Source organism: Pempheris klunzingeri, chromosome 11 (genome assembly GCF_042242105.1).
Source record: "Pempheris klunzingeri isolate RE-2024b chromosome 11, fPemKlu1.hap1, whole genome shotgun sequence".
Taxonomy (NCBI): Eukaryota; Metazoa; Chordata; class Actinopteri; order Acropomatiformes; family Pempheridae; genus Pempheris; species Pempheris klunzingeri.
In genome coordinates this window covers 3,965,990-4,110,168 of record NC_092022.1, presented here as the reverse complement: position 1 = coordinate 4,110,168, position 144,179 = coordinate 3,965,990, and the positions used below count along the sequence as shown (strand labels likewise).

At 41.0% G+C, this 144,179-nt stretch overlaps 3 protein-coding genes and 1 non-coding gene across 4 annotated transcripts; 2 read left to right on the top strand and 2 right to left on the bottom strand.

Moving 5' to 3' along the window:
* Positions 1-434: 434 nt before the first annotated feature.
* itchb (itchy E3 ubiquitin protein ligase b) lies at positions 435-24,358 on the bottom strand. The gene is made up of 24 exons (XM_070838816.1): positions 24,227-24,358; positions 19,902-19,993; positions 18,579-18,720; positions 16,447-16,571; positions 14,075-14,209; positions 13,721-13,766; positions 13,453-13,634; positions 12,891-13,125; positions 11,862-11,957; positions 11,087-11,261; positions 10,668-10,737; positions 10,119-10,203; positions 9,802-9,930; positions 8,695-8,767; positions 8,222-8,293; positions 7,692-7,780; positions 7,331-7,490; positions 7,054-7,187; positions 6,320-6,460; positions 6,030-6,150; positions 5,831-5,935; positions 4,649-4,745; positions 3,819-3,891; positions 435-3,091 (listed from the first exon to the last, which is right to left on the bottom strand). Exons 2-24 carry the CDS (start codon positions 19,969-19,971, stop codon positions 2,992-2,994), a joined length of 2,655 nt encoding a protein of 884 aa, XP_070694917.1. The 5' UTR covers positions 19,972-19,993; positions 24,227-24,358; the 3' UTR covers positions 435-2,991.
* Positions 24,359-26,640: 2,282 nt separating this feature from the next.
* Positions 26,641-48,225, top strand: LOC139209774 (calcitonin gene-related peptide type 1 receptor-like). Its single transcript, XM_070839629.1, has 13 exons — positions 26,641-26,728; positions 39,489-39,546; positions 40,154-40,328; positions 42,092-42,199; positions 42,529-42,641; positions 44,102-44,193; positions 44,636-44,765; positions 45,439-45,592; positions 46,586-46,646; positions 46,746-46,812; positions 47,209-47,427; positions 47,677-47,718; positions 47,929-48,225. The coding sequence occupies exons 2-13, from the start codon at positions 39,493-39,495 to the stop codon at positions 48,223-48,225; spliced, it is 1,512 nt and encodes a 503-aa protein (XP_070695730.1). The 5' UTR covers positions 26,641-26,728; positions 39,489-39,492.
* A 4,443-nt stretch (positions 48,226-52,668) lies between these two features.
* trnaq-uug (transfer RNA glutamine (anticodon UUG)) lies at positions 52,669-52,740 on the bottom strand. Its single transcript has one exon. It is a non-coding gene; the product is annotated as a tRNA-Gln (tRNA).
* A 19,357-nt stretch (positions 52,741-72,097) lies between these two features.
* On the top strand, positions 72,098-136,986 carry LOC139209692 (vitamin D3 receptor A). The gene is made up of 9 exons (XM_070839497.1): positions 72,098-72,161; positions 118,037-118,184; positions 119,107-119,237; positions 128,650-128,834; positions 131,098-131,197; positions 132,014-132,191; positions 134,555-134,706; positions 135,333-135,449; positions 136,573-136,986. Exons 2-9 carry the CDS (start codon positions 118,039-118,041, stop codon positions 136,824-136,826), a joined length of 1,263 nt encoding a protein of 420 aa, XP_070695598.1. The 5' UTR covers positions 72,098-72,161; positions 118,037-118,038; the 3' UTR covers positions 136,827-136,986.
* Positions 136,987-144,179: the final 7,193 nt, after the last annotated feature.

The window sequence follows — 144,179 nt, the reverse complement described above, 5'->3', positions numbered from 1 at the left end:
TGTTATTTTACTGTTATGTTTGATCCATCTGACATTTCAGTTTGATAAATTTGTTGGCGTACAGTCTCTCTTAACTATCCTCACTAACTTCCACTTCATCTGCCGATTTCCTAGTTTTCTCAGACTACCTCAGTGAGAGCACAGAGAAACGTTTACATCCACCAGTGTATTCGAGTCCAAAGTGGTGAAGGCTCTCAAATCCTACAAACCATTATCATAATGTGTTCCTGTGCACCGACAGAGTAACAACTATATAAAATCTGGATGCAGCGAAGTCCCTTAAGGTGACCGAGCTGTCGATACTGGTAGCAACGACCGCACATCATACTCATTAATAAAATAGAAATTTACAGTGTGACGCATAGTAACAAACAATGTTTGATTCTTTAGTTCATTCAAGGCACAAACACACATTTTTGATTTAATTTATTAAGGTGACAATTCCTATATTACACATCTGTCATGTACATCAGAAATTAACCAGGGAAAAGAAAATATAGTGTTACCATAAACCTCTTATTAAAACCTTTCCTTTACAAAAGAAAATTTGTTATCGACACCATTTACAGCTTGTTTTCATATACAGGAGAGTGACCGTGGTTTAGTTGTACATGGAAAAGTCTGGAGAGCAAAGAAAAAAAAAAAAGAAAAAAAGCTATGAATTATGATATTTACATATTTGCTTAACTACCGTGTCCCTGGGATTTTAATATGTGATCGACCCAGAACAAGATTAAAACACTCAGGGGCAACAATCTGAGGCAAAAATGTAAATAGGCAACTTCAACTTTTCCTCATGATACATTCATTATATTACACTGGCTTTGTCTCAGTAGTTGTTATCCCAGCTGAAGTCACAGTTACAAAAGTTACGAAAACAGGCCACGTGTCATCAGCTAAAGTCTTACAATTTTCCTCACTGGTTGCATTTTCTTCCAAATTAATACAGAACCAAGAGGAGTTCTTGGTTCTGCTTACGTCTGTCCAGAGTATTAATTTGACCGTAAATCCAATGTGGTCGACCACCTTTGCTGGGACTGAGTTGCTAAAAAGGATACCTGATGCCTGAGGGTGGAAATAAGGCTACCTGAAGGCTAATGACAAACACCTCACCCAACACGTGGACACAAAGAGCCCAGAGTTACCAACAACCAGGACTGGATGCTCCACATGCTGCAAGAAAAGAACGTGGAGTTTTTTTTGTTTGTTTTTTTTGTTTTTAAAAGTGCTGTGCTTTGTCAGATTAACACCACCTGAATCCAATGTTCCTCAGTAACCACACCTTTCATTTCAGTGTGGAATTAATTCAAAAGGACAGTCCAAGGTGAGCAACCGCACGATCTGGCAGCTCGAGCCCCAATCCCTTCAATTTCTGAGCAGTAACTTTGTCTGTAAAACTGCAAATGACATCAGAGAAAGTAGGATTCACGAAGCGGAAAATACTCAAAGAGGTAAAATGTTACTGGAAGTGTCAAAGAGAAGTCAAACATTTTAAGTAGCGCACTGCACTTGTTTGACAGAGATTCTTAAATTCACAAAGACGTTATTTATTTTTCCCGTTAATTTTTTTTGGTTTGCTGTGAGGCAAGAGAAGAGTTAAAATAAGGTTTATCGCACAACTTCAAATGCTACTCGAGTATGAGTAGCTACATGCAGCTTGTTTGTGAGTTTGCAAGTATGCATTCAAAATGTCATTTCAGATTTTTTTACCAAAACTAAAAACTCGAATTGCATTTGGTGTTTTTCAATTTTTTTAAGTACATTTATCTTGAGTACTGAATACACTTAACAATACTGTAAAATACTTACTTCAGGATCTTGTTTTTAAAAAGACCACCCCATGAATTAAAAGAAAGAAGATGTAAAATGTTTAAAAAAAAAAAAAAAATGAGTGAAGCTGATATTTAGATGAATAACGAACAGGATTCTCCCAGAATGCTCTACTCCCAAGACGTCCCATTCTGCATCACAGCACACAAACCACGACCCTATAAAACTAGGGTCAGTTTAAGCTCTGTTGAAGTCTTCCACATTTCCCGCCGCTATAAGTCGTGCAGCTTACAACACTTTTCACAATCATTAAGTGATTCACAGATCAAATACTATAGAACCAGGAATACAAAGCTGTATTGCTCTTGTTCCTTAAATTAGGCATGTCTCCCAAATCTCTTTGAAGCACCGAGATTGTTTGTTATTTAAGCGTTAATTTGGAGCACTCCTTCTTATAAATTCACCAAGTCTGAATTTATCTCACCTTATATTGTAATTTATTACTGTTCACTTCAAAAAAAAAACAAAAAACAAGGATCCACTTTAGTCGTGAGTAGAGATGTAGATCAAAGTGTGAGAGAGTCCAGGACGTGATGAGGAACGATAATCAAGTGGATGCAACTCATTCCAACGCAACAAACAATCTTAGAACAACAAAGTTAGTAATTTGATGAAACATAACCCTGTTTTTGGGGAAAAAAAAAAAAAAAAAGAAAGCACACCTGATCATCTTGCCTTAAAATGTAACACCTCTGGTTATGAGATTTTGAAAGTGGGCCTGAGGCCACTCTGTTCTCTGCCACTGTGTGATTTCATGTGGGGAGGAAAAACTACCGCAGTCCCATTAAACAGATGTCGCAGAGGGCGAGTTTTCAGGATCCCATGCATAATTTGCCGCACATTCCGAGAGACAGGAGCAGCTGTCTGTGTTTTGGTTTAAAAGAATACAAAATTTTCACGTACCAATCAAGCATCGAGAGGCCTGCTGCGAGCATGGTGTCCGCGGCAGATGCGAATCCCGGCTCCTTTGCAACAGCATGCAGGCAACGGTCTCACATACGCACCCACAGAAGTACCATAAAGGTGTGTGCGTGCGTGCATGCATGAGCACAAACACACGAAACACCAGCCTTTTCTGAAGAGGCTCCCTGATTTGAACACTTGCAGTCTTTATTCATTCAGACTACCGCACCCACTATTTAAACTCCTCCTGGTTTTTCCTCACTCCTGTCCGAAGCCTTCCGTCTCCTCGATGGCAAACATCAGCTTCTCCTTCAGTTGCTCGTAGCTCTTGTAGGGAGGCAAGTCCAGTCTGTTGAAGCTGGGAAAGTAAAAAGAAAGAAATACTGTGTTTTACTTTCCTCTGATGTTTACTCAAGGTGAGACTTCAAAAGCGTGAAAAAAAGCAAACTAAAGCAAACTAAAAGCGTGAAACACTACAGCCAGCTTCCTGAAGAGCTACAAAACAGACTTGGTCCAACCGTAGCTTAGTCAATCAATCAATCAATCAATCTTTATTTATAGAGCGCCAATTCACAATAGCATTATCTCAAGACGCTTTCCATAAAGAGCAGGTCTAGACCAAACTCTTTAATTAGAGAGAGACCCAACGATTCAGGAACTCAAAATTAAGGATTCAAGAATCCCCACATGAGCAGAATCAGATGTTATATTAAGCAACAGTGGAGGAAGAACTCCCCTTTAACGGGAAGAAACCTGGAACAGACTCAGGCTCAATGTGGGCGGCTTCTGTAGGGGTCTGTGTTGGGTGGAGTTTGGACAGAGAGAGAGAGAGAGAGAGAGAGAGAGAGAGAGAGAGAGAGAGAGAGAGAGAGAGAGAGAGAGAGAGAGAGAGAGAGAGAGAGAGAGAGAGAGAGAGAGAGAGAGAGAGAGAGAGAGAGAGAGAGAGAGAGAGAGAGAGAGAGAGAGAGACACAAAGAGCAACCAACGTACTAACAGTGACTATAGCACTGACAATAGGAATGTGACTAAAAAGCTTAGTCAGTTAAGTAACTACGTCAGCTTTTGGGGTTTGATCCACAACTCACCACGTGTGACTTCTGGGAAGCCAGTTTTCTTTTCCAACCTTCTCAATACAGAACTTCTGGGGGCCATTGCTTCCTGTAAAGTGAAGCACAGGTCAGCAAGAGCTATAACGATTATGGTTAAATAAAGCTTATAGGATATCTTTGACATATTTTGGGTTCGAAATGACCGGTATGCACGGAAAGTTTTGTTCCTACCACAAACCAACTAAGACCAGAAACTCCTGTGTTCTGCGAGGTTCTGCTTTTGTCAATAGAGTCTTGTGTCTTTGTAGAGTGGTTTCTGGTTAAATAATAAAGGTCCATCTCTGTAGGGATCCTTTCTGTGGTGTTTCAGACACTTTGAATAACAATCCGAGTCTGTCAGTGGCAAAATCAAGCAGTTTTAGGGGACGTACTGAGGATATTAGTTGCCCCAAAGCATTACGTTGTAGCCACTGTGGCTAATTCGCAGTCCATTGGTGGCTGTCGGCGAGGGTGATCAACGGGACCAAACCAAACAAACTTTTGGTACCTCCAAGTCATTTTGAACCCAAAATATGTAAAAATTGGGCCACGGTTTAAAACCAATGGACTTATGTTAGCTGCAAGCACACAATGTGTTCTGGTTTTAAAGCTGACAAACACTATTGTTCTAAATGTCAAAACAAATTGTATTATTTTTATAGACAACATGCTGAGGACTGGAAATGACAGAACCCAGACAAAAAAAAGACAGACGAAGATGAACAAGTTCACAGAAAATGTAAAACACTACAACTCTACACTGTTTGAATGAGGCTTGGAGCTTATGTCATCTCAGTTTGGAAAGGTAACGTCGCTGTAATTATTACCCATGAGGTCGGCAAATCCTCCTACAGGCAGGCGACAGGTACCGGAGACAAACTGCAGCAGTCTCATCCTCTTCTCATTGTCCATCTCCTTTATAAACTGCAGGACAAAGTGGCAGACCGTTTAAAGACACTTAAATGTCATTAGAAAGATTATAAATTGAATAAACTATGAGTAAGATAAAATGACAGAGTGGGGAAAGATGTGTTTAACAATGTTTTTAGTATTTTTGATTTTTAATGTACCAATAATAATATAAGTTCTACACAAAAGGAGGAAAAACTGTGGCCATTGTTTATGGAATTCAATGTAGAGTGTGATGTTTTTAGCATGATTGAAAAAAAAACATCACCAAATGTTTTCAAATTTATCAGGAGCCACAAAGTATAAAGCCTTTCTCTTTCTCTATTCCAACGATGAATGATTTACTTCCTGGGCTTATTGGGTTCAGGTTCAGGTTCACAAATAAGTACCACCACTTACCCGCTGATTGACTTTTTAAATTGCAATGATTTCAAAACATACCATTACTTAAAAATAGGCATGAAACCGTCAATATATTACTACATAAATGTGTAATAATGATAGTAACAGAACATGAGTAACATAGATCAAGGCTCACATCACAGTACAGTGGTCCCTCGTTTATTGGGGTTACGTTCTAAAAATAACCCGCAAGAGGAGAAATCAGCTTTATTTTTTACAATTATTCTATATATTTTAAGGCTGTAAAACCCCTCACCATACAGTTTATACACTTTTCTCAGACAGGCATTAACATTTTCTCACATTTATCTCTTGTTTGACTTGTTTGTTTGTCTCGCAGACAGGCAGCACTTAAAAGTCACACTGCTAGCGATTGAACATTTATGTAAATTTGGCAAGCCAAACACTTTCTGTCCTGTACAGAGACACGGCACGGAGGAGATTGATTGACATTGGTCTACAGTCCCTTAGCCAATCAGGACGCAGAACACAATGCGCGTTCATACACTGTAAAAAAAAAAGCATGCAAAATTGCACTAAAAAAATCAGCGAAACAGCGAGACCACGAAAGGTGAACCGTGTTATAGCGAAGGACTACTGTATATTAGTTTGGACTTGTTACACCATTAAAACTATAATCCTCATATCCTTAATGTCTCTGGACATCACAGTAAAGTCAGCTGCTGGTGCACACTGACCTGCCAGAACCAGATGATCTGTTTGCTGCTTCGAGCGTAGTGCCTGTAGATGGTGTTTCTCTGCCAGTCTGCCAGGTCGATCTCCTGCATACCGCACAGCATCACCTGTAACACGGAACAAGTTATTAAAGTTCAAAGGATCGTTTTATTCATCTGGAAAAAAAAAACTGCGAAAAATGAGTTCCTGGTTCATCCGTACCTCGAGTTCTTTAGCGTCAAAGTACTGCAGGTACTGCTGAGGGAGGACCTCATTGAAGCCTTCAAAGAAAGCCTGCGTCTGCTCTTCCACTCCTCTGGACAGCCTCCACTCTGCTACCAGCCTGCAGGGGACACAGTACACATTATTACACCGTTACACTATATTACACTCTACCACGTCAGTACAGTACCTGAGCCTGAGACACGTGGTATAATCAACCGGACATATAATCCTCTATAATAAAAGTATTACTGACTGAAAATGACTGCATCACTCCTAAACAAACCCACCTGATGTACTCCTCCTTGTTCTCCTCAGTGACTTGGATGTCGCCTCCTCCTGGTTTCAGCTCATGGGTGGAGATCTCCCCTAGGATCTCTTTGTCAACAGAGAAAAACATCTCCAGCCCGCACTCCTCGATGTCGTTATCCCTGCAGAGCGGCAACAACAATTACGCTGTGCGTCATCCATTTATAGACCAATGCTCTGTAATGTCCTGCACTCATAATAATAGGTGTTTGACAAACATGGCGGACTTACAGCATCAGTCAAAACTATCAAGTTGTAACCGAGGGGCGGCCAAACTCAGAGGACCTCTAAAGTGTATTTTGAGTTGCTCTACAAGCTTCTATGACAGGATGTACTGTAGCAGAGATGGGAACTCAAATCTAGAATAATACTTGACACTGACAGAGATACAATATTAAAGGACCAGTCAGTAATATTGAATGGTCCCTAAATTGATAAGGACCTATTAACATTAAAATCCAGTCCAATTGGTCAAAATCAAACTTACTCACTTCCGACCTTATTTGGTAAAAAATGTGTCCAGGTGGTGTCCTAACTTTTAAAAAAAAACTTGAGTGCTTGAGAGTTATCATTTAAGATTAAATGTTATAGTTCAACAAAGTGAGATTTCATTCCTGTAGTTTGCTCACTGACTTAAACGCATGTACAAACGAAAGCTCTAAATTGTTTAACTTGCTGTAGAAGTAGACTACCACCTCTTTTAAAGTGTACTCACTTAATCCATATAAGGGAGTTGTAGAACTCCGGGTCTATTGACTCCAGGTCTTTGAGGGCCAGCGGCTTGTTTAAGATGCGTTTATAAAACGGCAGAGAGAAACCAGTGTCGATGAACTTGCCATGGAAGAGGGCCTGAAGGACAGAAACACACAGTGCGTCATTTCTTTCACAAGTTGCCGAGTAGGAAATGTTTCTCTATACAGTCCAAAACCCTAAAACCACTCTTACAATGACCTGCTAATTAATATAGACCAACACATTCAAAAATCACCAACCATGGCGATGAAGCGTCCTATGAACTTGAAATACTTGAGGTGGTCCGGGTTGATGTAGGAAGCAGGGTTGATCTGCAGACAGTAGTTATCTTTACCGGCGTATTCAAACAGGCAGTACATGGGGTTCAAAACCTCGTGGGACAACAGGAAGAACCACTCCCTGTAAGAGAAGACACCACTGAAATGAGAGGGCGGTACAACGAAGCTAGCTAGCTAACAGCTAGCTCACATGCTGAACAGCAGGGAGCATTCCATTTAGTGCAGATGTGCATAAACAATCATGAAACACCAGGAGACAGTTTCCTCACTACCCGTGAGCGCACATGTAACACCATTTGTGTTCAGCTATTTTCTAAGTGACCTTGCAACTCCTCCGTAGTCGAGGCCTTCCTCTCCAGGGAAGATGATCCATAGTCTTCTTCGTAGATCTTGAGCATTGAAGCTCATTATCTAAAATAGAGACAAAGTATTGATGGATTCACCGCATTGCACATCAGAAACCGAGCGCGCTGGGGATGTTACAGTTTTTATTAACTGCTTGAGCACATTATCTTAAACACTGCTGCGGTTCTGAGCACATCAAGAGCAAATCACCACAACATTTTACAGTACACTGAGCAGCAAAACACTTCATTTATCCTGCAAAAGCTGCCAGCAAGAGGCCAAAATCAAAGTCTAATCAATAGAAGGGTAATAAAAGAAGGGATGAGGTAATAAGGGATAAAAGATCCTCCCTAAATCAGAAAAGATGTTCTAAGAGAAGTTATGTTACCCAAATCCCTTTGGCACTAAAAAATGTACCATTTGAACAGGATTTTAAAGACGAGCAGGTATTGATTACATTTAGGTTAGAGTTCAGTGAGCTCCAAGTGACAACGCAGGTCACTTTACCTGCTGGAAGGAGTCCTCAAACAGGGTTTTCCTGGAGACGGTGATCTTGATGTGTTGAGGCATTGACAGTTGCTGGAGATAGGGGGGGGGGGGGGGGGGGGGGTTGTAATGAACATGGTCAGATCATGAGGCATTCAAAATTCAATAACACTGAAGGGTCATAGTTTCTAAATATATGGGATACACACAATATTGCTGGTATAATCATAGACTGTATGAAACTATATTTCTCTCATCAGTTCTTGCTTTGTGGTTGAAGGGTGCCAATCAGTGAAATTACAGGTTCAAGTCTTCCAGCAGGACATGACTGCAGAATCCTTCCATGTTATATCCAATAACTCAAAGTAGCTCCCTCTAAATAAGGAATAAGTTAAAGCAGTCTACTGATGCTTCTGGTGCTTTTCCTGATTGATCTGGGGCAGAAACATGCGCTCAGGGAGATCTTGTATATGTATATATCTTGGGACTCTTACCTGGCACCAGAATCGGAAGTACTGTACTTTGGCTTTAAAGTCTCGAACGTAGGTGATCTGAGGTCCGTTTTCACTGGGAGGGGAAAGAAGCACAGAAAGACATTTTAAAATGTTACAAAATGTTATTTTAACATGTTAAATGTTAACTGCACCGGTGTACATTTATCAAGGTTATTTGGCCAGTATGTTACTCCTGTATTGTTGCTCCTGTATGTTTATGCTGTCACATTCTTATCCTCAATTATTTACCAAACCGGTTTTACCACTGCAGGAGCTGGAAAAAAAGGCGATTGAGCTCCTGTCATGTTATGCTCACAAGTCAAGAATACAGGTGTTACGTCTGTGAGAATGACAGAATGAAAGCCAGACAGACGAGGTTTCCCTTTGTCATCACAAGTTCTGAATATAGAGAGGGGTGTTTTTAGAGGCAGTGACTCATTTAAGTACAGATTACTAGTAACTATCTGAAAGAAAAGAGCTACCTGGTAAAGTGCTGTATGGTCACTAATACGAATCAAATACAAGCGAAGCTAAGAAACACTTTGGTTTGATGACAAATCAAATCCTATCCTAATAGAGTTAATATTTTATATTAACTAATAGCTAATTAATTCATGACATTATGGCACAAGCGCTGAGTGCTTTTTCTCCGGCTGGAGACACACATCACTTATTTATTTCAGGCATGCGGACGTACTGGAAAAACTAAAGCCAGTGACGCCACAGCACGCAACATGTATCATATAATAGATATGTATCATATTAGATCTATTAGATATAATAGTTACAAAAGGAGGCCAATTGCCTCAGAATATGTTTTGAAAAGAGGAAATATGTTTATGTTGATAAAAACATCATGGTGCTATGCCTGCAGACATTATAATAGAGCCAAAAAGCTAAAACGTACCTAGCAGTATTATTATTACAGTATTTAGTGTGGGGATGAACTGGCTCTTCATTAGTAGTGGAGTATCTCCTCTAATCAGCTTGTGTGATGTTTTAATGATGTTTAACGATGTCTGATGTTGAAAGTTGACAATGACAGTTATCTGCAGGTTACTGACCAGATGTTTGAGGAAGTAGTAAACAAAATGGTGGAGGACATACAGTGATGACTTTCCAGTGCGAGGGTCGATGTAGGTGGTCGTTTTCTTGTTGTGGTCTACGAAGTAGGGGATACCATCTACAGTGAACCTCATCTCCCAGCCCTCTGGAAGTGGCTTCTCGTTCAGCAACCTAAAAATGACATGACATCAACATTTGGCGATGAAATCTTTCTGGAGAATCTAAAAAGATACAATAAACATATCTATGGTGTCATATGCATAACCATGTGTCATATGTACAAGGCATTGGACTGTTCATCTGATATGCAGGTTATCTGAGGTGTCAGTAGCAGAATATGCAAACACACACAAACTAACCCCTGTGTTCGTGGGTCCTCCCACTGTGTTGTCCGTGTAGGGTGATGTACAAAATAAACTCTGCCATTCGTGTCCGTTCTCTTCTCTGAAAAGACAATCAATCAATGAGTCGATTCATTAACTTGTACGCACTCATTAAAAAGCGGAAATTCAGGGCGCCCACTTAAACTTAAAACTTCTTTTAACTTAAAGTTTTTTAGGTTAATGATTTTTTTTCCCCCTCTCAGGCAACATGCAGTCTACAGAAAATCTTTCTGTATGAAAATTAAACTGTTCCTGTCTTAGGTTTGTTGTATTTTACCAGAAGTGAAACTGCCTACATCATTCATTTAAAAAAAAGGTACACTCTGGTGTGTTGTATGTTGTTATGGATATTGTACATAGTAAATTAATCTGCCATAACCAAAGATAACGACTCATTCATATACTTAATATAAATGAGCCCCTGAAAAGTTATGTGAAGTACCTCAGGCAAACATTAGTACATCTGAATAACATCAAACCCTCCGTAGTCTGTGTATTTTATTTGAAAAGTCTTAACGTTCTTACCCCATCCATGTGGCAGAGGGCCAAGAGGATCAAACTCCTTATTCTGAGGGGCTGTGACCTGATCTTGGACCTACACGGCAGAGAACAAGAATAATTCACATGAATCAAAAAGCAGTGAGTTGCAAGTGTTGATGCACAAACAAACGGAGGTGCCTCAGTTTAGCAGGACACATTACGAGGGAGGAGTCACATGTAAAGACGATTATCATCTTCAACAGTTACACTGTGCGATGATACTGGTAAATGTACTGACGTTTCAGCATTAGGCAGAAATTTCTAACCTGCAAAACTCTCTTAAACTCATGAAGGATGTCTGTTTCATCAAACACAGGATCATGAGATGGCAGTTAAAGGCTATATGATAATAATAATCATATTGTGGTTTATCAGTGGCCACATCACTAAAGAGGAAGTCTCACCCCGAATATGAACCTCTGGTTGAACTGCTGCATGGCGCCCTGTAGCTGGCTGCGCTGGTGCTGCCACTGCTCATAGTTTCGCACCGTCTCCATTGTGGGGCGCTGCCACGTGGTGGTTCGTGTGATGTGATCAACAAAGTAGACTCGCCCCATCTGGTCAACACGACGCTCCCAGCTGGAGACAAATGAAAGGAGGAAAGACAATGGGAGAGAGGAAAAGAGTGATCACAGGTAGACTGGCTCTGATCTGAAAGAATTTATGCACTATGTAAACCAATTATTAATAATGAGATACTGGATTTTAAAAGTTGGTAAAACGGCATTTAATAACCAAACATGTCAGGAAAGTTTAAAAAAAAAAAACGTTATGTGTTAAATGTTAAAGAAGACAAGAAAGGGTTAAACATGGTGCTATTGGTGACAGTTTAACCAGAAATCACTGAGAGAAAAAGACAGGTAGTTATTCCTCAAATGCAATGCTGTCTTTCAGCTGGCATCTTGCCCAATTCATTCTGATAATGATTCTATACACGTGTGGCTGACATATCTGCTAGTTAGATGATCTGTGGGAGACAATGTCCAAAGTGGAGGCCAGATGCTACTTTAAATAACAAGATCAGTGAATAACATAGCCAGGCTCTTAAAACAGGACGTGAGCCCATGTGTATCGTTTTAAGATGAACGGTTTTATTGGATCTACAAGCAGATTTGAATTCTACAAACTTTAAAAGGAAAAGAAGAGAAAGAGAAAGTTCAAAAGGGAAGTAGGTTTTACCCAGCAGGCAGTGGTTCAGGGCGTTCCCAAGTTGTTCTCTTTTCCACATGATCGACAAAATAGAGCCGGCCGTTCTGATCCACCCTCTGCTCCCACCTACATAAAACAGCAGCAATAAAATTGAGGGCATTAGGTTAAACTGGCTGTGGCTGGTGCACAGCTAGAGCCATTAAGGTTATCTGTGGATTTAAAACAGCTATCGCACCATGAAGTCATCTGACCGCAAAAGCGGCTCATAGCCAGTGAAGGTCATGATGTCGTCACAATGACAGCAACAAAACAGCTGTGATGATGACAGCAGTAACAGAGGGGATTAGTTACCTCCGTTAACCTCAGTAAAAATATAAAATGCCATAAGTGACAAACTCTCAGGCGTAATCATGTTAAAACACCTGTGTTGTTTTCCACAGATGAAAAAGTAACAGTCTGTCTTTTTAATGATGACGCTGTTAGAATAATGCTGTGTATGTGTCCGCCATTTCTTTTTCATTCGTCACTTGTGCCCGCACACACAACAGCTTTGTGTGTTTATTTATCCATTTCCTGATCTCAGTGAGGGTTTGATGTGAAATCTAAACCAAACCAACGAGTAATCCCACTCTGCTGTCATCCTCACACCAACACACCCGTGTGCTCATAACATGCTCACACTTCCATTTATCCACATATGGCTTCAGGAATTATTATCAAACTGCTGACTAAACTTTGCCTCATTGCTGTCTTTTCGATGGACTGGAGCAAATGTTATCTCAGAGTTTGATAGACTCAAAGATGACCTAGTTTCTTTGCAACATGCTCCTCTGAATGATTAATCATTTTCTTCCTGAACTTTGTGTTGCACTCTCTCTTTGTTCCGTTTCTTTGTTCATTATACAAAGCAGTTTGGCTACGGCACTGTAATAATGTTATCGCTCAGCATGACATCGCAAGATCACACAATAAATATTGTGCCAAATATTACAGGTATTGGTGGCATTTCTATCAGAAGCATATACTGTTGTGCAAAAAAGCAACAGAATGAGAGCTAACCCAGGGGGCAGCGGTCCAGAGTTGACAGTGGGGACCCTGGGAGTGACAGCAGGGGTGACAGGCTGTCTGGTTGGTGCGGCTCCAGAACTGGCACCCGATGTGGAGTTCCTGTCTGAGCCAGCCGATGGACTCGAGTCTGGGGCTGATGAGGGTCCTGTGGCTGGTGTTCGCACTGGTGTATCAGAACCCGACTGGCCATCACTGCCATCAGCTGGTGCAGAGCCGTTGCTGGACGCTGAGGAAAGAGTCAGACATCACACAGAGTTAAATCAGAGATATCCAGACCAATAACAAAGTGTCAAAGTGAGCTGGCTTTGCAGGTTGAGTTGGCAAAGAAACAACATTAATGAAAGAACAATTTGTCTCTTCAAAGCCAGAACACGGACACATCTGAGTCTAATTATTTGTGCTGTTCCTCATTGTTGCCTCATGTGAACATGGCGCCAAAAGGAATTGTGACACAGTCAGCGTAGGAAGAGGAGCCCTTGACCTTAGTTTCCCTCTTGTTCTTAGTTGAAAAGTGTCTAGAACAGATCACACCTTCCTTCAGTAAATGTCTGACCTGGTGAAGAGGTGGGCCTGCGGGGGGTCGGAGGAGGAGGTCTGGAGGGCCTGGGTGGTCGGAGGGGCCTCGAGCTCCCCGATGACACGGAGGGAGACCCTGTGCTGTTCGCTGACCTCCGACCGCCGGGAGAAGACCTGTGCTCTACACCATCCACAGCTGGAGAACTGTCTCGACTCCGCCTGTGAGGAAAGAGGGTGGACGGAAATAAATAAATAAAAGAGAAATAAAGCAGAAAAAAATAGAAGGATGGGTATAGATACTGTACCTAATGGCATGATCCCCGTTAGGTTGGGATTCCCCGTTTGTGGTATCTGAAGAAGAAAAACAGCACAACACAAGTAAATTAGAAGCTTAGAGCACAAGTAGAAAGTTTGTGTTCACACATAACAAACCAGTAAAAACCTGTTGATATAAATACATTTGTGTTTACCCCACATGCTTGAACCATTAACAAATGTCCTCATTTCCTGTTTTCTTGGCACATCTTAACTAGACCAGTGCGGTAGAATGACTGTATCAACAGTGTAAATGACAGATAGGATAAACTAGAAAATGTTCAAACCGGCCTGCATGTTTTAGATGTAATCTGTGTCCAGCTTGTGGCTCTCCCATGACTCACTGTGGTGGTTGGCCTCAGCGGAGGCAAACATCTCGGGGTCGACAGTCATGCCGTCCAGGCAGACAGACAGGTCTCCCACCACATCTGACTGGTCCCTGTCTGTACACAGGTGCAAGGTCTGCACCACCTCAGAGACTGCAATGAGACGACAACAATACAAGAGGGCTGGAGTCAGACAGAGTCAGTGTAACACAGCGACAAATGAAATATAAGGCCTGCTGTTAATTATGCAGGATTACCATGAGCCAATCAGTGACAAGGTCTATTGTCCCCTTTAGTTTTACTATAGTAGCAGTAGCAGTTCAACACATACTTAAAGAATTAACTTATCATTCACCTATTGACTTTATAGAATATTTTCAGTGTCACCGCTGCACAACAATACTATTGGTCTTTTAGTTAGCTCAGTGTAGAGAAACATTACAGTTAAATATCGGTAAATCATCTAATTAAATGAGAGGAACGAGACAACATAGTTAGAGCTGCTGTTGTACAGTAGCTCATTTGTTACAAACACAAGTTAAAGTTTAAATTGGAAAGTTATGACGTTTCCCGCTCTGACATGGAACATCATCCTGACATGTGATTTGTACCCAGAGGTCTCCATCATTAGCACTGCTGGACAGGGTCAATGCATAAAAAATAACCAGGCAGAGAAACAAGCCAAAGATAAACAGCTTAAAAGTTAAGCAGAGAAAAAGGGGGGGTGACGATAAACAGCAGCCTCTGACAAGAACCTTATATGGAGTGCCTCAATGATTTATTTCTTGTTCTACAGAAATCTCACAAACCACATCTGTAAATGCTTTGATTGCTGCAATTTAGACTTTCCTGATCTTTGATAACCCAGACAGAGTTGGTTTGATTAAAATGAATCCTGTAATTTCTACAGCTGTAACACAGTTGCATCAACCTGTACCACATCAGACTGCTACGAGACAGCTCTTTGCTAAAACCTCTGGGACGCAGTAGCTGATGCATTTTACATTTCTGGCAGCTGCAAAAGCAGTTTGAAATAAATGAAAGAAGAACTGGTAAGTTGGTGTTAAGAGCCGCAACAACTGAACAGACAAAAGCTCCACCTTCAGAAACTCAAACTTCATCAACAGGAAAACCAAAGAAACACTGCCACACCGCCTGACAAGCATGTCCTCATTACGTCCAACGTTTTGTGAAACAAAAAGGCGTTTTTCAGACCAAGATCATACTGAACAACATGAACTTCGGATGCAAATCGTGAAAAACAATGCTTAGATTAGTACTGAATAGTTTCACATGACATGATGACACTTTTACCAACAGACAAGAGCCTCTGCAGGGCTCTTACATCAAACAGAGGACGGTTTGAGGTCTAGCTTGCAGCATTAATATTTGTTTGGTTTTAAGTGGAGAAGAGTCAATATGGATTTGATTAGTCGTAACAACTGTACAACTGCCCACAAATATCATTTGTTGAAACTGGCATTCAATCATCCAGGAGGATTTAAAATCAAAATAAATCAAATTTGTAGGAATCTATAAATCAAATTAAAAATGTATTTAAAAATTTTTTTTTATATATATAAATATTTTGGACACTGGAAATTAATCATCTACCCACACCGAAGACTGAAGGTGACCCAATACTATTGTAGAAATTTCTGTAATGAAGTTGATTTAAAAAAAAAAAGCTACCTTTCAGAATGTATTAGTTTTTTTTGTGTCTTCATAAGACAAAAGGCCAAAGAGTTAAGTTACACTCAAATCTTAGACAAAAAAAAGTGTTGAGTCTTGACAAAGATCCTTTTCGTTTCTACAGTACAAGCACTCATAACAAAGTACACCTAAGCTGTCACATCATTCCTCTTTCCTCCAGAGACGAGCTCTCTTATTTATCTCTGTGAGAGAGAAAAGATATGAGCTTCTCGCAGGAAGAAAAGAGGATGCTTTGATTCAAGGCTTCTGCACACTGAAGGTCAGACCAGCTCCGTTCAGACCAGGCATTAACGCGCATGTTTTGTGATCCAAGTGGACAGCTCTAAGTTCAATTGTGAATGCATGCGAGACGCACTGAGGCTGCGCTGAGATCTGATCGCTCCACCACCAGACCACCTTCAGAGGTGGTGTGAGCCACATAAGACCACGTTCTTTTAACAGTGTGTATGTGAATGTGTCCTGAGCCTCATGAAGGTGGTGGTCAACTGGTGTCCTCTGCATAAGGTTAGGATAAGGGGCGAAGGAATTAATTATGTCCTCACAACTATTGAAAGATAAGAATGTGTTTGCGTGTTTGCGTGTTTGTGTGTGTGTGTGTGTGTGTGTGTGTGTGTGTGTGTGTGTGTGTGTGTGTGTGTGTGTGTGTGTGTGTGTGTGTGTGTGTGTGATCCACTCACTTTTCATGTCATTAGACTTGAGCATGTCACTGACGTCCAGCATGGCCATGCCCAGCAGCACATCTGACTTCAGGGTCTGGTGGCTCCACACGCGAAACACCAGTTTGCTGAATGGAGTCACGATCCTGTTGAAACAAATGATTCAGTACATACGTGCAAAGCAATGATATTTTTGGACGACAGAAAGAGCAGTGCCTTGCTCTTCTCTAATTTCAGAATGCCCTCCGGGGTCTAGCTATCAGGACTTCAACCACAGTTCAGCAACAGTGAGCCCTTCAGTGAGCACCATTTCCTCTTTTTCAGCAGGAAACCGGTGATCTGGTGATTCCCGCAATAACAGACTGCAAAACGTGAAGAAAGACAGCTTGATGTCACAGCTCCGACCACCTGACATCTGCAGTTAGTTCAAATGACATTGTGAAACAAAGTGGTATTACTGACAGCAACAAGGATGAAAGATTTACTTCAGCTTCAGCCACTTTCTCTAATGAATCGGTCCTTTCGGCGGGTGCCACACTGCTGTTATTAGGTTCTTTTCAAACACCTATTTAGGTGTACCTATCTAGGTAAAACGGTGACCCATCAGCCACTGTGGCTGTGGGAGCAGCAAGTCTTTGTCTTGTCGTGAAAGGAATCAACAGACAATAAAGTATAGGAGCTATTCGGGGACAGCGAGTGTCTATAACCATCACTATGACAGTTGTTTAGCTCGCACCCTCAGCGCCCCCAGGAAAAAAACATTTGTGGACACATGGGCTCAGGTCAGATTACATCCCATAGTAAACACTTGTTATGTAATAACCCTGCAGCCATGGGTCCAAGAGAAACCGTAGGAGAGCTCTATATTAAGAAGGTCGCTGCGCACAGCAAAAGATCCTGGATCTAAAATTAAGAGGACATCTGATGTGTGAATATGTGGGACTGCAGGATGTCGAGTGGTGTGACTGCAGTGTACAGTATATGTTTAGAAACAGGATTCCTGTAAACGAACTCTCTCACCGCTGTGTGGCATTTTCCTTGTAAGTGCCAGCCACTTAGAGATAGCGAATACTTTCTTTAACTGTACTACCACCATTATCCTGAACTCAGAGTCACACCAACAGAAAATACTTCCCGTCCTGGTGACTCATCTGGAAAGGAAACTGCTGCAGGCAGGCATGACATTTTGATCAAGATCACATGTTATACCAGCAATTTTACACAATTATAAGAAAGCCTATTTTTGCATTTTTGCTTTAGTGAAACGCCTCAAGGTCTGAACAGTTTTCTGAGGAAATGATGACATGCAATGCCAAACACTACAATCAGCAGTCATTTTTCAAGATACACATCTTCCTCAAAGGCAAAATCAAATTAACTACACTGACTTCGTTAATCACCTAATTGAAGCTCTAGGGGAATATTAGCAATCTAATGAGCAGCCGCCATGGTTTGTTACACTAAGGCCATCAACAGACTTGTGCAAATGTTTGTACAGTTGAGTTGAACTGTATTTCCCAGCAGCTCAGGTAGTGATTACGACGTCATACCTGTGATTGACTACTACGATCACTATGTGCTGTATGCTTTGGTATGTTTGTTCTGTATGCTAAGTACTACAACATTTGTGATAAGCAACTTACAGCAGCTGATACTGATAAAACTGCCTCTACTTTTTCCTTAAGAGCCTTCAACATTTCTTATACTGTATCAATAATGGCCAGTCACCAACGGACAACAGATTTAGTTACCTGAACGGTTTGTAACTCAACAGGTGTTATACCAGGACTTTAACAAAAAGCCCTTTCAAAGATATAGAGGCAAAACTTCAATGTGTGCAGATAAAATCTGTGCTGGAGTCAAACCTGAGAGAAGAAGCTTCTGTAAAGAATAGGGTTTCTTTGTTCCTGGAGAACCAGACTGGTGGCATTTAACACAACAGGGTGACTCATAATTAGGCTGAGATGTCTGTCAAAGCTAAGTAAACTGTCTTTTTCCTCTGATCATTCAAACATTAGAATTCCCTCTATATCCTATGTGGCAAATCCCAGCATGCAGGCGGCACAACAGCCCGAAAATCTGCATCTTAAATACGTCATAAATGTGACGACATGTCACATGGGTCTGGTAACCTTGGCAGGACTTTGACTCACACAGTGAGCGGCTGCTTCCATTTGGGGCTGTGGGTGTTGTTGCATTTCTCTGTTTTCTTGGACTGGCCGTCGACTGTCACTTCCACGTAGGGACTGGGGCCGAACCAGTTTTTCTTGTTCTCTTTTAGTTTTGCTGATAGCACTGAAACAGGGAGACAGGGAGAAGGAGACATGCAAGCAGACAGTCAGCCATGATGGTGCAGAAAAACAGAAGAAAAGGATAACAATAATTCAGGAACAGAGAAATACTATGTATAGCACACATTTTTAATGAAAAGCAACAGCTACGAAATCTGTTTAAGGCTAGATGATAAAACGATCCTGATATGGGTTCGTGATAAAGTTTATGTCCATAACAATGATAAAGGCTGGACTTTTACTCGATATTGATAGATCAAACGGCGTGGCCTTAATAAATGCAACAAAAGTAGGTTAGTCTGCAGCTTGTGGCTTGCAAGTCAAAGCATGATCCCATTTCCTACCACAAACCATTGTTTGAGCTACCGGTGAAGAAAGTGAAAAACACGAGTGAAACTAAGAGGCACTAAGTGAACTTGCGATATCCACCAAAACGGAGGGAATTGATGACATAAAAGGTGACATAAAGTCAGTTATACAAAACTGGTTTGGATATCTCAAAAGCAGTGAAGCAAATGTTAAGACCGTCTGCAAAATACACCCATGGTTGGTGCCTTCCAAGACGGGACACCCAACAAATCTGAATATGTTTCATCACAGCGGGACGTAACACTGAGAATATGAATAATCAAACTAGCTAACTTATATAGTTTTCTTAAGGCAGATAAAGAATGTTAGCAAATAGAAATGCTTAGATTTAGAAGTTATTCAACATATTCTTTTTTTTTTTAAATCACAAAATACATTCTTTACCAAGCCATGTTTGTACAGTTAAACAGTTACATTGTGCTATTCTCATTTTTTATGTTGTTAAATCATAGTCTTAATTCTAACTAATGGACACTTTCACTTTCTACAAGCTTCAGTCATTATCAGGAAACTACCTCCAAACTGGCAGCATTATGAAATTATAGAATAAAGATTTGTATGTTTTGCTCTATTGCCCAGCCGTGACAGTGTGACAGTGAGGCAGCACGCACAATACCTGGACCCTGAAACTGAAGCCGCTACACAGAATTCAGCTGTCATTACTGTTAATATCCGCCACAACTCCCCTGTGTTATATAAAAAAAGGTCTGTCATTATTATTTTCTAAGTGACCTAACACTGCATATAAAATCAGAACAACATTACACAGAAATTAAACGTTTGAGAAAATCTTTTTGAAAGAGAGTGAAGACGTACCAATGATTTGCAGCTGTGCCTTCATAGGGTAACCATTGGAAGTGCCCGACTTGGTGACTCCACTGGCCATGACATAGGGCTGGGATGAAGGCCTGCAGCACAGACAAAATCATTAGGGTGGTGACAAATTTGTTCACCACTGCTGCAGATCTGCAGCATGATGAGATCATTTGGATCAGTATTTAGCCCACATTATGAAAGACTTGCAAAAATGACAGTAACTATGACAACTATTAACAAGTACAAAAAAAAAAATCATACAATTCTACGGCAAGAGGCATAAAGCAAATTATGGTCAGCACAACCATAAACGACATATAATTGCAGTCTTCTTGTCGCCTCTAAATGCCTGTTTCTCCTGCATTCGTGTCACTTGACTGTGCACAAACATTTCATCTGTTTCCACTTGCAGAATAAAAATAAAGCTGTCTCTTATTTTTCTGTTTTTATTTATTTATTTTCATGGTTTTATTGACAATACAAGAAAAACAGTGAATGATCCAGTCTCGACCAGGTGAAATGTAGCTCACCGACACCACAATACCTCATGAAGCCCTCAGCAACGTGACATATAACTAATATTGTATTTAAATGACATCTAACTCTTTTTGCTTTGGAGCTCTACTGCAAGTCATTCTGGACAAAAACACCTGCCAAATGAATGTGATTTAATGCAACAGTCCTCATCCATTTAAATAGATGGAGAGGCTTCATGTATACCGCGTCTCCTCTTCCTGGAATCTATCCTCGGCACTAAAACAACATTATCAGCCGTTAACATTTGCATTTAAAACAGCAATAAAAGATCAAACTGACTGCAAACTCCTAACATCAAGTTAAACAAGGCTGCCACTCTTGTAACAGTTACTGCTGATGATTAAGTGATTCACACAGACGTTGCACCATCATTTTAGGTAGTAGAAGGAGACAACGTTCAGGCCTGCAGTCTGCGTCTTCAACTTAAACTCCAAAATACAGCCTGTGCCTGAGGGCCAAATACACGTGACTGCAAACAGAACCACAAAGTGTCTGCAAATGTCAACAAGTGAATGCAGAAAGGTTGCAACTAGATGCTGTTCTTAACAAATACTTACTTTTTATTGTTTATTTCTACCAATCCATCCATCATTATCTAGGTATTCCACTTTACCGCAAGAGGCTGGAGTCGACACTATTTTCCCGAGGCATTAACTTCTGCTTCCGCTAGTGACTCCCTGCATTTTCCAGCATGTCTCTTAGTGAAGTCATTATAAAAAGTACCATGAACTTACCCAATCATTTGTAAAAAAAAAAAAAAACAGCATCTGCTGTTTATGCTTTCAGTTTTAGATCTCTTGAACATTTTTACAGTGTGTAGATGTAGTAGAAATGTTATTTTAAGACAACAGTGTTAAGTTTCCCTTAAGATAAGTAAACATCAGTCTAAATCAAAAAGCAGGCATGTCAACAGATATGAACTCAGATAGGAAAGGGAAACGCTGGCATAGGAATCACATGCTAAGATCTTTCCTACAATCTGGTCAGTTGCGGTGAATAATGCATGTTCCTCAGTCTATCTCGTCCACTATGCACATGACAGAGCAGGAGAAAGTGAGGAGCTCCTGGGTAAACTTTCACTTTGGCTACTGCTTTGGTCTCTGTCAATAATTAATTGGAGCTGCTGACTTTGCAGCCTCACAAACAGGCTGACTGTGTTTGGTAGATGAGGGTTTTTTGCTGAATATTAAACTCTTCGTTGACCTGCCTTGGATTTTTTAAAACCAGCCACATAACATCATCCACAGGCCAGTGAATTGTGTTTGGTCATTCTGTGAGGCATTTTAAATTGAATTTGAGCTCATATCTCACATTCTCTTGGCTATACAGCTCCGAGTGTGTTCTCTCAGCGTTTTGTGCACCTGGGGCCTGTTTCAGAAAGCAGTCGGTGTCATCAGCTGATGACAGTTTGTTCAATCAACTCTGAGTAGGCTGAACCTGATAAAAGCACGTTCACGGTCCATCATCAATCGAGCTTCGACACTATGATTCAACGTGGCAACAGGTAAATAAAAGGCAGAGCCTCCATTTTAATTCCATGGACATACAGATATTAATGCATGTGTATGCAGACTGTGCACATCATTCTTAATAAATAGCCTGAATCAGAGGAAGGAAAAGTGTAAATAAGTTTTCTGCAGTGTTGTGCAATAAATCATCATTTACCAGACTTACGTTTTCCTACATGATTATAAAGCAGCGGAATCTGATTGTGTATTAGGCCCTAGCTTTTTAAATATATTTATTCAGCTTTAATCTGATGGGCATAATCACTCGAGTCCACAACCTAAGATGAAAATTACAGCTAAAGGTTTAAAAAATGGACAGATCTAAGATGGAGATGCACGATCGTAAGCTCACAATCTGATCCACTAATAATGTATTTGGCGATTTGCATTTGAAAAGGCGTCAAGGTTAAAAAGACAGAGGATATTACATTTCAGAAATCGACTTGGACTTGGATCAGTGGTTTTCTTTCAGCTACTTAAACAAATGTAGTCAATTTGAACAGTTTCTGAAATGCTGTTAAAACACATTCAGACTCTAAAACTCACTTTCAAACTACATTCGGCAGCTGCATGACAATCCTGCTCACTCAGAGTTGTTGTTCAAGCCTAATGACCAACCATATCATGAGTGGGGGGTTTTTCCCAACCAATTTTCAGAGTCAATGTGAATAAAATGTATTTAAAAAAAGAGAGAGAGAATAGAAATGACAGCACATGCTGTAATTATAGATGAGTAATAAATATCCAACCAGGATTGTGATTCTGACTTCTACTGCAAACCTCCCCTGATTAATACGCCTCAATTTGAACTGAATAAATAAGGAAATAAAGCAGCATGTCTGGCTCTGTAAGAGGGACGAGACAGAGAGGAAGGTTTGTTGATGAAAACCTGCCAGGTGAGGTTCACCAGAGTCAGTTACCATGGTAACTCTGGGTCAGTTACCACGGCAACTGACCCAGAGTTTAAGTTACCCCTGAAGAGCCCAGTCTGAACAATATCATCCCAAAGATCAGCAAAAGACTATGCGTGTTTTCTCTAAACTGTTAACTCCTTGGACTGGCTACCTCATAAAGGGATAAACTATTTTCCAGACATGACTAAGTGCGCAAATAAATGGTGCATATTGCCAAAACATACCATCGCAATTACCAACTTCCTATGATCACAAGATAAATGGACAAACTGGTTTTTCTATTTTGGTGCTTCGAGGAAACAAAACTCAAGAGTCTGTCTTCTGATGACAGACTAAATCTCCAATGAAAGATACACATGATTTCTTAAATTAAGGTAAAGAGATCGTGTTGGAGATGTCACGATTACACTACACACATTTCTCACAGGTCACCAGATTACTGAATATTTGGGGTAACTTAAACCAACACAGCCAATCTTGCCAAGTTGCAGATGACTAACAACTGTGACATAATAAAAAAAACACTGTCTTTAGTCCTCTCTGTTTCTCCCACATAACTACAATTATCCAAACAGACAACTATGCAGTCAGAACAGCTGCTTGTAGGAGACACTCACAGCCGTTGTGCTTATATCAGCAAAACATGTTTTACAACTTGTTCACTTTGCTCGGTTGAAGACGCAGCGATCATTTTTAAATCTAGTTCCTCTTATTGCCGCTTGCCAGCTTGTTTCATACTACTTTTCAATCTGTCGTATTTAAAAAGTCTTGTATTCTGTGTTCGTGACTTAAAGTGCGTGGCAACATAAAACGACCAAATATTAAATGGAGTTTGGCGTACTGCTCTCTCCATATAAAAACACATGGCTAGGGAAAAACAACTCTTTAAGTTACCTCTAACTGCGCTAGCCAGCGTGTGTGTTAACCACAGACAACGATCACCTACGTGTGATCATTAGCTATCCCACTGACGCTAAGCTGGCTTTAATATAAGCTAAAAATGTTGGTAAAGATTACATAATTTAATCCAACTAGGAGCAGATACCGAGCTAACGCTAACTTAGCTAGCCCTACATTGAGGAACAACGTGTCCTGTTTAGCCAATAAACCGCAGTGACACTAAACAAAGTGTGTGTTTACACTCTCGGTGTGTTGGCAGGAGTTGCTGAGTACGTGTTGAATGTCAGCTGGACACCAGCAGTGACAACCTGCTGCCATCACAAGCCCGGCTACAAGCTAGCCCGCTAGCCCGTGTCATCATCATCATCATCATCATCATGGCTGGCAGGAAATCCCAAAGTCCAACGGCTGCGAAACAACAAATAACCACCGGTGGGAGAGAGGTTATCAGGCTCCGACCACTTACCCGGATCCGAAAGGACGCTGTGACACCAAACTGGCCGCGCTGCAGTGAGCTCCCAGCCCTCCGTCGGCGGGATGTTTGGGTTTCAGTCGGGGCTTCACCTCAAGGAAGAAGAAACTTCCACCATCTTCGTAAGCTCCCGTCACGTGACCGAAACAAGGTGGGGCGCGCGCTTCTGACCCTCCCCTCTCTGCGCTGTGATTGGACCAAAGTGGGAGCAGGACGGACCAATAGGCGACGAGTAAACACGCTGGTGCGTTCAGGGACCTTATTGGAAGCATGGAAAATAAAAAAACAGAAGGTATAAATCTTGCAACTTTGCTTTTTTCATACAGTCATATTGTTTTTCTGGCCAAGCGCCACATGGTGTTGTCGAGATGGGATTTACAGTCTTGCAGGCATTGTGAAAGTGGCTTTTTTGGCTAAGTTCCAAATAATTGCATGCATAAATTAAAGAAAATCACAAGGCATCGAAAAAATATTGCAATTCACAACGACCGTGATGCAACAGCCTCTCACAAAATTAAATTAGCTTTAAAGTTAATTGAATCTCTCCCTGAATTATACATGCTATACTATGTACAATGTAGTATACGACACACACACACACACACACACTCACCACATGATTTATGATGAATATAAATGTCAACAAGATTGCATCATTTCCCATTTTTGTTTTTAGTGATTAATGACTTCTTTGAAAAAAAAAAGGTGACATGCTCAAGTGAAGGAAAAGAATTATAAAATGCAGCATTATCATAAACATTTGTGGTAGATTAAACCATAAATGGGATTTTGCACCAATCAGTGAAACAAGATTTTGTCATTTATGGATGAATCAGATATTGTGGGTCACAGTTCTTCATTGCACGCAGCTGAAAGTTGCACAACACAATGCATTTTTTTTTTTGCATCAGATGTTCACATGGCTTCTATGACTCTCCACTCCAAGTCATGTAAAACCTATTAAAGTTTCAAAAAAACACTTAACAATATAATAATATAATCAGAATTTATTGCCGCTGTGATTTGTTCTGATTGTATGTCTGTGTGGTAGAGCATAAGCAGCACAGTGGCCTTTTAAAGTGCAACAAAATGCATTCTTTCGGACTCAAAAAATATTAAAAAAAGAGACAGATAATAGCCTAAATGCCAGCTCTCCTTGTATAAAACTTTTTCTGGCAGCACATAAAGGGAAAATCAAGTAAAACAAACCTGCCACAAGTGTTGCAGCATATCAGACATCTCTTATCACATGATTACTGTTACAATTGTTGTTACATCATGATAATGGCAGTGAACAATCCTGTTAGTTTTTCCTGATTTTAGATTTTTTTTAAGACTGACTGGCCTATGATGGCCTAACTACAAACAGCAGGTGGCATTGTTGTATTTCACAGCAAAATGACTACAGGTTTCTGCTGCAGACCTTAATCTGCCATTATTTTATCTTCAGTCGGCACACAAGGAATTACAAAATATTACATTATATTACATTTCACATAAAACAGCTAAGATCTTTCAAATCAAATCTTTCACTGCTTTGATTTGAATATTTTTCCTGTCGTGGAGTTGAGTAAAAAACAACATATCTGACTAATCTCTAAAGCATCTTGTTGACATCTTGCCTGTAGCAGCAAAAACATTTGTGAAACAGTAACTGAGCTCTGATGTAAAGATATTTAAGGGACATTTTATTATTGTTTTTATTTGGAGCTTTTGTAGGTCAGACCCACAGTGTGTGTAAAGTATATGTACAGTTTATAGTCAGACCAACAGCTAGGGGCAGGCTGATAGCTCTACTGTCAAAATAAAAGCTTCAATTTTGTCACTTCTTAAAAAAAACAAAGAAAATGCCAAAATACATTATGTAAAGCAACATTCATTATTTAGTTATTTCTTGTCACATTATCTTTTTTTTTTTATTACTAAACAAATCATGTTCTATTGCTTTCAGCAGATGATGATTAATCCAGTCGATCCTAACGTCCACATTCTTGTGAGCTACTGGAAACAGTGTGCATGAAAATGGTGGGAAAGCATTAGTAGGTTTACTGTAATGTCTGTTTTTAATTGAAAATAAATTGGAAAATCAGTGTGGATACATTGTTCTGTTGGTTACTCTAACTGTGCTCCCAAATACAGAGAGTATATTTTTCTATGATGTATTACATGAAATTGACACAGGATAAAAATGTAAAATATAAAAAGTTGTAATAGACTGACCAGTGATTGAATAGTGAAGCAGTACCTAAACTTAAATTGGTTCTTTATTATTCCAAACCAAAACTGTCAGAGTGGCGTTTCCCAATGAGGGTTTTATTTTGAAGGTGATAACAGGAAAATGTGTTTTGGCTCCTGCACCCTCCTTGACTGCCGCAGCTGAGTGGTCGCGGTCAGTGTTGACAGAACAGAGCGGCATGAGACCCTTCTCTGCTCGGATCATGCAAGCACGGGGATATTTGGAGGAAAAGACAATCTGACAGCTGACTCCAAGAAAAGGTGAGTAAATGTTTCTGCTTTTCTCCCAGAAGTCAGACAACTTGGAGCAGCCCAGGCTTCACTTAGTGCACTAGTTTTAAGAGGCTTTACCAGAATGTGGTTGTGTGAAATGTGTCCATGCAGCTCAGGATGTAATTCAGTTTTACCCTCGTGGAAAAACATTGAAAAAGTGAATTTAGGATGATTATGAGGATTGTAAAGTGTACGTATAGGATAAAGGGCGATGCAGCATGAAGTTCTTTAAGATGTCTATAAATTCACAGTCTTAACCCCACAGATAAAATGAAAGTTCCCATAAGAAGACTATAGGAACACCACAGGACTGTTTATTATCACAATCACTATAAAGTAACCACTGACAGCCACAGACACACTAAAAGTTATATTATAGTAATATTAAAGGAATATATGTGTGTTTTTCTTTCTGCACAGGGTTGTAAAATATATCATTGAGGATGAATGCAGGTTGAGGGAAGGTCACACCCTGAGCTGGCTTGCTGCCTGCTTCTACAGTTGCAATTCTAAGTACTATATGAATAGAAATAGAATAGAGTTGAATAGAGCGTCGCTGTGATTATGTCCTCTTGTATGAAACACAACAGATGCCCAAGGAGTCCTTGGTCAACCCGAGGGAGCCTCCAGCACGTCAACCCAGGGTTAAAAGTGAATGACATCGGTTAGTAGAGATGGGCGATTTGGCCATTTACTGGAAGCTGGTCATGCTTCCTGTCATTAACGGGGCTCTGAGGCTCAATCAAGCTATAACAAGCTTTTAATAGAGCAGCTTTTTAACAGAAGCCAACAAAACAGTGCAAGGAGGTGGATTCCAGTGAGTAAAACACTTCAGGATACACTAGGCTACAGAAAACCTTTTCCCAGCAGGCCGGGGGTGCTGGCATGTCTATGAATTTGCATTTCACTCGGGTGATTTTCATTCACTTTTACATGCACATTAGCAATCAGCAGTAAACCCTACAGACTTTGCTGTCTCTGTAGAAATAGTTTCATGATGCTTGCTGTTCCTGATCCATGCAGAAAAGGAGACTCGTAAAATGTTTGTATACTTTTCTTAATTCTTAGATGTCATTGAACGCCACCCTCAGCCTCACACTGCCTCTGCAATATGTGTAAGGCAGCTTTTATTTCACCAGCAGAAGCTATTTCCACGTTTGCTTTGTGTCTTTCTATCTATAATTGGCTCCATTTCAGTGGGGGAATATCCTTTACCCCCATCCGCCTCGTGCTGCCAAGTTGTAATCCTCACACCCAAGACATCGATCTCAGACCAGCGCCTCACTTGACTTTTTTTATATCTCAGAATGATTCCCGGACTCTACGGTGCGACCGCTCGTCTGCCCGTGGGAAACTTTCACGCCCAGCCCACCAGTGTCCCAGCATGTCTTTTGACTGGAACAGCCTGCTCTTGTCGGGCAGCTATTGGTGTATTAATAGATGGCTTGGCTGCTAAATTGGTCCCAACCCCCACCTCACTCTCCAACCAAACCCCCCATTTCATAACACAAACAAGCCAACTACCCCCCCACCCCTCTCTCTCTTGCAACTTCAAGTACCTGAAAAACATGTGCTTATTTTAGGCTCAGTAGGACATATCTGACATGTCAGGGTTGCTCACTAATAGGTGCAGGCTTTGGATCATTGAGTTTGATCATGTTGCATGATGGGAAATGATAGGGCTCCACTTGAATTATTTTTGAGGATTGAAACCCAAAACTCTCATCACATGCTTGAGTTATTAGTAATTATGAGTAACACCATTTAATTCATGCTGTAAGTGTTTAGAAAGTCTTGCTGCTTTAACAATGGGAACCTAAGCTAAATAAAAACACAAAACACAGTTTGCTTCTTCTCAGAGGGAAACTATAGAAAGACTAAAGTGGGATGAAATGAGAAAGGAATCAGAGTAGATGCTTTGGTGGTGAACGCTGTGTCAGGATGACCATATCTGAGAACAGTGTCATAGTGTGCTGGCTCCCACACTGATTGATAGGTCGGGGGGGGACTGCTTAGGCTGGCATGCTTACTGTTGTGTTGGTGCTGGTCCTCTTTTATCTGAGCATAGCTCACAGGCATCGGCAGTCAGCAGTCTGGTGGGAGAGCTCGCGTTTGGTTGGATAGAGCAGTTAAGGAGATGTGGGGGTGACCACCGTGTCCAGAGCAATGCTCGTCTCCTCTGTTCTGCACCGCCTGTGCTGCTCTCATAGCCCCAGGGACAAAGAAATACAAATAAAAAAATCAAAAGACACAACGTGGCATAGATCCAAGCTGGAGGAGCTATTTCTGGGTCCAGCTATGGGAAAATAACCAAGTACATAATTACTCATACATGGACAGCTCGTTTGCTGTAAATCCCGGTGCTGCTTGTGCGCTGGCTGTAGTAAGTGATTTACAAGATCAGACAGTGTTAAGAGCCCACTTTCCACAGGACTTATGGCCAGAAGTGCTGGACTTTAGCACTTTAAGAAGATGTGTGGTGTTTCACGGTGGAGCCACGGAGCCAAATGAGGGGAATGCAAAATCAACTCATGTTCAAGAAATGTTTAATCTTTAATGTTTGACTGGGAGACTGCATCCAAAATCATTAGCTCCTTGAAAGCGAAGTGCATCCCTTCTTATTCAGTCACCCCCTGTCAGCTAGTTCAAGAGCCCTGTTGGACCTGCAACTGAAATCCTGATCAGACGTGCAGACGATGAGAAGGCAGGGGACCAAACTGATGAAAGGGGATTTTTGCAAATAATTAAATAAATACATGCCTGGAATGACAACTTTTGATGAAAGTTGATGTCAAAGTTTCTTTTGAATTCAAAATTTCCAAGAAACCCATGACTCAGGTTGATTCAAACGCTGCTACATGACAGGTAATTAATGATACGTCAGAAAGTGAAATGTATTTCTAGAAATTCTCCTCGCGTGTTAACAAGCCCAACTCTCACCGAGCCCTGACTGAAATCCTCACTTGCACTTCCTCTGGCTGCATCACACTGACTGACTCAGGCCGATTGTCCAGTGCTTATGTGTGCAATTTGGCCTGTGTGCATCCATTCACCATAGAAAGGATGTATGAGGATCCATTTGTTTCTTTATTATCCAGTCAAACAGAACAGGTTTGAGAAAAACTTTAATGTTTGACTGCAAGTAAAATAGTTAGAAAGAAAATAATTAGAAAGTTTTGTTTGCAAGATGAATCGTTTTTTTCAGCAAATCCCAGAGTTTTGAATCTAAATGTTTTTTCTCGAGCCGAGTTGAGTTGAATTCTGTGGGTAGAACCTTCGCTCAAAGATGTAAGACTCGTCTCTATTAGCCAGTCGATGAGTGAGTGACAGCTTGGCAACATCCGCTGTTGGAGACAATAAGACAAAAAAATCGACAAATTATCGCTGTAATTTTTGTTTCTGTCATCTGTTTCGATGGACAGGTGATGTGGCGGTCCACTTTTACACTGTGGTCTGTGTTAGGATTTAGCTTTAGTTTTTATCTTTTATCTTTATATCATCCTGAATATATCCTTCAAATGCATACTTTAGACCATTCTGTCTGCTTAGATTACATTAGTTTTTATTTCTTCAGGGAGTGCAGTTAGTGTGGGCTCCATGCTAGCGTGCTCTCACTCTTATCAGTAACTCTTATCTGCTTTGTAAATGAAAAATATGATACAAATCCATATTAAAAGCCTGTGAGGATGTTAGCTGTGTCCCGTACGTGTCCCTTTGTGTGTGTAACAATGACTTATTTTTAACCTGTTGGCCTGTTTAGAAGTGGAGAGGGGAGAGAAGGGAGGAAGTGGTCGCAGGATGACCGAGGAAGATGATAGCATTCTCCTCACCCCTCATCCTTCCTCCACCTCCCACCCCCCCCACACACACAGCCATACCTACGTACACACACTCACACACACAACTGGGGGCTCGCGTTGCTTCTGTGAGGTTCTCTGAATCCCTCTGAAGTAGGAATAGTGTGTGAGCAGATGCACCAAGAGACGCACACACTCCCCTGGTGCGTGGATAGCTGCAGGAGGGAGCAGTCTGACAGTTTGACCTATAAGTCAGTGGACCAGAGCAGCTTGTTAGAGGGAACAGCCTGAATACAGTGTCAGTGATGAATTTTAAAGTAACTTTCTCATGTGAAATGCGATATGAAGTTAATACTGAGAGATGGAAGTAGACTGAACTATCTTTTATATATGCTGGAAAGTTATGCCACCTTTTAGAATGAGCTGAATTTACAGTATAAAGTGGTAGAAACTAACGAAGCTCATGTATTCCAGTATTATATTTAGGGGCAATTTTTAGGTGCTTGTACTTAACTTGAGTATTTCCATGTCATGCTACTATATACTGCGACTACTCCTTCTTCCCAACCTCATTAATCATCTCACATCCCTCCGCATTTATCTGGTGACTCTTAAACCCCAGGTTTAGAAACACGAGACTAAGGCTAAGACACGTGTGTTTTAAAAATCTGTCCATATGAAAATGCTGAAATAAATGTTGAATGTTATATGTAAATATTACATCCAAGACTAAATGTTAATATTTAGATTTGACATTTACTTTTAGATTTGGTGTTTAGATTCTTGTCTTGGGGAAATTCAGCTAAATATTCTAAATGTATTAGATAGAAAATTGTTTGTTTTATTGTTACTTTCACTTAAGGAAAAGATCTGAATACTTTTTCCGCCATTGATAGTATTCATGTAGTTTGTGGGTCTTAGTAGAGAAAGTAGTTGCTGCATAGAAAACTAATTAATTCTAAAAGTAATTAATTAATCATCAATTGGATCTCAACGGTTTTCATGTAAAAATGCCCAACAATTCTGGTTTCTTTATTTGCTGGTTTTATGTCTTTGATAGTAAAGTGAACCTCTTTGGGTTTTAAACTGTTGTGTTGAAGCAGTTTGAAGAAGAAAAACAGCCCTTTGGAATTAATATCAGCAGATTATGATGAAAATAATTGTTAATTCCAGCCCCGGTTTGTGGTGCTGGGTCTGCAGAAAGTCAAAATTGCTTTTCTAACCACAGCAATAGTTATTTAGCATATGAAAATAACTGCAGAAGGTTAGATTTTACCAGTCTGTTCATCATGAGCAGTTTTCGATAGACTAAGCATGGAAAAGAAGGTTAAGCACGCTATCAGCGAAGGTGTGTGATTGGCTGTATTAGTGCTCACACCCCGATGTTGTGCTTCTGATATTTCATCTTATCTCTGTCAAACACTCCCATCTGCAGCACAACACTCTATGATTGTTTCTTTGTGTCAGGTTTGTATTAGTTATCTTAAGAAGGACATTTAATTATAGGGACAATGTAATCATAAAAAATGCTTCCTTTTTGTTGTTGATGGCAGCAGAAGAATTCCAGTCTGCTGTTTGTTCTTATTTAATGCTGCACTCTTTTTTCATTATAAAGCTTTTAGTCCAGGCTTTTGTTCAGTTCGCCCGTAAGCTTATGTTGTGTTCGTGTGTCTCAACTGAAATACAATGCTCACCAAAATTCAATTACTTTGTTAAGGCCATTTTCTATTACCCTGCAGTTTACATCAACGTTCCTCCACATTGCAAAATTAGTTTTTGGAATAAATGACTTGAACTGAATCTGAAATTTGAAATGACTGCTGCTCATACAGTACCTCAGGCAATAATGACCTCTAGGGTCGGGACAAAATCCTGTTTTACGTCACAGCAGCATCTGCAGTCCATTTTGCAGGATGCAAGAGCCAATAAACCTAAATCTGGTGTAGCAAGACAACAATATTTGGATTTCCCATCATCCCATCTGATAACCCATGACCCCATGGGAGCAGCAGGGCTCTCACGGTGAGGCTTAAGGATGTGGAGGATGATGGATTCAGTACAGCCAGGATTCAAAGATGGCATGAATGTAAACGAAGGGTCTTTAAACAGAAAACAGTGACGAGTGTTAAAAGATGCTTCAGAGATCTAAAACAGGTTTTTGTGTCACTACCTCTGATTCTAACAGCTGTCATCTACTATATGCATACATTTAACAATTAAACTGGAAAACATCCACTCACACACACACACACACACACACACACACACACACACACACACTCACACACACACACATCTGACTTGTAAAGGGAAAATTACAGCTCCTTGGATGTTGTCCAAAGGGGAATTCTGGGGAATGTAGTATGTCACTAATTACTTTAGCAGTAGACGCACATTCAGAGGAAGTGGGAAATTGAAGCAGTTTATCGGTAAATAACTTGAACAATGAACCACACAGGCAGCAAAGCTTTTACTAACAGTAGCTAGTGGAAAAGCACCATAAGTTATTGATATTGTTGTCCACCTTAGCCGTCTGTTGACAGGAGCAGCTAGTCTATGTCAGACTACCTCCAAGTGGGCCTCAGGATGAGTCAGTAAGAAGTGCTGTTCATATTTAATCAGATATCTCAAAATACATGTTAATATGCATCTTAAGGCCACACATAGATATAATGGATGTTTATGTTCTACCTCCCAGTAAGAACTCATCAGACTGTATGAAGCTGGAGTGAATGATATCTTTATTTTGAACCTCTGGCTTATCAAAAAATCTCAGAAATGTTTTTGTTTTATCAGAAAGTAAACGTTTAATGACAAAGCCTTGCCATAATACTGCTGACATTGATTTGCCTTATGATTAGAAGGCATCATATGAACCTTTGGCTCAGGAGATGATTTTTTAATTTCCTCAGCTGAGGTTCGTCTCCATTGGAATGTTTCTGAATATTAAGTAACAGACCCCGAGGCACAAACACAAGCTTTTATATTCTTTGATTCGGGTGTCCTTCCTCTTTCTAGTTAATAGACAGACTTTGTCTTAAACCCTTTTGAAGTACCAGTTTAGCCCAATCAGATGACGCCGTTTTAATATTTCTGCAGAGCTTGGCAGCATTTTTAGTGAATATGTGTGTTGTTATTGTTGTGTGCATGTTGCTAGGTGTGTGATTTCTGCATCGGAAACATCACTTGGTTGCCTAGAGGCTCTGCTGCAACTCTTTCAGTCCCCCTGAAACTCCCATGTTTCCCATGTTCCCAGATCCTATGTTCCCAAGGTGCTATGTTCCCAGATCCTATGTTCCCAAGGTGCTATGTTCCCAGATCCTATGTTCCCAAGGTGCTATGTTCCCAGGGTCCCATTTTTCCCAGATTCTCATCGCATGTAAAAAGGTTGTATCCCTTAATAATACATGTTAATCCCACTTGACATATGTCTTTTCAGTGATTTAACAATTAACAAATCATTCACAAACAAAATCTACTATTGATGAACTCAGTTGATGAACAATTTATGATTTTTTGATGACTCCTTGACCAGCCCAAGGTATATCCTACTTTTTGCCCAGTGGCAGCTGGGATTGGCTCCAGCCTCCAGTCTTTTGATAATCCGGCCCTTTTTAACTGCTGGGCGAGGCACGGGGGCGCTTGCAACTTCTCTGCAAGGCTCTTTATATTTTTATTTGGATGAAAATACAAGCAACATGAAAATGAACAAAAACTTACATTGTCACTGTTTTTAATTGTTTCAGCACCTGGCAGTAGCTTCGGCAGCCGATTGTTTTACACAGACGGTTGGCATCACAGCGTCTGATGTTGGCTTTTGAAGGCCAACACTCATGTTTATATTTTCAGAATTAAAGCTGCCAGTAGCTTATGACTTCCATCTGTATTTGAATGTATTATTGTGAGTCCAAGTCCCCCCCACACATGGTGTTCTTGTGGCACTGTTTTGTTTCTACAGCTGTTTCCAGACAAGCGTTCCAGTTTGACAATGACTGCTCTCAGACCATCTAAACATCACACTGGAGAAAGAAATCAGGACTCCTTTAAAGGAATACATGAAGCTACCTCAAGATTTATTAACTGAACACCACAGATTACCTTCTTGGTGTTACTTAGAGTTTTATATAAGCTTTATGCAACTAAATATAGCTGCTTGAAAAATAGACAGAAAATACAACATGTATTTCACCTTTTAAATCTAAGGAGAATGAAAGAAACAACTTTCATAAAATAGTACTCCGCCAATTTAGCATCCCCATAACATTATTGGACACAGTTTTAAAGTTTTCTCTGAATCAATGAGGCAGAACCAAACTCTGATTTCATGCTGAAACCAAATACACATGCAGTAGTGCCCTCAAAGACTGTCAACAAAAACTGTTGTACTGGGTCCAGTAGACGGCAGCAGGGCAGCAGACAAGCTACAATGGCTGTAATGTGCTTGTTTTTGCCACTTACAGGCTGTGACTGACAACATTATTGAAAGAATCATTACAGAGATAGACCTGTAAGATCCTTTTTGCTTAACCAGATACAGATTTTTCGCACTATTCAAACCCACCAGACTGAAAACAGTCATTTTACCTCTCAGAATACAGGAGTAGCTGGTGTGCTGCTGCCTTGATCGGTAAGTCTGCTTGTGTTTTTGTGTGTTACAAAAATATTGGGTTGAATCTGAACTAACCCGTGTGAACAGCAAAGACGCACAATAGCACAAACGAACTGACCGATTATTGTTGAGCACGAACATGCTAAAAGAGTGTTCAGAGTGTTCAGAGGCAGCTACTGAAAGGAAAACATCTCACGCTGACCTGCTAATTGCTAAAAAGCAAGTCAGAAAAAAACAAGTCTGCATGTCAGCCACATGAAGCATCTGATTAGTCACTGGGAATATCTGTGGGTGAATAATGATCTCAAGAAATCATTAATAAAGGGTAAGGCCATGAGCCAACACCTGCAAAGTTCCTCCACCCAAGTAAAGCTCATCGCATTTTGTAAAGGACCAGTTACTTTAGTTCCCAAACAACATGTAGTCAAATTTGATGTACTAGACTACATTGTAGAAGATCGGCAGCCTTTGAGCAAGAAAAAAAAACGGAGGAAATGAACCTGAAGCAGCTCATTCTTCGGGGGACTATGAACTCTTCCAACGTGAACTCATCTTAATCTGTGTGAACTGAGCTTCGAGCTGCTCTTGTTAAGTGTGAACTTGCACAACACTGTGGTGAGGGTAAGTCTCTGGGAATTGAATGCAAGTCTTCATAAATACTCCGAAAGTGACTTAAGTACACATTTGCTTGCATGTTTGTGTGTGTGTGTGTGTGTGTGTGTGTGTGTGTGTGTGTTTGACCTGAGTTTAAACTTCTTTTTCCCTCATGTCCCCCTAAGGGAGAGGATGTCTACACACAAAGAGGTAGTTTATCCAGAGAAGGAGGAAAAGACAGACACAGACAGTTTGGACTCTCATCAAACACACAGTTTATCATGTACACTCTGACGGTGTACACTGTGTAAAATGGGTTTTATTTTATTGATATTTAAAGCTCAAATGTTGCCCTGTCTGCTATTTTTGTGTCTCTGCTTCTTCCTGATTTGCGTTCACAGTGCACATCTTTTTAAATCGCACAGTATTTAATTTATGTCTGATGCTCTTGATACTCTAATAATTAATGATAACCGTAATGATTGATGGTGATGACTCGTGGAGAAAATAAAGGGCAAAAGAAGGGGGCAATGGTTGTGACAAATGGAGCAGCCCTTCAGTTGTTACCAGCAAACAAAAATAAACCAAACTACTTGGCCACGGTTCACAGATGGATTGTGCACAGTGTTCGTCGGTGACAATGGCATACAGCAAGCGCTGCCAAGGCATTATTATGTGCGAGTGTGTGTGTCCTTGGTTTTACAATGTCCTGATTGGGAACAATACATTGCTAGAGCCAACTGTGTACATAACAGATAGAAAGGTATTCATTGTCTGGTTCTTATTGAATGGAATTGTACTTATAAACGAATGTCTGTCCGCTGGTGCTTGTGGGTGTGTCTGTGAATGGCCGCCGTCGCCTTCAGAAACAGGAAAAGATATAGAGTCATAACACTGTGTGAAATGTAGAAATTAGCAATGAGTGCTCAGCTCCAAAGGGAGAGAAGAGAGTGATTTATGATCCCATGTGGCTTGTTGTCGTATTAAGTTCAGATGTCAGACAATACAAACTGCCTGGTGGTCAAAGTGACTTGTGGTCACAAGCTATAAATATACATGATACACATGAAGATGTTAGCAGAGTCAACAGAACCTTTTGTGGGGTGGTGGAGAAAGCTGCAGCACCAAGCAGTGTTAGTTTGAAACATTAGGAAATACACTTATTTGTGTTTTAGGTTTCAGGTTAGATGAGATGAAACCATACCACCCTCATGTCTGTTGAATATGAAGCTGCAGCCAGCAGCTGGTTAGCTCAGCTCTGCGCAAAGACTAGAATTAGTGGGAAACAGCTGGTCTAGCTCAATACAATGATAACAAAGCCCACTTCACAGCATCTCTGAAACTCACTGATGAGCACGCTACAAAAATGAAACAGAATAGCTAGCGTTGTGTTCAAAGTAAAGAACAATGTTTCTTCTCTTGAGTTTTATTGTACCATTAAAACAAATTATTATCATTATTGGTCAGTAAAATGAAAAAAAGTGGGTTATAGTTGCTGACTGTAGCAGTTTCCTCCTGCCCCACAGTCAGAGTTTACACAAGCCTTTCTGGCTTCGTTGTGATAGTTGGTGTTTGTGATTACTGTTGAAAATACAACCAGAGCTCACAGAAGACAATTACCAAAAGGTTAGAGGCACATAGATATTAGATTCTTGAGCTCTGAGAAGTTATTTACTGCAAATGTTTTAATAATTAGCTTTGTGTTTTGGGGTGAGAAACAAAAGGTCACTTCTGTACAGTGCAGCCTTGGCACATGGCTCCCTTTGGGTGTGAGGCCTTATGCATTAAATGATGCTTTAAATGCTCAGTTAAACATCATTTATTCAAATGCTCTGTTTCAGTTAAGTCCGGGTTGTGTCTCTACATGTTAACCAACCATCAGGACACTCACATGCATCTCTTGCTCTATATGAGCAAGGAGAAGTAGAAATTACAAAAGAAGAGTATTAGATAAAGACTGGAGAGCACTGGAAAGCTTTGCTTCTGTTCGACGTATTGATTCATGAAATGCTCTCATCAGCAACACACCACCGACGTTTCCCATGTTTCTTTCTGCTTTATTTATCCACCTCTCTTTTTTTGTGCAGCCAGACTGTCAAACTGTTTTTGTTACTCTCAACGCCTCAAATAACAGCTTCTTGGCGTGAATTTAAAGTTTTCTGCTTTTAACATTCAAACTGGCTGCCTGTCAGGACTAAACTAAACTAGACTAAACTGGACTCTAAACTAGGGTCGGGCAATATGTTAAAATGTTCCAACCAGCCACCGTCAGCACACCAACCAGCGATTGCCAATATGTTCGTGCAAGTGTGTACGACATGTGCAGGGGGCAGAGGAGTCGCCACTCCGCATGCTTAATTCAGTGAATGCAATAATGGAAAAGCTTGTTGCAAGAAAGAATACAAATTCCCCTTTTGGGATCATTTTGTGTTGCTTTTGAAATTTGCACAATATGCACTAAATACCCAATATGTGTTTCCTTCCACATACTTTTACTTTTGTGTGTATAAACAGCAGTATGTAGTGCATATTCATCACCTCACTTCCTGAGGGCCTCGTTTCTGGTTAGAGACATGTAACCATAGAAACGTTAGAATGCTGCATTGATAAAAGGATTCATGACACTGAGCAAAATGAAACCCTATAATTACACTTGTAAATGAAGCGTAACCCCGACCTGCCCGTAGTAATTTAGGGTTCAGTGTCTCACACGAGGCCACTTCAACATGCAGACTGGAGAAGCTACAGATCAAACAGCCGATCTTCTGTCTGGTGGACAACCTGCTCTACCCCCGACCCCTGAGCCGTGTTTGATATCTTTCTTACAGTTCTCTTAAAAAATGTAACTTCTCTGCTAAATCTCTGCTCATAAATAATTCTAAAGATTATTCGTTGGTTTAAATATTGAACATGTTGTCTGCACAACATGGATTTGAAATGATGTGATGAAAAGAGGCTCAAGTAAACAGTGACGTGCAGACGTGGTCGTCTTTTCCACTGGAACCACTGACGGATTACTACAGTTGAAGCTTCTTTTCCTCCATCTCCAAAGACAACTTGTCAGCTGTCATCTCTTGCTCTGACACCTAAAATGAACATCACATTGTGTTTCAACAACAAAATTAAAGAAGACAGCTGAAGATGATATGTAATTGTAGCCTGTTTTCTCTCCCATCGGTAAATACAGTCTATCATGTTTTCTCACCAGTGACACTTTTTGCACCTCTCTCTATCTCACACCTCCTCAAACCCTCAAAGTATTTATTTCACCCTTGTGGGGCTCATTTGGCTCAAGAGGAAACACTAAAGGGAACTTGCTGCCCCTAACCCGCCCAAAAATAATAATAAACACACATCCGTTTCTGTGTCCCTGAGTGGACAGCAGAGAGCAATGACTCGTGGAGCATGAACTTCCCGTCCTGGTTGATGAGAAAATGCACATATTGTAAAATAAACACAAATGAGCGCACTTTTAAGAGCGCGCATTCGCAAAAATCGAAATTTCAAAAGGCGTTTATATGCAAATTCATTTCGGGGACTGTAAAGAAATACAGTACGTTGGGTCACGGACTTCCACTGTCAGTCTTGTTTGTGTCATACTGTATATATACACAACACTTAATCTATTGTTAGAACCATAGTTTTGCAATAGATGACAGCTTCTCACATGTAGTGACATTTATTACTTGGCAATTTGGCGTAACAGTGTCTAATAGTTGCATTTTGCTTGCTCTTGTTCCCCTTCTAGAAACATGTGGAGGACCCTAACACTCTCACTGATAGCTGCACTGGCATTAGGCACAGGGGTGAGTGCGATCATGTGTGTGTGTCTGTTTGTCCTTTCCCACTTCATACTATATAGGATTCAACTAATTAGTTAATGACTTTTAATGTGTACATAAAGTAGTAGTTTTTTTTTTCTCCAGTACTTTCCCACCTTTACATGACATTTTCACCCAGCATTTTAAAGTGATATTTTCATTTATCCGTTACAACATGCAGTGCTAACGGCTCATTTTTTCATTGGGGGCTGCAGGTAGTAGTTTCTACTGTAATATAAAGTGAAGATTATGTCGAGAGGAGGCATTGACTAAGTTTATGCACACCAGTATTTCACTATTATTCTGAATATGACAATATTCCAAATTTGATTCATGCCCAAAAGAGAGGCCCATATTTCTATTCTATTTGGATATGAGCAGGTCTTTGGATATGCGCAAATACCTTTTAAAGGTTTCCACCAGGAAATACGGGAATATTAGGAGAATATTCATTTTCATTAGCCACGTAAATTGCTTAGTAGGAATATTGTCTTTCTCAGAATAAGGGCAACAACCATAATATTTTGCTCATGCTAACGTAGACATTGATTATTCTAACGTGTCTAATATACAGTTTTTATTTTCTACCCAGGTGTCCCAGGCTGAGGATGTGGGGTCCATGGTGTCTGTGGAGAATCCGGTGGAGGAGCAGCAGGAGAATTTCAGCGACATATCCAACGTACTAGGAAAGTCACAACACCAGATCCTGGCTGCTCAGTACGAGTGCTATCTGAAGATAATCCATGACCCACCACGTACAGAAGAAGGTGATAACACTGACCCTGTTGTTCTGTTTATTCTCATGGCCGCCCACGCAGCCATCCAGCTGGAGCTTACACCTCTTTAATGCTATTAACATGTTGTCTCTAATGGTGGATGGTAGATAAATATTTATCTCGTCTGAATCGCAGTTTTAATGAAATCGCTCACTCTGCAAATGCCATCAAAACTGATCACAGTATATCCTTTTAAAACGAACCCATTTTCACTGTGCTCAGCCTTGCCATTAATTCAATGGGCTCCTGTTTTTAATTCAATGTCACGCCGGAAACAACAATGACAATGATGAATACAAAGTAGGGAAATGGTGGCTTTCTGTGACTGATCCATAGATGAGGCAAACAACAAAAAACACTCTGTAGTAAAAGAAGGATTTATGTCAAACTAAAACCACTATGTGTTGGTTTTTTGGACTAGATTTTAGTGAGATGTCTTTAAACCTATTGGATGGATTGCCTTTAAATGTGCCATTCATGTTCCCCCTCAGGATGAATTGTAATTACTTTGGTTTGATCCGCCATTATCAGATCATTTGTATTTGTCTAATACTTTGGTTTGTACTCTCCTCACAGAATGACATTCACATCAGCCTCAGCTGTGCTCTGCATTAAGTGCTGATGAGCAAATGCAAACATTATACCTGCTAAATATCAGAATTTAGCCCAAAGCGCTGCTGTGATTAAGTGCAGCCTCACAGAGACGCCAAAAAATTAGCTTAATGGCTTATCATGGTGAAAATGAAGACTCTAAAAGTAGATACAGCTCTCCAGCAACGGGAGGAAAGAAGTTCAAATAAGAGGCTCCTCTCAGTTCACTTTTATCTCTCACTGTGACGTTCATAGATCAGTGCAGATGTGTAAGCTGCTGTGTTAGCTTAATTAGACTTAAGATTTCATACGCATTTACTTAAAATTGCTTCTTTGATACTTCTATACTGAGCATGCAGGTTGATGAATGAAATGTTCAGCCTATATTGACATGATATGTGAACATAACATGCTGTGTGGATAGGAGCACATTAACAGGTCGGGACATGAATATCCACATTTTTGATGATAACTTTTTTATAATATGCAGATTTAGATGAATGCACTGTTGCACTAGTCACAGTTTCCAGTGTGTGCAGAGAGAGAGAGAGAGAAAGACAGAGAGAGTGGGAGAGAAAGACAGAGCGAGAGGGAGGAAGTGAGTCTGAAAGAAAGGAAACTTGCCCTTTGTCTCTTTCCCAGTGCCTGTTACCCCCGCTCAGTGCTTCACTGCCTTTGAAATATTATTTTGTGCTCCGTTTCCCAGCATGCCACTGTGCAACCTGGTACAGGCAGGTTTCCGTCTATTGTTGAAAAGCTGTGTGCAGGCCGGCTGCAGCTAGTCACACAGTTTATTTAAGTGAAACACACCTTCTAAGTTGATCAGATATATAGTGATAGTACATTACAGTAGACTTCAGGTTTGGCAGCGTTGTTTGTTGAAAATGTAACCCAAACCTAATCTTGTTTCGCCTGATTAAAGTACAATACATGCATGGAACGCTGTGGCATAATCTTGTACTTAAATGGTTTTAAAGGTTTACTAACACGTTGAACATTAGTCTGGATATGTTGCTCAAAATAGAATGACCTCATATCTAAAGGCTACATATAGCGAGCAGTACTACATTAAAGACACACACACACACACACACATACGTCAATGATGTCTGGTGTCTGCAAGCTCTGCGAGTTTACTGCCATGTCCGTACTGCCCTCTGTAGGTTCTTACTGTAACCGTACGTGGGACGGCTGGCTGTGCTGGGGGGATTCAGCTCCAGGGACTGTCATGCAGATGTGTCCTGGGTACTTTCTCGACTTTGATCCTGCTGGTGAGGCCTTAATACACACATGCACGCACACACACACACACACGCAGGCACAACTGTGTTTTAGTTTTTCATTTGTATTGATAGGTGCTTATACTTAAAATGAGTTTTTTTAATCTTAATTTGAGGGGCAGGTGTCCTCTGCGTACAGAGCCTACAGCCTCTTGACTTGACAAAGAGAGAGATAAACTACCCATCTCCTGTCTTTCACAGATACACCAATGCACTAACATAGATTCATATGGAGTTCATTCATTGTCTATTTGGCACCTGAAGTCACCGGAATCAAACCGTGAAAATGTTTGTGTAAATTATAACGTTGTCTTCAACAGAGAAGGTTACCAAAGTGTGTAATTCAGATGGCCAGTGGTTCCACCACCCAGAGAGCAACAGAGTCTGGACTAACTACACCCAGTGTCAGGCCTACACCAAGGACAAACTCAAGGTAGGTCCAAAGTCGAACTATATTTGGAACAGTTAAGAACATATTCAGTTTGGCTCCTTTGACCAAATTAGAGTTATGTCATTTATTAGAATCACATAACCAAACCACAAGGCCCTCAGTCCTCACGCCTCTTTAGATAATGCCTTTAGGTGCAGCATCATTTGCTTAACGTTCTTGGACTAATGACTTTGATTGATTTGTACTAAACCTTATATATTGTGAATTGGGAAACGCCAAAATGCATTTTTAATGTCTCCATGCTGGTGACGGGGGAATGGGGGCATTTTTGGGTCGTCCATCTGTCAGTCCGTCCCATTCTCCTGAATGTGAAATCTCAGGAACGCCGTGAGGGAACTTCTTCAAATTTGGCACAAACGTCCACCAGCACTTAAGGATGAAATGATTAGATTTTAGTGGTCAAAGGTTGCTGTGACCTTACAAAAAAATGCTTTTGGCCGTAACTATACACTCGATACACTAATTCTGACATTTCACACAAATGTCTAATACGATGGCATTTTATATCTAAAAGGTCAAAGGTCCACTTCACTGTCACATCATAATGTTCAGCAAATCAAAATAGAATAGAAGACTGTGATCATATTTCCCATTTGGTCAGATACTGATTGATTGGTGTGACTTGAGGCATTCAACCGCGAGCCGAGTAATTCTTTGGTTCTAGACGCTAATAATTTGGCTTGATGTGGAAACGTAATCCGATCAGTCAGAAGTTCCACCTGGTTGGACAGCTGAGCGTAGCAGCTTGAACTGAGGGCACGCTGCAGTCCGGACTCTCCGGCTCATGTGATCTGAGCTGCCAAGAGCACTGTAAACTACAGCGAACAAACTGGGCCCACCATGCTTAGCTTTGGGAACAGTTAAAGTGGAATCAGATTCCTATTTCTATCTACATTCTACCACTCTTATCAGGAATACCACTATACGTTGGGCTAATCAAAGTGCAATGTTTAAACTACTGCTGTTACTTAACTTACGTTATATGTTCTGATGTGCTTATTGTTCGTGTGCCGTTGCTTGTTTTTTTCTTATGTAAGGTAGTTGTAATACAGGATTTGATCAAATGTGGAGATCCAACCATTCCTGGTATTCAGATTTATAAGAATTATGTCCATGTGGAGTGTGAATATAAGCTTTAATGTACTGGGAATTGTGTTTTTAATTGCCCTCATGTCTGTACTGACTTCAACATGTGTTCCACTTGGCAAAGCTCACAGCTCTGCATGCTAATATTTCTGAAGGGATGCTCATTGTTAAGTATGTTGGACATTGTTCTGTGAATCTCATGTAATTGCTATGACATTTAATATGATTATTTTCTAACGATATCAAAATTCATGTCCATTCTGGAAGTGTTCCCAAAAGGCTCATATTCACTACAGACGTATAAATGCAAACGATGCAAGCAGCTTCAAATGTAACCGTCCTTTTTGTCCCTGCAGTTTGCCATCAGTCTCTACTACCTGGCCCTGGTGGGTCACGGCCTGTCTATCGTCTCACTGGTCATCTGTCTGATCATCTTCTCCTGCTTTAAGTGAGTTTTATTCATTATATAATGAATAACACTATGATTTTATATCTACTCTAACTGACTCTGGTAATGCAAATGTTTCAAAAGCTTTTCCATACTGCAAACACTTGCTGTAATGTAATGTAAAAATGAATGTAATTATCTCGTCTAAACTGTACATATGTTTTATATCTCCTCACTGTCCTCTTGATTATTATTTATTTTTTGTGTTGTATTGTACTGTACGCTCTATTTTTGTTACCCACTGCTGATGTTACGTTGTAAATTTCCCCATACATCATCTTATTTTATGGAAAAAAAGGAAAATAGATTAAATTTGGGGGATTATTTGGCACTAAAATGGTCAGATTTAAATAATTTCAGTCCAAAATATCTGTATAAACCTTTAAAAATCTGAAGTAACCTTGACCAACATCCCTTCCCTCTTTCTGCTTCTCTCTTTCAGGAGTCTTAGCTGCCAGAGAATCTCCCTCCACAAGAACACGTTTCTCTCCTTCATCTTGAACTCCATTGTTACTATAATGTGGCTCTCACTCACCGTGGCCAATAACCAAGCCATAAATGCCAGCAATCCTGTGAGCCACTCAATTTATCTTTACTTTATCTCATTATTTCTCTTTTTTTTTTACATCTATTATCTCATTACACTGATGAATTTCACTTCACTTGCCTAATTTCCTCATGTTAAAAGTATCCTACACTTAACCTCTTAAGACCCGAGCTCTTGTTTGATATGCATTTTTTATTTCTCCTTGCTATTTGGGCTTATAGGACCCTGATAAGTACAAAACCTAAGCATCATCTTTTTACATGGTGTAGTCTTAATTTCCAGAAAACACAATAAAGTCACCTTTGTGCAAAACTCTTTATTTCCACCCTGAACATAGCAGTTTTTTTTTTCCTGACTGCTTTTGCATGTATTTATAACACATACAAAACATATTTTTAACATGTTTTGAAAATCACGGTACAAAAAACAATATGAAATATCAACAATTTTGCCCACATACATGTTCATACGGCCCCAGCTAAGCAGAATGAACTACTATGGTGATATAACCCAAAATGTGATGTCCACGCATGTGTACGCCAGGTCTTTAGAGGTTAACAGTGTGCACATTAGCCATTATAATCCATATCTCAGCGTCCTGCTGGTGGTTCTCTGACATATTCTTTGTAGGTTCGAGTCTGCCTCTTAATTCATCAGAACACATTTTAATTGAATTCGCACCGTTTCCTGTCCGTCAGGTGAGCTGCAAGGTCCTGGCCGTTCTGACTCAGTACACGTCCACTTCCAACTACTTCTGGATGCTGTGTGAAGGCATCTACCTCCACACGCTCATCATAGTGGCCGTCTTTGTCGGGGAGCAGCAGCTCTTCTGGTACTACGTCCTGGGATGGGGTGAGTCAGTGAATGCTAATAATACACTTGTAACACCCCCTAATACCTGAGATTTACCTGCAATATGAAAGTCAAAGTTACCTGCGTTATCATTCATGGTAAACAGTAATGTTAAATGCTCCAAATTAAAGGGCAAAAACACGCACTTATAAACACTTGATAATAGGAGTGCATCTGCAATGTTTGACTTCATACATATTTCATTCATGAATGCTTTTGTTGCACTGAGAACATCAATTTTCAGCCCTAATTCATTACGGAAATGTAACCTTGAAGCCTGGATGCACCTGCGCTTAGATAAGTGGGCTTTTCATTTCAGCTCTCACACAGGCACCCAGCTCTTATGTATTAGTAATGGATTCTTTTATGTCTCTCTAAGGTTCACATCTTTTTATAGCTGTACATTATAGGCTACATGTAATGAACATGGCACATGTCCTACGTGTCACCTTTACTTTTGCTGCTGGTCCGCCAAGCTGACTGAATTGAAAATGTTCTGCATACGAGTTAAGTTATTACTCAAAGTTACTTCCTCTTTCTTGCCAAGAGTTGGATGAGAGGCTTGACATCACTTTCATGTGTCAGTTTAACACTGATAACGCTAAATCTGTTTAATCCACAAAAACTGAACTATCAACAATGCAGAAGTCCTGTAAAACCACAAATACAAGTTTTTATACTTGGGTTTTTGTATGGATTTAACAAACGACACTTATGGCGTTCATAAGGAGCTTTAGAGGTCCTGCATCTGTAGTTGGATTTGTTTGGACAGAGCCAGGCCAGCTGTTTCTATGTGTTTCCTCTCTTTATGCTAAAGCTAACCGCCTCCTAGTTCCAGCTTTATATTGACACTGATCATTCTCATCTTACTCTTGACAAGAAAGCGAATACAAATATTTGCCAAATTGTAGAATCGTTCCTTTAAATGTAATTTGGGGTAAAAAAAAAAATAAGGATGACTAAAACTGTCTGTGCTGCTCGCCCTGTCCAAAGGTTTCCCCATCGTTCCTGCCATCATCTACGCTGTGGCTCGGGGGCTCTTCTTTAACGACAAGTAAGATGTAGCATGGGTACTGTCACAACTAGAGGCCGCAGTGCAGGTGAACGGTCACCACAAACGTGTCCCGAATTTGACTTTTTCTGCTCGTTTCAGGTGTTGGATCAGCTCACACACACATCTGCTCTATATCATTCATGGGCCCATTCAAGCTGCACTGCTTGTGAGTAATAATGAAGGTTTATTTTAGATATATGGATACAAATAAGATGTTTTGTTCAAAACTGACCTTCAAAAATGCTTTTCAAATACTGTGGTATAGATGCATCGTACATCTGGTTTATCATGCGTCTAATTTATTGCCTTTATTAGCAGGGGCGTTCATATTGTGCACGCAGAATAACAGGAGAGGAGATTATAGGAGACTAACTTCCATGAGCTTGTTACTTGAAGGTGTTGTTATAGTGCCACCATCAGGCCAGTCATTGTAATTCTATAGATATTCAAAGATGTGTCTTCTCTTCACGTTTAGCCAAGCCACATATGATATACAGATTTTTATCTCTCTCATTTCATCCACCCATCCGTCTGTCCGTCTACCCTCCATCAATCTTTGTAGGTGAACCTTTTCTTTCTGCTGAACATCGTCCGGGTCCTCATCACCAAGCTGAAAGAGACCCACTGCACTGAGTCCACAGCCTACATGAAGGCGGTGAGGGCCACCCTCATCCTCATCCCTCTGCTGGGCATCCAGTACATCATTTTCCCCTGTAGGCCAGAGGGACGCATCAGCCGGGCCATCTATGAATTCTTCATAAATATCTTCAGCCACTTCCAGGTACAAACTGCACAGTAGAGGTTGATACTGCATTCATACCGTGGGTTTATTAAAGAACTCTCATTGTGACGTGAACTATATCACATAGAAGAGAGTGAGAGAATTCACAGAAACTAGAGAGAAAGAAACTATGTCTCATGTGGTCCGTGTTTTTCAAATAAAGCCAAGTTTCTTTAATGTATATGTTTTTTTTTTACAGGATATGTATGTGTTGATATATTAATATTATGTTATGTCTTACTTTTCCAGGGACTCCTGGTGGCAATTATATTCTGTTTCTGCAATGCTGAGGTATGTTGACATTATGATATTCATGTTTCAAATCAAAAACTGGTCCGATCACTTGTTATGACTCAGATAATGTCAACTGATGTATCACATTCAACATACTGCATGTAAGGTCAGTCTAGAGCAAACACATAAGGACATTTACTTAGAAAACAAATAAAATATTGATCATTGTATTTGGATTCTCTCTCGACGGTCTGTGTTGACGTGCAGGCCCAGACAGTGCTGAAGAGGAAGTGGGTTCAGTGGAAGTGTGCCTGGGGTAAAACCGGCTGGGGGGAAGCACCTATGACCAGCAACCACTTTAACTACCACAGCTCGTCCATTACGGAAACCAGCCGTGCCACCATCAGCTTGGAGCAGCCTGCTGCTGCGCCTCCTGGACAAAGCGAATACAGCCAAGTCCTGTCCAGTGCGCAGCAGAAAGCCAACGGGCAGGAGAGTAAGAGCATGACGTGCAGCAACGGGGACGTGGACACGCTCAACAAGTTGGAGATCACCAACATCTGACTGAGAAAGCACGGAGGTGACGGTTGTGGTGCCAAACACACACACACACACACACACACACACTCACTTATATGTAGACACAGAACGTAAGAAGACTAAAAAACAGACAGGCTGCAATCGAATGAAGGTTAACTGGTGACGCAGTGGGAACACTGTATGTACAAAATATCTGAAATGCACTTAAAAAGCATGTGATGTTCACACACACACACACACACACACACACACATTTTTACAGTAGCAGCTCCATTTCTTTGGGTTTGTTTTAACTGATGAGAAAAAAAAAGTCATTTCTATCACGGTGCCATCATGTAATCCTTGTATAGTAATGGCTTCTGTGTACATGTGTTGTGTTGCTGGGATGACGGTCCATTTGTATTACAGTCATTGTTTTGATGATGTGTTTCCTGTTAGATTTCACAACGGTGCAAATCCCAAAGCTGTCATCGTGATACCACAAATCCAGAGCTGTGCTTTTGTGTCATCTGTCGCCTTATGAACCCTCTGAATCTGTCACCCGTGCACCACTGTGACCAATGAATGTCATAGCCCACTGATGTGCCCACAGTATTTGTTCCTACATGCTCTTATCTAAGGGAGGTGACGTAATCAATCAGTGGCCTTTCTGCAGGGCGGCCTGTAAACTCATTTAAGCTGTTTGTCAGACAATATAAACTATTGTGTTAACAGGATGAAACAAATAACATCATCATGGTTGAGATTGAGACAGAAACAGCTTTCAGTCAATGGAAGCGTAAGGTGGTCAGAAGGGTCACATACACTACTTGGACTAATCTGCATTACAATCAATTGCAAATTGAGTAAAGACCAGAATCTGAGTTTTTGACGCCTGGTTTACCAAATAACATATAAAACTATATAGAAATGTATCATTTCTGTTAAAGCAGTACCGAAAACTGAGCTTGGTTTGATTATGTGTTGGCTCTTATCTAGATAACATGTTATATATCAAGTTAAAGTTAGCTGGTGAAATAGCTACAACTTAGCTACACCACAGCTGTTATCTGTCATTGAAAAGTATCTGTTTTGATCAAATCTGATAGCTCAGTTCGTTATTTCATATAATTAAATGTGTAAAATCCAGTCATGATGGTGGAAAAGTAATGCTAATGTTAACCCGGCTCAAGTCCTGCTAAGGGTTGTTAGTTTAGAAAAGTAGCAATAGCTGTCATCTCAGCTTTTGACCGTAGAGGAATTCATGATTTTTTTGAGGTTCAGTTACCTTTCAATTACGTGTTTAAATTGAATGAATTGGAGATGAATTGATTGTATCGGTTCCAATATAAATATTAATAGGAGGTGGACAAAAACCTAGTAAAACAGGCGCACGTCTTTGTTCATGTCTATGAACTACGGACTATAAATGATGTCAGATTATTTTCTTAAACAAACTAGTTAAAATGTGCAAGAAAACTAACCAGAAAGAAAATATTTATTAGTTAATAGAGCTTTTCCCCTTTTTCTATAATTTTATGAAGATTATAGAAAAACAGTGTTTGGGGTATTTAAAGTGAATTTTGGGGGTAAAACAAAGGAATTACAACCTTTTGGTTAATTTAACTTCTGTAACTGAACAGATGAACGCTTTATCACCTTACTATCGCTGTAAAATAGGTTTGTTAAAGGTGATGGCCACTACGTATACTTACACAAATCTTCAGTTTGCCAAAGGGATTAATTTACTTTTATGGCCAGCAAACAGACCTCATATGAACATGGATTGTGCTTAAAGGGCTTCTGCCTCTCGTGGCTCACACAGCTCGTGTGGTCCAGTCCAGAGATAAAACAGTGGCGATCTAACTATGAAATATCTCCAGTAGTGTAAAACCTGGTCACATGACAGCTAAACATGTATTGTAAAGTAGAGTTGAGCTCATTTTGAGCCTCAAACTGATTTCATTTCCTGGAACTAAATTACATGTTGAACATGATGGGTTACAACTCTCCTAAGTGAATGTGGGAGCAGAGCTTTGAGTACAGGAAAATTAGTGGTGCAGAGATAATGGAGCTGTGGAGTGCTGCAATAATTTCACTCCTACTGGATCTCAGTCATTCTGTTCACTCACGCCATTAAAAACACAGGGTTGGGCGCTTTTGGCACACAAGACTGAGAAGCACTATGTTGGGTGAATAAGTGTATGTGAGGAGTGTGTGCACATGGGCTTTTCGCAAATAATCCCTCCAACTTTGTTGTCACTGGGGGGGGGGCGGAAATGTTACTTATTTAATTCGCCACAGTCTTCTCTTTCTATGACTTTAGGTTCAGTAGGAAACTTTTGTAAAAAATAGCTTTTTGTTACATTTGCTGAAACCGTCACTATATCCTGACAGTAGTACGTGTAAGTGATGTGTAGTAGTCGTACGTGAGACAGCTAATCTGTGAAAAAATCTGGTTCTTTTGTGCTACTAATGCCAGAATCTACCGTGCCTGGACAAAAACAACCAATCAGAGAGCCTGAACCTGTTGCTTTTTATTTCAGGCTGCATGAGCAGCGCGGCTCGGCTGCTCTTCGTGCATGCTTGGGCTGCGGCTCATCTAGAGATTCGACGTCTCTCCTGTTTTTTTCTGCAGCAGCAGCTACACTGTCAGTGTGGGCACCAGTTCAGCCAGGCAGCAGTCACACGCAGGTAGAGGTCGGCAGTGTGGCCCATTGCTCACGCACACCTCCACCGCATGCTCTCACTCAGTGGAGCTCAGTATCTCCAGGAGGAACTTTGCAAACACAATATCTGAAAAACAACAACCAGCAATGACAAAAAAAGGGTTATTACTATCTATGCTGCTCGTCTCTCTCTCTCTGTCAAATATGTGGAATAAGTCCATAATTTAAAAAACACAGTCACAAGCAGCAGCGATATTAGCCTGTCACTAGATCAGTGAGGAGGCCATGAGCAGCGGGCTGGAGCTGCAGAGCTCCACGGCCAGCGGGCCATTTTGTACCTCTGTGTTTATCACTGCATAGGTGGCTTCTTCGGTTGCTGTGCTCAGCCTGTGTGTGCATGTGTACAGCCTCCTCTGCAGGAACCGAAGCGCAGCAGAGAGGGAGGGGGAGGGGGAGGGGGAGGGGGAGGGGGAGGGGGAGGGGGAGGGAGCTGAAGTTGCTCTCTTGTCTTCTCAACGCTGCCGACTGCTGCTTTAATACACTGGACATTTATGGTGTCAACAAAGAGAGACAGATATTCACATTTAGAATTCCATTTTAAGATGTTTATGTGCCAAATATAGCTTTTGCAGACAGAACTAGACTGTGCCAAATTAATGTAGAAATTGTTAGGAATAAATGGTTTTTTTTTTATCTCTTATAAACTCAAAGATTTGTCATGTCTCTACTATTGTAGCGTTTGTATTGCTTGGAAATATTCTGTATTATTATTGTTTGTGGCTGTTAAAATTGGCTGTTTAACTATTTCTACTGGTTTGTACTATTGTTACAATATGCTCTTTGTTTTTTGTTTTTTTCAAATGCACAAATACAATTTACCGCCACTTCCCAGAGATATAATTTAATAGTCTTTCCATCACATGTGTACCGTGCTGTAAACACACTGGCAGGCTACAGTAGCAGCGCCTTTTCAGCTTCCACCACAATACTGAGTCTTACGTCTTACGTTTGAAAGAGAGCTTGTGGCAAATGTATTCGATATTCTTCCAGGATGCATCCACGCGAAATGTACAGGGAATACAAATGCTCCAGTGTGGATACAGAAGGGTGCACTGATGCATAAAACACAATTGTGGCAAGGAAACAGCTGAGTATGATGAGACTGCCCAGTAGAGACGCCACTGTCATGGACATATTTGTGAAGAAATTTGAGAAACATTCCAATAAAACGTCAAAAGTAAAGTTCAATTCAAGCACATTATTGTATATACATATATATATTTTAGCACTGCCATGTACGTGTGGAAATAAATTTGTTTGAACATAAACCTGAGGAACCTGACTTAATCTGTGCTATGGTATGTTTTCCAAAGTTGATAAATATCTTCCACTGCTGCTTTATATACTTCTACTCCACTATTAAAGAGGAAGAATCGTCCTTTTTGCGTCTTGCGAGTTACTTTGACATAGATTTTTAATCTTTTCACCATAACAAATAGGTCAAATGAGCTCCACCTTGTTTTATTCCTCTTATTAAGGGGCACTGCAGACACAGGTTGTGGCCAGAGAGGTCAGGCAGGGCCAGAAACTAAGATATAGACCTCCCTAAGTCTTTTTGACTGGGCATCATTTAAGAAAATTCCCTCTTCAACCAGAATTCATGAGAGGAAAACAAAATGAGCAGTCTAACAATGATTCTGTGCAGCGTTTAGACACACAGCTGCTGTTTATATGCTTTTCCCGTATAACTCCACGTCTGCACGCCGAACTGGGCAGTATTTTCATGATTAAATGTTTCACACTGGAGAAGAAAAGGATGAGGTCCCACCGAGATTTGAACTCGGATCGCTGGATTCAAAGTCCAGAGTGCTAACCATTACACCATGGGACCGGATGGTACCGCCGTAGGAGGTCGTTACAATATAAAGATTAAAATAGAAAAAAGCTTTTGTGACCCTTATAGGTGGATTATGTGGTGAATGTCTCGTACTTACACACCACAGGAGCTGTGAACGTGGTGATGCTCCTCTGTTGAGCTGCCGTACAAAGACACAGCTGTTTACTTCACAGACAAAAAGCAGCCAGATAACCGGAGAGTATGAGAGCACGGGATGGTTCCCTCCTCTCCACGTCTGGTTCGGTAGTAAACGGAGCGTAAACTGGAGCACCTCTTCTAGCCTCAGTCAGTGCAGCAAATATACTTAAATATACCATAATTCAAATAGATAGACCGAATATTGGATGAAAATATGCTAATCCTTATTTAATCCTTATTTAAAAAGTATTATTATTATTAAAAAGTTGACGATATTCTACCAACAACCTCTAGGTTGGAATAAGGTCTGAACTATCTTACTACTTCTGTATCTTTGGACATTGAAAGTGCGGTTGTTGCTGAGTTGTAGTAACTTAAAACACCACGTGGGGGCAGCAGACGATGCATGTAAGTGTGTGTGCGTGTGTGTGTATTATAATGTATTATAGATATATATCTTTATCATAGAAAGAGAGAGAGATGTATGTGTTTATATTTCCTATGTTCACTAAGTCATCTATCTATCTATCTATCTATCTATCTATCTATCTATCTATCTATCTATCTATCTATCTATCTATCTATCCATCTATCTATCTATCTATCATGTTCTGTTCTTGTTTATAGTACATTTTGTCTTTATGATACAGATTAAAGTTTCATGTAATCTAATCTGACATAAATTCAGATTACCACTGAATGTCTTTATTAAAATCAAAGAAGTGTGGTTACTTTTCTCTCCCTCTCTCTCTCCCTCTCTCTCTCTCTGTCTGTAAGCCTGGTCCACACATCTCCATCCAGAGAGGTGCTGTGAGGACACATTAAACTGATGTCCCACAGCTTAGTCTATACTAACAGCTTAATGCCCACATACTGGGCCCTGTCATCACAATCCCTAACACGTGAGCAGACCACTCCCACTTGACCTGCCGCCATCCCCTTAGCCTCAGTAAATACCACTATACACACACACACACACACACACACACACATCTGACCAGCTAAGAAGGATTGCTGGTAAATCAATGAGTTGCTGGACTTTGGATGCACAGCTAGGGCTGAAATTGGATGTAAAGCTGTCTGACAGCGAGTTAATTACTTTCAATCCACCTCATCTAAGAACACGTCATTTCAACTGTAATGAAAACTAAAACATTTCAAATCACCACAATTCTCTATTGTGAAAGCGTCACGTAGATTCAGACAGAATAATAAATACAGGGAGAGAAATGAAGAACGTTGCCTTGGTTGATGGTTTAAAGGCTCTCAGGGAGGCAACAATAACTATTGTGGATAAACCATAAAGACACTAAACATTCTGTACAGGCAATGTCACACACAGAGGAAGGACACAGGAGTAGAGATAGAGTCTCTGTTTTTTTTTCTCCCCCCCCCCCACTCTGTAATCCCAGTCTGTCTGCTAAATCCCATTTCAGAGATAATCTCAATTTTTGCCTAATTGGAGAGGGTCGACACCCCGACCCCAGCCAGATAAAATGGATTGTCTGGTGTGCTGCTACCTGTTACTTACTGCAGACGTGTAGGTGCAGAGAAGCACAAGAGGACTGACCGCAGCAGCACACTTCATAGTTACTGTACTAGTAGTACTCTAGTTCTTTTTTAATCCTTTATCAATGCTGCATTTGTTGATGTACGTCTGCAGCACTTCAATTTCCCTTAGCGGGAAATCAATAAAGTTTATCTTATCTTATCTCTTGCCCACTCGGCGGCTAAGGTATTTCTGTGTTGGCTCAGGGTCGCTGCTACAAAGCGTTTCTAGAACCTGACCTGGGAGCAGTCCAAACAAACCACTGGTCAGTGGGTCACTGGGAGTCAGCAGATTTCCCTTTGGCCCAGTTTTAGATTCTGTCGACTCTGAAATCAGTTGACAGGAAAAGTGTAAGATAAACACAGCCCGTCCCAATCTGAGGAGACGGGGATGCAGATTAATGCAGATTAACATTTCAGTGGTGTTTCATATATAGAAACTTTAATATATCCAGTAAAAATATATAAATGAAAGAAAAAAAAATCAAAGTTTACATTTAGAATATATGCAGAATGTGGAATAAAATACCAGCAGTAAAATAGATTAATTATTATATAGTATTTCTGAACACTGAGATTAGGTACACCATTGAATTAACACTGTATAAAACAGAAAAAGTAGCACAGAAATGTATAGGAGCTTTCACATTTTATTCCTTTGGTGTAAGAAATTATAAGCAGAGAGAAAAACATCATTGTTTCAATAATACGTATGACAGCTAGAGGTTCTGTCACATCTTATTGCATTTACGTCACGACTTAAATGCCTTTTCTTTTCTTTCCTTTCTCCGTTTCAGCTTTCACTCTAATTGTCTCCAGCACTAGGGGCCAGAATGGCAGTATTATCTCAGCGTTCACCGTCTATGGTGAAAAGGATTTATCAAAATGACTGGCATGTCTTTTTCAAGCGTGCACTTGCTGACTTTCTTGTACGAAACTTGTCAAAAATGAATTCTTTCAGGACATTCTCTTCTTAACACATTTGCATTGCTGAAGTCAAATTGGGCGAAATGAATTGATGCAAAGCACCTTGAGATTTTTCAGCTACTCAGCTGCCAAATTGTAGTAGATTTATACAAGTGTTACAATAAACTTGATGCTAAAAGCTTTGTTTCAATGTCAGTGGGAACAAACTGACTCCCAGTTAATAATGAATCAAAATTAGCATACAAACCACAAACTGTCACTTTGATTATCTCTCTCTTCACTCTTGTTTTTTTTACTCTATTTGGCTTCAGATGTGCTGTTTTATCCAAAGATGTATTAGGTCCATTAGGTTTATTACATGCAAACTTCCTTTATGATTTCTAATGTTATGTTAATGGAGGTAAAGGTTGAATAAAACAAGTGTCAGTGGAGTCTGGTGGCTTTAAAGTGGCTTCAGTTCTCTGTGGAAAGGGCTGTCTGATTGCAATGTAAAGCGGTGACAATATTCTGAATATAGCGTACACTTAAGTGGATGCTGACTCTTTAGGTGGGCCTTTTTCAGGTGGCTAAAATACATTTCTCCGCTTCGCTTCGACTTCTGCCTGCTCCTCCAAACTGTGTTGACTGCAATCTACTGTCGCTAACACACTGACGACGGATAAACACGGTTTACGGTTTCATCTTTGTGCTAATGTCACAAAGCAGTGGAACCTCAGCCGACCTCAGAGGCACCCGGCCCTCCCAAGTGTCCAAACCAAATTAGGGCGGTGGCTTATTTTGCTTCAACAAAAGGTTTCAAGAAAGTCATTTGCTGCGGAGCAAGAAGGACAGAGGCACGTCTCGACAAAATGGTGACCAACATGTGGTGAAAACAGAAGTGAGGGAGTTCAAAACGGTAGCTCTCATCTGAACTAAAAATAGCTTGGAAAGGCCCTCAAATAACCTCCATTTCTGTGCGCTTTAAGGCACCTCTTAAGCTTTTTCTTCCATCTATTTAATCGGCGTGCAGCTGACTCCCTTTTTGGCTTTATGAGTGAAGTGTATCCAAATATCTGCCTTCCAAGCCATCATGTATTTTATCCTCATCTCATCACTGTCTTCTGTTTTGGCACGAATGCATTTTGTCTTCGTCCCAGAGATCACCAAAATATGGAAAGTTTATTAGCAGTGTAATGTAGCAATGTAATCTGGTACAATTGGTGTCGTTTTCAAAAGCCCAAATAATCCCACGATCTACTCACTTCCTACTTTCTTAGAAGTCTTCCTGTCATAATGTAGAATCTACACGAACTCACATGTGCACTCCACCGCAGAGGGGTTCCGCTCGGAGACAATACTCCTAGAGAGGCCTTGTAAACAAGCCTTGTTGTTAAGATGGTCCCAGTGTACTGTATCGTGCATATTACCGAGGCCTCCTCCTGCTGCGTCTCCTCTTGGCTGTACATAGTGGCCTGGATGCGGCTGTGACTCCACATGCTCTGACTGGATCTTGCAACCTGGCAGGAAGGCAAGGATAGTGTTTATGTGACACGTACACCATCAGATTTGCACCTTTAGACCCCTGCCCCCCCCCCCCCTTTCTCAGCCTCACTCTTATAATCTCTCTGGATCTTATTTTGACACCTCTCTCAACTCAGTCTTGTTCCAGAGGGGAGGATGTGGTCTCCTGGAGACCCACGTGCCTTGATCTCTTTTCACAGTGATGCACCGCATGCTGGTCATGCTGACTTTCTTACTTCCTCTGGTTCTCACGCTTCCTTAGAAATAAAATCCTGTACATGTGTCTCAATCTACAGAATATGAGCAAACTACAACGCCGTCCTTTGTTTTTCCTCAGTTCCTTTGGGCAGTGTCTGGCTTTTTTCCCTCGGTGTCGCCACATCTCCTCGCTTCCCTCCATCGTCTCGCCCTCCTGCCTTTGTATCTGTCACTGGTTGGCGTGCTATGCTCCTTCACCGTTCTGTCACATGTCATCTAGTCACTCAGTGTCCTTGTTCCACGCCTGCACGGCTCCGCCGAGAGTCCCACAGAGGAGACAGTAAAGCAAACAACAAGAGTCACCTGCCATCCTCTGCTCTGGTAGGCCGAGATGTAAACTATTTGTTGTGAAAGTGAACCTGATCAAGCCCAAAGATCAAACCATTTCTCTTGAGATCATGACTTCAGATTTGGTGCCGGTTAAATTTGAGCAAATTCATTAAATTGCTGTTATGTTGAGTTATGAAACATTTTGTGCTTTTTGACTGCTGCATTGTTGCTTAAGAGATTAATTTAGCTCAGTCTGACAGAGCTGAAGTGAAAGAAATACATGTTTTCTGGCAAAATCACATATGTTATGTGTCCAAACTGAATTCTTATTGACTTTAACTTCTCTTCAGTGTGCTTTTATACTTTCAGGCTCTGTGTTGTGATTCGTGTGAATACAGTTTGTTTTTTTTTGATGAAAATGAATGTGTTCAATATGCGATTTTATCTATTGTGGTATCCTCTCTATTTTCCCTCCCTTTGTCAACACTGCAGCAATTTTACCGAGGGGACCGCACTGATGTTTAATCTAATAATGTAGCAAAAAAAAGAAAAAAGAAAAAAGAAAGAAATATTGGAAACACAGCAGTTCAGAAGATTTCCAAACAGATATTCCTTTCATCTCTGTGTTGGATTTGTCCCAGGACTGTCCTTAGTTCCTGCCTGACCGCTCGCTGTCACACCGCCGTCCTGCATCTCTCCGCTCCCCTTTTGTTCCAGCTGTCACATCTATTTACTTTCTGTGCTGTAATCAGTGTATAGAATAAAAGGTTTGCAGCCGCACTTTACATGGATCATCATTAACAATTAACATCTGCCAAATAACATCAGCAGTTATTAGCAAATATAGAGGCTTATGAATCAGACTGTAATAACCACATCATGTGTAATGTTTGTGATGATAATGAGATTATGCAAATGTTCTTTTGCTACAAAGGAGCAACTAATGGGCACTACATTTCTTTGTGTTTCCAGAGATTCTCTGAAGTCAGTGGCTTTATTCACGTCAGTAAATACCATGTACAAGCGCACACAACCAACCTTACCAGATTGCACATCCTGAAATGCCAACATTAATTGCCAACGTTTTTTTTTTCACATTTTTGTGAGAAGTGTGAGAGTTACTGTTCCTTTGCAGAAAATTTAAATCACAGTAAAGGTAAACCTATTTGAACCTCAGGTCTGAGGACCTTGTGTTTATCCTGTTAGACCGGTTGGGGACCACGTGCCATCTAAGTTGCTCATGGGGTTCAAATTGTTGAAAAAGTTTTTCAGGCTTCCATATTTCTGTGCCCTCAGAGCACAAACCTTTTCTGGATCAGCCAGAAAAGCCTGACAGCCACACACATGCATGCTGCTGGAATAGAACATTATTACAGCTCTTTTGGGCGTGTAGGCTCAAAATGTAACGTAATACAAAGAGTAATTGTGACTAAGCTGCGGTGCTCAGTAAAACGTTTTTACAGCCAGGATGGTGTGCTGGAAGATAAATTCTTCTGGAGATAAATCACAGAATGAGTAAAAAAAAAAAAAAACTTTTATTTTATACCAGACAGGAGAACAGTGGAGAAGTGACAGGAAATGGGGAATCAAGGAAGGAGGGGGGGCGGGGTTAATGTAACAACAGACCATGACCAGGATGCTGTTATTACATGGTCAGCGTCTTTTAAACCGCCAGGCCGGCAGCACAGCCCTACAGTGGGATTTTTTTCTGTGGGGGAAGAGATTTCAGACATTGTTTAAGGATCTCACAAGCATTTTATTCGACACATCCTGAAGTCTAGAGAGTGAAAGTAATTCTTTTATATTGTTAAATCGTTAAATTAGTTGAAGTTGAATGGAGAAATGCTCCTCCTTGTCACTCATGAATGGTGTTTATGTAATAACTACATGCAATGTGTAATGATTGATCAACGTTTAAATATGGCATTTTGTAGGCGTACTGACTTAAAAGCCTGTCATTTCGTGTGTGTATATAATGCACGAAGAGCTTGTCTTCATCACAACCTACAGTATACTTTATTACTTCAGTGTCATAGAGGATAAGTGTAACCATGCATCACTACACTGTAAAATAGGCAAAGGCTTACAATCTGAGCCATATGTAATGTTTTACAAAGCTCACGCACATTAAATTGTTACCACCTGTGATATTATTGCAGAATTTTCATTTGGATTCTTAAACTGACACATTTATTCGGCCCTCATTTATCTAGTACCCTGTTTTCCCAGCATTAAATTTGGTGCAAAAAAACAAAAGTTATGAAAGAAAAGAGCTCACATGGGGAGAGTAATCATCCACAGGCCAAGAAAATGCTTGAATCCAAGTGTTTGAAAAACAGACTTTAGTGATTTCTCTCACTTCCCTAAAAACTGATATTCTGCAGAGAAAATGTTGCTGAGTACATGATTGTTTACGGGACACAACACATTCTTTAATGTTATTAAATTATTAAATCATTGACTGTTCAACACCAACGTTTGATTGAATATCATTACAAGAATACATACAAATCAGTGTCTATCCTGCTATTTGTTTTGTCAGTTCTGCGTGTTGACATTTTACACATGCAAGACTTTTATCCAACAGCATCATTATGCATCCTCACACTCCAGGAGCCACTTACCAATGGGAGGCTCGCTCGAAAAAGAGCACCATTCAAACACCACGCAACACAAACACTGCTCATTCATTCCTGTGGAGCAGAAAGAGCTCTAAATCTGTCTGAAGCTGTGTTTTTGCTCCCAGACTCCCTCCAGGTGGGACACCTCTGATAAAACCCACAGACTGCATACTGTACTGCGGAGAACTCCCACAGACAGGCGTATACTGTGAGCGGAGACCGTGTGTGTGTGAGTGAGTGTGTGTGTGTGAAGAGGGAATGGCAAGACTGTCAGACAAGTAAAACTGAGACATAAGGGAAAGCATCTAAGGCAGTAAAAAGTAAATTATTCAGTGTAATGAGGCAGTGTAACATCTACAAAAAATGAGCTACATGACTTGAATCAGTGGGTCCAAAGGATAAAAATAACATTATTAGTTTTTACCGCTGTTGCAGAGTTTGGTCACACGGGAAAGCGTCGTGAAGGGCTCCTGCAAAAAGTTGGCACAGAGCGGCTGAGATTAGTGACAGATATCACTGAGGTGAGCCTGTGAACAGATGACAACTCAGGAGGCTTTCATGGCCTTTTGGTTTCTGGGAAAAGGAGGCCGATCAGTGCCGCTCCTCTCTACCTCATAACCACACCAGCATCAGTGTGTCCTGCAGTCTGCTTATTGCAACAGTGAAGACATTTTCTGTCGGAATATTAAACTGGAATCATGAAATGCTGAAGGGCTGCGGACCGCTGGGCATGAGGAAGTTTTCAAAGAGCCCAGATTTCTAATTTTGCCCCTGACTTTATAACCAATTACTCATAAATGCAATGAGGAAGCACGGTGTAAAGTCATCGCATACAATGTCACATCTGCACTTAATTGGGCAAGAATAAAACCACTCAGCGTGTGAAGCTGTAGTATTTCAAAGTATAGCGGTTTGAAATAAAATCTGGCTACAGGCCTGGTGATGGTGAATGTTGACTTGCCCGAGCAGGAAGATCCCAGGTGAAACATATTTGGTTAACGATGGCTCAGTTTAAGTGCTCCAGTAAGCCATGCCGGGGAACCAGCATGCACAATACCAGGAGCCCGGAACCAGGCCAGCTAAATCGCATGCAGTCGTCTTTGATGTTACCAATTACGCCTCTGCTTTTCCTGCTATGACATGCCGAAATGTCTGCAGTGGAAAAAGCCTATACTGCTGCTATCGTGATGGCTAAAGCTTGATTGGAAAACAGGCTGCTTAAACGACATTGTGTGGTAGACCCTCGTTGCTTTCACGGGGGAGTCAGATGAGACGATCAGTATCACTTCTGCTGTCTGTAAGTACGACGCCAGAGCCAGACGACGATTGGCTTAGTTTAGCATGAAAAAAAACCTTTCCTCTAAACTCCTCGTGTTCTTGTGTGGGATGAGATATGACGAGCTGTAAGGACCAGGCTGGCTGTTTCTCCTGCTTCAAGTCCTTGTGCTTTATGCGAGAATGGCATTGATCTTCCCATGCAAGAAAACAATTTCTTTAGGTTGTTATAGTAATTATGTTTTGTATCAAACTAATTTCATATACGCATGCTTGCTGAGAGTATAATTATTTTTTTAAGCAAATGGTGCAGTTTCCTACTCTTCTTCTTCTACTTCTCGAGCTCGGGAATATTAGTTGAAATAGTATCTAGATCACGATGTCGGGCCAAATTCTTTCTGAAATGCTGGTGTAGCAGTTCCTGCTGGGATTCCTCTTGTCTGATTGGCTTAGAAAGTCTTGGGCTGTAATCCATTCCAGGTTAGGGCCGGTTAAGTGGTTTGCTAACAGAGAAACAGTGTTAATGGTCTCATTTTAGCACTTTAAGACTTGGATGACCACACACTGGACTACATGCTCTTGATTTGTAAGAGGTCCATATACAAGTCTGTGGTGAGTCCCTGAGCAGCGTCAGAAAATGTAACCAAGATTTAAGATTTTCTATTTTTAAGTACCTAAATTACAAGAAGTCAGTGTTTGCTGCTGAGGTGGAAAAGCCTCTGGAGCAGCATGTAGACCATCACGAGACATTAACTTTCCACTGCAAGCCAGACTAATGAGGCTTCTTTGAGGTTAGTGGCTTTGTAAAACAGGGTGGGTGACCCCCTGCAACCTTTCAAAGGAAGAGGAACTCTGGAATACAAGATTTCTATGTAACTACTTACAACACTCTCAGTCTTGTTTCACCATTTTTAATAAAAAAAATAATCATTGGTGGCTCCCAACTGATCAGGGATCAGGGATTTGAACCTTTCTTTTGCTTGTGTCACAGGATCTATGAGTTGTAGGCAGTCGAATCAAATAGGGCTTTTTTTTTTTTTTTTTTTTTAAACTATGCAGTATTTCCCATTAAAGAGCTTTGTGTGGATAACCTGAGATTTGCTTTATAAATAAAATTACCTTGCATTGGAGTCCTGGGAACGATTGCTGTAAATGTACAATGCAATTCCATGAGCAGGCACATACTGTAAATTGGTTCGTAAGCCCATGAGGTTGCTGTAAAAGGTCCCATATTCTGCAAAATTTCAATTTTTAATACCTTTTCAACATGAATATGCATCCCCCATGTGTCCAGAGATGAACAAACTATGAGAAAAGACCATCAGAGGATGCAGAAAACAGCTGCAGCACCCTTGTCTGCTGTGAGAGGTGCTTTTGAACATTAAACCATGTAAATCTGTTCCAGTCTGACCTCCAAACACAAGCACGAGCTGGAAAATGGGCCGAATATGGGATCTTCAAGACTTACTGTTAATTGTTAATAAGTGAGTTATAATATAATAGTATACTTTAATAACGGAGAGCACAACATTGATTAAGTGGGTGACTAGAGTAGTTATATAATGTAAGTACATAATGTAAGCCTGTAAATAAGTGAGTACACAGTCACAGTGTACACTGTGACACATTAAGTGCATACAGTAAGAGAGCAATACATTAAGTGCACAAGTAAGTAAATAGAGACATAAAAGAGTAAGTATCATGAGGTGTGAGTAAGTACATACAGGAGTGATTAAATAAATAAGAAACCACATAAGCCCACATAACCCCAGTAAACAGGAGTGTATGCACAGTGGGCTATAGATGAAAAAAATGACACGCAGTTGGAATCTGTGGCAAGTTCAGTTTAGGTTGATTCTGTGTGTGCGTATTCCGGTGTCTGATTTCTCTGTGACATCAGTGTCTCCTCCCCCTCTTAGGCCTCTTCTGCACACTAGCGTGCAACAAATACAGCAAACAGGGACACTCTTAGTCAAACATTTACCCAAGGCAGGTCAGGGAGCTGAGAGCACTGTGTAGGGGGCCCTCACCAGCCCTGTTTCTACCCTCTCTCCCAAGTGTGATTGTCCTCCCACACGTTTAACATGTGAGCTAAATTAGTCCGCATCAAACATTTACGAGTGTATAGTTTCGTTTCTTCTCAGCTCTTTGATGCTTTTACCTCAACATTATTCAAACATCCTTAAAACATCCATTTGCAGATTGACCTGCCTGTCACTCACACACACACACACACACACACACGCACACACACACGCGCGCACACACACATGCACAAACAACGCCCTCCCCGCCTTCCCATGAAAGATTTAACCTGGGCATATCAGGGAGCTTAATGCTTTGCCTGGAGACCTTCAACAAAACTGTTTTTCCTTTTTTTACCTCACAGGTTTTTTTTTTTTTAAAAACATCAACGTTTAAAAAAATAAAAAATAAAAAGGGAGTCAGCTCGTGTTGCACAACAGTTGGGTGGTCATGTAGCGGCAGCAGAACCTCGTCGGCAGTGTAAATATAAAGCCGGGATGTAAAGGGCAAAGCGCTGCTCGTGGAGGTTGTTTTAATGAACAGTCAAGGGCGTTAATGAGTGCCATGTCTTGGTGTGTTTGTCTGAGCGTACGCTACATGTCTGGGTCATTCTATGCATTTTAATCTGTATCTGTCTGGGGTATTTCTATGGTTTAATGCGTCTCTTTGTATCCCCGTGTTGCAGGCTTGAGTCAGGAAGGGTTGGCACACCACTGTGTAATTTTCTATGTATAACTCTGGCCCCGAGGCATTACAGTCAGGGTTGCCAGTTTATGTTTTTCTTGTTTTTTTTTTCTTTGAAAATCTAAACACACAGCACTCATAGAGCAGAAATATGTCAAATCTTGCAAACTGTAAACACTTGGGTACAAACATACATGCTCACATGACTTCAGGGAACACTTACTTATAGTTTCCCCATTGCAGCTGGAGAAAAACAACACTCTTTCAAGTCTTCCCAAACGCTTCTCTTTTTTTTTTCCCTCCGGGGAAATTGCGCACGATAATGTAGAAAGCAGTTGGGCTTATACAGATTTGCACCTGTTGTCTTGGAAGGAAAAGAAGACAGCTTGTACTTTACTGGAGCAAGACCAAAAGGAGAGAGGAAATTAACTCGGCAATGTACCGCCACACACAGACATCTTCGTATACATAAGCAAACACATGCCTCCGCCCATCCTGGTGTGCTTATAGACAGGCAGTTTCCATTTATTTGCCCACAGTAACAGAACAGTGTTCACATATAGGGTACAAAGTGTACAGCTGCATGGAACAATTACTTATTCATAGAGTATCGATCAGTGTATGGATGGCCTGTATGAGCACATAAACAAAACATCAGAAAATAGTGAAAAATGATAATAAACAATTTTCCAGAGACCGACTTGTCTTCAAGATATTTGATTTGCAATGACGTACAGCGTAAACAGACAAAAGTTGCCAGTCTTCACATTAGAAAAAGCTGGACACAATTTTTGCTCAACTAAATTCGTAAAAAAAAATTAATTTTATCCAGTTTATTCTAATCTGTAACACCAGCCATGAATTGCCCTTACCCAGCGCCCCACTTGCAGTAAACCAGCCAAGACCCATTGTTTGTGAAATGTTTTCTGTATTAGTGCTGCATCATTTACCCAAATTTAGTAATATGGCTGCAAATGATCCTAATCTAGTCCAGTTTTTTTTAAGAAATACATGTCATTTGTTGCCTCTTGTTAATGACATGTGTGTACTGTGCAAACTGGGTAGTTGGGGTTAATAACAGCTGATTATAAAGATCCTAATCATTTCAGTTTTAATAACAAGAGTTCCAGATTATGTAAGTGCCCTTATTACTGCTGTGCATGGTGCATTAAGCAAAACGGCCTCAAGACGTTTCAAAGTTGCATGTGCACAACGTGGTGGATACAGTTTATTTGTTAATACGAGAGAGAAATCTCAACTCTATTCTTAATATCGACATGTGCTAGTAATCCTTAATAATCAGCTATATCTCATAAAAACACATTGAATGCTAATCCATCTCATCACCTTGACTTTCTTATCTTTCATGTATGACCCTGCAGTCACATGCTCCACGCTCTCTTTAACCCCCAGAGCTTAGCATGTGCATCAGGATGTTATGATCTGTGTCACATGCGTCCACTCATGAATGGTCTGACGTTCATGCTAGAAAACAGAGTTACACACGACACGCAGAGTATTCCTGCACTGAGACGTTTGCAGGAGAAATGAGTCTCGCTGACAGGGAGAAGAACTTGTTTGTGCACTTGTCTCAAAAAGTGGGCTGTTGGCAGTAAAACGGGGGAATCATTTTACAATTCTGCAGAAAACATCAAAGCCTGTTTGGGGCTAGATGTTAGCAAATGGGGATTTGTGGTATGATGTGTATGTTAATACTTTAAATATCAGAAAAGGCCCAAAACAATTCAATGGGGACTTAACATGAAGGAAGGAAAGTGTCAGTGTGACAACTGTGATAGAATGTGACTGGTGACTTTACTCTTCAGTGCATTGCAGGGCATGAAAACAGTGGAATATGGAATAAATACGAAGAAAAGTATAAGAATTTACCGACCTAAGCCAGTACGTCGACAGAAAAAATAATAAACCAACCAACAATGGTAGGTTGAAGATGGTCTGGATGAAGGGAGAATGGCACATATTCTTCTTTGAAACCTGCTGCCAGTTTCTAACCGTGGTGAACAAGTGTGGGATGTGCGGTGTACTCCATAAAAACAGGAACTTCTGTGGTAGGAAACTGCCAGAATGGAGTGAAAGTGTATGATTTCATAGTTCACTGAAAATGAATCAAAAAGGGACAAAAATGCCACGAAAAATCCAAAATCGGTGGGCAAGAAATGCACTCAAAAAAGTTTCACCGCACTGGGCGGCCCAGCTTGCTCTGTGTTATAAAAAGGCAATCCTCATCTTTTATACATGGAGTTTATATTCTGGCAGCAGTTGTTGAGCTTGTACCGGCTGGGGATCCTCATGAGAAAGCACGTCGTGTGTGAACCTTTGCCTCTAACTAACACTGGCCCTCCTGTCATGTGAGGAATCCATTTTGGGTTCTGACGCAATGCCGGAGGAGCATTACATTACACCGTTACATGAAACATGGAATCAATCCAGAGATGTGGGATGCTCCGCTGATGATGTGTGGTAAATAAAGGACAAGATTGAGATATCTTTGTGGAGAGGGTGCACGCTCCAATTATGCAGGAATTTCAAGCGTGTTTTCAGAGGTAAAATAAGCCCTTTCGGTTTGTTGTGGGAGGGGAGCTTCAACGTTTCCAGATTTCATTTGAAGCTGTGATTTGGGCTTCCTCTTGGCCACTCGTGATGAATCCTACTAGGGCAGAGGTCATGAGGGAGCAGAGGGGGAGGAAGGGGTGGCAGTAATGAAATAGGCAAGCAAGAGAAGGGGGGGTTTTGTTTAAATCTTTACCCAAGTAAGAGAAACTGAGGAAAGTAAAATATTCTGTTTTCAGGATCAGACATGACGGGACACACTTTAGACAAGTGGAGACTATTTGAATATTTATAAGATGATCCATTAAATATTTTTGCATTAGTCTGTCTGCAAGAATGACTTCTTCTGTATGGACCGAGCAGAGTGACGGGGAGAGAAAGCATGCAAAGCAGCAAGAAAGGCAAACAAAAGCAGAAGGGGTTTGGTGTTGTGCAACAGCTCGACATTGATCAGGGCTGTTGAACGGTGACGCGGCAGCCTATTGTCTCATCTGTCTGCATTGTGCAGCCTCCCCCTCTCTTTTCAGTCCTTCCTCTCCGCCTCTGTGTCAACTCCCTCCGCCCAGACACTTTTCTTTTTCATTTGTTTGCACACTTCAGATACAGAATCAATTAAAATTCAAAACACTGACTATATGCCAGACTGAACTTTGAGTTTTAATTAATTTGTAATTAATTTTAGGTTTGAATTAAATGAAAGACACTTATTACTTTTCAAATCAGGGTTTTGCATAAAAAAGAGTTAGAATATTGGCAATTTCATGTGTTGGGGCCCTCGTCACATGTTTCATTAATCCATTACATCAGAAGATGATTTTATCCCTAAACTTCTTATATTGTTCATTTGTATAACTGTTGGAAGCACAAAGATGTAACATTTCCAACATTTCACAAAAGAGCAAACTTGTGTTGGAGAGCTTTATCCTCTTTTCAGTTTTCTTCCTCTTTCTTCTCCCATTAATCATCTCAGATTTATCCTATGATCCATTGGAGGGGTGTAGACAAAACCACCTGTGTGTGTTACGTATGTTAAACCAGTTACATGTCAGCTGGCTACAACAGTAAAAAAATGCAGCTTACACCTAGAGGCATCAGTATAAATCCAATATTGTCATTCATACTAATCTATCATTTACGTGGGAATGTTTTTTTTGCAGAGCAAGTGTTTTTACTTCTGATACTGTCTATTTATTATATACTTCCACCACTGGATTAAAGTGTCTTATTGAATAAGAAGACCATTACAAACAGCCTGTATAGTATAGCATGGTGTTCTTCCATTTCTTCTTTTCACAAAAAATGATTTTCTCCTTTTTAGAGATACTGTAGGAAAGTATTTTTGCTGACACTCGCTGTACACAGGTGGTGTATTATGATAGAGCTGATTTATGACTGTGTGGCTTTGTGCCGTGGGCTGTATTCAGTCTGGCTGGAAGTGTCAGTGCTTGGTGTGTATCCTCTCCCCAGCCCAGCCACTTCACATTAAGCACTTCCTGAAGAGCCAAAATGAGTGGAAATAATCCATCAAATATATTTCCTCCTCAGCTGAGTCCATACAACACAACATGTCTTGGTATTTAATGTGAAATTCACTTGAATGCAACAGCAAACATGTTTAATTGCTCAGGAGGTGCCCACAAAAAATGAGCTTCAGAGGCACAGAACATAAACAAGGCTTAATGTCGAGTCTGTGCAGGTGATGCACTTTAATCTGCATCACTTTCTCAGAAAATGTCAAACACGTATGTTTCCCTAGAAACAGGAAAGGCATACGAATGACATGAGCAAAACTAGTATGGCATTTAACAGGAAAAGAATCTAACAGAAAAGCAAAGAAAGAATTGACTCTAACCCTGAGAATGTTGAAGGCGGTTTGTATTGAACCGATGATTTCTGTCTGCTGTGCATGCTTTAGGTTTATTATATGTTGTAGTGCATTGATGGATGGTACAGCTGCAAGCCAGCATTTCTATGAAGTGCTCTCTTATACGCTGTCTGTGTTACACTCCCAATATATATCCACATTCTTGAAACATAGCCAACATATTTTTTGCCGTTTTGATGTATTACCTCCTACAGGAACACAAGGCCTGAGAAATGAATAAGCACAAGAGTGTGTACAAGGGATTTGGCACGGTGTAATGTAGACTTGTGTACTCACTTTTCCTCCAGAGCAACAGAAATGTGATCCTGAATACAGGAAATATAAAAGAATAATCTAAGGTTTTGGCTCTGTGTGTTCTGCATCCATATAACTAGTTTTTAACTATGTTTGCTTTTCCATTCAATTTCATATGAATGTATTACAAAGTGTACATGTAATCCATACTGGAACACTCTTGACAATATGACAAATCTGATGGATTTTCATCAAAGGGGACTATGTCAGCTGAAATCAGGGCTCAGTGTAGGTACAGTTTTTGCTGACTTTCTGACCCCATGTTCCATTTTTTCCTCAGCTATCAAATTCCCTCATGTCCGATTGGAAAGAATGCAGCTAACTTGTTGTGAATATGGGTTGAGTTTATTGACGTTGGAAGCTGATGATGACATTGTCGGGGAGCTGGAGGACGAGGCACAGCTGAGGAGCGTGAAATTTGAAATGGGGACATAGCAAAGGCCCGTTTTTTACTGAGACAGCTCCCTCCCTGGACTGTGCGATCCTGTGTGTGGCCGTAGCTGCCAAAATATCCCTGAGAAACTTGTGGCACACGAAGCTGATGCTGCTACCAATCTTCTCGCCGCACACTGCGAAGTTGATCAAAGAGTGTGTTTGCCAACTGCTGCAGCATTCCTTTAGGTTTGTGCAATTGCACTGCTCCTTGTGCTTTTTGACTGCAGCTGAAAAATCAGTGTGAGGACTGCATTCATCCAAGTAAAGGTCCAGTCATGTGTGAGAGCCAGTGGGCCAGGGCTCAGCCTGCCTGCGACTATTTGCTTTTCCAGCTGTTTCCTAGACTCACCCTGTGAGTTGGAGAGAAAGAAGCGTATGTGCATGTGTGTGTTGGTTCGGAGGTGGGGAGTGGGGGTGTCGAAGTGAGATGTGGAGATTCTAGGAAGGAAGACAGAGTGGAGAGCTACAGAGAAAAGTGTGTGTGTAGAATATAAGTGAGAGTGTCTCCTGTTCCTATTACGCTGTAGTGTGTTTGCACAGTGGAAACACCCCTTGACAACCCAGACACTTCATACAGTTTATGCTCTTTCTCTCATTCTCTCTCTCTCTCTGTCACACACACACACACACACACACACACACACACAGAGGAAGACGAAGCCCCGTATGCGCATGCCCCCACACAAACACGCCCATATCCCTGGCTGCCCCTCATATAGACTGATCCGCCTCTCAGACACAAAGCAACAAGGGATGGCCTAGATTTCAGCACATGCAAACACAGGCAGGCTGCAGGGGAGGACTATAATGCATGCATAAACTTGTGAAAGTAAATAGACTGTATATGTACACACTGTTAGAGCTTCCTTTTGTTTGTCTATAACTACTAAACGAGTCAAAAAATGATTTCTGCTCAAATGTAAAATTCTTGTTGGGTCCTCATTAGGCTGGCCTGGAGGCTTTGAAGAAAATGTTAGAGGATTTCAAGGTAAATGGCAGGTTTGAGTTGTACAAAACCACCATGCTTAAAATTGGAGAGATTTGTTGGGGTTATCAATGTTTCTTAAAGCCATAACAGCTCCTGTTCAAACCACATATTTATCATGATAATGCCATATGATGCCATAAGCATTTAGGTTTGATATTTACATGCTGAGACACTTAACGGACGGTATTTACATCTAAATGATTGCAGTGGTTGAATTAGCCTCAAGGAAGTTAAGTCTGGGGCCAGAGAGCCCGGACAACATTCCTCTAATGCAAGAGCTGGAGGGGGAAAAAAGAAGAAGAAGAGAAAGGATTGTTTCTCTTGAAACTCTCTCACACGCTTGTCATTTGCCACTATTGCAGATCATTTTTAGTTTTATTTACTCTGGGTTACATATCCGTCACATTTCTGCCACCATAATATACTGACAAACATTTCTTGTGAGTGAGAAAATGATGAAAATCGTTTGGTTTGGGTGAACTTTCCCTTTAACAATCTACAATTTAGTAAATTCTGTATACTATACCATGGCATAATAGGCTAGATTAAGGTATTGTTTGGCACAGTATAGAGTGTATAACATTACAAAGTTATGTATAGTATAGTAGAGAAGCCAGCAAAAAACTTTGCAAGAGTATCATTTCTGAAGTCATCCACGTTTGCCTTTAGAAAGCCAAGAGTTGGACTTATGTGATGACCTTATAATTTCTTAACATGTAAAAACAACAAGCCAGATATCGCAAGCGATATAAGAAGAGTGACTTCTTAGAAACGTCTTTAAACACAGCACCTAACCCTAACCAAACTAATCCCTTTACAGAGAACCCAAAGCCACCAACAAGAAGGCTTCAAGTTGCTGTTTTTCCATCCATCAGACAGGGGCTGATGTTGCCTGACTCATTCGTGTCATGGCCTGAAATGTTCGTCCTGTTTTGCCAACATGGACCTTCTTGTACCAAAAGGTCAAATGTTGGATCACTGGAACAGACATATGACCTACAGTCCAGTTGGTGTGCGCTTCATATAAAAAAAAAAAAAAAAAAAAAGGGCCAACTCCTCCAGGCTCCAGGCTGGCGCTGTACACTGCACAGACCATCCATGGAAATGACAAGAGATGACTATAAGAAAAGAACAACTTCTAATTACACAGTGGGTAATGTGGTGATTGAAGTGCTATAATAAAACCTCCCATGGGTGACATAGTATAGCACCTCAGGGCCCTCTCATTCCCGCTGAATTCTCTCACCAAGTAATAGAATTAGCGCTGCTGTGTCTCCATATAAAAAAGTGTAGCGACAGACCACTTGCGCAGCGGTTTAGTGGAACTGTTTTCCACTAACCTCCTATGCTCTCAGTACTGTATGTGCTCGTGTATACTATCAGTTACCACCAGTTTCCAGGACAGGGAGACCAGAAAGAGAGAAGAGGATGCTGGAACTTTCATATATTATGTATAGGTAAATCATAAATAATTCATGAAGAGAAATGAGGAGTTACAAAGTACATTTAGCGTCCAAAACACACATTTGCACACACAAATATCTAAAAATAACTACAATACCAATGACATTTCTCACCATCTCTCACAGGCGGGCAATCCTCCCGGAGCATCACAAGCCTCAAGACATAGCTCTCACCACTTCCATGCTAAATTATATACTCTAATTACTTTTATTAACTATTATTTTTGAGGGAAAAAAAAATGTTTACTGTCTATCAGGCTGGGTGCTACGTCACGACACACCCCTATATGGTAAGAAGACAGCTGGAGACTCAGCCCGAGATTGACAAGCTCCTCGACCAATGGGAGCAGACTTCACTCCGGAGTGGAGAGCTGTGATTGGGCACTGGGGGGATTATATATATGTATAGATATGCCTGTCCGCTAAACCGTGGGGGCGGGACTATGGAGAAGTGCAGTCCATCTATGTTGATACAGATCTAAAAAACTGGACTAACACAGTGTCTGCTTACGTTTCACCTCGCATGGACTAATGTAAGTTATTTTTGCTCTTCCCTATAACGTTACCTTGCGGTTACAGTGGTAGGCGTTGCAGCAGTGTAACAGCACTGTAGTTTTGCGTTTCGCTTTGCTGAGAAGTGCTTTCAGGCCGAGTGGCACACGCGTTTTTTCAGGCCACAAAAGTGTGCTGCTGCTGCTGCCGCCGCCGCTGCTGCTGCTGCTGCTGCTGGACGCGGCGCTAGCTGTTGTTATTGCTCTCTAGCGGGCTGCAATATTTTGACATGCCGCTGACACTAACAGTGTACCCAGTCAGCCCTGCCGTGCTGTCATTGCTCACAGGCCGTTTCAGTGTCGCTACACACGGCAACAAAGGCGGCGTGTTTATGTTAAAGGACGTTTCTGTTTTGTAACGGCTGGCGGTTTTGTTAGCTAGTGTCCGAGCCCGAGTCTGTTCGCTCATGTGCGGCGAAACCCCTTTTAAAAATGTGGCAATTTAATATGGCCGTGCGTGCTGGCAAACGTACAAACCTGGTAACATGACTTCAGGTATATATCCTAGATATCCAGGACTCACTCTTCAATTCGATATATATCCCACTCACAAGCAACCCACGCTTCTGTTTTCACACCCACGTTTTCCCCACAACGTACGCACAAGCAGCGTGAACGCCTAAAAAAAAAAAAAAAACTTGAAAGTTTAGTTTGGATGAAGTGCATCATGTTTAACTTGAGAGCCGAATACCCCACCAGTGCCGAAGTGATTCAGAAAGCGTGTAAAGTCTTCCTATCAGACGTGTTTACCTCCGCTTCAGCGAGGCAACTATTGAACTGCCAGATTTATTGAATGACGTTTGGCGTAAGTGTGTCCACGCCAGAAATAACGGGACGTCACCGTGGCTCTAACGCTGCCTAATCCCCAGCCCACCCCCCCACCCCCCTAAACTGACCGTTAGATAGCCCTGCCTCATCACTCCTCCTTTCTCCTCTGTCGACAGTTTTGTTTTATACGGAGGAAAAGTTTTTCAGCGTGGGGGAAATTGTTAAAAACCAAAAAAAAAAAAAACAAAAGCCGCCTTCAACTCCACTGGCTCCGAACATTTTGGCGACCTGGCTGCAACTGCAACACTCGGGGCTCCTCTCTGCTACTGCACAAAGTGAAGGTTGATATGCCACATCAGGTAAGACACCATTCACCAGCTTCAGCTTTTTTCTTTTTTTGGGGGGGGGTGGGTAGGGGGGACAGAAACGAGGAGGGTTAGCATGTGATGTTATGAGCTAGCCGCTGCACATGCAAAAAGCCGAAATAAATAAATAAATCCCGCAGCTTCTCTCTTTGTTTCCTCGCCGTGCCCGCGTTTACGGTGAAGCCACATGGCGTTTTAACATTGCAGGTTAATTTTTCGCACAACTTCTGCACCGGCCTTGTCCCGCTTATGTTTTTGTGCATGGTGTTATTGTTATAGGCGGGTGCTTCCCTCCACATTCCACATGTGTATGCCTGCCTGCCTGCCTGCCTGCCTGCCTGCCTGCAGCAGGGCCAGTGCGCAAATCCAAAAACGCCGATAGGAAAATAAACCGAAATGGAGGATAGACCAGTGCATTCAGTGGACACGGATTCATGACTCGGCGTGCACACTGACGGACAGATATTGTGATGTGGTTTAAGAAGTGCGTGGAGGATGGAGGATCCTGGAGGATGTCAGCCTGATGTGGTGGAGGCTGCTCCTCTCTGCAGGCGGGGAAGACAAAGGGACAGATTAGCATGGACCCTGTCACTTACTACAGTTAGAGGAGGTGATGCTGTTGTTGGGAGACTTCTTTAGGCACCATAGACAGTACCGGCTGTGGGCACATGTTTAAAACTTCTTCTACAGAATTCTGTTTGATAATGTATCTTGCCTGTGTGTGTGTGTTTTAGATAATGACATCTAACAAGTTATTAGAGTACAACACCTAGTGCTAAGAAGAGGCATTTTATTCTGTTTTGCTGCCATTCTCCAGTGTTATTTTTGTTGTGCATGTTTCAGCTCAAGTATTCCACTCTGAAGCTGAAGCTTTAAACAAAACCATCTTTTAATAAGAAGTAATAATTCTGTTAATTTCACTGACAGAGCTTTAGTGTGTGTGTGGACATAGTGAATTGTTTTTTGAGTGGTCGTCCTGACTTAAGGGAAATTAAACTGCGTTTTAATTTTTCTATTGGGCCTTTTTCTCCAGCATAGCATGTAAAATCACCATAGCTGAGCTGCTGTGTTTGTAGCGCTGAGCTGGAATTACAGGGACGGTTCCAGTCTCTCTTTTTTTTTTTTGTGGTGTTGACTCTGCTGAATATGATAAAAGATGATGTACCTTTGGCAGGTTTGATGCAGCTGTGAGATTAGACAGTTGATGTTTTATTCATTGGAGAACATTTTGTTATTTTGCCACATTGTGGTTTTGTTGTCTGTTAGCTTGTTTTCACTTTTTTTTTTTGTCTTGTTTGGCACATTGCGGTTTTTCCTGGGCCACTGTAAACACACCACGCAACAACCTGCAATAACACGATTCGCTGACCACTTACGTCCCACTGGACCAAAACCTTTTGCTCCGACAGCCCATAAGAGCACATGGTATCATGTCTTTAGTAATACAGAGTTATGTTTCTCACCATCACCTGCTCACGATGGAGTCGTACATCTTGCACTGAATCCACGGAGTCGACCCACAGTTTATCACGTTTTATTGTTGCCTTTACGCGTCTGAAACAAACGGTAGAAGTGGAGAGGTTTTGTCTTGAAAGGGACAGTCGCTCTGTCACTTTGCCGTTGTTGCCTCCTTCATCTAAATGTTCCTCCCACCTACCCATTACCTCAGTGGGATACAAAGGGCTCTTTTCTGTAATGAGGTGCTTAGTGGAGCACATTGTACTCATGAGGTTTGTACTCTGCTGAGTTACAGGCAGGTTGTAAAATGATAACAGATGCATGGGGGCCTCAAGGTGCCGCACACTATTTTGAGACGTAAACTTATTGAAGGCAATATGGAATACATGTGTGCATACAGTACGTGCAAACACACACACACACAAAGTTTTTCAAACATTGCCTTAAGTCTCCTCACACTTTGTTGTTATGAGTTTAAAGTCAGTGCTACTTCTTATTTGCTACTTCTTAAGTGTTTCTGCAGTGATGTCTCATTACAGCACAAATAAAACCGTTTCGTTCACAGTATTGCTGACAGTTTAGGTTTTGTAAACGGTGGTTTTATGAGAACCTGACTGAACAACATAAGTAGGAGGATGTTTTGATAATTCCAGATAGGAGACTAGAAGTGTAAACATTTATTTATTTATTTCACTATGGCCTAATCCGGTGATTATCTTCTCAATTACACGATTAATCATTAGGTCCAACTAACACCCCAGAAATTGTGATTGGAGAAAATAACCTCTGTTTCTGGCTAATCCTGTATATCAAATACCTCGATGAAAAAAAAGCTAACATGGTGCAAACAGTGTGGTGCAATTTTTAATGCTAAATGAACTTCTGTCGCCCCATGGCACATATTATGGTATCGTTACCCCCTAATCCAGAATAGGATGGTTTTCATGTTTGGCCATTACGACTGCTCAGCCTGATCTTTAAGCATCAGGTGCGTGTGTGAGATATAAGGTACAGCACTGAATTGTAGCTGTGTGTGTGTGTGTGCAGATGGATGATACTGTTGTCTGTCGACTGTGCCCAACAAGAATTGGTGATCGTTTGAGGGTATATTGACGTCAGTCGGTGATTTGCCAAGCTGCAGTGCTGGTTTGGCAAGCTCTTGTCCAGAATCAACACTGTCGATGGGTTTTTTCTTTTTTTTCAAAGTTTAGACAAATATTTAAATAGTGATTACACTTTAATCTGCACTGCTCTCCTCTTTAGATCAGGGTTCAGCAACACGTTTTTCCTCCATTTGCCCACTTGGCCAGTAGATCACCGTCTCACTGGCACTTTCACTGCTCCAGCCCCCAAAAATGAATATGACTACTTTTCCCATAATTTTGGTGATTTTTGTCATGCGTGATATGTACAACATTGAAGTTTCCTTTTAGCTTTGTTTTACATATTGATATGTAATGTTGATTTATTACACAAATATGCAAAATATTTAATTAAGCACAGATCATCAGTAAATTAAGGCAGCGTATGAATATAGCTGTAACCATATTTTGTGTAAGTTTTATATTACTTTATTGTATTATATAATTTATTATGTTTTGCTTTGTTTCCTATAAAAAAAAAAAAAAATGCACTCAGCCTTGTATGGAATTTTTTTCCGGACTGTACAAAACATATCACAGTTGCTGTTTTCCACCCAGCAGTATTGTTGCTTCCACAAAAGCAGAAAGACCCTTCTTTTCATAACCATGTGAATCTCCTTTGCTGATGTTTTTTTTTTTTTTTTTTTTAGGTAAGTACTAAGAGGCTAAGGCAGGCTGAGAGCACATCCCATAATGCATTTTGCCTTTGTATTTCAGCGAATCACAATGTATTTTATCAGAAACGTGTCTTAAGTGCTGACATCTTGTAAAACATGTTCAATTCTTTTTGGCCCTGAATCTGATCTGAGTCCTTGTAATACTGAGTATCCGCGTCCAATCCGGTACTTGTTGACAAATGTTGATTAAAAGTGTCTAACCATTGAAATAATAGTAATGAAGTTTGTTAAAGGCAGTCAGCGCCAGCTAGAAATTAGTTACTACCTGAATTTTTTTTTTTTACGTTCACACAAGTTTCATTGTCATCTCGCACCTGGCTGTTGTAAAAGAGAGCAGCACTACAGCAGCAGCAGGCTGAGCTGGACAGAAACACTTTAGATCAGAAATTGGTTGCCTGTATTTTAGCACATGTCGATCCCATTAAAATACGGCTGGATCAGCTCTGGTACAATCATTAGGATCAGGACATCAGTGTATCTCACAGAACCCATTTCTACAGTGAGTAATATCATCATCTGTGAAGGATTTCTAACTTCACACCCTCTTAACAGAGAAGATAACATGACTCATGCCTTGTGCCCTGCCATACAATTACAGATCATACATACAGACCATAGAATTTGTCTTTGTCTCCTTCTTTTGTTGTAAGTGCTGATTGCTACGTTATTTCTGCTCTTTATTTCTGAGTTCTCCTGTCATTCAAACGGCTCACTACTCTCTGTTGTCTTTTCTCTTGAATTTTCCCTTTTGTCTGTTAAACCATGGTGTTCCCACTAACCAGTCTCTCATCTGCTTATTTCAAACAAAACACATCACTCCCTGTGTGGTAGAGATTTTTCCCCCCCAGGAAAGGCCTACCAGACACCAGGTGTTTTTAAAAATGGCCAAATGTAAAAACGCTCATGAGCTGACCAGAGGCTGAATCCCTATTGTGAAGAATAAATCGGCAACAGCAAGGAGAAAAACAGACGTTTGTCTTCTTTGTGACACTCACATGTAACAGATTACTCCCTTTATTTCTACAGCCACAGTCTCCTTCTCTCCCCCTCCCTCCTTAATGTGAACAGGGGCTAATGGATTCCTTATGAGAGGTAATTGTGTAGCTACAACATAAATGTAGTAGAGGCTCTGGTGTTGTGGCTCGTGTGATTAGGTCTTCTTTGAAGCCCTTAAGGGGCTTGGTGAGATAAACGTCAATAGTGGCTCACCTCACAGTTTAAGGTCACAGGTTACCATACAAGCAGTGCTTATACTATAGCAAGTTCTCAGGGTTCAACATCGGACTGTGGTAGTAAGCAATGTCAGAGACCATAAGGAGGTTTCTGCAGCATGTTGTGGTCGGGCCTAGCTTAGCACAACACGAACACTGCCAGGGTTGGCTGCCAAATTGAAATCCCCCAAGGTGAAAATCTATTCACAATTGGAAATGTAATTGAATAATGGTGTCTGCATCAACATACAGTGCACTGCCTATATGTTGTAATGTACAGAGTTCATTTTTTTTGTGATGGGCTGAATATGGGACAAGCCAATGTGTCATATTTATGCAGTATAGCTTTAAATAATATGATTAATACACATAAATTCTAGGATTGCATTTATCCTTTCAGTATGCCCAGGGATAGTGAAATATTAAAATGTATGGATATCTTATTTCCCTACTCCTCGTCATAATCAATCCACCAAATCAATACAAATTGAATTGGCTGTAAGTCTACTGACAATTTGCCATGGTGACCAAGCTATCCCTTCAGGCGCACGTCTGAGACCAGGCAGCCCCTCATGTAACGTTCATCAGCATCTATTTTACCCTTCAGGCTGACTTAAGATAAAGCACAGGCCCGCTTTTCTTTTAGCAGGGCTGTGCGGGGCTTAGCGTGGCCAGAGAACGGCTTAAATGCTTAACATGAGTCTAAAAATCACCGTCGGTGTCTTTACAGAGGTTACTTCGACAGCAGATCTGGATTGGCTGGATTGGAGTGTGCCAAATTCTTAGGTGATAAATGGTCGAGTAAAGACCTGGTACAAGAAACATATTTTACTGCCCCAGATACGACATCACCTCTGTGATTACAGATAAAATGCCTGCTTCGTGACCTTTAGACAACATGTTTTAAAGTTGTAGAGTAAAGAATTTGTGGTATCATAAATGTTTCTAACCCTAACTTAGCACAAGGGTTTTGTGCCATGTTGATGGTTTCCTTGCCACCGCTGATGTTGCCTGATACTAATTACGCCTTTTAGATGTTCATTATTTGTATCACAGTTTACGGTTAGCATGCTGATTAGGCTGAAGTATAATGGTGGCAGAAAACAGACCGTCAGCAAAGGGTGCAGGCTGTTCCCGATGTAGCCGTCCCATCGCCCGAGTCTAAGTGAAGTTAAAAAGAAATTACATTTCTGAGAAGTTTTGTTATAGTCAGGGTAGTTTATTCATTAATGAGACCATCAACAAGTTGAAAGAGAATTTTTCCTTAAATCAGGCAAAAACAACCTGGTCAAGTTTTATTTGCGGAACTTTTGCTCTATGACATGATGAGAAAGTCTTGAAATTTTACTGTGATAAACAAGCAGAAACATTTCCCATGTCACACAAACTCAGGCTTTTAACAAGAAGTAATCAAAGTCAGCGCGTGTTTCCTAAAATGCACAGCTCATTCATTGACTTTGATTAGGTTTAATTGGAATCAGACTGCCAAACTCCACGCTAAAGATATTTCTGTGAGCAGCCAAAAGACTATTGTAACCATCGCTCCCTTTTGTGTGGATGAATAGACTCAGTTTCCATTTATTTAAACTGAGGCCTTTTAATTAGACTGATGTGAGAGTTAACTTGAATGTGTTTTACTGCCACACTAAAAGCACGACTGGCTCATTAGTGCAGCCGCTCATAAACCTGGGAGAGTGTGTGTGTGTGTGTGTGTGTGTGTGTGTGTGTGTATATATATGTATAGAGTAGCCTCCCATGGACTTGCAGCAGAGCAAATGTCTTTGCTCTGTCTAAGAGGAGACGGCTCACTGTAATGACAAGTCTTCTTTACAACAGTGTTGTGGGACTGTCTTCAGCTCCAAACCTTCTGTCCAGTGTGAGAAACGGTGCCTGTGTGACTTTTGAGCTGCAGAATGCACTAATCAATATTATCACATGAAAATTGGATCTAAAGACTATGTGTAACAGGAAAGGTTGCTTGTAGTGACGAACCCACAGATGCTCATCACCCGACTCTGCAGGTCTTGTCGGAGTGTTTTTCTTCTTTTCTTTCTGTACACGACCTCGAGGTTACCTGCCCAGCACAAAACAGCAGAGAAACGGCATGAGTCACTAGTTGACATTGGTGTTATTGATAGATATTTTAGTTTTTAATAGTTTCAACACACTTTGCCCACAGTCATGAGAAGTCTATTACTCACTCCTGCATCCAGTTACATTACAGTCCAGCTCACCAACCACATATTGTCATTTATTTTAATATTTCTGTTTGTGCATGAGCAAACAAGATGTCAGCGGTTTCCTCCTGCCTCCTGCGTAAAACTGGGAAGGATATTCCGTCATCCTTTTGACTGTCATCATCTAATTATATTCTCCAAAAAGGGGGTGTTAACATTTCTGGATATAGAAGGCCATTGCGCCAGATTGAGGAGGAAACATAAAACACACACAAATGAGACTCCGCTTCTGTCCCTCTCGCTCACTCTTTCTGTGTCTGTCTGAGGCCCAGTGTAAGGGGGCTTTCATTGAGCTACTAACCCTCCTTCTCAACCTCCCCCCCCTCCTCTCCATTCCTCATTTTCTCTTTCCCAATGCTACTGTAGCACAGCGAGGGATAGACAAGCCCACTGAGGCGGATTGGTTGTAACGCAACAGGCCCCCCCACAGAAGGCTCCACCCATCTCATCCTGTTTGTGGGACACTTAGTCAACCAAAAGTGTTGTGGATGACCAGGCGCCCAGTTGCATGCACACACACATGCTCTAGATGCAGTTAAAGTCAATATCCTTTATCACTATTGGCATAAATATTTCATGCCTCACTGTCTTTCTCTTTCAACACGTGTTCGTACACTCACCATGAATCCAGGGTAAATACAGAGCAGCAGGCCAAAAAACGCCAGGACAGGATGAAGCATGTTTTGGCCTGGAGCTATAGTGCCTTAACTATTGCTACACATACACACACACACACACTGAAGGAGCACCAATGCCAGTATTTGGACTTCAGAATTTAAAGGAAAGAAAATTGTATTTGACGTTTACTCATTGCGCAAATGTCTCTTTTTATCTGCTTGGCACTTTTAAACACTTAAAACGGACTCTAAAATGCGTAAAAATGTGACTAAAGGGTGGCAGTGTGGAGATCTGTTAACAACCTCCCGTCTATCTTCTTATCCTGTCCTTTTATAGTTTCATCGTGTGCTGTAAACAAGCTAGATCTGACAGCTTTATGTCTGGTTTTGGATTTATAATTGGTCTTAAAGTCAGGTCCCGGTAGAATTACAAATGTCTTGGAAAGTCCTAAAATTGGCTCCCAGAACCTAGTTTCTTTATTCTGTCTGTAAATCTGTAAACTGGGAGAGGGTTCGATTCGGTCTTTATGCCTCAATATCTGTTTTTGTATATTTACGCTCCTCTACTCTGCTGGACCAGACAGTGTGTCCAGCTATAAACCGTAAAGGTCAGATATTCTTAAGTTTCTGGACAGGATAAATAAGTGTAAATGAAATGATGCACCAAGATGTTATATTCTTGATTTGTGTATTAATGATTAGGCATTAAATGGCTTAAATGAAGTGCTGGTACAAGTGTGACGATGACACTTGATTGTTGTAATTTTGAAGCTACTTCAAAAAAGAATATAGGGTTCAGGAGGTTAAGGTCCTAATGCTGTGATTTAATGTAATTGTTTATCTTTTCCCCTGCCTCCTGTCTTTTGTTTTTATCTTTTTTTTTTCACTTTATGGTAATTATCCATTTGTATCTCAATAGACTCTCTTCTTCCATTTCCCTTCTCTTTACCTCACCTTGTCTTTCTTGTCTCTTTTCTCACGGTGCTCGTCTTTCGTTTGTCAATTCAGTGTTAGTGCCGAAACCCAAGCTGTGTGTGTGTGTGTGTGTGTGTGTGTGTGGGCTGTATGACTATTAAGACAAAGTCCAACCTCCTGTACTTCCTTTTGGTTGCTTTACATACTGAACATTCTGTAATGGGTACAGTATGTACAGTTGTATTACATAAAGGTGAAGCTCACTACACTCTCCCATCTTCATGTAAAGCCACAGTCAAGGTGATGTTAAAATCAGTAATATTGATAATACTGTTATGTGACACCAAAACCATGATTGTATATCATAACAAGACGTAAAAAATATGGAGATGCCACTGTTTCCTCCAGGGTGTTTCTCCAGCAGCCGGGGGGGAAAGCGTTGTGTTGTATCAGTTAGGGGCGTGCGTCTTTGGGAGTCTCACAGTCCGATTTCTTTCCAGTTCTGATTCTTGGGCGTCTGATTCGATTCAGAATCAGTTCTTGATTGATTAGAAAAGGGGGCACCATTTTCTGTCTCCTGCTTCAGAATGACATGTGACGGACTGTTCCCTGGTGCCCATAGTCCACTCAAACATAACTGGCAATTAAAATAAACGATCCGCAGCCTTTTTATTTTAAAAAGGTAACAGCAGAAATTAATGAATGAATTCATTCAGAAGCATCTTACAGTCTCCTGCCTGTATGTGAACAACAAAATGAGGGGGAAAGTGCTCTGCTGCATTATTAAAGTTAAATCTCCGGCAGTGGAGAGAGAGCTTCCTCTCTGCTGCACCGTCGGCTCCGAGGAAAACCATCGATGTAAAAGAGTCTGAGTGGACGCAGGGTTTCTGAGGTGAAACCGACTTTACTGCTAGCTGAGTTACTGCCTTCTCCCCAGACTTGGTCTGAGTTGTTTCATGCTGCTGTGTGTGTTTCAGCCCGACTCTTTTGTTGCTGCTGATTGCTGCTCCGCTAACGTGAGAGATGCCGCAGGTAGTTAGCAGTATACTTCATGTTCTTCCATAAAGATAATTAGACAATAAATTATAAAAATGCTTGTAACTGCAGCCTTTCTTGAAGAAGTACAAGATACCTAGTGTTTGCACCCTGTAGATTATCTGGGTGCTGTGCTGCCCTCGCTGTTGAGGTCCACCTTTTTTTTTTTTTTTTTAACTCTATTAACGAACAATTAGAAAAAATATTTTTTGAAATTTGTGTATTGATTCAGACTCATAGGAGAAAAGAATCAGGATTTTTTTTTTTTCACCATCCTTAGTGTTAATCTGTAATCTAAAAAACTGAAATTAAATTACAACTGACTGCAAAACAAATGCCACAATACCTTATGCCTCTTTGACTCACTACTTGCAGAGGACACTGTATACTAGCATCAGTGACCTGTTGATGCTCGGTTGCATGCATGATGCCGGATGGTCCCCCCGCAGCCCGTTGGAATGAGGTTGGTGTGGGAAACCAAACAGTCTCTGATTATACATAACACTTTTTGAATGTCTTACCCTGTTCACAGTTGAGAAGTCTCTGTCACAGCTCTCACTGGAGACGGGCACTGAAATAACTGCCAGCTGGTGCAGGCAATGGAAGAGCTGTCCTTATTTATCATAGTGGGATGCCAGTTTCCCCATTGCGGTGTTAATACACTGAACTGCATGAAATGAGTAATGCTGAATACTTGTCATGATTAGTGTGGTAGAGCTAGGCCTGTGACAATAACTACTTTTGTTGGACGATATATTTTCTTAGAAATAATTGGGATAAACAATATTACTGACATTGTAAGACCACTTTAGGCCACTTATATAAAAGCACAATTATGCGATTACACCCTTTCAAAGAGCAATAAACATTTAATCCTTAGAATTATAGATTTTGATCTATTCTATAATTATTATTACTATTACATATAATCTATAGCATAGATTCTGCAGTGGTTGGCACTGTTGCCTTACCGTAAGAAGGTTCCTGGTTCAAATCTGCTGGCCGGCAGACTTGTGGCTGGAGCCTTGAACCTTTCTGTATCTCCTTGCGTGGGTTTTCTCTGGGTACTCCAGCTTCCTCCCACAGTCAGCTGGTGGCCAGTTCAGGGTGTACCCTGTCTCTCACTGGGCTTGGCTCCAGCCCCCACGCAACCCTTCAGGATAAGTGGTATAGACAGTGGATGGATGGATGGATGGATTCAGACATTGGTCAATGGTTGCAAAATGTATGGAAACACTGGATACTCAAATTCATATTAGATTTTGTCTTGATGGAACATTAATTTGTGGCATCCATGGATATTTATTTGGAATTGAGGATTTTGTTCACAAAAAGATGAGAAATAGCCTCATTTTCTTAAGATGATGTCTTTATTACTTTGCCCCAGGTGGTCGCAGCCAGTTTTATTTTCATACTTACCCACTGGTAAATTAATACACAATGGGTTTAATGCAGCACAGCTTTCCCTGTTTTTTGTTTGGTTTGGTTACTAAATTGCTCTTAAATCAAATTCTTGGTAGCAGTAAAGTCTTAATTTTCCTTTTAAACATGCTCTGTCTCATTCTTCTTACAGACTGTCTCTGCCTGATTTCCTTCTGTTGTCATCTGCCCTTCTTCCTCCCCTCCACTGCCAGCATTTTACGCTTGTTATCCTCTTTCTCTTTTCCACTCTGTCCCCTCTGTCCCTCTTTTTGCAGACTGAGTTTTTCCCTCGTTATGGTTTTTCTGTGTTGCTCTATCCCATTCCGCTTTTTACTCCCGCTGTGCGCTGTATTATGTAGCGTTTAAGACTCTATTTGCTTTTGGCAGGAGCTGGAGTCTGCTTGGGTCAGATTTGTTTTAGTGCTTCACTGATGGCTTGTAGTATATGCCCCAGCGTTTGCAGCAGAACAGAAAACACTGCTGGAAACACGTTTATACGTAGTCCCTCTCTCTCCAACATATGCACACTGCAAGCTGCCTTGCCCTTCGCCTGACTGAATCATTCGGGAAAATGACGCAACTTGAAGATCATAAAAGAGATCGAATAGGTCTGGTTTGTGTGTGTAGACCTATGTACATGCTTCCCTTTCTTTAGACTAAACCTGTCATCTTTCACACACCAGCATTGATTCGTTATTAATTAAAAGCATTGCGCATTTGGCCCACATAATGGACGGCAATGAAAAGCCTTTTGATGATATATAGAAAATTTTACATGTAAGTGGATTTATGTAACAGTGGTGTTGGGTGTGGTGGTCATGTGTCGCTTGTTTTTGCTTTCTGTTTGTTGTCAACTACCTTGAGATGGTTTGTGTGACTGGCTGATAAGTGGAGAGTGGCACTAGTTTATAATCTAAACTATAAAATGTTATCTATTTTGATTAATAGCCTCTGAGAGCCAAAAGATGTTGGAAGTAATTTTAATATAGTTTTTTTAAAGTATTTTTTAGTGTGTTTCTCAGATATCTAATGTGGACCACAATTAAAATAAATACAGAAACATATTCAAATCTTAGTCTTCTCCTGCTTGGCTGTCGCGGCCTGTTTTATCCTTCTCGTCCTTCCAAATCCAAAGATCAGATATGCTTATCCCACAGACTGAATAACAAAAATAACCCTACAATATATAAAAAGAATTGCCAAAGGACATACAAATGTTTATGAAAGCTTGAACTTTGGTGCTCTAAACTGTGGCTGCGGTGTTCCCTCTGAGCATAAAGAAATTGAAAACTGGATCAGTACATCTGAAACAAGTGGACTGCAGACACACATGCCCATAGGCAGGGTTGGCAGGGAGTTGTGAGACACCAGTTGAATAAGAAAAGAATGAAGAGTAAAAGAGAACTCAGGCCATCAGGACTGATCTCACAAACTTACACTGACCATCATGCTAAACGTCTGTGAAATGCTCTCTTTTCAGACAAGCTTGCCGGTGTGTGTAGTTGGCAGTCTTGTGGCTCCTGCCACACCGAAAGGAAATAAACTGTCATCATTCCCAATTACTTATTACTTGCAGCTGCGACTGAGCGCCGTCATAAGCACTGCTCCTCTCCTGGCCCACACAAAGACAAATGAACAGCAATAAAAATAGAATCATAGTATTTAATAATCCAAATATCCCAATTCTTTTGTCTTTATTAACATGGCTAACTCCCCACAGACATGATTCTGTTTTATCTGCTACCTGGGCCCAGGGGCCCAACTGGTAAAACCACAGCTTCTGCTGTCACTGTATACACTCACGCTCCTCTAAAGCAACTATTTGCTGTGATTACATTCTTTGACTCGAACAGTTGCATTACTGGTTTACCTTTCAGGTCACGATAAACTCAAGGACATTGGAACCGGTGTGATATTTGCAGTACGTTAACAGAACTATTCAGCTATTGTTCAGAAACAGAAAAGTTTAGTTGATAATAACATATTTTGAACAAATTATTGTAACACAGTGCTCCTTTGCGTCTGGTCATATTTCTACTGTACAGACTCACTCTAGCTACTTGCCGGAATTTTGACTTTTCAGTCATTTCAACTCAGTCGCTGGATTTCCAAAATGACACCTGAGCATGTAGCAGGGGGTCTGTTTACCGAACTAGCTTACATTCAGCCACCATCCAGCCTGTGTCTACATGGCACATTGAATGTTTAGTCGGATTTGGATGGATGGATGAATATATTGTGCAGTCTGTTTGTGTCTTAGCACGATGTTTCTGCTGTGTGTGTGTGTGTGTGAGTGTGTGTGTGTGTGTAAGACATACATCTGGAGCTGTCAGAACTAAGCTGCAGCAGTCGGATGGAAGTGTATGTGGATGACACTTATGTCAATGTTGGTGGCTGTAAACATCCTTGGATCAGACAACCATGCTGAAGTGTGAGCGTGTGTGTGTGTGTGTGTGTGTGTCAGTCACTCCTTGTCCATAACTTCTCGTGTGTGCGAGGTGTCCAGAGTGTATGCTGAAAGCTGACACAGCTGTTTCACAGTAACCACACTGTTTCTCCACACTATCTACAGTTTCACTCCCTGGCTCTCCTCCAATCAAGTCCTGCCTCTTTCCTCTATCACTGTTTTGCTCCATCCCACTTTTCTGATCTCAGATTTTTCTCTTTCTGTTCGTACTCCTACTCAGTTCCAGTGTGAGTGTTTGTGGCATGTTTTGGTGTGTTTACAGACAGGAAGACTGACCAAAAGCACACAATAATGACCATGTGCATTGTGTTTAGAGTACTGGAAGTTTCCTTTTTGTTTTTAGCTCTGCTCGATGGACACTTACTAACTTGGCCCCTTCCAGCTGTTACCTACCTGTTGCTAAAACCTGTGAACTTATTTCCCAGTGTTTCACGGTCCCCTCACTGCACAGGAAGACAGCAGTCATAGCTACCAAACCTTCTGTTTTCAGTTCGTCAAAATTTTAGAGCTGAAAACCTCGGGCCGTTGTGGTGGAAACAAAAACAGTATATCAAACAATTCCACAGATTTCTAATGTCCTTCCCCAACCATTTACAATTTGAAGCCGCATTGAAACCAAGTAGGTGTGAAACGGCAAGCACGACAAAGACTGGACATTGTGAGGAAACCGTGGGTGCGACAATGATATGGAAGGAAAAAGTCATCAAAGCTGACGGTTCATCGGCTCTAGTTTGCCAGGAGACAGTGCTCTTACCCTGTGACAGCATACAGTGGAGTCCAAAGCAGCAGCAAATCCAAGCAAAACACTGTTAGATACATTTCTATTAAACTGTGAATTTCTGTAACAAACCTGAATGTTACAAAAACAAGAATGTCGATCAATTTGTTTCAGTCAGCTGGAGATGGGGAACCTTTTTTTTGTTTGTTTTTTTCACCAATACAGGTGGGTAAAGTAGTTAGGTTTTAAGGCTGTTCACATGAATATTGGGTTAGTAGCATAGGACTTTTATCCCTTAAATTAAGCATAGTTCTGAATTTCAGACAACGCAGCAGGACAATGATACTCAATACGCAGTAAAAACAACCAGTGACTTTTTTTTTTTCTGTCGTGGCCAAACAGTGGAATGTTTTTGAGTGGTCAAGTCAGGTCGCCTGACCTCAGTCCAACTCAACATGTTTTTCACTCTCTCAAAACCAGCCTGAAGACAAAGTCCTCAAACACACCTCGCACATACCATATGGATCACTTGGGAGGCGTTAACACATTTCTGAGAGGATGTATTCTACAGATGACTTTATATCATTACTTATTTTAAAAAAGGATTTGTTGTCATCAACACTTAGACAAAAATGTTGTCTTATAAAGTCTGCTAAATGCCCATCTCCATGTTCTTTCAATATTCCTCACCTTTTTTAACTCAATGCATGAGAAATTGCCAAAAGATCCTTAGAAGGAAACCCAGTGATACTCAGTCAGGGTAAGACAGAGGCTTTCAGCCCCCATCATCCAGGCTGAGAGGCCCCTCAGCTGGCTGTGAGCCAGGGGCAGCAGGGAGGTGAGGTATTTTAATTCACCTTAGCCAGGAAAGGAAATTGTTTGCACCAGGGTGAATCAAACAATGGAAACAAGTTTTGTGACAGTGCAGATGCCATTGGACAGAGCTAAGCTAACAGGAGACAACAAAAACTGTGCAGGTTGTCTCATAAAACCTGTGTGGCCTGAGAAGTACACATGCAAACAGATTTGGAGTTGCAAAATAAGGGATACTGGATTATGAATGAACTGTCTAACACTGGCTGATTCTGTCAACATGATGTTGATTTGACTACTTACTGTAGTCTGACTGTAGTGGATTTTAGTTTCTGTCAAAAGATATACATCTTTTATCTTTTATTTTCCATGTGTTTTGCTCTTTGTTCTATTGTTGTTTTGTTTGTAACTTGTTAAGCTGCTGTCTCGGTCTCCCTTATTAAAAAGATAATTGATCTCAGTGGGACTAACCTGGTTAAAAATGGGTTAAATCAAAGTTTGGATCTTGTCAGCAAGTACAGTTGTCTGTAAAGTTAGTTATATTTTCCCTGTGATGCTACTTTGCAGCAGCTGTTGAGTATATGCTCCTAATGCAGTGCTGATGTTGGAGTCAGGAGCAGAAAAAGGAGCACAATTATGATTAGATATGAAGAGGTTTCAAAGTGAGTATTTTCTTGAAGTAAACGGTGAAGCCGGGCACGTTAGTCGTAATTTCAGAAACATTATGGGAAATACATTTATATTGGCAATGTTGCTTTTGATGCTCACAAGTGCTGATCTGATATGAAGGTATTTGCTGTACTTAAGTATACTACACTATGTGGGGATTTTAATTTTGAATGCCAGTACTTATTGTCACAACATGTACATATATTTTTGATTTAATGTACAAGCGTACCTTGTCGGTGTATGATATTAATTTGAATGTGTTTTGTTCCAATATGGCCCCATGATCAGAAAAGAAGTAAACTGAGGTAAAAAACAGAAAACCTTTTGAAGAAACAAAATCCTCACATTTTCTTTTTTACCCAGCCTCCCTGCTGGCAGCTTTGACTGGATTCAGCATCCATTATATAATGCTGTTCTATTAATCTTGTAACATAACTGATTTTTTTTCTTAATCAAAGGTTCAGTCCTCTTACTTTGAATCGGCTGTATATGTATAAAAGTGATAAACTGTCCACTGAGATTGTTAGCATTGCAAGCAAGAGAAATATTTCTCATTTATAATGTACATTCCCTCTACAGTGATCCAATTGCTTTTTCTCGTGCAAAGCTAAATCTTGGTTGCATTCATCCAATAAGCTTCCAGGCCACTGAAAACCCTCAGTATTCATAGGAGGTGTGAGTCATTAACACCAGGACTCCTGGCAGTGATACACATTTGTGGATCTACTCCAATGCAATTAGCAGACACCTGGTGATACATATTGTGTTCTCCTTCTGCACCTTTCTGTGCCTGTCACCACGGAGCCAAAAGTGTCCAGCTAGTGTGAATTATAAACCGCTTCCTAAGTCTAAGTCACTGCTGTCTGCTTTACCGTAAACTGGCAACTTTAGCTTGTGACGAAAAGTGACACATTCGCAAGTGTGTGATCTGAATCAGCCGAGCACCCACTGAATTTAGCTGTACAGCAGTTGCCAGGAATGTTGTTTTGTTTGTTGGCCTAAAACAACAGGCACTTTCATTCCAGTGAACACAATTCTGTGTGTGTGTGTGTGTTTGTGTAAATGTGTGTATGTATACACAGCCGCAGAAACCAGGGCAGAGTGGTTATGTTTTCCGAGGATGTAGGCCTACGCCAGTGTACCCAGAAAGGAAAAACCAAGCAACAAACAACAGCCACAATAAGTCTAAACAGAGGTAATGATTTATACTCCTTCACCCCCCTTGCCCCCTCACCCTCACCTCTCTCTCTGCTCTCCATATGGTGTTGGTTGGTTGTGGTTTTTGTATTCTGCAGCTCTGTGTAAACAGTCTGTAGTGATCTGGGGAAGACCTCACGCCTGCTTGGGAAATGCTTTTTTGATATGTGCTCATGTGTGATTACACACATAAGTCCATTAATTCAGGCAGAGGAAAGCAGAAGGAAGCACGACTGAACGTCTGCACACACACACACACACACACACACACACACACACACACACATACTTTGCTCTGCCTGATCACTCCCCTATCCCACTTGTTTACAGTTGTGCTGGTCACCGCAGAGTTGAAACTGTCACTCAGAGTCGGATTCTGCTTTCACATGTGGTGATTCAGACCGACTGTTTAAAAAACAGCAGTCATGTTTGACAAATGTACTTTATAGCTTCAGAAACTTAATTCAAAAATCCTATTTTGTCTGTTCTCATACTTGCAATATATGTGTGTGTTTTAAGAGTGAAAAAATGAGGGGTTTGGTTGGTGAGGCTCTTGTGTGACTGTAAGGGTGTGTCATCGTCACTTTCCCTCTCCACGTTTGTGTCTGCTGAAATGTTGAAAAGAATCCACATAAGCAGTGGCAGACAGGACAACCATAACGGTATTTCTAAAAGAGATGTTTTCAATTGACAGAATGACATTTGAAGATCAAAAGAAATCCCAGTTATCAGTAATGCCTCAGACTTTACAGGAAATCATTATTTGAAACTAGACAAAGCTATTTTGTTTTGATGACTTTCAAAAGAGCTTAGAAATATACAGAACTGGAGTAAACATTGATACAATTACACCACATTAAAAGACATCTTGTCACTGCCAGTTTGGGAGCACATTGTGGTAAAATTGCACAGTGCATCTGTAAGGACAGATATCCACAGACCAACTTAAAGTTGACGTTTGATAATGAAAGAAGCTGTTGTTGGTATTGAAGTCGGCATTTGCAGGGTGCTAACTACCAGGTCTCTGCTTGAGAAATGTCTCAGGGATGTGCTTTTTTACTCAAGCACACAATCTGTTTCGTTTTCCTGCTTATCCTATCATGTCCTCTTCGATTTTGCCCTGGTCGCAGACGATGTCACAAGATGGTCCAGTGATCGAAAAACCTGTGCCTATAAATTCTCGTAAAGATAAGACTTTATCGATGAATTTGCAAAAATTCCAACAATTCTGCCGGCTTTTTTTTTCTCTCTCTTTCAAACCATGTTAGTTGGGCAACAGGCAAGAGTGCTGACAAGGACAAAGCAGGAGTTATCAAACCAGCCGAGGCTGGAGTCATGTTGATCAGCAGCTTTCTCCATAGGGGCCTCTCACACATACATGCGCTTGTAAACACGCACGCACACACACAGTAAACTAGGTGGTGTATCAGGATAATCCAAGATGAACGAACATCTTGTTTTTCAGCCTGCCTTTAACATCTGCTCCCTGAGTCAATACTAATGACATATGACATTTTGCATAGAGAGCGAATCATGATTGGAAAGGGATATCTTTTTATTGTAATACAATGCAATTTATATGATCTTTTTATGATCATAAAATGGTCCGTAAAACATTTAACAAATAAGTCACCATTTATCTAAAACAATAAAATGTAAGATCATTGCCTCCTATGTCTTTGTGCCTCAGTGCCACTTGAACATATCTATACTTATTCAGTACCACGAAAATGCTGAAAGAAAAAAGTATCTTCTGAACTCTGAGGGTGCTTACAAAGAGAACTTAATGGCAGCATGCTGCTTGCAAACCCTCCTGATACCCAGCATGTTTACCTGATCAGCTGGCTTATCTACGTAGATTATTGTTACTCATGCATAAACTCTGCAACTAATAATTCTTTTCATCGTGGATTAATCTTCATTTTCTGGATTCATCAGTTAGTTTGTAAACATTTTGAAAATAGTGAGAAATGCTGTCATGATTACCTAGAGCTTAAGGTGATGCCTTCATTATGCTTATTTTGTCCAATAGGAATAAACTGAAATGATTGAAATCATTTAAACAAAAGCAGGCAATGTGAAGAAAGCGTGAAATGATTTTGCATGAAAATTACTTTTTCCCCTCTGAATTGTATTGGAGTAGAAGTAGAAAATGACATGAGAAGAAATGACTCAAGTGAAGCACCTCAAATTTGCACATAATTACTGCATTACTCATTTTACCTGTCACCATTGTTCAGTTTGCTCTTTAATACCGTTTCAAGCCTCCCACTGTTGCTCGCACTGACCTGCCCCCGGCACTGACACGAGCAGTGACCTCTAGCAAACCTCCACTCTGACACCAACTGTAGCTTAGTGTGAACTTCGAGCTCAAGCTTTACCACCTTTGCCAGGTTTGCCAGAGCAGTCCGAGCGTCTGCCTCTCTTTGTTGCAATCCCTGAACTGACAACCGACGTCATGTAATGAGATTTATGTATTTTTCTCTGCATATCGTCCTTTTTCTGGTCCAAAGGGTTATGCAGTTGATCTTCAATAGCAGACTGGGTTTCAGTGTAACCCCCAAGGCTCCTGTGAGTAAGAGGAAAATGAATCTTATTTCTGTCAAACTCTCCCTGTAGTTCTTCACCATCCATTACTGACGTCAGAATACATCAGCTGCTGGTGGAAGCAAACAGCTGCTACAGCTACATAAACAACCATGGCAGTAATACAGGGAAGTAAGGTTGAAAACTAATGTCCTTTTGTTTTCTGCCTCTGCTCCCCTTTTTACCCCTTTTTCATTTTCTAATTTTAAGAGAACATCAAACAACTTGCTAAGGTACCGTGTATCATATTTCATTAGGACACTGTTTATTTCCCAAATTTTCGTCAGCCTGACCCATCAGTTCTTGGAACAGAGGTATAAGCATGTTGTGCACAGAATTGGTGTGTATGTTGCCAATGAAGCTCAGCTGTGTTTTTATGTACAGGATGTGCCAGAGCCGGTAACTAGAAAAGAGGATGGGAGAGAGCGAGACATGGAGGGATGGAGCGAGAGATGAGTCATTTTCTCTGTCAGACACTGTTGTTTTCCACTAAGGCCTGTTATTTTCGCTCATAAATGGATGCCAGGTAGTGGGTGGAAAAAGAGTCCGTTTTTTGTTTTCACATTTGGTGTAATTTTATAATGGGGGCAGACTGTGGTTAAACTTGAAACATTTGCATGGACTTGTCCCTATGTAACCCTCTTCTCAGCCTTTATATAGACCAAAACATCTGTTGTGAAATAAGTCGACAAAAGATTAAAATACATGTTTTTATACATTGAAATGCTCAGTTGTTATGATTCTGTAGTATGTTGTGAGTTCTGAAAAAAATGTCGTCTTACACAACAAATCCTGTCTTGTTACCATAAACCTATAATAACCGATTTGTGGCCACTATTTTGTAACATTTTGTCGGGTTCTAAAGTTTCGTTGACCTGAAGGAAAATGCAGAGTCGTCTCTGTGGTTTCATCACAATGAGCACACACATACATCTAAGTTTTTTAGTGCTTGGCTCATGCTAATGTTTACCCCCCCCTACATGGTCTTAATATTGATATTTGGTAGCTAGCAGTTTTGTTAATAAACATTGTGAGGCTTATTCTATTACATCAATCAATCACATTTTACATTGTGGATAATTAATTGATGCCTTTATGCAAAGAAATCCATGTTTGATCACCATCTGCCCCCTCATATCTTCTTAAAATGCTTCGGCCATTTAAGATGTTAACAAAGAACAAAGCAGCCTTGGTTGACATTGGAAATACACAAATGTACAGACTCAAAAAATGCCATATAAAGGGTAGTCAAAGAAGGTTTTAACCGTAGAGGCCTTACAAATGCACACAGGTGTTTTCAGTTAGTGTTTTCGTGTTCAAGTTGGGTGCTATGCAGGGAATTATGTAAGGCTAAGCTCCATGTGCTCAAGCTAGCGATTTAAGTAGGCATAAGCATCATGTGCTATTTTGTGTGACAATTTGAAATGGAGTGGAAACCACGCCCATCCGGCTCAAACAGGCACTTGAGGTCATCAAAATCAAGTAATAGTAAGGTGAAAGTTGCCCTGCTCCAACGTGGGGGGGGGCACGGGTCGGAAGGGACTTTCAAGTTTTACATTTTTAATTTTATGATGATGATGTGCACCTAATTCTGAAGTTAACTTGGAAATGTAACACAAAGCCCTGTGGCTGTTTGTGAATGTACACAAGTACAGACTGGCAGTCAGTGTTGAAAGTGTTTACAACTCTTTGAGTAGCAGTGGTGATGTAGGTGTTGGTGCAAATTTCATGACCCTAGTAACCATAAACCCATTCATGATTTATGACATTTAGAAAAGGAATGTCCATCAGTGTGAAGAAAAGACTTCTCTCTGCTGCTTACCCAGGCACAGGCATTGTGGGCCGTGTCTCCTTATAGGAGGTTATAAGATTGTAATCTCACAATAATCAGTTGAAACTGAACTCTAATAAGTTAACTGTATAATCTCATGGTTGAAGTGAGTATTTAATTTGCGGGAGCCTTGTGGATCTGTGCTCGATGGACAGACTGGTGTTGAAGATGCATTAGCCTTGAAACCTCTTTTGAATACGTGTCTATGACACTGAATGCGAAAGAACTGAGCAATGAGAGGCAGAATGTATTGAACTGAATTGGAAAAATGGATGGAATAGAATTGAATTGGGTGGTAGGGGTTTGAATGGAAGCTAATGTCAGTGTTTGGGTCTGAAGTAGCTCTTTCAGAAGGCTATTTACACTCTGTTAAGCTGCCTGTGAGAGTTTCTCTTTTTATCACAGTGGCCAATCTCTGGCCTGACCGCCACACTGGAACCGCTTCTTTCCCGCCATGACTCGCCTAAGATTCTGTGCCGGCCTCTCACAGTGGGCGCTATTGTAGAGAATGACATTCATCGGCATTCATCCTGTATCTATAGTACTACATTTCTGATTGCAGTACATTACTGCTATCAATTCATCTGTATTTCTCAGGTGAACCCACACATTTCAGCATAACTATGTTCAGGCTCACAGTCATGTGACTCCATTGCTTGATATCTAAATGGTGAACACTGTATACCGTAGCTTACATTTCCCCACAGCCTGTTGTCAACATCATCAGCATCTTATTAAAACACGCTCCATTTAAAGTCTGATTTCTTCGGAGCAAATGGTATTGCTCGACAAATTACCAGTTGATTCTGTGTTCTTTAAAGCTCATCCATCACACACACACACACACACATACATACATGATTATATACAGAACAGAAACATAAACACACATCTCTCAAACAGCTTATATTATATACCCCTGTTTAATATTTCTGCTCTTACCTGTTAGCTGAGGATGATCAAATGTTTTTGCAGATGTAAACAAGCTGGCGTCTAATGTAGGACTCAGCACATTCATTTGTGACCACAAATCACATCGGAACTCCTTCCGTTTGTCCTCTCCTGGCCAACTCGTAGTGCTCAAAGTAGTCGCACTGTTACTGTAAAAAAGTTAAGGAAACATCATGTTGTTTTCTTTAATCAGTTTAAAGTCTTTGGATCAGGCCATAGTTACCTTAAATCCCCTCTTTTTATGCTTTCATTTTCCTGTCAAACATGGCAGATTTTTTTTTTCTGCACTGCATCTTTTCATCTTTGTGCCATTTTAACTCCACATTTAATTAGCCCTGTGCTGCATCTTCTGTGTCCTCTCTTTCTGACTCACCAGTGAGCACTGAGACAATAGAGTTATTAAATATAAAAAAGATAACAAGCAGAACTAAGCAATGGCAATGTTAATGCAGAATTTTCTTCAGATGGCCTTCTATACACTACGAGCAAAAGGGGGAAATACAGTTTAAAAGACACATATTCTAGAGATATTAACCAAATCAGTGTAGCCATGTATCTAAACAATCCATCTTCATTGTTTTTAAATTGCCTTTCTGTGTGGAGACTACAGTGACCAGAAGCCCAGAATGGCATGGTGTTTGCATTGACGTCAGGTGTACTTTCATCAACCTACTTTGGGACCAGAGATGAGTCCCCCTACTGCATACATGTGCGTGGGAGTGTGTGCATGAATGATCAGGTATCCTCGTGCTTAGCTGTGATACCTTGCTTGGATTAGAGGCATTAAAAATTGAGGCCTGTGTGGTTATACCTCAGGATCGTTGGGGAAATCTGAAAGTGACACTTGACTCTGACTCTGTCTTTTTTTAGCTTTGTTACTTCCTTGCATGTTTTAAATTGCCATAAGATTTGTACATGCCATTGCAGTATCCACCCCAAATACTTGCAGCGCATGTTTATCTGAACTACATCATAAAACCTATATTTATTTTCCTACATCCCTTTTACAGCATCCATAGTCCATGGCCTATATTCTGTTTTAAGCTTAGTCTTACACACTTCAGTAGGTGTTACTGTCTGTTCATATTTATACTAACATTTTTATGATGTAAGACAAAATTTCTTCTATGTATATGTTCCTCAGGCAGGCATATTGTTTATTTTTAACGATATTTCTCCTTTGTGAAGTTCTTTGGAGCCTAGATTTTTACTGTAATAGGGACTGTTATTACAAAACTGTGCACAAATTGTGATTAAGGTAAGAGAATATGTAGTCTGGTTCCCCTGAAATTATGAGGAGAAGCTGCTGGATTTTCAATACTCGTTATTATCTTGAAAAAGTCAGTCTCTTCTCCCTCAGTAAGAGGCCCTTCTGCTTCACTGAGTGCCAGGCCCTTCTCCTTTAGAGCTCCTCTCCTTTTAACAGCTTGCCAAGCCACATCAGGGAATGTTAAAGAGTCTGTTTTCAAGCACAGACTCAAGATCTATCACTTCAGTTTATTATATCCTAACCTCTGCCCTGACCCTGACGGTTGTCTGCTATCACAATCACCTGGTTTTAAAAGGCAGCGCTCTTGCATATGATGTCCTATCCTGTGTTATCTGTTTGTTGATTATCTAGTTGAACTGACTGTTTGTTTTTCTGTTGTAAAGCTTGCTAAGAGCATGCTGTTAAGTACACTTCAAATCCCAGTGAAGTTTAAATGTGAACTCTGTGTGTGTGTGTGTGTGTGTGTGTGTGTGTGTGTGTGTGTGTGTGTGTGTGTGTGTTGTTAGTAGAAGTTAGGGAGGAGAGGGGGGTTGTATTGATTTACACCTGCATACTTGGCAGTCTAGACAAGCTGGGAGGAGTCCTCCACATAATACTGCGATGGAAGATAAACTGATACTTGGCTAAATGTTGCCTTTATAACTATTATTACCTGCTCAACAAAGCGCTGGCAGCTGTACTCCGGGCCGTCACGTGCCCAGTGTGTCAAGGAATGACAGGAAAGTGGAATCAGGAGAGAAAAACCTGGGAATCACGTTTTGGTTTAGCGAGTGTAAATCGTGGTGTTTTTCATGGAGTTCTATGGCTCTTAGGGAGGATAACGCTGAGTTTTACACCATAAGTGTGTATCTCTTTCTCCCCAATTCAGCGCCTGCTCCCGTAACATGTGGAAATAATGCACAAAGGAATTCACCTTTCTGCCTTTAGAGAGGATGAAGGCAGCTATGGACTAGAGTTGCATACCGGGCGGGCTTATCCTGTACTTTTGGCTGTTAGTGTTCCCTACGCAAATGACCTCCCCCACACACAAAGCACAGCGCACTAAGCTTTCAACGAAAGAACAGGGTTGGATTTCCCTCCAAAGTCCAAGATAGAAATGGAAAATTAAAGGATCCTTCTTGTAAGTCCTAATACAAAATGGAATCTAAAACTTGCAGGTGACACCCAATAGAGATGTTATTGTTTTTACTTCAAGAACGATGAGGGTGAGAGCGATAGTTAATTTTTCTTAGACCAGGGCGACTGCTTTTTGTTTTCCTTTTAAGCATACTGACGTTAGCATTTTTCTAAAATATCCGGCCCAAAGTACAATCACGTAAGATGAGCCTGGATAACATCTGTCCTGTGCCAGACGAAGTGAACACACTCCAGAATAAAAGTAGGCATAAGATGTTCCTAGTTTGCCATTATGGTTCATCAAAGTAACTGGTTCTTGTTGCTGCCACATCTCCATTAACAGACAACATGTGTTGTAATTCAGTGAACTGTCTGTAAAGCTTTTACATTTGTTTTTAAAAGGAAATTACCAGCAAGAGATGCCCTCAGGAAAAGCTGGTTATGTAATATGTGCTGTAGGTCTTTGTTTTAGCAGCGCAACAGACTACAGTGTCAAATATTTTACATATGCCACACATACCTCAGCCAATTGAGCAATTACCCAATAACCATTTGATATTACGGAAAGGAAACTATTTTCTGGGGAGTTTATTTTGGATGCTAAAGGATTGTTGCTCTGCCGGTAAAGTGAGAGAAAATTCCCTCGGAGTGCTGTCTGGCCACATTAGGCACCTTACATTTCAATGAGCTAATATGTTAGTTTTGGCTCGTTGCCTTTTTTTTTCACTATGACATGGAGATTTTGGCTGAGGCTAGAGTAAAGAAGGCCTCTTTTTTTTTTTTTTTTTTTTTTTTTTTTGAACCTTTTTCTGGGACTTCAACAACAGGACTTTGCTTTGTGAAAATGTGGTTTGGTTTTACAACACCATAATGGTATATCCGTGTTGGAAAAGTGGTTAGTTCATGGCTCAATATTCTATAAATGTAAAGGATTTCATCCTCTTAAACATGAGTGCCTTGAAAGTAAAGGCGTTAAAAAGTCAATAAATGAATAGCCATTTAAATTGAGGTTTTTAGGTGTCACTGTTATAAAACTTTAAATCTCTCATGCTGTCACTCTCTCTCTCTCTCTCTGTTTCTAAAGCCACTTTAATGTATAATGTATAGTACATTACATTTCCTAAAAAAAGCAACACACTTAAGTTTTTACCGACCTTCCCGTCATGTCAGTCGTCATCATGTCATGCTTTAGAATAATTAACTGTTCCACTAACTGGATTACTAGCTTTCTAAAAAGTGTATACTCATTTGATATACAACAGTCAGTATGATACAGTGCAGTATCAAAAACATATATTTTTATTCTTCTACAATCTTGTTCATCCTGATCCAGAAGAAATCCGAGACTGACCATCAGCTTAGTGCATCACTGCATCAAGCATTCATACCATAATTTGCCGTGGCAGGTCTTGGTTGAGCTGTCTGAATATTAACTTTATATGGGATCCACTGCTATTATGCTGCTAAAGGCTCTGCCAAATATTGATGGTTGAAATTTTAGGAACAAATATTACTGATATATTAAACTTGTCAGTGACTAAAAAAGTTCAGTTTACTTCAGCCTAAGTAAATTATGGAGCTGTTGAATTATTCAAAACCTATTTCTTAAGTAGAAGGAGATGCACCAGGGTGTTCTGGTGGAATCTGTCTTTTACCATCAGTTGTATGTGATATATCCAAGGGTATAGCTCTCAAACATGCTGTCCTCCACATGCCCCTTTATCTTCAGGATGTCTTAATTTAAAATGGCTAACTTGGCATGGACTTCCTCGGGCTATTTGAGGCTTAGGAATTTAAGTTCATTCCAATGTCATGTGGCTTGCACCCTTAGCTTAAAAGGCCGATTTTGATAACATGCAGAAATCAGCAGACCTCAGTCATCCAACCTATTTAGGCCATACGTCTTGAGAGATGAAATTGGGAACTTCAACTTGTCAGCATTAAAGTTAATCTCATGTAGGTATGTTATCGATATTGATATCATTTGTTAGTAATTGCCCAGTATCAGAATGTAGTCACAAGCCCACAGAGGGTCATCCCTGAGAAGGCCCTCAGATGCTCTACAAAAGCGATTTTCCTTCGTTTCATTACTTTGGTTTTCAGATGATTACCTCAGCTGCTGGTGGATACAACACAGAAGAGTGAATTTTGCACTTATTGTATGTTCATTAGGTGGCCAAAAACATGACTGTAAATCGATGCTAATGCTGCTCCTTGTCTTTTGTATGTGTCGATAGGCCACTGTTTGCTCTATAAGGTGATATTATGTCAATGTTGTGTCACAACTTGTATCTCTATCTGCGAGTGGCCAAAATAATCAGTTACTATTGCTTTGGTTGGTATAATCTACTAATACAGTATCCTTACAAGGTGATGTAGCCATGGAAGAGCATTTTATTTTGCCAGAGACTGGTGAAATGGCCTTGATCACCAAAGATGTTAAACCTACACTCTCAAACTGAAGTTATTATTAAATATATCATAACTCACGTTGGATTGTTTTCAAGTTGGTATGATGTTCATCACCATTGTTTGTCAAAACCAAAGATGAGTCTGCTGTTTTATTACCAATCTCACCATAAACTGGCATTCTGGCTTTAATAAATGCACTGTGGTATTGCCAAGATGCAGCAGTTGTTGGCGTATTTATCTCACAAATGGCTGTAATAGATGCTACATCAAAAACCACCATCTGCATCTGATTTGAACCATTGTATTGATGTCTAACACATTTTTCTAATTTTACATTCTTGGAAAATTAACCGAATTATGGGTTGTAAAACAGGATTGCCAACAGTCTCATTGAACGTTTATAACCTTTTATCGCACTCCGTTGATTTAATGGCATCATATAGTGTTGTGGCACATTCACTGAGGGTATTGTGCAAGTCGAAGTGTAGGAATGTTTGCCCAGAGGTTATTTTCTGTCAGGGTCCCTGTGAGTTCAGGGAATCCTTCTTTCTTTTTTGTTTTCTTCTACTTCCTCATTTCACTATCTCCTTCCCCTGTTTCCTCTTTGTTTGTCTTTCCTCCCTGCTTACGCCTTGTTTTGTGCGGTTATATTTCTATAATCCCTTCTCTCCCCCCTCCTATTTTTACTTGCCTTAAACTCTTTCCTCATGTCATTGATGGCTAGTGCTATATTTGTGGAGTTTGGTCTCACCCTGCTGACTCCAATTATCAGGTTAAGCATTAACTTTCAGGCTTAAGCTCATTGGCCCTTTGCCCCCATTCCTCGTCATCATTCACAAAGCCACAGGCCGCACTAGTTTTCGCCGCATCAAACATGCACACTTTTTGTAGAAGAAAGTGGATGCAGAATAAAAGGAAGTTATTGGCGTGGTGGGAGTAGTGGGAGGAAATAGTCAAGGTGTAAAGGAAGAGGGAAAGCATGGGAGCGAAGGGAGTATCAATGAATATCTGCGCCACTTAGGCAGCTAGAGACTTAAACCAGTGGAGGGAAGGCAGAGGAAGAGTCTGGAAGCAGGATTTATACCTCTGGGCCCAGGGAGATTTTGTCTGGAGGAGTGTCGTCTGCAAGCTACTGTGTCTGGCTCCTGGGAGGAAAATGGAGGACGCTCTCTTATAGTAATAACAGGTCAGTGGTAGCTGCAAATGCTTCTGCATTGGGTTAGGAGTCAGAGTGTTTCCTTTTCTATCAGATATTATTTATTTTTTGTTATTTATTCCTCTGGGTTTTCCACCGTAAGTCAGTGTTATCTCGCATTAGATTCATTGTTTGGTAATGTAACAAATGTGTATATATACAACTTAGCTTTCATTCAAGGAAGGATAGTGGGATGCCCCCTTCAAGAACTTGGTGTTTTCTTTTTAGTAATCGTCATAAACCTTTGTTTCATGAGTAATGTATGACTCATGCCGGGATATGCAGCAAATGAATTCAGTGTACTTTAATGGGCATGCTCTGTAATGATCACTCTAGTTTGCGATTAAATCAGCATGCATTTCTTAAAGAAGAAAAGTGAATCCACCGAAACCAAACCAGACGGGAACTAAACCAGACAGTCCAAACAAAGAAAGTGGAGGTGGAGGGAAAACACTTTGTTGTGGACTTGATGTTGGCAGCACCAGCCCGGCCTACTGGCACTGTACTGAGACAGATATGTCTCGTAAATATTAATATTAATAGAAGTCAGCTTGTGTCTGGTAGATGTTAACTTGTGTCCTGTGAAGTGAAGTGAAATGTATGTGCAATGATATGTACAAAAGCATACATGATTATGAATCCAAGTTTTACATTTTCCAAAGACCTAAAGAAATATATATATACTTTTTTTTTATCTATCCATACACATTAGTTGCAATGAGACAGTCTCAAATGTAAAATTGGCTTGTGAATCTGCATTCATGGATTAGGTGACACGTGCATTCATTGACATTGTTTTGTGCTCATCATTTTCCTCATAACTAAGATTTTTTGTGCTAATTAGTATAGTGCTTGTGCTATAGTGCTTTCCCATTGCCAGGAGACGGCACCAGCTTCAGAAGTAAAGTAGCGGCTGAGCATTTCCCTGCACTGCTTCACATAGTCAGTAGGGTTTGGAGATGACGGTGGTGCTGAGGGCAGTGAATGCTCATGTCTCCAAGAGCCTGGCATTATCTCATTAGTTGGTCCTTCCCTGTTAGTGATTTCAGCAGAGTAAAGCCATCCACATTTGTCTCTCATGTAATTGTGCAAAACACAACAAACCAATACTATGTTCTCCACTTTTTCTGGACAGGAACTAATAGTACTTCGTAAAACACACCAGAGGTAAGCCAAGGTCCCAAATGCATTTTCATTTATTCTGCGTTCTCTTGAAAGCCTATTAGCTTGCTAAATTTCTCTGGGGGGCAGCTTCAGTATAGTAAAACTTCAATTAATGTAAAGTAGCTGGTAGCTTAGCTCACTACAGTTTCCAAGTAGCTTGCCAAACACTGCTCTTCACACTGTCCACACTGCAAAAGTCAGTGTGGACTTAATGACGGATCACTGTTAGAACTGTTCCTCGCTCAAACTCAACCATCCCCAAATCTCTGTGTGTTTACAGTCTACTACTATACAATACACTCTTTGTATTTACAGTCTATTTTGCACATGTTTACATACTGCTACTGTCTACCTCATGGAGGTGGAAAATGTATGACGACAAGCCATGTAATCATAGGTCCCTCTTGGGTGCAATAAATGCTGGATGTCCACACATATGCGAGACTGCCAGGAAGAGTTCAAATGCACAAGAACATCCCTTCTCAGTTGTGTTGCAAGACGGAGCATAAATGGATGATGAAGATGAGAACTGGCCAAACGCAGAAGACAGGCTTGACTAGCTTTAGTGAATATGTGCACTGTTGTATTGCATAATTGGTTAGTTCCTTCAGTTTAGTTTCATCTTGTGTTCTTGGAATTATTCTCTCCAAAAATGACAAAAGCCAGTGAAAGCATATTGAAACATGTATGACTCATCTTTGACATCAGTGAACTGATTTCTGCTGCAGTGGAAATTAATGAATGAAGTGTTGGCCGTCAAATGATGTCAGTGTTTGAGTTGATCCTGAGATGTGTATTAAGTGTTTTGGTGACATTAATGCATTTTAGATGTGAGATTAACTGTTGTGCTGAGCTGCTCGTCGTTAAAGCAAACTGTATGAAGAGTCATGAGACTGTAGAGAAATGTGAGCGAGCAATTGTAAAATATAAATAAATAAATAAGATACGTAAAAGGCAAAAGTGACTTCTCAGCCAGGTGAAACGCTCCACTTCTGAAACAATCCCGGTGAGATATGAAGCCGTGCAGAGGACCGCAGCCGGAACTTGATGCACACGTGCCCGCTGGGATTTCAGGTTTATGTGTCCTGATAGAGATTCTGTGTACAAATGCTGTGTCAATTTCCAGAGGTTGTCTCTAATCTGTCTTGTTTTTACATTTGTTTGAACCATCAGGTGCAAATCAGTGGGTCAGTAAATCAAAATCTTTTCTGTTGTAAGTCTTAACTGTGTTAACCTCTAACAAATCAGCAACTTTACCATATCAAAATAAAAGTACATTAGTGCTACTAAATGGTCATGTTTGAAAGACGGAGCAGGAGAAAAAGAGAGGATGGTCTTTTTTCGCTTGCCGATCTCGAGGTGCATAATATAGGACCTTTTTTTAACAGTAAGGAAATGATTTCTTTGTTTGCATCAAAGTAAGATTGACCTCTGCAACTCATTGTTATGTTTTGATGTATTTGTCAAACTCATTCTGACAAACTCTGGTCTCAAAACTGTGTCAAATACTTGATCCACAAATGCAGATTCAACAGTTCGCAGGTCAGTTTAAGATTTGAGTTGTATTTCAACTGATGTGTGAGAACACAGGAAAAATACATCTGTGCAAAATGTAAAACTTGGATTCACCATTGCGCATTCATTAAAGGCACAAGTTGACAAATCTCTTTCCAGTTTTGGGGAATACTAAAATGGAGAAAAATAACCTAAATAAGAAGTTTGTAAACACCTTTCTGCTAACTTGAACATTTGCCATTAGTTTTCAGCATATTGGTATTGGTATATTGGTACAACATTTGATATTTTCTAGGGTTTGTACGGAATCACCTATGAATTAGTTGACTGAGCAATCAATATCCTGACAATGAAGGCATGCTTTATTGTAGTTGTAGATGTTTTTACCTTGTACTGCATTTATTATTTTGGGAACATTTATGTTGGCACCTTTCAACACATGCTTTTAAGAACAGTGTGCTGTATCTATACTCCTTACAGCAGCCATAACCAGAGCTTAGAGGGTTTCAACAGAAATGCCTATCTTATCTTATCTAGCCAATGAGGTCCATGGCCTTCTTTATATTTGCTGTGTTGCCTTCGTCAGTCACCATGCCACTAGGGTATCTCTTAGTCTGCTTGTCTGCAGAATGGAGATCGACCCTCTCTCAAATCACGACCTGTTTGGACTTTGTCATTGTGTAAACAGCAATGGAAATGCAAGCTATAAATCATTTTCCACAGTTCGAATAAGATGCCTCTTTATACAGTACAGTTAGGATTCAAGCAAACAATTAAAAAAACCAACAATACAAACATCTGCAGAACAAACAATTTCAGATGAGCTGCGACTGATTTGGCTCTGTGAAACCAAATACAGAAGCCAAATCTGACAGTGCGGGGGGGTAGCAGTCTGCCATGCTTGCCAAATGAGCTCTGATCACTGTTATGCTATTTGTGGTGTATTATTCAGTGTTGCATTATGCGAATGTGTGGATGTTGCATAATGCGGTCTCTTGTTTCGAATGGTAATATACAGCATTTTCTGTGCAGTTAAATGTGCTTACCCTGCGATCTTGGCTGCGAAACAAGTTTTTATCTTTTCCTCATCACCCATTGTAATTAGCGCAATAAAGTAATAAGGTGTAGTAACTATTTAGTTGATAAATACACACATCCAGTTGGTTTTGCTGAGCTGCTCAGGCTGCTGTTGTAACACACACGCACACACATGCACACACTCACCACACAGACACTCTCTGTCCTGACAGCTTCACTGGATGAATGCTCAGACAGCTTCTTCTCTCGCCTGACTGAGGCTGCCACAATCTGCACCTTTCCATTTGGTTGTTAACGAGGAACCTGGAAATGGAGGCTTGTACAGATCTTCAGAGAAAACATCTAATAATTTATTTTAATGTTGACAGTTCATATTTAGCTTGGGTTTCGTCTTATGAATCAGTTTGAGTGTGTGCTTAGACCATATTTTATGTAATGGAAAGGTTTCTCTGTGGAAGCAGTGGGTGGGCTTCTTAGGAGGGTCAAGGTCATATTTGATGCTTTTGTTACATATTTAACTAGAAACAGAATTTAATTAATTCAATGTGAAGGTTTAATGCTTGTATAGTGTGTTTTATTTGGAGTAGTTCAGAAACATTTTCAATCATGTGGACATACACAAATCTGAACTAAAAAGGAACACTGTGTCTCCAGTGCTCGCTACCACCGCTGTCTGCTGTCCACCAGATCACAATTGACGTCATCAGAGATCTGGTCTGAGTTACAGCACCTATTAATGTGTTTTTTGTTTTACTTGGCCCCCAAATGAGTAAAGGTAGAGGCCTCTTCAAAATCATTTAAGGTAGTAAAAATGTATTAAATGATATATCATCCCTGTTGGTATCAAATATTCAGGCCCACTCAGAAACTGGACAATGGCTCCTCTGTGAGGATTTTAACTGAACATTTAGCATTATAGCTTCCTTCCTTGAAACATGGCGATGGACGATGGTAGCGTTCTTGGGGTGGTCTCTTGAGCGCTACGCTTCGAGGATAGCTTCCCTCCGCTACCATGAGCTGGGACAAAGTTAATGACCAGCATCCCCGCTGGTGTGTTGCTATGTGAGTGCAGCAAGGGAAGGCGGCTTTCGCCCCGTCGCTGCGGCAGTGGCTTTTAAATCACAATGTTACAAGGTGCTATTTAAATAAGATTTTACTTAATTACTTACTGCCCTTACTTATGATGGTAGAGGCTCAGTGGTTGATGACTGTTGAACATTGGGAATGGACGATGGCATCATCCTTTGGCCCAACCTTAATGCTGGACACTCCTTAAACCTACAGCTATAAGAAGTGACACATCTTTACATTGGTATAAAGTGGGGCCGTAGAGGAACAGTCAGTGGTGGGGACATAAGGGGTCATATCTGAATAAATGGAGCTTTGGCAGAGAACACAAGGTACAGTAGGGACAGTTGAGAACAATTTGCCTTTAAGTGGTAAAATGGCATTTTGCATCCAGTACTTAATGCGTTTCAGAAATGATTCATCTTTTAATTCAGGTATCGTATCCATGGCAACAAAATGAAATAGCCCTTTAACCCATTGGAAGCAGATGTGTGCAATAGATTCCTGGCATGCGTCATTGTCAGTGTGCTTGTGTGTGGCTCAGTTTTGCATGCTGTGGCTGGTCTCTTGCTTTGACTGTGCGTGACATGATGTGCAGTAAATCAGCTGGTGTCCTTTTGCCCTTATTAACAGATTTTAGGTCAGCAATTGACAAGTATTGATTACCCACGAGTGAGCCTCAGCTCATCTCTGCTCTGTGTGCAGACAGGGAGATCTGATCATCAGACTTGTCAGTCTGATGATTTGGTTTGGCAGTGTAACATTGAGCATAGTAAAACATATTGAAAGTATAAACATAATATATTGAATGTATAAACTACTAATAGTGTAAACAGGTAGGGTTCTTGCCCAGAGCACTCCCGTGTGTACGCCTCACATGCCTCTCTTCTTTTAAAACGTACAATACAAAACAAAATGAAACGCACTCAGAAGATGAATGGACACTGTGCTCCTAATATGTTGTCTGTCTCTCGGTGTGTATACTTTGTACTTAGGACATTGCAGCCTCAGTTCTTAAGCCATCACAATTAAGTTGTCAGGAACTGCGCTGGGCAGATCACTCTGCACCCACAAGCCCAGAAAGGCTTTCTGCCATACACATACACCACAATGAAACAGCTGTAAACAATGAAGGCAATTTCCTAACTATCACATTTGAAAAGTAGACGTTCTGTGCTAAACTTGTCGTTTTGGCCCTAGGGTGGCACTAGAGGAAAGCTCCTGCAGTGTGTAATGGAAAGAGCAAATCTTTTCTCCTCTTTATCCTCACTTGCTTGCCTCCCCATTTTTCTATACCTGTGTTTCTTCACCCATGTGTCTTTGCTGTCTTCCTGTCTACGTTTCCTCCACCAGCCTTTATTCCTCCCTTCCTCTTTTTCTTTCCTCCTTTACCCCTTCAATCCCTCTCTCTTTCACTTTATCCTTTCATTCCTCAGTTCCCGCCTTTAATTTTTTTTTTCATTACTTCATTCCTTTCTTTACAAGCTCCCCTCTGTCTCTCCCTCTCTAGCTCTCGCTCCTCCCTCTCCGTCTCCTTGTCAGTCTGCCAACAGCCCGACGGCCTGTTCGTTTTCATCCTCTGCCTAGAAAACAAGGTCTAAAGTTCAAACCTGCTGCTGTGGATTGGCGGCAGGAGAGGGTACGCGGAAAGAGGCCAGGCCTGGGTCAAAGCAGATTTGAATATCGTCTTAAATGGATGGAATTTTAATCTAATCAGACACCACGTTTCAGTTTCGGTACATGTAATGACTTGTGAATTAAATGAATAAAATAGCGAAAATTATACGTGGATTTTTTTGCCACATTTATACAAACAGCCAGTAATCTGTGTCAGCCCATAGTGTCATATGATGGCGAAGTATATCGTCAACCAGTGTATGTATTTAACTCTGTATGTATGTGCTAGACACATTGTCGCGAGATTGTAACATTTTTAGAAGTTGTTAAAATGCTACGCTGACTAGGCGGTGGGAAGTAATTGAAGGTGATGGTAAAGAGGAAGAGAGAACAAATCAAGTGTCCGACATGTTATTTTGCCTAAAGCCTGAAAAAGGGACACTTGTGAGAAATGGAGTGAGAGAAATATATTTTGATGGGCAGGTCATTTTCATATTCCTACATCCTGCCAGTGCTCACATAGGTGTTTTTAGTTTCATTAACATATTATTCGTTTGCACAGCTGGCTCGTGTGTGTGTGTGTGTGTGTGTGTCTCCACATGCACCATTAATGGAGAGCGCGAGCCAGGGTGCCCCCACCTGTATTTATCCCAGCTCAGCTTTCTTCAGCCCCTGTTATTATAGTGCCTGTATAAAACACTCTCCCTCTTACTTGTACTTTGGCGCACCACACACACACACACACACACACACACACACACACACACACACACACACACACACACACACAATTAGCAGTGTCTTCAGCATTTTTCCTGCTGGTGAGTGTGTGTGAAGGAGATAAAAACCTGTTCTGGTTTTTCTGTGTGTGGTCAGTTTGGTTGTATGCTGGCAAAAAAAATGAAGGATCAGCACCTCAGAGCCAAGCCTGTGTTTATAGCTTAGAGGCACATTATGGTACATGCATTAGAGTATTTTAGGGGTGTTAATAATTTATTGACAATTGATTGATGAACTATTAAGAATCCAATAGCTTTAAAGTATATTACTGTAGCTGACAATGAGCAAAAGTTGGCACGACTTATATGCATCCCTGGGTTATCACTCTTATCAATCTTTTATTTTGGAAACATGGTGCAAAATATATCTTCATGTTGAGATGCTTCCTCAAAGGGTGTCATTAAAGGAACATTTGTAAAATGGGATAGGCAGCCTGGAAAATAGGATTTTCATGTATTTCATAATGACATTCTTGTAAAACATACGCGAATTTTGAAAATGCAGTATTAGCTGGATGAGCTGAGATATGTGACTTTGTAGCTGTAGGTACAATTATCAACCATAAATGATATATTCAGGATGTTTTCACCCATCTGGACATGTGATGGAGCACAGACTGAATATGAAATCTGTGCAGTCAACCACGTTTTTACAAGTCCGCACACTGTATGACTTTTGTTTTCTTTTTTTAATAGACAAGAAAAGAACCCTATAAAAGACCTCGCTGAAATCCCTCCTGAAAGGGTTGATCACATGCGGATAGTTGTGGATGCAGAATTGTGAGATTGTATGTGTGTGTATTTGTGTATGTGTCAGGGGGTGCGCCACATACCAACCAATCAGATCAGTTGCTCTGTAGCATACTTCAGCAGCCAATTGGGGCACTCGATTAGTACCTCTCCAACAGATCTGGCACACACACAGACACACATGCACACTCAGAACCGTTTAATGGCCTCAGGCTCATTTGTTGGATATGCGGGCATCTGTTTGTGTAAAATTGGAGGTCTTTCTTCTCTCTCCTCTATGTTTGATGTCATGTGACCCTGCTGTATTCTTAAGGTACTGTACTGAAGCATGGTGAAGCCTAATGCTGAGCTTGTTTTTGCTGCCTGCTGGTTTACAATTTACTTAGTTTATTAGGTACACCTAGCTAAAACCAATACAGTCTTAATGCAACATTCATGCAATAAATTCTCTGTTCATGAATGTTTTGATGTTCAGTTTTTGTTGAAATGGTTTCTGCAAAGATGTAGATTCTCAGATATGCTGAGTTTGTTTAGCCTTTCTTCCTTGATGTAAATGTGGTGGACAAAATAATAGAAAGTAGTGTATTGTTTGATTAAATCCAAATTAAAGTATTACTTTGAGCCTATAGATTAGAGGGACTTTGGACGACCTGTGGTTCCGTTTTAATCTCTCCATAACCCACGGCTGGGTACCAGCTCAGAGGGGGAAAAAAAAACCTCTGGCTTTCATCTTTGTGTCCCCCATTGATGTTTGGACCTAAAGAAGGTTGGTTTAGGTTCACATGCTGCTACTCCTCTGTGATTTCTTAACTTACCTTTGATGAGGATTTACATTATGGAGCCAAACGGGAACCAAATACCTGGTGACTGACCCTTTTAAACAGAAAACCAACCCTGGTCAAACAGAATGTCCCTCGTGATCTTTGACTGTCCAGCCCGGTAAACAAGTCAAACAGAGCCACAAGTCTCTGTGTAACATCATCACTAGGAAACATGAGGAGCAGCCGCTTGGTTTAGGAGTGATGTGATTTTCGAAAGTGTGTGTGCGTGCGTGTTAAACTCCGGCTCCACTGCCGCTTTGTTGTATTGTACTGGACTAAAGTTTATGGCGGTTAGCTGTTAGTGAGGCCCTCTGTGAGGCAGCTGGTGGTAAAAGTAGGCCATGCTCCCTGTTGTGTCGCCTATAGAGTGAACCCCTCTATACGCAATAGATTCCATTTCCTATGGCACCCTCCTATACTGAGCCTTGTACTGGGGAATACTGGGTTACTGCTGACTTTTGAAGAGAAACTGTGGAAGGGTAGAGGGAGAGTTTGAGTCTCAACTTTTTGTCTTCTGCAAAAATTTTTTTTGAAAATACAGTGTTGTACTACACAGCATGACATTCTTATTAGATACAGCACACCTGAGATCCACCTTCCTCTCTGCATTTGAACGACATTTGAATTTCAACAGCAAAATCTAATCTGTAAGTTTTCAATGACAAATTGCTTATAGATTTTTATCATAGACTTAAAGCTTGCATCTGTATTATGTAGGAAAATGTAGCGATTGTGATGATATAATGATTATACGTGGCCCCTTTTTTTGTGTTATGCATCTCCATCCATTATCTATACTGTTTATCCTTAGCTTATCCTCCTGGCCAAGAGGCGGGGCACACCCTGGACTGGGTGCTCATCAATTACAGGGCGGATGCATAGACACAGACAGCCATTCATACTCGTACTCACACCTACAGGCAATTTAGAGTCGTCAGTTCCTGCATGTCTTCAGACTTTAGGAGAAAGCCTGAGTACCCAGAGACAACCCACGCAAGCACAGGGAGAACATACAAATTCCTACAGAAATGCGCGGTTGTGTAGTTTTTACCACTTTCGTCTCACAAGAGGGTTGGTAGCAATAAGAGGGTTCTGGGTCCAAACCCACTGATTGGCTGGAGCCTTTCTGTGTTATGCATCTTCTCAGCAAAATTTCTGAACACTACATTTCTCTAGACGGTGGAGGTGAAAAAAGGTCAACAACTTCTTTTCTATGGGCCAATTTAAACAAAGACGGCCCTCTCTCAGACAATGGTATGATACTTTATTGATCTCTGTGGGGAAATTGTCTCTTTGTCGCCTCCACCGGGAGGTCAGAGGTTGGGGTCAGCCACGGAGCAGCAGCCCTGCAGCTGGTATGGCTTTGGGTGCAGTGGTTCAGGGGCAGTTCAGATGCTTGCTTGTGTAGTGGTGTGAACTCAGGCCCTCAGTTTAGGGACAATCTCTTTAACCTGTATGCCTCCCTGTCACCAAGTTCAAACCACTTCAGCAGCACGTGGCCACTCTGTAAACATGTGATAAGGTGTGTGGGAAAGGCATCAGTCAAACTACACATGCTCTCAGTGCATTGATGATACAAGCTTTTATTGGCAATAAATCCTCAGTATCTTTAATGTGTCCAATCAAATATCATTGTAGGACGTCACCTGATGATGTTCCTCAGAGGTTCTCAGAGTGTGTATCCCAAGAGAACGTAAGAATGGCTTTTTCATCCATGTAGCCCACACCATGCTGATTTTATCCCGTTTTTTAAGCAACTTTTCAGCAAAATCCAAAATAATCCATTTTGTCAGCATGAGGTTCCTGAAAGCATTTCTCAGATCAAGAAAGCAGCACATTCTGGTAAAGGCCACCAGATCTCCATTAATTATCAGGCTCAGCTCAATGTTGTAGTGACAAAATTCTCAATCATGGTGATGATATTTGATGGTACTGGTGAAGGTTAATCAATACATTGACAAGTCCTCCTCATGCTTCATTTAACACAAACCCTTACTCAGTGACACATACACAGGCTGGTAGTCCAGGCCTGCCTAAAATGTATTCCATAGTAGAGTAGGGACTACATACTAATTCTTATAATAAGGCACGGGACATGGTGCTGTTTTTCTCCTCCCTGGTCAGGTGGTTTTGTTGTTTTTAACATCTCATGGGCTGTAGAGGTTTTGCAAACTGGAACATCAGATTTATGATAGGAGGGAAGCATGAAGACAAGCGCAGCACAGTAGTTTGACTGGCCTCCAAGGGGCACAGAAGGGGCTGAAGTGAAAGAGTAAAGAGAAGCATGCAGAAAGTACATGGAGCTTTTGAAGAAACATTTTCTACATTGTTGTAAACAAGCTGTGGGGTTTTGTATATATTAGAGCACCTTCCAATGCAGTAAGGAGTGTTTATTGGACATTAATGCAGCAATTGTTGGTATGAATAATAGCTATTTGGCTATTTTACACAGTTTTTTTTAATCTCTTTACACATGAATGTTCCTATGAAATATTAGTGCTGTGGTATTTTTCCTCATAATCAAAAAAGCCTCTCAAAGAGCATTGAGCCCCATCGTTTTACACTTTAACACTGACACAGGTGTAGTTTCCAAATGCATCAAAGTAAACATCAAAGTTAAATCCTTCCCTGGTGTTCAAAAATGACTTATTGTTTGATGTGCGTCAGTTTGCAAGCATGTGACGCATTGCACAATTCACTTAAAACCCCCACTTAAAAACATGTTTTTACTGTGGGCAACAAGCGCCCCTTGTTGAGAATCCTTTACAGATGCATAGCAGCATTGTATTGGCCATTACAGGCTCGTCCAGTAATGGCTGTTGTTATGTCTGAGAGCTTGAATGGTTTCACTGCTTTTAAACAAGCTTGGCCGCATTTTAATGCTTTTTTTTTTTTTTTTTTTAATTAAATACTTGTGCCATTTGTATGGAAACAGAAGAATAAACTGTTCTCCTTAGTGATCCTGTAGGAATGACAAATACCCTTTAGTCAGTGTTTCGTTCGCACTCTGAGTGGTGATGGGATCTTGATAGTCTGCCTCATAGGACTTAGTGTTAACATTCTATGGGGGAGTTTATGAATTTTAACTCTGCGAGATGGCACTCAGCTGCTCTGCTCACCGCTTTGGAGAGGAAAATAACATTGGCATCAGCAAAAACAGACCGAGCGGCTCTGCTGTAATCCGGCCTGATTATCCCTCTCGCTAAATGTTTCATCTGTTGACATTAGATGTCACTTGTAGCCGACTTTGCGTAACTCTCAGAAGCAACATGCACAAATGTGTTTACAGCTGGGGATGGAGAGGGAGGGAGGGAGGGAGGGAGGAACAGAAAAGTGAAACACAAAGGGGCAAAAAAGAGAAATGGAACAGCTATTTTGGAAAGGGTTGCCATGACACCAGAAATATTACTTGACTATGAGTTTTCACACCAAGAAAACTAATAAAACAAGAACAAGAACAAAAAAAAAAAAGCATTAATGCTCCTGGACTGGTGTCCTGTTGAAGATGGTTTTTGTGAGGTTTTCAGTAATTCGATTCCAAATGTTTCAGTACACGACTTAGATCCAGACTTTGTGCAAATAAGTATTTTCTCTTTTCCTTACTCATGCTCAGTCTGCACATGTGCGCCCTCAGGACATGGCTTTGAAGTGGGAATTCATCTTGTGGATTGCATTTAGTCAAAGTTGGTAAAGTTTTCAGCAGTCTGTTTTTCAGCATTTTCCAGTCTTTCGCAACAGTATTGACACAGCATTGAATTTTGTTTGTGTCAACACCAGCAAGGACTGTGGGTGCAGCAAGTGACAGGAGTCACAAGGCTGCAAACGGGGGATACGAGGAGAGCAGTGGTGGGCTATCTTGACAAAACAACTCCACTTCTGTACTGTAAACAAGCCGTCCTGGGACAGTCAGCTGGCTAACCATGACCCCAAGCAATTCTTCTTCTCTGTCAGTAAGATGTATGGACGTACTCTTTCTTGTGAAGGGACCCATGAAATTTCACATTCTATGTCCTAACACTTAAATTATGCATTTGCATGACCCAGTAGTCACTCACATAGTTCTGTAAAAATGAATCAGTCATTATATCACATTTCTTTTAAGGATAGCCTTAGTTAAAATTTTCAAAATAATATCAACTACCGTGACGTTTCCCAGACTAAATAAGCAAAGAATGCTATTATTATCATATAGTTATTGTAGATTACCACCATCCCTAAATGACTGTGCTTGTAATTGTGCCAACGGAGGACAAAAGAGTGTAATTAATGCTACAATCATCAGCTCTGTATCTGTGTAAGGACCTGTGCCTGCTGTATGTCTTGTTCTCTTCATACACAGAGATGATCTGACCTTATCCATGCAACACGTTTTAATAAGTCAGTTCTCCAGTTTCCACACACACACACACACACACACACACACACACACACATACACCTTTTAATGAAAATGGATCTGTGAAGAATCCATTATACACAGCTGAGTTCTGCTTTGTCCAGCGACATTGCCTCTCTTGTTTCCCCCAATTCAATTTGTTTTGTTGGCATGGATGTCATATTAACTGGTACCTAAGCATCCAAATAAACATGAAACTCAAACTAATACAAATGGTCAATGTGGGTTTAGAGAGATTGAATCAGTTTTAATTAGAAATGTCAGGATCAAGTTGTTTTTTTTGTGTGTTTTGGCTGTGATCCTGATCCAAGTCCTTTTCAGTATCACTGTATCTCCCACACAGAGTTTGATGTGATTCCCAGATTTACTCAAATGTTGATTCAATCAAAATTATGTGAAAGACATACATCAGTAACCAGGACACTCCCTCCTCCTCTGTGATAATCATGCACACCTTCCCAGACCTGACTGCTGAGAAAAAGACAATGGTGGTGATGATGAAGAGGCTAATTGTAAATTCAGGTGGATGTGCATGCATGAGAAAACAGTGGTAAGTGAGGGAGAGGGAGAGGGAGAGAGAGAGAGGATAAGATCGAACTACCTGTCAGCTGGCAGCTAAAAAGTCTGCCCCCTTTTCTCTACCAACTTATCACGCTGACTATAAATTAATAAGAACGCTAATTATCATATAGTGTTACAAATGAGAAACAAGTGAGAAAAAACACGAAGAGGAAAAAAGAGTGACTGAGAAGTGATTAAAGGAGAAATAACATTAGAGTTGTTAATTACAGACCTGGAGCCTATTTGAACAGTTGTTAATCAGCACCACTAATGAAACTGCTGGTTGTTTTGGTGTTTTTGCAGATCTGTTGAGATGTCTGACACGCTGTGTCTGCATTTCGCCCCCTCCATCTTTTGCATTATTCACCCCGTGCCACGTTAGAAAAAAAAAAGGCTGTTTTTGCAATGACTAATGGTGTGTGTCTTGTTTTTTCATCCCATCACCATGCACCTCACCCTCCCCAACACACCTGAAATCACTGACATGTTTGTAAGTGAGACAAGCCTATTGTGCTTACTTGTTAACCACCGACACACACAAGCATACACATGTGTACACAAATCCAGCATAGATGGTCAAACATGCGTTAAAGTGATAACTCCAGCTGCGTTGAAATGTGTGCTTCGTTGTCCCGGTGTGGTGTGTTCTGGGTAATTGGACTGAGTAGCTCCTGGCTCACATTTACACGTGTTTGTATTTTCCTGGGAGCTGGTGCTGAAGCATCAACTGGCCAAGATGTAATGAGAGCTAATGGAGTCTGACTATGTTTGTCTCCATCCTTTCTCTTGTGCTCTCACCTGCCTCCCCTCTTTCATTCTCTCTCGCCATTCATCGCTTCTGCAGGCCAATCCCTCGTATGTGTTTGTCCTGGTTTGAGATTGTCTGAGTCCTCCTCCTTTGCGCGTTAACTCCCCACAGGCTATATTCTGCAGCCACGTGACTCTTTCCCCGCTGAGCCTAAGTTCATTTCATGAACCCCCTCCTCTCTTTGTCCTCATTTGGTTGTTCTGTCCTCACACGACCTCTCCCTCTCTCTCACATAGGATTTCTCCTTAGTGCCGACTGTAGTACTTAATCTCTTTATTTAATAATAACGGTACCAAAAAACTACTGACCATGTTGCATTGAACCTTTCCATCTTTTTGTAACACTCTGAGTTTCATCCACTACATTTTTCATTTTGACTCTCCCTCTTTCACCTTCAGACAGTTTCCTTTATATTCTTCTGCATTTCCATTCAGTTTCAAATTTTAGTGAGTCAGAAAAGACTAAATGAACTGAAGTCTGAATTTACGCCCTTAAGGATGCAATAAAACGAGCAAATTAACTTCCTGGAAAATCTTTACATTGTAAAGGATGGTAAATTTTTAATAATAACTTCTTTAATTTTTAAATTGTGAACATGAATAGTCGGGATCGCTTTATTGTTTTGAATTTAAGAAGTCTCTCAGTTCCTCCTATAAAAACAACCGGCATTTCTCTGACATTCACGTCGATTCTTCCCACAACAACAGAAATGGAATCATATTAAGTAAAGATGTTGCTGTTCTTTTTTAAATGAATATTAAAGGAAGTAAATGTAATGTAATGTTTCTTGCACCATGAAACAAATGGAGACTTGAGTTAGTAACACAATTCAGTCCTCATCCCTTCACCTTTTTGTCTTATGTTACCTCATAATGGTTAAGGGGGGGCTGTACCATATGTTGCATATCATACACTGGGTGCTTTTTTCCTGTTTCTATCTTTACTATCAACTGTCCAATAATCTTGAATAACTGAATAATAAAAAGTAAGCATCTACTGGAGACCATCTTGTGATGGGATCACAACAGCCACAACGGCAATTTTGTTTGGTGCCAAGGAACATACGACATGAGAGAAGTCAGTGTGACAGAACAGGTGAAGTTTGCCAGATTGGTACGATATGCTTCACCATCCTCGCATGGGCAGGGACATCTAATGTTCATTTTTTAACAGATGTTTGCCCAGTATACTGTGTTAGTATTTGTAGGAAATGGGTGGATGGACTGTTAGTTGTTGTAATAGTTCCTGCTACAGTAGGTGTCTCCAGGACCATATTTTGTCATGATGACACACGCATACAGACTCAGAAGGTGAAAATAATACCAGCTACATGATGTTGCTGCTGATTTAAGGCAACTAAAACTTACACACACACACATTTTATCTTGTTAATAAGTTAGTGTCTTTTCTTGCAGTTTGGTCACTTCACCCAAAGCATTCATACGCTCACATCAGCACATGCATTAAGATATAATTGAGTCCCGTGTTACCATATTAGAGAGATCCTGCAGCGGCTAACAACAAGTAAAGCCACTGATCAAACTTATTATATGCAGTGTTCCTGTCATCCTCCACTATTTCCCTCCTCTCCTTTTTAACTTGCTTAAACTAACCTAATCTGTTCAATTAGCTTACAGACAGAGGATCTTTCTGTACAGACCGATATGGATTAGTTTGTGCACAGTTGGCTCGTCGGTGTGTGTTACTCCACTGCTGTTTATTTCATAGGGGACGGCCAGATGGTGTGTGTGGAAAAATGAGCACCGTAGAGAATATTTCATCTTGGCAGTATTAAATGCATCAGTCATTTCTCAGCCTTTGGCAAATGGCCCTCTGTCTGTCATTAATTCTCTTTCCAATTTACATTGTAATTTCACGATATATGTATGAATATGTGTGTGTGTGTGTGTGTGTGTGTGTGTGTGTACACCTGTGTCGCTGAGTCATTCAGCCAATAGCTGTGAGATGCAGACTGTTGCTGTCAATGCCTTTTGCTAAATATGCTAATAGCCCGACACCTGTTTGTATAAGAGGAGGAAAACACAAACCTCCCCATCAAGCACACACTCGCTCCCACACAACACAGCAGCAGGGAACACAAACTGATTTTTAAGCTTAGTCCGAGGTTGGTGAAATTCCTGGATGCACACAGACCTTATTCCCATCCACATTTTTACATCGTATATGTGCTTGTCTCGTAAACGAGGAGCAGGCAAGCTGTGTCAAACCTAATCGTCTCTCTCTTCTTTTTTTTTTCCTGTCTCAACAGTGATGGAGCCCATGACGGTGACGACGTCGGTGGTCGGACCGGAGGAGTTTGACCGCAACGCCCCACGGATCTGCGGCGTGTGCGGTGACAAGGCCACCGGGTTCCACTTCAACGCCATGACGTGCGAAGGCTGCAAGGGATTCTTCAGGTGGGTGTTGTCCCTGAGCTGGCACACTTGTGTTCATGTTATCTGTTTTGCTTTCTGTGTTCGTTGGAGGTTGTGAATGTGCGGTGTTCTTTGCAGCATGTTATCATTATGCTTTATATTGAGCATCATGTGCCATAGCAGTGATTCTCCTGCCAACTTTTAACTAAATCTGTACATTTCAGATTTCATCACTCATTAGTTATGCTCCGTCACAAATTATCCACTTTGTTTTTCTCTGTAATTAGGTTCAAAAATGTATGTTAATATGGAATTATTTTAGTACACTGGCTGCCATGCTCCCCCTCAACATATTTCCCTAAAGCAATTAAACATTCAAAGAGTGTATGTCGAGGTATTATTTAGTTGTATTATTTAATCCTTCAATCCACCCCCTCTTTTCTCTCACACATACACACAACACACATACTTTATTTCAATCATCAAGGATTCTGAATAGAATTCCCTAATTAAGTATTATAATTAACGTAAGGCTGAGCAGCCAAAGGGAGAAGAATAAAGACACCATCCCTTCAAACAAACTGTTTTCTATTATGAATGGAATGAGCTGGTTCAGTTAGAGTTTAATTAGTAATCATTCAAAGGTTTTATGTACAATATGGACAAATATATATATTTTTGTAGTGCCATACTTGGGCTGTGAGATAAAATATTTATTCAAAGGAACGTTCATTTTGACTTCACTCCTTATTTCAGTATAGGTTTTGGTTCTGAAATACATATGCTGCATCTGGAAGGGTTTAAAACGTTTGTATTAAAGTCCAGTAACAATTGTTTTCGCTGCTTATCTCGCTTCAGCATGGAGCATAAAGCTTAGAGTCACCTCTGTCTGTCCCTTTGAGCCATCACAGAGAATAAACAATTCTAAATGAGCAATTTACTATTAACTAATTCAATCCAATAGACGCAGTATGAAGCGTAAAGCCTCCTTCACCTGTCCATTCAACGGGAGCTGCACCATTACCAAGGACAACCGGCGTCACTGCCAGGCCTGTCGCCTCAAACGCTGCATTGACATCGGCATGATGAAAGAATGTAAGTTGACCTTGATGATATTCTAGCAATGCTGCTGGTTTGTTGTTGTCAAAGTGAAATAGTTTAGTTATTCATGACTGCCCATAACTTGTCGTCAGTGTTTTGGTCTTATATTGTAATCGGGAGTTTGCTGTTTATTAACAGTGTTTTAATAAACACTTTAAAATGAGCTGACACCTAGACCAACGAAACGATTTGACTTATTTCCAATACAGTTTTCTTCAAGCAAGTGAGAATACCTGAGACAGATCCAGTACTATGAAGGTTACATCACAGGATTTTAGAAATTGATCACAAAAAATTCTTTAAATTCACATCATACAGATATTTTTAATGATTTAAAGAAATCAAAGAGAGAGAGATTCAAAGGCTCACAAGCAGTTTAAGTGACTAGATAAACATCATGAAACTGCTACATCACAGTCGATAAGATTTCTGAAGGTTATTACTGAGGTGATATGAAGGCAGGTTGCCACATCTTTGCCACCTCTTAACATTCCTTGGATGTAATATTCATTCAGGCATCTGAAGCAGAGCGCATGCTTCTGATGCTGCTTCAGGATCAGTGCTGAGCTTGAAACCACAGCTATCGCTGAATGAAATACAGCTAACTGTTTGTTTTTATTTAGTTTTGCACCTGACCAGACAGTATTTTAGCCAGTGCTGAACACATTCTGCAGGTTATTACACATTAAGTGAGTTAGAGGAGGGCTGCCTACAGCCCTGTAGCTGATGTTAGAGCAGCCTGTTTAGTGACTTTCTTGTGTTTCGCTCACCGCATAGCACTGTAGGACTCATTTGTAGGTGTCATTCAAACCAATGTAACTTGTCGGTTTTAATTTTATGTTTCAACAGCTTGGAATTCTTCTTTTCAAAGCAGTTCTACAACATAAAAACTAAACTTATTTGCTACAATTTGAAGTTGTCTGTTAAACATAATAATAATAATTTAAAAAAATTATGACAGCCAGAATCGAACTGGGAATCTTCATAATTGCCAAAAGACAGTTCTTTCTCCTGAGCCAGAGCCACTGCAATACCGCCCCAGCAAAGAAGCACAGCTGCGTTAACAACGCTAACAGAGCTAATAATGCTAATGGTGAGTAAGCAGGTCAAGGTTTAGTCACTTACTCCTGGAGGGACCTTGGGGGTGAGGGGGAAGGGTTCCTCGCTCCCACAACGACATTGACATCAATAACGGCTGAACGAGCGGCGCTGCTCGACAGCACACACCCGGTCAGGGCAGTGTTCAGTACGTCTAACATTAGACAGCCAATCGCCAGCATTGTTCAAGCTTGGTACAAGCATGCTGCATCATTATTGGCTCTCTGATATCACATATATCAAAATTTGGTACCGAATGACGAGGCATTTCTACTCTCTAGTATCGTAGCTATTTGGTTGGTGCCATAAAAGCCATATTGAAGTTCAGCATCCAGCCCAGTAGCTTGTTTATTTTCCATTTTTTGGGATGTCAGCTTCTAATCAGAGTTCTAAAATAACTATCTCTAAATCGGTATTCGAAATAAAACGTCGCTCTGTATAGCAAGTGATATTATTTTAATTTTAGCAATTTTTTACAGTTATCGTCATCAATTTTACATGTAATGTTTGTGTTTGTACATTTATATTTAATGTTCATTGAGGATCTTGCTTTATAATGCTCTGTGTCAGAACAGGAAAGCTCATTAAATGCAAACTCAGTCTTTTTTAGATGTACCAATGGCCTGGAGAGATCAGTGTTTGGTTGGCTGGTGTGAACAGTAAACTGGTTTCCTGCTTGCATAGCATTTAATCTAATATTCAAAGACATTCAGGAAGACCAGGATCCAGTAGAATCAATGGTAGGATGTAAATTGATCTGATTTGCAACAAAGAGGCAATCGTGGATATGCACAAGGCAGGCTGCACCATATGGCAAACTCAGGCTGGGTCAGATAATAACAGAAAATAATAATTGGTGTATTTAATCCTGCTTTTTTCTCACCAGATGGGGTTCCTGTCATCAGCCCCGTTTAGAAGGTGTTGATCAAAGTGTAGTAATGTATCTTAACTGGATTGAAAATTCATTGTCTGATATGTTTGAAAGGCCGTTTGACAGCTCAGCTCTTAACCATGTTGGTTATGCATACAGTACCAGGGTGTAATACAAGTAGAACACGCTGTGAAGGCAGAATGAGACATCAGCGCAACCCATGTTAACACACATTGACACCTTGTCACAACTGATTCATAATAACTACCGTAGAGGGGGCCTTTTTACCCTGCATGCAAATTATCACATTATCCAGGAGTTATTAAGTTATCAGTCCTGCATCCCACCCATCAGCATAACCATGACCAGTAGTAGATGGGGAGGGGGTAGGCAGGGAAATGTAGAGAGAGAGAGAGAGAGAGAGAGGGGGGGGGGGGGGTTTAAAGTCCTATTCAACAATGGCTGTCTTTCTTCAAAGACACACAATGGTTTGGCCCACATTTCATTCACAAACTGTGTGGGTGTGTGTGGGTGTAACACAGAGATGATGCAGGCAGGGTTGTTGACCACAGATATGACCACATGACACTGAAGTGTCTGTGTTTCATTGAGAATAGTTGAGAGAAGAGTGAGCAGACGGAGAGAGAGAGAGACTTATCAGTATAAAATGGTCTCTTTGTGTCTCACAAGTACTTTTCAGCTGCATGTCTCTACAGCGTGCTCGTGTGCAGCCATTTGTTCTTGCATATTCTGCACTGCCTGTACGAAACCTGCAATAATAAACCTGTTCAAAGAATCATTAAGTCATTAAATTGATGCCCACTGTAACTACAAAGAATCACTCGGGTGGTGTTGAAAAGAAGGCAGCATGACAGCATTATTAGCTCTGATTGATCCCATTACCGTCGTCTGAGGGCAGCAGGTATGTGTTCAACTGCAGTCGGTGATTGGACTGACACGTATTGTCAAAATGTTATTATGCACCACAGGTCCACTGATCACGTTTAATGAATCCTGTGCAACAAAATAACCACACATACGTCTGCGCTCGTGTGTGCATTTAACTAATCATTTTACATCCTGGTACTGCAGCGAGCTATGCGGTCTGTTTCAGAAAATTGCTGGCATGATTGTTGGCACACACATGCACCTATATGATTCTGCCCTGATGTAAAATTGATTTGCTGTCTTCTGTGATAAATGCACAGATTCCTTTCTGTCCAGCAGTATGTATACTGGGAAAACAAATTGAGGATGTAAAGCAAAAGCAGCGCCTGCTTACATCTGCATGTGTAGCTGTAAAATGTAACTGACAATGTTTGTGAATGAACAAGAAAGGGACAGTGTGGGTAACTGATAGCGAAATAGACTGTGGCTTTCGCCTCAAGGCACAAAAATGCCAAATGTGCCCGTCCACTCCCTCTGTGCCGATGTGGCCTTGTGCATCCTCCTGTTTTAAATAAATACATCCAGGTTCAGTAATGCAGGTCACGATCAATGAAACCATTTTTGCCTCATTTTGAGCCTGTGTATCCAGGTCATTGTGTCTGCTTTATCTGTGTCCATCTTTTCTTGTTTATCTATGTTTGGTTATATGGACACGATGGACCTTACAAAATACATGCAGTGGCCAGGATGAACGTGTGGCACCAATTTGTGGAAAATTGAATGCAACCAATTATAGACTCCTAGTTTCTCAGTCTGAGTCGGGTCCAAACACGATGGTATTCGCACAGGGGTGCACATATACGTAGATACATCACAGTACAGTACCAGAATGGTCATGATTGATCTCCATGTCGTTTGTTTGTGGTTGCCAGAGGGAGTATGGCTTTGGGGTTAACCCCTGACTCGTGTTATGTGTAAGTTGCTCATAAGACAGACTCCTGACAAGGAGGAAAACACATGAATGTTTTGTGCAAAGCATGTTGTTGTCATGGTCATGTACCTCACGGTGACTTACTGTTTGTGTTTATCATTAACATGCCTTACTGTGAGTCTTGTGAGAGCACTGACAAATGTAAGAAGCTTGGGAAGGGACTTTCCCCGTCTTCCTGAAGGAATTGAAATCGTCATTACCTTGCGGTGCTAGCAGATAAGTTAACTCGTACTAAAATAACACAATATTTCCATTAGTATAATTTTTTCAAAACATCTTTTTTGTGGCCTATTTTGAGACATTTTGATCAACATTTCCCAATGTAAGGTTGAGGAAAACTTAGGTTTCAGCGTGTATTCATGCATTGCTTTTAATCGAAGATGGTGTATACACCAATGCATCTTTGAGGATTAATCACAATTCAGTTACTGTTTGTTTTTGTGTGCATGTGTTTTTCTCCCTTCATGTTCTCCTCTCTCTCTATTGGCAGTTTTGTCTAAGCTTCACAACCATTCAGATCAAAGCCGTGTGTTAGTGTGTGTGTCAGTGTGTGTGTGCGTGCGTGTGTGTGTGTGTGTGCGTGTGCCCTCTGAGCCATGCCAGCTGAATTCGTAGTAAACACCCCTACGCTGTCCTTGTTTGACAGAGGTGAGAGAGATGCCAGGAAAAGACCTCACTGTGTGTGTGAGTGTGTGTGTGTGTGTGTGTGAGTGTACGTATTTGCATGCTTGCTGTGTTTGTCTGTTTGTGAGGGTGTGCATTTGTAACAGGATTAGAATCACAAGAGAGTTTCTGAAATGTTTTAGCCTTTAGATGAATGAATTCCCGCCCCCGGTGCCTTTCAGTAGCAAAGCGTCTCCTGTGGTGCTGCCCTCCATTTTACTCCCTAATTCATATTCTTCATCCTCTCTCTGGGCCTTTTGGATTCTGTCTCTTTGACAACCTTTCCACCTGCATTACCATAAATGCCAAATGCTCAATTTATAATTGGATAAACCAAAAACATAATGAAGCTGTATATGTGTCAGGAAAACAAAGACTTGGCCTTCCAGACCATTTGCTTATCTCTGCATCTGCACACTTTGTACTCACTGTACCCTTTCAATAAATATTTCACATTTATTTTAGCAGTAAATCAACCAGTAAATTAATTGCAAATGAAAGAGGGATCCTGAAGCACAGAAACACAGGTGCATGAGTGGTTAACCAAAAGCCCAGATAAAAATTGACGATGTTTTTCAAATTGCTGAGTAGAGATGATCAAGTGCCTCTTGTTTATAGTGTGTTTATAGACGCCTTGCAGCTACCATGCACACTTCCACTGTGATCACTTGATGGGACACTTTGCGTCACACTCAGCATGTGTGGGTGCCCTGACGCCTGACTGACCCGAATTTACCTCTCGAACATCACAGGCAGAGGGCAACGGGGGAAAAACATTGGCCACACACCAAATCCAGCTTGACATATATCGCACCAAATCTGAGTGTTAGCAGCTTCCATTGTGTTGAACTGGTCCGTGTGCTGGTTAATGAGTCAGCCTGCTGTGAACCTCTGGCCCCCACAACAGGGAGACTCTGCTGTTCCCTCTTTGTCAGTTTCTCTGGCATCACTGGTGTTGACCAAACCCTTGTTCTCCCTCACTGTTTGCCTTTCTTTCTCTCTGTCTTTCTTTCTTCTGTCCGCACTGCCATGCAGGGCACCACATCACCACATCCAGTCGGCCCCTTTTCCAAACAGCAAACTTTCTCTTGGTAAACTGCTGTGCGTCTGCCAGGCGCTGTGGGGTGGTCAAGATGTTCCTTTGATGGTCTGTTGTTTTTCGTGGTCTCCTGCTTTTAATGATGCGATCCAGGGCTCAAACTTGGCTGGAGACTGACTGGTTCAGTCATGTCCCGGCCTTAGAATAGCTGCTTTGACGGCCTCTGCCAAACGTTGACCAAACTGTGCCTATTCATGATTGAACTTCGTGCCGCATATTTGGATGTCTTCACCACAAGGAGTGGTTATGGGCAGTACTCTCCTGGCTTGGGACTGGATGGACATTGGAGCGTAGCCAAAACCTAATTAATGACGGTGGGTGAAAAGAGATGAAAGCCAAGTAAATCCTTTGGTTAGCTAAGCAGTCAGATTCATTCAATTGCCTTTTTAAGCTGGTGTAGCCAAACTGTTGTCGTTGTTGTCTGCATCACCACATTATGCGGTTATGTAACACCGCTTCTGTGGTGGCAGTACAGGGTGCAATCACTGAAAATCCACTTCAAATATAGTTGTTTACAGCTTCCAGGAAAACAACCAGTATTTAGTATGAAATGCATGATCTGAGCACTATTTGATTTAGAGTCATTCATGCCATCTCATTGGTCTCTTTAATTAGCAGTTGCTGTAAAGTATGTATTTATTTGGTGCGTTTATTCCTTTCATCCAAATATGTATTTAATGTATTAAGCATTGTGAAGGCTAAAGGTTGCTGCTTGCCACGAGAGAATATATTTTATTGATATTTTGGGAATAGGTAACAGATAACCCATTGAAACATTGCTTTATCAACAGAGAACATTACAACAGTGCAACAAGTTAAAAGCTAATTCAGAGTAGGCTGCAACTGCGTATTTAAAATGAGAAAAAGAAAATGGTGCATTTAGCCTACATAAACAAGGTCATGTCGTGTCTATAAATCCAACCAAATAGCATCATTTGATGGAGCTAAATTTAATGTCACTTAAGTATGAATAGTGAGACAGTCTGCCTGTAGCTACCAGAGTTGGTAGACTTGCCGTTGTGTATGCGCGTGTTGTGACCACATGGCTCTGGGCCTGTCTCTCTTTGGCAGTCGCAGCCTGTCTGGCAGTCATAATGTCTGTCTGTCTGTCTGTCTGTCTGTCTATCTGCACAGTTGAGCACGTCATGGGTAATCGGTCAGTGTTGCAGAGAGTCTAAAGTATAATATGGGCTGAGGCATTCAGAGGTCACTGTATTACTCCAGCAGTGACTGCAGATACTCAAGCTCAAGCTCCAGGCTTCAGACCTGAATGACAAGAACATGAACTGTAAAATACCACTGAAACACTTAATTTCCTGTTATGTTCTTTTTATATTTTGTACTATTTTTAGGGTGCCACAGTATACTGAGGAAGAAAAGCCATGTGCAGTTATTACAAGATATTGCCATCATCACGATATGAAGTGTGTGCGTGTGCGTGTGCGTGTTTTTTTTAATGGTTCAGTGGCAAATATTTGCTCAGAGTATACTGTGTAACTGCACAGTCTTCCTTGTGTGTTATTAGCTCTGTTTTCTCTATACTGTCTCGTGTGTGTGTGCTGGGATGATGTGCTCCTATTGTTGTCAGTGGCGTCAAACACTGATGACATAACACTCTGGCAGACGCATGTTCTGAAACATATAGCAGACAAACACACAAATTTATTATATGGTAGTTATGTGTATATGGCTGGGTTGTTCTTTTATAATGGGCACTCACGGGCGGATATTTTACCTGACATGTATTTAATGACATGTATAAACTTAAGCTCAATTAAAACAGTGACAGTGATGCAGTGTGTAAAACATGTTAAAGTAATAAACTTGCTCAGTCGACTAAGTAGTCAAACAAGAAATGTAACACAGAAGGATTTTTTTAGACCCTTCATTATGTATGTCACATCTACACACTGAAAATTTGAGCTGTCTGCTTTTCATTTTAAAAAAATATCTTCAGGCACAGCTTGTAATCCAAGGTTTCCTGTTTCACACCATCAGCGGCCGCTCTTAACACAAATCCAGATGTCGGGTCATTCAGCCTGAGAGGCATCTTTTTAAAAGAAAAATAATTGGACTGCTGGGATTGTGTGTATCACTTGTGCTAAACTAAATTAAAATAGTATATGGGGGTGTGGGTAAATGTCAGGGGGCCCTTAACTACCAGCCAGTCTGCACTGTGAGTTAAGATTTTAATTTTGGAAAGCCAGCAGACTGAGGTGCTGTTGCTAATGTGACAAACTCCGTGTTTTTGCTATATTCACCCTCTCATGGCAGCCCACCATAGCTGAATTATCCATACTCAATAGTGCATAATATTGCCACTGACAGTATCACTGCTCGGCATGAGTCATTCTGTCATTCACATGGTATTTTCACAGCAGGGCTGCCAGTTTTTCTTTTGGTTTTTGATTCTGCACTGTGCTGTTCTGTTATTTTCTGCAGTAAGCTAATGTTAATGTGTAAAGCTACAGGAGTTGATTATAACTCAGCATTCTTCCCAATAACATGTACTGTGAAGCCAGTAATTGGCCTACACTGTGACCTCAGAAAATGTTGAAACACAGCACATTAAAACTCTGAAAGGCTGAAATATTTTATTAGGCCTCTGACATGTGAAATATGTCTGAACATGGCCAAAGTGGTCCAATTTTGGCAAAGGTTGCATGGCATTTGTTTAAAAAAAAAAAAAAAAGCACCTAAATGCAAAGCAGTTATTCTTTATGTCTCAGAGTGCACTGTGTTTTACATCCAATAGAAATAGATGGAAATATGTTGCATAATAAATAATACGTGTTTTGAATATAAGATTACAAAGTAATGTAATGCTCTGAGACATGTGAAAGTGGCATGCAAAGCCAGGAATTCCCAAAAGAACTTCTCATCAAGTCAAACCTAAAAGAGTCACTCTAAACAGTATGTCTAATTCATTCTGCACCGCTGTGCCGCTCAGTCTAAACTCCAGCATCATGAATAAGGCAAAAGGCACTTAAACATCCAACACCCGCTGCATCAGCCGTATAAAAAGGCAGCACACATGACAGGCCTTTTCTGCGTGCCAAACTCAGAAGATGTATGGTTCATGTAACCTGGGATGGAAATGTTGGAGCTTACATTGCAGCTCCCTCACCTAGTTTTGAAAGCTAACTTTGTTTTACTGCTGACAAGTAGCACTTCTCCCCCCATACAGTAAAGCCACAATCCATCTTAAAAGTGAATTCATTATTCTTGTTATTGTAGCCAGTTTAGGCAATATTTTGGGACAGGACCATTCCCCCTAACATGCTGTGAGTGAGCCAGCACTTTAATAATATAATGATATTGTTTTTTAAAATGTCTTGACTTCATCCATCGTGTCGTTAAGGTAAAACTGCTTTCCTTTCAGCGAGGGTCATACTTTCATTTTCCCTGTTTTTTGAAACGCCATAATTAAGGGGGTAAAACAACCCTATTAAACCCATGTTGTAAATGTTCAAGCACCTGGACTCATTAAAAGAAATACCAATATTAAGCTGCCAGTTGTTACCTTTTGTTCTTCCTGACACGTTAAAACATTGTAATGCAGATGCATTATGTGACACCATGTTTGTGGACCTGTGCATGTGTTCACTTTCACTAAATTAGACACAGTGAGAGGAGCTCAGATCAGTTACGTCGCAGTGATACTTGGATGTAATCAAGAGGTAACTCCATTAACACGCAAAGACTTTCCTTCACTGGGCTGCTTAGACATCAGTACTTGTGAATGTGTGTGTTCTGGTTTGTTTTAATATATCCTCTACTCCATCCTCCATTGCAGTCATCCTGACAGACGAGGAGGTTCAGAGGAAGAAGGACATGATATTGAAGAGGAAAGAGGAGGAGGCAGCCCGGGAGGCGATGAGGCCACGTCTGAATGAGGAGCAGGCCCGGATCATCTCCTCCCTGGTGGAAGCTCACCACAAGACCTATGATGCCTCCTATTCTGACTTCTCCCGCTTCAGGGTTAGTCCAGTACAAAGTTACTTCTGTACCAAACTCACACTGACACTATCATTGGTGCAGCCAAACTCACTTTGTTCTCCGCCATGAACTTGGGTGGAGCTGGTCATGATGTCATGCAACAGAACAGAGGGTTCCCTGAAGCACGGCACCAGGCCATAATACCATGTTTCCCAGTAAGAAGCAAACTGATACAGAAACAAAGCAGATTTTTTTTTTTCATCGACACAAATTACATACAGCATGGTCTACTTGATATGCACTTTCAAGTCAGCAGCCTGTCACTAAATGAAATGCTGGTGATCCAATGTTCATCAAACAATATAGTAACAGGATATGGATGCCATTTGTTCTGGTTTAGCACAGCACTGCAGACCTTGTCATTCTCTTGTTTTGTATCCATGACTCTTATTGGATGAAGTAGCCTACAATTGTAGCTAAATCGCCAAGAAAGGCTGCCACTTCTTTATGACAGATTATTCAGCAGGGAGTTGTAACTGTACAGTTACATATTTGGTTATTACAGTTAATTTAAATCGCTGAGAATTCTCAATTCTGATTGGCTGGATCTTTTACAGTTTAACTGGACACCTATGACTGTACGCAAAGATAACAACTGTGAGTTTTAGCTTAAAACCTTGTAGCTAGCATTACATGTGTGTTTGGTATTTGCGAGGAACTGGACGTCCAAACCAGCTAACTAACTGTAGTTAAATAGAGAACCTAAATGACGTTGGCCTCTGCGAAGTTGATAGCCTGAGAGACAGCTGCAGGGGAAGGGGGACAGAAAAGGAGAGTACATGTAACCAAAAGACAAAAGTCAAAGGTAAGAGTTGCACCATCTCTGCTGTAAAGATGGTTTTAATAATATCCTGCAGCACTATTCTCTATTCTTGACATGGAGGGCAATCAGTGGGCTGGTCTCTCTGTCGCGGTTTCAAAGCTTGTCAGGAATTTATAAGTCAGAGCCCAGCGTTGTGAACCCCTTCCTGTTTGGCTAGATGTTGCCTAGCAATGCAAACGACAGAAAACTTGAGGCCCAGGAGCCATGTTTTATGATGTTTAAAATGGAAAAGCAAGATCAAGATTATTTATGTGTAAATGAATGACTGATATGTCATGTTTTTCTGTTGGCAAGTACTTAACACAAACGTAGAGTAGTGTGACTGCTCCTAACTGGTACAGTCACATTTACAGTTTGGTTTCTTTGGTCCAAACTATTGTATAAAATGAAGTTTTATGCTCCTGTTTTATATCAGTTAAGATCACACAAGCCACATACTCATTGAGGTGGAAGTGACAGGCAGATTTATTAATGAGTGGCTGTGATCTCGAGATAGCAGTAAGTAATGTCTGTAACCACAGTCATATTTACTCCAGACCAACACGTCAGCCACCATGTGTGTTTTCAATATATTTGACACCCGTAACACGAGTCAGCGAGTCACCAGTGGCGTTTATCCGCCCGACAGCGGCGTCGTATTTTCTTCCTCCGCGTCATGAACTTGATACTTTCAGACGACATTCCCTCTGCGGACCACAACAATTGGGTCGTCCAGAGTAAATGAGATGGAGGACACCGGTTGGATGGAACGTCTGAGGAAGTCTGAAAACACTTCTCCGTGTGTCTGATTTATTAGCGGCGAGTGTGATTCTAGCACACACTGTGCAGACAGCCACAACCGCACTTGGGTAGTAGATGCATAATAACTGAGTTTTCCAGATACTGAGTGGAGGGTGGGGGTCACTTTGAACTGAGTGTGAATCGTACAACATGAACCACTCAAACAGTCCTAAAAATGAAGCATGCAAAACCTCGACTTCACCAAGCTGTGCTTTGGAAGTGATAAGCAGTTGTTTAATTTAAGATAAACAAAGTGGATTTACTTAATAAGAACATGACAGTGGCAGCAAAGTGATATTTTCATGAGAAACACACAATGTCATAGCAGTCATAGTTAGCTTCTAATCTCTGTTGCACAGAGCAGGATCACTGAGTTAGCTGGCGAACCCAGAGCCCCCTCAAATGTGGATCATGGGCTAAAGTAAAAAGATAAATTCTAGACTTCACTCAGCAGAGTCACCCAAGTAACTTGGTGACCCTGCTTACTGAAACAGGCTCCTAGCTGATTATTTATACTTCTACATGATTTGATTCCTAAGCTCCAGATGGCACCAGGAGGAGGAACCCAGGACGGCGTACCAAGACGGCGGTTACAATGAGGACATTAATATTTGTCTTTGTGTTCTCTGCTTGTATTTGCAGCCTCCAGTGCGCGAAGGCCCAGTAACACGTAGTGCCAGCAGAGCCGCCTCCCTTCACTCTCTTTCTGATGCCTCCTCTGACTCATTCAACCATTCACCTGGTGAGATGCACAAGTGGTCCTTCTCCTCCCGTCCTTGTTCGCTTTCATGCGTCAGGGTTAACACTACCACGGACGCAGTCATGAAGAGATCTGTTGCAAAAAAAAAATATATATATATCGACAGACGGATATAGATAGATAGACGGGCCCACTAAAACACAGTATGAAAGCAGAGACAATGACTAACAGCTCATTCAACATGTACAGTTAAACTAAACACTATTGTATTCACTGCTAAGAGCTTAATGCGTTTGTCTATCTATAGTATCATCCCTGTTGTGTTTCTGCCATCAGTTTAAACCAACTATTAAATAGTCCGCAGTAAGAATCAGATATCCAACTTGATGTCGTAGTTGGCACCAAAATGCAGTTTTGAAAAAAGGAAATGCTTCTGCTCATATTTTATGTTCTTTTCAGACTTTTAATGACCTGTGAATATGCTGTTATTTTCACATTGAAGGTTTGTTTCAGTGTAGATTAAAGTAGATACAGTAGTCTGTATCTAAGTGTTCATGGGAGAAGCTATCTGGAATCTTTATAAAGGAAAGACATCAAATTACAAGTAGTTTTCTTACAGTACTCTACACAAACTACGTTGAGTATTTAATTCTCCAGGCTGTGGTTTCCCCTCTGATGTCCTTATCTTAACTGTGTCCACCGTGAACTCACCTGCTGTCCTGCCTTGTTTAACCTCTCACTTGGCTCTTTGCTATTTCCATGTGTTAAAAATCCTTTTAATCACTGCCCCGCTCTGCCCCGTTCCTCTCCTTGTCCCCCCCCTCCTCGTACTTGTCTCGTAATCCTCTCCTCGAACAGAGTCTGTGGACACCAAGATGAACTTCAGCAACCTGTTAATGATGTACCAGGACGGCGCTAGCAGTCCAGACTCCAGCGAGGAGGACACAAAGCTCTCCATGCTGCCCCACCTTGCTGACCTGGTGTCCTACAGCATCCAGAAGGTCATAGGCTTTGCCAAGATGATCCCAGGCTTCAGGTACAAACTGAACACACGGCAATGGTTGAGTTTTGAGGCAGGAGAGTGAATTGCTGTCTGGCAAATTGTGTTTGTCTGTCCTACAAGCTGACAAGGTGGGATTCATCATTTGAGTCATCAATCAATTAAAAATGCCAAACATTTGTTGGTTCTAAAATGTGAGGATTTGCTGCTTCTGTTTGTCTTAAATAATATTCTCTAATGTGACTCATTTTGTCACATTTTCACTATTCTTTTAATCTATTAATCAAAAAAAGAATTGTTTAGTCAGATTACTTGATCAAAAAGGATGATTGCTAGCTTAATTGTTAAAACAATCAATTTCTACTGAACTTCCTGGGAGACACAGCAGTTCAGTGAAGCTGACCTGCACCATAATCTATCCATGTAGAAAATTCATATTCATATTCTAACCATGTTTATGTAAAATTAAACTGTATTACTACTCCTGCAGCTATCTGCTGTTTTACCGAGTTCTGGTAATGATTTGTTGACTGGTAAAATTTTGCTGCATCCAACCAGAAGCACGCACAGGCATAATGGCAGGCAGCCTGAACACGTTCTCTGCCTACATGCAGAGCACATTTGCTGCCTACACGTATGTGAGGCATAATTGGGTAAGGTGAGATGCTATTATCACTCCCAAACAAACAAGCTCTTCCAAGAATACGCTGGAACAGGCGGTAGCTTTATGAATGCATGCTGAGCTGAGAGTTTCTAAATGTATGCACATACAGAGCCCACATTATAAAAGAATAAGGGAGACGTATCTGCCATATGGGGATACATAATGCATACGTGTGTTTGCATGTTGTGGAACAGAGCAATGACTGTTGATGTGTAAATAGCCTAATCTACGTATATATTCCTACTGTTGGCTCTGTTGGCAGTGTGTCATGGGTATTGTATTCAAATGTCTGGAGCCGAGTCACAGCTAGAGGATTTTCTGTGGGAATATAAAAAAGACCAAGGATTTCCTGTTTATTTAAAAGCACGACCACATGGAGCTCCATGCAGCCCTATGCATTAAAAAGAGGTGTTCAGACATGTTATTATGTGTAAGTCTGACCCTCCTCATATCCCTCGGGCCTGATTTCAGAGGCATTTCTTGAATGTGTGTCCCACCATATTTTCTCAGTTAACATAAGGTATTTTATATGTAAGCTATTTTAATATTTAACAACATATCAGTTGGAAATTCAGAACTTTGGAAACAAATTTTCTTCTGAGAAAAATTGTCCAAATCTGTTTTCAAAGTCAGGTCTCAGTTCATAGCGTAAAAACAGACATTTCTGTTTGAAAATTACTAAATCTCTGAAAAAGTGGACAGCAGCTTAAGAAAATGAAATCTTCAGGGCATGTGAAGCATGAGTTAATTTTCAGCGCACTGCAAATGGCATTTCCATGATAGTGGTGGTGAACGTTACACCCACATGTGTCCGTGTGTGGAGATGCACATACTGCATACTTCATATGTTGTTGTCCTTTTACTGGCTGCTCCTTTCACGCGGATGATCCGCTTGTAGATTTTGACGTTAGTTTTTTACACCGGATGCCCTTCCTGACGCAACCCTCGCCCATTTTTGGTAGCCGGGACTGGGAGGGAGTCGAACCCGGGTTCCCCAGGCCGATGGCATGCGCAATTATCCACTGCGCTACCGGCTGGTATACTGCATACTTCATATACAGTCATTATATTAAATGTGGGGGGGGGTTTACTCAAGGCACACCATGACTGCTTGTGCACTTATGTGTGCGCTTTGATGGACACACAAAGGCTGGGGTTGGATATCCTGTTGCTACAGTAACCATTTTATGCATTCACTGTGCACGTTGTGCATATCAGTCTCCCTCAAATGTGCATGCGGACACACAAGCAATTTCAATCGTAGGTAGTTTGGTAGAACGTTTAACAGTGTAGTGGTCATGCTGTCTCTCTTAAAGTTACCTCGAATAGATCTCCTGGATTTCTGTACTGCAGTGGGTTGTTATTTATTGGCCCTTTTATACACAATATAATTGTATGTGCTGTAAGCTAGTATTGGCCGATTGTCTGTCTAGCTCTAAAGGTCTCATATAATAACTCAGCAGTGTCTATACCTAAAGTAAAATTGATAAAGGAGTTGATAAAGTACAAAGACAACGATTGTCCCTGAAGTTGAAGAGCACAATAAAGAATAGAAAGAAGTTGAAGCAAAGAATCCACCAAAGACATTTTCCTTGACTCTCTACCTGCAGGAGACAGGAAACAAATAATAATTATATGAAGTATGTGAGCATGCTCTAATCTGAAAATGCTTGTGTTGACAGTGAACATTTATGAAGTAACAGACTGTAACAGACTGTACCTGTGACTGTTCCAGAGAGCTGACAGCAGAAGACCAGATCGCTCTGTTGAAGTCGAGTGCCATCGAGATCATCATGCTGCGCTCAAACCAGTCGTTCAATCTGGAGGACATGTCCTGGAGCTGCGGAGGACCAGACTTCAAATACTGCATCAATGACGTTACAAAGGGTTAGTTGGGTCTTGCTGTCGTAATCCCACAGTGAAACCAATGAACTGCAGAGTCGGTGCAGAAACACATAAGCAGCATGTTTGGACTGCACACACGGAGCTCGTCAGACACCTTAATTATTGATTACGCGTCCTCCCAATACACACACCCCGCTTCTTCCTCGTGTACCCAGTACTCCATGAAGGCCACAACATCAAACACTGCATTGATAAAACATGCCTGCGCACACAAGGACATGCTCTCAGGGACTGAAAATGTTGGAGCTGATGACACGTGTGTTTTTTTCCTTTCCTCCCACCTTATATAACAGTCTTACAAGGATCACCCACACGCTGCTTTTCTCCGCACACTTGCACATTACTATGAGGTTTTGACTTCAGGTATTTTCATGGAAGCAATAAAGCAGCCATAAACACACACTCGGTTCTTATTCACCCACACACGCAGGGCAGGAAGCAGTGCTCTCTGTCCGCAATGTATAAATACACACAGGGACTAATGATTCTACTTTGAGTCCCATCACTGGACACAAACGTGTTTTCATTCATGAGTCAATAGTAAAGGACAATGTATGTTTGCCTGCGTTTGTGCAGTGCTAAGTGTACGTTTGTGTTGTCCTCCATAGCGGGTCACACTCTGGAGCTGTTGGAGCCACTGGTGAAGTTCCAGGTCGGTCTGAAGAAACTCAACCTGCACGAGGAGGAACACGTGCTGCTCATGGCCATCTGCCTGCTCTCCCCAGGTACCGTGCTTGTGTTTGTGTGTTCATTCACGTCATTCACCGTGTAGGTGTATTTACTGAGCCATTTTTAATAGCGAGATGGTTAGTGGATTGACCGACTACTAACAACAGTGTCAGGGTAGCATAAACAATGCAGCACAAGGTTTGTGCTGCTTGGTGACCCAGATTCACCTGGACATTAGTGGGGGTTTTTGCTGCCAGCTACACATGAAAAAGCTTTTTCCTGGAAGACTCAGTCTCAACAGATTGAAGTGTGGCCTTACAACACGGTGGGCCTTCAGTGATAACAGTGAATGAACTTCACTGAACCTAGACGCTCATTCACCATCTCAAACATTTCAAAGATTGTTTGTCAAACTCTACTGTGAGTCATCTGAGCCTAAGAGTTTTAATAAAGCTGATTCCAAATGTAAACTGCAAATACATTTGGTTGTTTTCTGTACACCTGTAGTTTAGGCGTGTGACAGGTAGTAGCCAAAGCAGCATGACGTATTCATACCATAAGAGAAAGGAAAACAATGAGTGGCAGGATTTGGATCATTTTATGTCGATTTATTTTTTTTGGCATTTTCACCTTTTTGGATAGTTGACAGTGAAGGAAAGAGGCGAGAGAGAACGGTTTGACATGAACCAAAGGTTGGCAAGCAGGATTTGAACTGGCGATGTTGCAGCCATGTGGCACACTGTTTTCGCCAATACTCAGGACATTCATAAATGTTTATTTTTTTATATCCCACGACCTCCTGTCCATTCATACATAGATTCAAGTTAGATATCAACATGTGATGACAATGCGAAAAAGAATGGGAATAAAGTGAGTGAAAGTGGGGCAAAAAATATGGATTCAAAAGGTTGAAGGCACTGTACTAACACTTCTGCAATTAAGAACATATTGTGAGTATAATAACATTTATGAGAATGTGGCGATTGTGCTGGAACCATGTGTGTTTAAACAGTGATTATCTGACTCTTGTTCTCGTTCTCTTTCCACCCATCCACCTCAACATGAACCTGAACTTCTCTCTCTACTTTCTCCTGGTGCCCCTCCCTGCCCCTGCCGCTGGTCTCCTTCATAACGGACAAACTCCCTACACCGCACCCTCTCCATTCTCTCCAACGGCAGATCGTCCCGGTGTCCAAGACCACAGCCGCATTGAGCAGCTCCAGGACCATCTGTCGGACGCACTGCAGGCCTACATCCGGGTCAACCACCCCGGCGGACGCCTCCTCTACGCCAAGATGATCCAGAAGCTGGCCGACCTGCGCAGCCTGAACGAGGAGCACTCCAAGCAGTACCGCTCGCTCTCCTTCCAGCCCGAGCACAGCATGCAGCTCACCCCGCTGGTGCTGGAAGTGTTTGGCAGCGAGGTGTCATAGCAGAGGAGGAAGCACACTCGCCTACATGTACGCACTCGTAACACACAGGATGATCAACCAACCCCTACCGCCTTTTCCCCGAGAAAACCCAGCCCCGATATGTCTGGACGTTTGGGAGAAACATGGATAATCAGATAGATAGTCGGTAACCTTCACCTCATCATCTGCCCACCTTCCTCCTCCTCCTCCTCCTCCTCTTCCTCCTCCTCCTCCTCTGGACCTCTACCAACAAGAAGTCTGGACCCCTGGATTTATGGACACCTGAATACTCTGTGGATTTCAGCACCCGGATAACCAGATTATATTTTGACCTCTGGATTCGAAACACAGTGCAGAATTAAGATTCAGCACATCACACAGATATCCAGACTAACAGAGGGACATCCTCGTCTCCTCTATACCTATGGACTCGCCTTTTCTCATCACCATCTCCCCCCGGACATCACTGCTAGATTCCTGCCTTTTTTTTTACAGTGAGACAGCTTGATGGATGTGACTGTCGCATCCCTTTTACCATCATCCTCATAACATTGTTCCATGTCCATATCATCGTGATGACAGACAGGAATAGATACACAGATTTACATCTATTAACCATGCTGGCACTTGTGAGTTACATATAAATTGCTAGCAATGTTACTACACTTGTGTTAGGTAGCTATAAACTATTGTTGATTTACATTTGTTGACTGCAAAGACATCCAAATATATTAACATCAACATGGCCAGCTATGGGCTTAAGAGCTTAAAGTAATGTAATGGAAATATTTAGTTTACTAGTGTAAAAATACTTGGTTAAGATGGGAGTCTTGCTGCAGGTGTGTTTTCCTGCTCAGCCCTGTGTATCTGTGTATGTGCAAAGAGAGGTCTCAGATGTCAGCTGAAGTGAAAAAAGGAAGTTTATGTGGGAATGTTTCGTTATAGGAATGGCGGGAAGAAAGGTGAGATTTGGAGGAATAAGTAGAGGAGGTTGGATAGGTGGAGGGAGATGCTACGGTTGGAATTCCCTGTTCACAAGACAAAAGGGAATTTCATGAAACAAGAATGTATGTATAATGCTATATAAATATAAATGATACGTATAAGCTGATATATATAAATATATATATTTAAGAGAGTGAAACATGGTTGCTTCCATGGAAGCAAGTAGTTCTGAGCGTTGTATAATGTAGAGGATTTGAAGGCCCCTCCTCAGTTGTGTGTGTTTGTGTCATCAAGACAAATGTACACACACACATAAGAAAGCACTGAGAAGTGTGTGAGGAGTCCTTCTATTTTTGTGATGTGTGTACAGTATATAAGAATATTGATGGACCACAAGGGGGTGTGTGTGTACAGGCTCTGACTGAGGGTTTAGTGCAGGGAAGCACTTCTCTGTTGGATTTTGTCGTTTTTGGACCTGTGAAGTTTGTAGACTGACATAAGCAAACGCAACGTCATGTTTCATGGATAGTGACTATCCAAAAATATTTGTTCGGCTGGTTAGATTGCTGCTAAGACAGTTAGAGCTAGATAGTTGGACAGAAACCAACTACCGGCTGTTGCCTCAGGGAAAAGTTTGTCTGATGATATTGTGTACTTGGTGTTTATGGTGTGTGTGGCGTAAGCTTACAATCATAAGACAGAGATTGTTTTTGAAGCTCTAGGCATCACTGTGATTTCTAATCATACTAAATAACAGCATAAGTAAGCTACAAGTGAAACTTTTTCAAATAATGGTTACTACAAGATTTTCATTCCTATCTGTTGGACGAAAAACTCCTTAAGAAATATTTTAAATGATCACATAATCGTTAAGAGCTCATTAAAGGTAATGTTGACCCGTTAAATTGCTACATTTTAAAATACAGAGTCAACATTGTGCGATTAATATCAGCCTTTAGTTTGTTTTGTTTTTCAGGCAAAGCGAATATTCTACAGATGGTAGCAATGAGCAGGGGTTAAACAATGTGTAGCCTGTAGTGTGTTTGGAATGAAATCCTTCTGAACAGCTGGGCAGTTATAAAACACGAGAAAGAACTTTTTTTATATTGAATATAAAATCAAGCCTCATACCTTCTTGTCACATTTATATCAGTTCAACACCAGCCACATAAGCGAGGTTTAGGATGTTACTTTTCAACATCACTACATATCATATCACATTTCTGTCTGACACAGTGCATGCTCACCCCTCATGCAGGCCTGGATCACCCCCTTGTGGACAAACTTTGTAAATACCACTTGCTAAGTCTGTACATAGTTAGAGATTAATGTAGGCAAAATACTAAGAGAATTCAATTGTTAATGGCAAGATGCTCTGGAGATACAGCACTATATGCAATTAGGAGATGGACTCTCATGTTGTATTCAACTAGAATGGACAGAGGTGGCAATCCTGGTCAAGCTACCGAGTTGTTTGAGGGTTCGCTGAAGAAGGCTGTCAGGTTTGGGTTTGACGGCTTTTTGAAAGCTGATATGTTTAACTGAAAATTATTCAGCAAATTCAAATTAGGCCAGCAAAATTCTGATTTCAGGTGTTTCACAGTCCAGCACGCCTGAAAGAACACGACCTTCATCGTGCCAATCTGGCCGTTATGGTGTCTAATAATGGGCCAGCGTTGGTCCAACCCTGGTGTGGATGCTGCTCTCACCAGTGCGATGATGGGACTCAGACATCCGATGTGCTATGATTGCAAAAGGCTTCATGTGACTGAAACATTCCCAGTGGTGGTCGTGTTGAGCATTCCAACCTGCTGAGTCCCGCAGCACGATCGACACCCAAAACATCAGTGTGAGCACCCTTAACTCTCCGGCAGCCTCGTAAAGTCACCAAGCAAATCGGTGTGTTATCCCCAGGAAGTGTCCCCTCTGTCCATTCCAAGCTTATGGATGTACATCTTTTCTCTTTCTCTCTCTCTATCGATAAGCTTTTGACAGTTATACAGTATATCCATAATATTTTCATTTTGGTGATTTTTTTTTTCCTTTTGTTCTTTTCAAGATTGTCAATTTTCATGCGTGTCAGAGTTTGCTGTCTAACTAGCGCTTGGCTTGCTGCGCTGAGATGTCGTTTTAATGAGCAGAGATGAGCATGGTGGACTCCTGCAGTGCAACTGAACAAGCTCCCCTTCCCTTGTTCCTTTGATTTCAAGTGAGTGAATACAGAATAGGCTTGCTTGTTTGGAGCGGGAAGGGCCACTGTTTCCTTCCTTCTGCTTATGGAATAAATAGACTTCTCAGAGCAGCTGTGTTCCACCTGGAGCTGTAACCTGAGGGGAAGGAACACAGTGGAGCAAAATAATTTCATTGTCAACGGAAAGGCAGTCCCCAGCTCTTTTTTTTTTTTTTTTTTTTTTTTTTAAAGAAAGAAAAAAAAAAAGCCTGCTTCTCCAAAAGCAGGTTGTCGAACACAATCAAGTGATCGCGAACTAACACTGCCTCAACTGACTGACACAGGATTTAGCCAATGGCAAACCGTTGAAGCAACGGCATGGGCGTGCCTCTTCATTCATCACCCAACTATCTAACCACCTCTTCTTCTGCAATAGCCAATTACAGCAGGATTACTCTGCATAGCTTTAACTCAGCAGTCAGGCTCTGCTTTCGGAGAACTGTGGCGCACCAAGGGCTGACAGGAGTCGGAGATTTAGTGGAACAGCTGCTGTGGAATTGGACATGTCACTTTACTGTGAAAAAGAGAACGCAGGAAAGGCTCCTTTTGTGCTATTTAACCCAGAAAACGCTTGGATTGGACCTCCAGAAGACTGTAGAATCCGCATATGGAAGATCTTAGGAGATAAAGTATTTTTAAAATGAGAATTGCCACAGGCAGAGTGTGCAGTGACTGACGACATGTCGCCTCCTGAACCCAAAGTGTGACATTACCTTTCTCACTACTCTGTGTCAAGCATCGTAGCTCTTGAAAGTCAGATTTTTTTTAGAATTGTTTGTCCAAGAGCCATTGTCGAAGTACGTTAAAAAAAAAAAAAAAAAGTGGGCGTTTTACATTCAACATCAACATCTACATCATCCATTTCAAAAGGAATGCAGGACAGGGCGGTGGGCCGGGAGTCTGCCGAGTCTTTAGGGTTCTGAGAGCCAAACGTCATTTAACTGTGCTTTTCTGCTGCTGGACATCACGCTGACAGATGTGGCTTTTTGGTCAACATGAGCATTGTAGCTGATGCGAGAGGCCGTTAGCGCTCAAATGAACCCAGACAAAGGCCGCAGCCTCTCCCCTCCCAACCCTCGTCCCCTCAACCCAGGTCAGCACCACCACCTCAGTAGCCTTACTTACAGCTGGAAACATTTAACAGATACCTCAGTAATTTACAGGATGACTTTCTCACAATAGCCTTCAAGGGAACCAAACATAAAGACACACAACACACGTACACTCACACAAACACAACTCTCTCCTCAGCAACCGCTGCAGTGTTTTTACGTCATATACAGGAAACTAGTTGCCAGTTGTATAAAGAAGAAGGTTGTTCAGTAGAATCCTCTTGCCAGTAGTCCAGTCAGCATATGAGTGGATCCCAATGTTTCTTAATGTTGACTGTCACTCTGTTTGTCTGCTTTACTCACTTGATCCTCATCTCTGCCTCATTCTCTATTTTCTCTCTTTATCTTCTCTACAAACAGATGACGTGCCGCTAAGCTTTGGCGCTACGTTTAACCAAACATACTACCTCTCCCTTCCGCACATATAAATATACAAGTATATATTTACATATTTTGTTGCAGCATGATTGTGTTTGTGCTAAAGCATCCATCTTTATTTTAACACTAAGTTTTTTGGGGGGTTTTTTGTGTATATGTACAGTATATTCCGTTTCTCTTTTCAAATGCTGGACTATTTTTACCTCAAATCTCAGTATACGCCCTCAAATCTTTAAGTCGGTAAATCAGATGTGTCATCACTGAAGTGGGTGAAATCTTTGCATGAAAGCAAGGCTACGTTCACATAGCAGCTGGAAGTGCCCAAACCCTTCTTTACTCTTTGACATGTGACACAGAGCTGACATTTTCTAGTTATTTTGAACAGTGAAAAAAGCATTTAAGTTAACCAGTTTCCATCTGGACGACTGGGATCTGTGGAACAAAGACACAAGATACAGTTCCTATACAATTTAGGTGCCACAGCAGCTTTAGCATGCGTGATACTTACCCGCAATGATGTTTGTTAAAACTGGAAGACGCATCCTGTAATTGAAAAGTGTAACAACTGAGAGAAGTGTTTACTCACACAGCACTTTTCAAAACCAAGTTTATAAAGAAATAATGAATTAATGGTGAAACCAGACAAAAGAAAAGAAAGATTAAAGGACTACATTTTGGGAACTAAACTTTCTTACAGAGAGCTAAATGAGGAAGTGATGCCCTCTTGTGTCTATCCATCAGATATCAGTCTTCACGCTCAGCTGAGCTAACTACCTTCTGGCTCCAGCTTTATATTTAGCACACAGATAAGAGAGAGGGATCATTTCTTAGCTCACTCTTAGCAGGAAAGCAAATTAGCATCTTTCCAAAATGCAAACTATTCCTTTTAAATAGCAAAGCTCTTAAAATAACAACGAATCGACGGTATTTTCAGTCAGTAAAAGACAAAAGAAAATGACAAAGCAAAATCTAAATCGTAGCACACATAACGGCGGCACAGAAAAGAAAAGAACAGTGGAGAGTAGAGTAAAAAGTATTTTTACTTATATGATAATGGAAGGGTTTAAACAAAATGACTGCTAGTTTGAGTTTAATCTAGGAGTTTATAACTTAGCCTGCTTCATAGAGATGATCCCCAACTTTCAGTTTTGCTTAGCAAATTGAAATGGAGCCTGTGAGCCTGCTATGTGAATGTAACACAGTGCACCCTTCAGAGGAGAACGGTGCACCAAGGGAAGCAGGAGGCAGCCGCTCCTCTTTAGGCGTAGCACAGCCTTCACCATCCTCTGATGCTACTAAACTAACCAGTGTTGTTGCAGTAAAATGCCACCTGATTTAGGCAGAGGGCTTGTTCGTAGTGTTTGGCTGATGGGACTCCACACAGCTGCCAGGGCCTTTTTTTTTTTTAAGAGTTAAAAGTGCTGGAATAGTGCGGCACAGTCGAAAAACCTCCCGATCAGGCTTGTGCCAACGCTTTGAGCTTCACACGACTGTCCAGAGACGAGGGATGGAAGTCTCTAGATTGATTCATAACGACTCAGACAAGGGGGGGAGTGGTACTTTGATAAGTGCTCTGCTCTAACATCTAAAATGGAAAAAAAAACAAAAAGTATTGGCTGTGGCCTGGATCTGGATGATCTGGATGAACGGCCAGTGCAGTGGTGTCCCTCGGCCTGCTTCGCTTTGGTATTGCAGGTTTCCTGTGCGTTTGTCTCTAGCTGCGGCTTTCCTCAAACGTCTGATAAGGGTTTGTAACATTGGGATCCCATTTTAGATATTCTAGATACAAACAGTGTGTATTTATTTTCTGCTCCACAGTCCGCCAAGTGTCACGCACCCGCTCCAGCCCGACCTCAGCACTCTGCCTTTTTCTAACTTCCACTAACTCTGGTTCTGAGTACTTAGTTTGTTTGCTGCTTTCTCTCAGCTTTCAGTAAACCAGGCCTTCAAAGGATATGCTGTGAATGACACGCCAAGCCTTTAGTGATCACTCTTGTATTATATGGACTAATGAGTCACGTTTCAGCTCACAGCATGTGGAAGTTAAGTTTTATTTATTACCACCAGCTGCTGCTGCTGAAGGAACGCTTTGGGCAGATATGGAACTTCACTGATTGATTCAGTTCTTAAACCAGTTTTTCAGTAAAGCAGTTATTTCATGGACATGTTATCTGTTTCATAGCCTCTGGTGAAATGCATGAACTTAAAATTGATGTTGAGTTTCACTTTGAAAGCCCGTTGAAACGGATAACAGGAAACTGTTGTTGATTTAAATGTTAACACATAAATTTAGCTGCATCCAGAAGAAAATGAAATGAAAATCAACAGACTGAACATTCAGCTCTTTTTGTTTTCCAACTGGTCTGTGAGTCGACCTCAGTTAGGAGCGGACTCCGTCGAGGGGCCTGAGGCTCGGACTGTAGTTCTGTCGCCCACGTTTGAACCTGAGGAGAGCAGGTAGACAGAAAGTCGTCTTTTCTACTGTCACGACAGATGGACGGTTGTCATCTGTTGCTCTGATTGCATTTCTCTGCTACCTCTTTAAATATGCGCTTGCTCATACACACACATGCACTTAAACAGCCACGCTCACAGGCGAACATACACTCATATTGACTGAAAAAGACAGACACTGAACGCAGCACACACACACACACACACACACACACACACACACACACACACACACTTCTTTCTCCCTCACCAGCA

What these genes read in the sequence shown, in the direction of transcription:
- itchb (XM_070838816.1), bottom strand. Translation starts at nt 19,971, where the DNA reads ATGGCCAGTGGAGTCACCAAGTCGGGCACTTCCAATGGTTACCCTATG. An exon ending in CCTGAACCACTGCCTGCTGG is followed by an intron (nt 11,262 to 11,861) that starts GTAAAACCTACT and finishes ATTTGTCTCCAG; the next exon opens with CTGGGAGCGTCGTGTTGACC. An exon ending in ACCAGAGGTTCATATTCGGG is followed by an intron (nt 10,738 to 11,086) that starts GTGAGACTTCCT and finishes TCTGCCGTGTAG; the next exon opens with GTCCAAGATCAGGTCACAGC.
- LOC139209774 (XM_070839629.1), top strand. Translation starts at nt 39,493, where the DNA reads ATGTGGAGGACCCTAACACTCTCACTGATAGCTGCACTGGCATTAGGC. An exon ending in ACACCAAGGACAAACTCAAG is followed by an intron (nt 42,642 to 44,101) that starts GTAGGTCCAAAG and finishes TTGTCCCTGCAG; the next exon opens with TTTGCCATCAGTCTCTACTA. An exon ending in TCTGTTTCTGCAATGCTGAG is followed by an intron (nt 47,719 to 47,928) that starts GTATGTTGACAT and finishes GTTGACGTGCAG; the next exon opens with GCCCAGACAGTGCTGAAGAG.
- LOC139209692 (XM_070839497.1), top strand. Translation starts at nt 118,039, where the DNA reads ATGGAGCCCATGACGGTGACGACGTCGGTGGTCGGACCGGAGGAGTTT. An exon ending in CTGACTTCTCCCGCTTCAGG is followed by an intron (nt 128,835 to 131,097) that starts GTTAGTCCAGTA and finishes TTGTATTTGCAG; the next exon opens with CCTCCAGTGCGCGAAGGCCC. An exon ending in AAGATGATCCCAGGCTTCAG is followed by an intron (nt 132,192 to 134,554) that starts GTACAAACTGAA and finishes TGACTGTTCCAG; the next exon opens with AGAGCTGACAGCAGAAGACC.